Source organism: Lynx rufus, unplaced genomic scaffold (genome assembly GCF_022079265.1).
Source record: "Lynx rufus isolate CCGP_SWC_20201006 ecotype Redwood Valley unplaced genomic scaffold, mLynRuf1.p SCAF_2, whole genome shotgun sequence".
In the NCBI taxonomy this organism is placed as follows: Eukaryota; Metazoa; Chordata; class Mammalia; order Carnivora; family Felidae; genus Lynx; species Lynx rufus.
This window is the reverse complement of record NW_025814834.1, coordinates 1,079,282-1,216,527: the sequence shown is the minus strand read 5'-3', so window position 1 is coordinate 1,216,527 and position 137,246 is coordinate 1,079,282. Positions and strand designations below refer to the sequence as shown.

The 137,246-nt window shown below is 64.4% G+C and overlaps 4 protein-coding genes across 4 annotated transcripts; 3 read left to right on the top strand and 1 right to left on the bottom strand.

Moving 5' to 3' along the window:
- Positions 1–44,632: 44,632 nt before the first annotated feature.
- GPC1 (glypican 1) lies at positions 44,633–74,625 on the top strand. Its single transcript, XM_047084647.1, has 9 exons — positions 44,633–44,798; positions 67,505–67,663; positions 69,283–69,674; positions 70,464–70,629; positions 71,324–71,454; positions 71,541–71,660; positions 71,759–71,892; positions 72,207–72,382; positions 72,735–74,625. Exons 1-9 carry the CDS (start codon positions 44,633–44,635, stop codon positions 72,962–72,964), a joined length of 1,674 nt encoding a protein of 557 aa, XP_046940603.1. The 3' UTR covers positions 72,965–74,625.
- A 681-nt stretch (positions 74,626–75,306) lies between these two features.
- Positions 75,307–117,199, bottom strand: ANKMY1 (ankyrin repeat and MYND domain containing 1). Its single transcript, XM_047085231.1, has 17 exons — positions 117,051–117,199; positions 114,077–114,263; positions 111,322–111,465; positions 105,341–105,813; positions 103,604–103,820; positions 103,234–103,497; positions 100,342–100,619; positions 98,860–99,031; positions 97,588–97,728; positions 97,059–97,199; positions 95,399–95,506; positions 93,852–93,983; positions 90,497–90,610; positions 89,921–90,086; positions 86,097–86,175; positions 85,219–85,379; positions 75,307–75,727 (listed from the first exon to the last, which is right to left on the bottom strand). The coding sequence occupies exons 1-17, from the start codon at positions 117,185–117,187 to the stop codon at positions 75,585–75,587; spliced, it is 3,057 nt and encodes a 1,018-aa protein (XP_046941187.1). The 5' UTR covers positions 117,188–117,199; the 3' UTR covers positions 75,307–75,584.
- A 3,227-nt stretch (positions 117,200–120,426) lies between these two features.
- DUSP28 (dual specificity phosphatase 28) lies at positions 120,427–122,732 on the top strand. The gene is made up of 2 exons (XM_047085229.1): positions 120,427–120,885; positions 121,790–122,732. The coding sequence occupies exons 1-2, from the start codon at positions 120,484–120,486 to the stop codon at positions 121,943–121,945; spliced, it is 558 nt and encodes a 185-aa protein (XP_046941185.1). The 5' UTR covers positions 120,427–120,483; the 3' UTR covers positions 121,946–122,732.
- A 3,715-nt stretch (positions 122,733–126,447) lies between these two features.
- On the top strand, positions 126,448–136,752 carry RNPEPL1 (arginyl aminopeptidase like 1). Its single transcript, XM_047083465.1, has 11 exons — positions 126,448–127,033; positions 130,871–131,011; positions 131,343–131,494; positions 131,988–132,104; positions 132,283–132,518; positions 132,790–132,903; positions 133,418–133,530; positions 133,808–133,916; positions 134,905–135,135; positions 135,210–135,352; positions 135,813–136,752. The coding sequence occupies exons 1-11, from the start codon at positions 126,503–126,505 to the stop codon at positions 136,098–136,100; spliced, it is 2,175 nt and encodes a 724-aa protein (XP_046939421.1). The 5' UTR covers positions 126,448–126,502; the 3' UTR covers positions 136,101–136,752.
- The last annotated feature ends 494 nt before the right edge of the window (positions 136,753–137,246 follow it).

The window sequence follows — 137,246 nt, the reverse complement described above, 5'->3', positions numbered from 1 at the left end:
TTTGCGCAAGCTCGTGGTGCCGCCATTCAGCTCCATCAGGCGACTCAAAAGCCAGCACGGTCCCTGCCTTCGGGCGAGGTGACAGCCTGCCTCACAGGGCGGGAGAGGCTCCTGGGTGTGTGTCGCTGTGGCCGGTTCCACGCCAACGGTGACTAGAAGTAAGACTCACCCCAGGATTCAAGGGAAGACCACACCCACCCGTGAAACTGGCTGACGGAGGCGTGGGATGGAACTGGGGCTCCCGCCCCCCACGTCCCACCCACGTCCCGCGCTCACCCCTGCGTGTTGACCAAGCGCGTGCACTTCCCTGTGTGCCCGGGCCCCTCCCACTTCACCCCCCCCGGCCCGAGAAGGCCCCCCCGTCCCAGCAGGGCTCACCCCCTGGCACCTGCTAACCGGAGGCTGTGGCCGCTGCACGAGGTCAGGCAGGCAGGACCCCCGTTCCCTTTGCTCCAAATCATGACGGAAGTGCTTCCCCGCAGGACACAGCAGAGACAGCTACTTGCAAAACCTGGGAGAGCAGGGGAGGCGAGGACGAGCGGGGTCCCAGCCGGCGGCCTGCGGCCCCTGTTCCCTGGGGATTTACTTGCTGACTGGGGACCCAGCGGGGCCCCCAGGAGGGATTACGCCGGCAGACGGGGGGCGGGGGGGACAGCAAGGCCGCCCGCACTCACACGAGGCTGGTCCGACGGAGGAAACTTGAAGAAACCCCAGCACCACGGTTCCCCAACGAACGTGCCGATTCCTGAGGCCGACGGAAAGGTGTCTCTCCCAAGTCCAGCCGTGCTTTGAGCTCAGACCGTGTCAGGAGTCACACAGCCGTCATGGCCAGCAACCGCGGTCCCGCCACGCCGGGCACACCTCCACCTGACCGCTGGCTGTTTGAGGGGCAGCGGAGGCCTCGGTCCCCTCTCCCCCTGCCTGCCCCCCCAGTCTGGGCGTCTCCCACATACCAAACGAAGCACTGTGGCCGGGGGCGGGGGGTGGGACAAGGGGGCAGTGGCGACCCGGCAGGCATGGACGCCGTGGCATGTGGGGGAGGGGTGCCCTGTCCAAGGTCACAGGGAAGGGGGGGGCGGCACCTGGGAGCCGTGCTTCCAGCCCCCGAGACACTGCTCTCCGGGCTTATCTTTCCGTGTAACCTTGGGGCTTAGAAGTAATTGGAAATTGATTTTCTTTTAGTTCGTGGTACTTAGATTTCAAAACGTTTGTTCTCAGGGTACAGCTGGGTCCTCCCAGCCAACCCCCCTCCAACCCCCATCCCCAATCCCTGGCCAAAAGCGGATGCACAGTATGTCCTTGCTGGCAGCCACTGAATTCAATTTCCAGACCCCGTGTCCCTGGTGAATGCTCATCGTGAAAAACCCTGGCCGGCTCCCTCTGCTTTCAGAAAAAGCACCACCATCACTAATATCTGAGACGCAGCCCCGTGTCGTCCACACCGTTCACTAATTCGGGTACGTGCCCGGGGATGGGGGGGTCAGATAGTGAGCTCTCGGTGCTTGGAGCTGTCGGCACCGTTGATGGTCCTTTTGTTGGACCCCCTCCTTCTGTCCGCGGCCGAACCCTCACTCTTCCCCTAGGGCAGCCCGGCTCCTGCCACCCGGGTGCCCTGTCTTTATCATCCCCTGGCCTGGCCGGGAGAGGCCACCACGGGGGGACGCATCACGCCGAGCGCGGCGGCGGCTCACGGGCCCTCGCACGGGCCCCGCGGCGGGGACTCACCCGGACAGGCTGGCACGGCTGGCAGGTGGGGGGAGCGGCACCCCCCCCGGGCCGCCTGCTCCCGGAGGCCTTGCCAGTAACCTTGGCTGGACCTGAGTCTCCGGCCACGGCCATCCCCGCCCACGCCAGCCCAGCCTCAGGACCCCAAGCCCCCTTGCCACCCCAGGACCACGTGTGTCCTCTCTGCGCTCCGTGCCCACGAGGTCCTGGCAGGGGACGCTGTTGGTAGATCCAGAGAACGGGGCTGACGTCACCCTCCCGAGGCTCCACGGGGCCCCTCCCGCCAACTTGCAGAGCGGGGCCAGGATCTCTAGCGAGCTGGCCCAGGGTTGGAACAGAAAGGCTTGGGCGGCCCTCCCGAGGCTCTGAGGTCCCCCAGCCTGCAACTGGCAGGACGTGGCTCCCGGGGAGGCCGTGAGGCGCCACTGTGGCCCCAATGCCCACCGGAATGTGCCCACTCTTCCGAGGATCAAGGGAACGGCAGTCCAGTTCAGAAAGTCACCAAGGCCACCGGCCCTCGCCCGGCCCTTGCCTCCGTTCTCCTGGGGAACTGGACAGAGCCTACTTGGAAAATCGGAGGAAGGGGACCCGGGCCCCCCAAGATGGCCACTCCCCAGGCTCCTGCCTGCGCGCAGGGACGAAGGGCAGGGACGCGGAGACCGTGGGTCCACACGGCCGGTCCGGGGCCCAGCCGGAAAGGACCTCGGGGCCCTGCTGCCCCTCCCCCCCGTGGCCGTGGGCACACACTGCACCACGGGCGGCCTCCGTGACAACCGTCGGCCGTCTGGGCAGGGCAGGGGCCGGGGGAGGCCCCGAGCCTGGCGTCTCTGGGCAGCAATCCACAGCTTCACCGTATTATTTCGGGTCTGCGGGTTCGGGTTGGGCCGGAGCACAAAGGAGACTTTCTTGGCTGCGCTCTGGCTTCTGCTGGCTTCTCCTCCCCACCCTGTGGCTTGGACGGGCCCAGGACGGCACGGCTTCAGCGTAGCCCTGCCGAGGCTCCCCCTCGTCCTGCCAGGCCTGGGAGCGAGTCGGGCCGGGGAGGCCTCGGGCGTCACCCGCGCCGCAGAGAGGGGCCTCCCCTCCCGGGCCTCACCCTCCTTTGCTCAGCTTCCGGAGGCCACGCTGCGCTGCGAGGCTGCTTTCGGCCTCTTAAAGGCTCATTCAAACCCTAAACGAGAACTCAGGACCTGCTTGCGCCCGACACGACCCTCCAGACACAGAACCTGGCAGCGCTGACCCCAGGCCCAAGGACAGGCCTGTTGGCTCTGACCACGGCCGTCCTGAGGGCCAAGGCCTGGGAACCACCCTGCCAAGGAGAGCAGATCGGCCCCCCCCCCCGACCTGAGCTCATTAGCCCCTCTCACTGCCCACTGCCACCCGGAACCCTGCTCCCCGCGAGCTGGCCACCCAGCCGGACTCTGGAGCCTTTACCACACGCCCCCGCCGAGGTCCAGACGGGGACCGAGGACAGCCAGGACGCCCCCAGCGTGCCCAGCCAGGCAAACACAGCCACCTCGGCTGCCGAGGTCCTGGGAGGACGGTCAGGGTCCTTCGGCCCGAGCTCGGGGTCTCCTAAAGCAGAACACAAGAAGCTCCTGAAATCCTGCGCCCCACAGAGGCGAGACCCCTCAGCGCCGCACATCGCCTCCCAGCCCCCACCCCTGGGCTCGCGCACAGGAACCAGACCCAGACGCTACCCCTCCTCCCTCGTCCTCAGGATGGGAGGAAAGTCTGGCGGCCCTGGCCTCGGGGAGAGATTGTCTTCACGTCTCTGTGGTGGAGGGGCTGCTTCCTCGCCCACACCTCCCCAAGGCCGCGGGGCTCCTAGAGGGTCTCCGAGCCTCCTTCGTGCACACCGGAGCCCCTGCGAGAAGCGTCCGGCCACCCGGCCACCCCAGCTCGGAGGCAGGACGTCCTGGGAGTCAGGCCTCACTTGTGCGGGCCTGGGGGGCCGTGACGAAGGCCGCCCTGGCGCTCAGGCCCCGCAGGCTCACACAGCCCCCTGGGGGCTGCAGGCGGGGCCAGGAAGGGCCTTGGCCCACAGGAAGGAGGGGCAGGACGGGCTGTGTGGAGACGGCCACTTGGTGAGTGCACACCGCACCTCAGAAGGAAGGGCTGGAGACACGGACCCCTGTGGGGTCGTCCCTGAGAGGAGACCGGGGAGGGAATGGAGAACCATCGCTGCTCACGTCCCAGGAACAGCGCAGTCCAGAGGGGCGGAGTCTGTAGGGGGGCAGGGGAGGGGCGTCTCAGGGCCGGAAACCACCCCCACACGCCCACGCACGGGCACGCACACCTACGAGCACGCGGCGTGCCCCTACCTGCTCCCAGGCACGCGTGCGCGTGCACACACAGACGCATTCGCACGCGTGCATGCGTGCAGTGCAAACAGCTCATTAAACTCTCTGGATGTTAAGTCACCAAGAAGACCCCGCAGCTGTGGCCCCTTCCCGGGCCGTCTTCTAGGCGGGGGAGGGAGCTTCGGGAGCACAGGGCGAAGGACGGTCAGCAGACGTTTCATTTCAGCCCCGAGTCTGGCTCCTCAGTGCACCTCGTGCCCTCCGGCCTTGGGGGACCCCACGCCGCGACAACGGGAGCCGTGGGCCCTGACGAAGGGGCACCTCCTGGGTTTGCCCCAGCTCCCAGCACCTCAACTCTGCTTGGAGCGCCATTGAGCCCTAACGGGAGTCTCGGGGAGCCCCTCAGCCACACCCTCCCTGGGCCCAGGACCGCCCCCCTGAGGGCACTGGGGGGTGCATCCCAGCAGGAGACGCCCAGAGGACTTGTGCTGTTTTCCACCCTCCGGCGCCCAGGTAGCCTGTCTCTGCCCTCTCCGGAGGGTCCTGCCTGCCTGGGACCTGGGTGGTTGGCTGCCACGGCGCGAACCCAGAGGAGGCAGGGTGGGCCGAGGGATGCCCACGAGTATGGGGCCAGTGTGCCCAGGAGGGCTGGGCTTTGAGGCCTGGCCCCACGTCCTCCGTAAGGCCGCACGCCCAGGGGTCCCAAGCCAGCTGGCTCCCCCTAGTCCCCTGCCTGAGGCGTCCCGTGGTCACCCTGGGCCACAGTGGGCCCAGGCCCCTCGCTTTGGTGTTACCTTGCGGGTCTGTCCAGACAAGGTCTGAACACAGGAGTCTGATCTCTGTGTAACGAAGGGATGAATTAACGAGCAGTTCTCAGTTCTTTGTAGTGACCCCGGGTGTGTAAGGCAGGACGAGGGAGACAGGACTGGCTTTCCAGGGTCATCGACCCTGACCTCCTCCCCACAGGGACAGACAGGGAGTGGGAGAAGCTTCCACAACCCTCCCTGCCAGAAGGGCGTGGGCCCCGCTCCGGAGCATCCTGGGGGATGGGCTACGGGCCCCAAGCAGCCGGATGTGGCGCTCTGGGGGACCCAGCACGGGGCCAGTCGCCTCCACGCCGGGCACCTGGGCCCTCTGGGCACCTGGGCACCGGGCCCGCCTGGGCCGGGGCCAGCCTCTCCTGAGACGGGACAGATGTGGGACCGGGGGGCTACCGTCCACACTCCCGAGCAGACTTCCAGGAGCTCCGGGGAAGGAGCGCCAAGGCCAGGCTCCACGCTCCCAAAATAGCCCCGGGCGCGGCCAGCGGCCGGGGATGGGCCGCTGACCTCAGCGCACAAGCATCCGTGCGAGCCCAGCTGTCTGCACGGCCACACCTGCTGGGCCTCGGTGGACGGCTAGAACAGCCGCTGGGCCACCCACCCACCGCAGAGGCAGCCGGCCACTCCGAGCCCAGCTCTCCCCGGGTCCCAGCAAGGGCCCCCCCCCGCCTGCCCTACACTGCCCTTGGGCTGGACCTGGGCTCCTCATCTGTAAGCCAGTTTGGCCCCAGATCGTCTGTCCCCCCATGAGGAGGGGTCTCCCCCCGAGAAGGGCTGTCCCCTCCTCCCTAGGAGGGCTGTCACTTCCGAGGAGGGTTATCCCTCTGGGGAAGGGCTGTGCCCTTTCCACGGTCACGGAGGGAGTGGCCCTGCCCCCAGAGACAGAGAACCACCTCACGTCCTTCCAGCTGGGGTCTCTGTGGGCTCAGGGGGATTTACCAAGCCTAAGTTTACAAAGCCAGTAAAGAATCTTCACGTCATTTCTATCCGCGATCGTGTTTTCCCCACAGTCTCGCCTTGTACACCGTGTGCGAAAGCAGGGGGCTCCGGGGACGGCTGGGAGTCCTGGCCCACTGCACCCCCCACACGGAGCCCTCAGCTCTTGGGACACAGCCGCGCGGCCCGCCCTGCTTCCTTTGGGGTGACACCTGGGGGGTGTCAATAGCCCACAGAACAAGGGTGTCTGTCACCTGTGGGCTTCAAGTCCAGCCGAGGTCAGCCCTGGCACCGTCGGGCCGAGCAGGGGTGAGGCTCGGCTGTGGACAAGCGTCTTCTGGGACGCACGCCACGAACCGGGCAGACACCAGTCCCGCTCTCAGGGGCCTACACGGGCCGGGTGAACAGACTACAGAGCCCTGGAGCTCTGCTACATGCAGGTGGGGTGTGACTGAGGGAACAACGTTAGAGCAGAGACAAGAAGCAGGCAGAGGGGGTGTGTGTGTGTGCCAGGGAAGAAGCTCCTGACAGACGAGCAGCTGTGCAAAGGCCCTGGGGCAGCATCATGCTTGGAGCGTTCAAAGTCAGCAAAGACGTCAGCGTGGCCACAGATGAGAAAACCAGGCCACTGAAGGTGGGTGATGGCTGGGAGACATGGGGGGTGGGTGTGGACTGTGCTTCTCATTCTGATGGTAAAGCCGCTGGGGGTACCTACTGAGAAGCAGTCAAGCCGAGGACACATGCCAAAGACAAATGGCAGATGTGCTGAAGCCAATGTGGGGGGGGGGGGGAGGGGCAAGGTCGGCCCCAGGTTGGGCTGAGCATTTCCTGGGTTGGTGAACCGTCCTAATGACACCTGTCCAGAGAGCTGGCCTCGGTCCTCCCACTGGCCTGGGCCTCTGATCCTGGACTGTCCTCTGCCTGTAAGCTGTTTCTGGGCTAAGGCTGTCCCCACTTCTCTGGCTCTTTAGCAGGTAGTCTCTGTAGAAACTTCTGGAACCTACAGAAGCTGCCATCGCAGGAATTAGGAGGGTCTCCCTTCTCTGCCTGTCACCCCCGTGAATCCTGGCCCAGAGGCAGCCGGAGGGTGTCCTGGGCAGGTCAGACTCACAGGCTCCGAGTGAGGCCGGGGACTGGCCCAGGCGGTGGTGCTGGGGGTCCCCTGGGCTGGCGACCCCAAGGGTTTCCTGTTGACTGCAGTGTGGAGGGGGGCAGGAAGGGCCTGGGGCAGGGAAACAAGGAACCTCTGTGCTCAGGACCAGGGAGAGTGGTTTGGGAGCCTCCTTGGGCCTTTGAAGTCCTGGGCGCACTCCCCCCAGAGGTGGGGGGCGGGCCCTGGGCAGGGGCAGCGGGGCAGGAGATGGGGGGAGTGGCGGAGCAGGAGGGCTGGAGGGGCCCCACAGAGCTGCCCCCAGCTCTGGACTCCCCGCAGGGACGCTGAGGCCTCCTCTTGGACGGATCCCCCCTCCTCTCGAACTGGGTCTCCTGCTCACTGGGCCTCGGGGGTCTGCACACACTTCTCCTCTGAGCCCACACACATGCTCGCTCGCTCACTCTCTCCCTGTCTCTCTCTCTCTCTCTCTCTCTCTCTCTCTCTCTCTCGGCTCCTCAGCCAAAACTGCCCAGCCCAGCCCAGTGGGCATGTGCCCAGGGGCCGTGGGGACCCAGCCCAGACATCAGAGCTGCAGGGGGGCCTCTGACCCACATTCCGTCACTCCCATCACTAGCTTCCCTTTTCTTATGTCGCCCCTCACCCCACACCCCTGCATATCCACACCGTGTCCTGGGCCAGCGTATCTCGTGTCTCACGGTGCAGCGAGGCACGAAGGACAGAGGCCTTGGGAACAGGCGGGCCTGAGGGCGCCCCCCCCCCAGCCCAGGAAAGGAACGTCCACATCCACCTGGGAAGTCGTGAGGTGATGTGTGTCCGGCACCTGGGGACACAGGCACCTTTCACTCGCGTTGGAAACGCCCGACCTTGTCCCCTCGTGAACGAAGTATTCTAGTCCGTATATTCGCACGTTAGCGTTAGATGTATCATACGTCGAAAAGAACTCGTGGAACACATATGTACATTTTAACAAAACAATAAACACCTGCCATGTGGCTTGAGAAATAGGACGGCTTAGCCGAAGGAGGCAGGAAGACATTTGCGGGGAGGTCCTTACACTTGGAGGGAAAGTTGCATGTTTATTTTTGCCAACCCCCCCCCCGCCGGGCCCCTACACTCACCCCCACACACCCAGCTGCGCACACACTCACGCACACACTCGCACACACTCTGCCTGGGTGGTCAGAGCGGCCGGTGGCGTCCCGGGTGTAGACCCCACCGTCCTGTGGGAGCCTCGCTTGGCTCCCACCTCCAAGGCCTTGCGGCAAAGGCACCCTGCGCCCCAGCTCCTGCCTCCAGGCCGCAACCACGGCCGCGCCTGGGGCAGCCCCCGCCCCCCATCCCCGGCCCCTGCAGGCTCCACGCCCTGGCCAGCCTGTCCGTGCCATCCCGGGCTGCCCTGGCCCTCCTCCCTGGAGTGACTCTGGGCCCGAGGCTCCCGGCTGACGGCAAACCCAAGGCCATCGATGGCCCCACACCGTCCAGCGGTCTTCTGGAGACGGCCCGGCCCCGAGTGATGCCACACAGAAGCCGCTCCCCACAGTCCAGTAACCCCGTGCTCAGGCGTCTTTGGGAGAGCAGAGCCCCGGCCCGTCCCTGGAGCCGGAGAAGGAGGAGGGAGAGGAGGCCCGGCCCGGAGGGTCCCCTGGTGCCGGCCCAGCAGCGAGGCCAGCAGGGCCAGCACAGGCCGAGTCGCATTCCTGAGCAGTGAGGCAGCGGCCTGGTTGTCGAAGGCTGTCATTGGGGGAGCCCACACTGGCGGCCGGCCAGCCCAGATGCGGGCATTCCTCCGGCTGAGCTGCCCTCGGGCACTCACACAGCCCGCACCGGGCCCCCAAGGACTCAAGGACTGGGGGGGGGGGGGGGGGGGCGGGGCCCAGGGGTCCAGGACAAGAAACACCGGGCCCCCGGACACTGGGCACCGAGGAAGGTCTGGTGGTGGCCGTGAGCACGCAGCCTCATGCCTGACTGACTCGGTGGCCCGAGGAGGTCACAGCCAGGTCCCTCCTCCTCCTCGGCCCCCAGGACCCTGACATCCCCAGCTTTCTAGGTATGTGCTTCCCCTCCCCCATGACCCCAGCCCTGCCCCGGAGACAAACCCCCGAACGGCTCTCCGAGGCCCCTTTCAAGGCAAAATACAATCCCTCCTGCTCTAGAGTGGACTTAAATCGCTTTATTCTATCGAAACATATTTAAATTCCCCGTGAGACGTTTGCCAGCTCGGTGCCAGCACGCCGCAGTGTGGCTGACGACATTGTCTGGGAAGTTCCCGTCCCGGGATCTGGGAATCCGACGTGCCCGTGCTGTCCCCTGCCCAGGAATGACGGCTCGGTGTCCCCCGCTCTCCTTGTGTCCCCGTTCCCTGGGGGCCGTGAGGGTCGTTTCCGCTTCCAGCTGTGAGGAACGAGGTGGCCACGAGGACCGTTTTGCCACACACGCACCCCGATCTCTGCAGGGTCAAGCTGGGAGCAAAGACGCCCGGTCAAGGGCCCCCGCCCTCCGGGGGACACAGCGTCACACCATCCCCCAAACCGTCACCCGTTTGCACCCGGTTGTGCAGGTCCCCGTGGCTTCCCTGTGTGGTCCCCACGGTCTCTTTGCCCGCCTGGGGGCTGTCCCCTCCCTGGTCTCGACGGGGCTGGGCTCGTCTTCACGAGGTCTGTGCCCTTCGGGCTTCCTCTGCGTGAGGCGCCTGTCCAGCCCCCCCTGGTTTCCTCCCTGCTATTTTGTAACTGCCTCGGGGGAGCTCCGTTTCCGTGTCGCAAGTCTCTCTTCCCAGCCTCTGGCGTTTCCTCTTCGGGCCCCGGGGTTTTCCTTCCCTGACTCACTTACCAACTCCTCAGCGAGCCTTGGGGCCAGGTGGTAGCTGGGACAGAACAGGGCATCCCCGCCCTCTGGGATCCACAGGCGCGATGGGGCCAACCAGGTGCAGCCGCGAGGGGCCGTCCACCCACCTCCTGGGGCTCCACCTGCACTTGGGGGGCAGGGGCGTCAGGCAGAGGAGGGGGCTGGTCAGCGATGTGCGCTCACCACCAGCACCGCTTCCGGGAAGGAGGAGAAACGCTTCCTTCCTTCCACTTGGGCCGCTCCTTCCTATCCGGTCCTCGGGGCGCGGAAGGAAGGAAGGCCTGCGAGGTGAGGGCTCTTGGAGGGCGCTATGGGCCACACAGCTGGCCGCTGAGTCCTCGGCTGCCCGTGAAGCCCCTCAGGCCGGCAGCCGTCGGTGAGCAGCGCCCAGGCGGGTGGGGACGGCGGCATGGGCCCCGGAGGGGAAGGGAGCCCTCTCCCCAGACCACGCCGGGGCCCCGGCAGGCACGGTGCAGGCCCCTCTGCCCGACGGGAGGGCAGTGAGACGCGACTGATGACGTGGCCTGCTCATTTCTACGCCTGGACAGAGAGCCCCAGGTCCCGACGCCGCCATCCGGCGGCCTCTCCCGGCCACGTACTCGGCTGCCCTCGAGGACGAGAACGCCAAGTCCCCTTCTCTGGAAGACAAAGACAGGCAGACAACAGGGACGGAGTCTGGGAGGGGGGATACCCCGGGGAGCGGATGGGGCAGAAGGAACCCCTGCCCAGCCCTGCGCACCCTGCTCCAGAAGCCCCTGCACGGCCCCGCTGGCACACCCGGCCCGTGAGCGGACACTGAGGGGCCGGAGGGCCGTGTGGACGGCACAGCCTGGGAGGAGCCACCAGGGAGCACGGCCCCTCTGGGGGAGCTTAGCCTTTGTCAAAAGCCCCGGCCAGGGAGCCGAGCATCTCGACCCCGATTCAGCCCCGCGGTCCCTCGACGTCCCTGGCGTGACAGCAGGTTCCTGCCGGCTGGACACAGGGGTCCTGGCAGAGGTGCGCCCCGGGCGGGGGTCATGGCGACGCCCCAGGGAGCTGAGCTGGCCCACAGCCGTGGGGGGAGATCCCGGGCCTCTCCTGGAGCACATGCAGATTCCCAGGCCCAGCGCCCCCGGACTCACGTGTGGACACAGGGACCGCCACCCGCGCTGCAGACACAGCAGAGGCTCTGGGTGGGGAGGGGCCCTCAGGAGGCAGGGTTCTGCCCGGCAAGTACAGGTGATTGAAACAAAACAAGAGACTCCCTTGCGCTTGAATTTTGTCCAGAAAAACCCTTTGGGCACACAAAAATGTTAAAGATTTCACTAACGGTATTTAATGTAACTGAAAACACGCGTGCAAGCACATGAAACTTTACAATGTTACGAATGTTTTCACCTGTACGATGTCTTTCTGCTCCGGTGGGTACACGGTCCTCTCCAGCACCCACATGCTTTGTAAATACAATCACACGGGGCGCCTGGGTGGCTCTGTCAGGTAAGCGTCCGACTTCAGCTCAGGTCACGGTCTCACGATCCGTGGGTTCGAGGCCCGCGTCGGGCTCTGGGCTGACAGCTCGGGGCCTGGAGCCTGCTTCGGGTTCTGTGTCTCCCTCTCTCTCTGCCCTTTCCCTGCTCGTGCTCTGTCTCTCTCTGTCTCTCTCTCTCTCTCTCAAAAATAAACATTAAAAAAATTTAAACACAATTGCGTATCAGACCACAACGAACATCTCGATAAGTTCTATAAAGTAATTGTCTATAAATGAAATCATATGAATGCGTTATTTTGTTTCTCGCTTCTTCTCTAAATGTCGTATTTTTGATTAACAGGCTTTATTTTGTGAGCAGCCTTAGGTTCACAGCAAAATTGAACAGATGTGCAGAGATTTCCCAGATGGCCCCCTGCCCCCACACACACAACGCTGGTCCCTTACCGACCGACCTCGCACCACAGTGGGACACTGGTCACGATCCATGAACCTGCACTGACACGTCACAATCGCCCAAAGCCCGTCACTGAACGAGGGCTCGCTCCGGCTGTTGGGCACTCTGTGGGTTCGGGCACAGGTGTAATGATGTGCATCCGTCAGTGTGGCATCACTCAGGGTGGCCTCGCTGCCCTGGGAACCCTCCGGGCTCCGCCCGTTCATCCCTCCTCCTTCCTCCGCCCCTCGTAAGCACTGATCACTCCACCATCTCTGTAATTCTGCCTTTTCCAGAAGGTCCCCGTTGGGATCACACAGCGTGTAGCCTTTTTGGGTTTACTTCCGTCACCGAGTAATCTGCATTCAAGTTCCCCGCCCCCGCCCCCGTGTTTTCACGGTCTCTTTCTAGGGCCACGTAACCGCCACCCAGCTGCGCCCCCGTCCATTTACCTGTCCACCTGCTTCAGGACATCTTCGTTGCTCCACAGCCTGGGCAACGGTGGAGGAAGCCTCTGTCCTCGGTGCGCAGGGACGACTCGGTTTCCTAATGGGCGAACGACGTGCAAAGGACCCCACCACGTGGTAAATGAACACGTGAAGAACGCATCATCAGTCACCGTGGAAACGCACGCTTAAAACCACGATGGTGGCCAGGACGGTGAGATTAAAAGGGCTGACAGAATCAAGGGTTCCGATCGATGCAGAGAGAGGGAGATTCCGTGATTGTTGGTGTGAGCACAACTTTAGAAATCTGTCTGGCACTATCTTCCCAAGTTGGGAATCCACGCAGCTCCTCTCCTAGAAATGCCTGGGCGTGTTCACCAGGAGACAAGCGCACGCGTGCAGGGGGCAGCGGCATCCATCTGGGCCGTGAGCTAGAAACACAAGCGTCCGAGCACAGTCGTACAGAGAAATAGTCCCAATGAGTCATGCCGCGGAACACGGCAACGAAAACAGAACGCACTTCTGCCGGCAGTAACCGGGGTGAACTTCACAAAGACACTGTGCGCTGAGGAAGCCAGACACAAAGGGGTCGACCCTGCGTGTTTCCACTGATGTAAAGTCCACACCCAGACAAAACTCCCTGATGGTAGTGGAAGGCAGAGGAGGGGCTCCCCTTGAGAGAGAGGGTCACTGACGGAGGGGAGGAGAGGCCGGCCGATGTTCTGCGTCTTCGTCTGGTGGTTTCGTGGGTGTGGCCCCTCCTCTAAATGCACCAAGCTGTACATTTATGATTGGCGAACTCTTCGGTGCCCACGTTCCTCTGCAGTGAAAAGGTTACTAAGAAGAAAACACCATGCCCATGAAAAGGTGAGCGCAGGCTTTGAAGTTGAGGGATAACCTGGTCCCTGCAGGCCCCGCTGCGTCCCACGAAGAGGTGCTTTGCTGCCGGGAGAGACGGGCTCTCAAGACACCCGCAGGACCCCACCCGCGGGGTCGCTGTGCACCTCCGCGTCCAGTGCTCGCCGGCGTCCCTGGCCCTTTCCTCGGAGACACGACAGAGACGTGCGAGATTTCTCACGTGCTTCTCTGGGCTCTTAGAATCCAGAGTTCATATCCCCCGTCCAGTTAGACAGTGAAAGCCGACTTTGCCCTCTGAGGGGAGCCCGTCTCCGGCCCCAGGCGCTGGCGGACCCCGAGGTGAAGCCGCATGTGGTGGCCGCCAGCCCTTAGCCCGAGGCCGCCCCCCACCCCGGCACTGCCCCGGCTGCCGCAGAGGAGAAGGCCTCGGGCTGGGGCAAGGGCTGAGGAGCGGCCCCAAGGAGGTGGCCCAGGGCAGCCAGACTTCCTTCTAGGCCCGAGTGTCCCCAGGCCCACCAAGCAGCAGGGGACAGTGCAGCCGGCCAGCGAGCCAGGGTCGGGAGAGGCTTGGTGGCCAGGAACGGGACTCCCTCAGAAAGTGTAAGTCGGGGAGCCTTGAAGGCAAGATGGCGGGAATGCCCACGGTCCCAGGAGAAGGCCCTGGAAATTCAGACAAGGCCCCTCCCCTGCCCCAGCAGGTTGCGCTAAACACACTGTCTTTTTGTTCATTCTTTTTTCTTTCTTGCGTATCTCTCTCCTGTTAACTAGGAGTTCCTGTGGACAGAGATTGTCCAGTCACCATGGGCCCCACCAGCCGTGCTCCCTGGGGAGAGTCAGGGCACAAATGAGCCAATGAACCTGCACGCTTAGCTTTAGCCCATGCCTACATCACACCAGAGGCAGGGACGTGTCCCGAGAGCCCCCGGACGTGCCAGCTGGGTGGGCAGCCCCGTCCCGCCCCACACTGTCCGCCCCCCCCACCCCCACACACACCACAGGACTGCAGCGCCAGAGGGGTGAGGCAGAACCGAATCTACCGTAACGTCTAGTAAATCAGCGAACTCGGTGGTGTTCTGGTAAACGCTCAACAGCGGATACTCCGAAGGGCCAGGGCTGAACCGTAGCATTCGCTAACTTCCGTGATGCAAACGCAGCTGATTTCAAACCACTACCTGCGTTAGGTCACAAGGTAGGGGTGGGGGCGGCGGGGGAGGCCTCTGCAGCCCAAGCTGGCTCGACACCCTGGAGGTCTCGTGCCGGTTTGGGTGGTCTGCGACCCGCGAAGATATCATCTGTGGCACGTCCCTCCACTGGTCTTGACCCCCACCCCCCCTGGCTCCACCATGGGGAGGGGCTGGTTGAATCGACTCAACACCCGAGTCCCGCCTTCCACAGACTCACACCTTCCACAGCTGCGTGGCCCTGAAGGTCCTCTGCCCTCTGCCCTCCTGTCCAACATCGCTTCCCCAAATCCACAGGCTCCAACCCACAAGCACACCCTGCTTTAGGAGGCATCCAGGACCTGGGCTGGGCTGGGCCAGGCTGGACTGGGCTGGATTGGGCAGAGCTGGGCTGGGCTGGGCAAGGGCGGGCTAGACTGGGCTAAGCTGGGCCTGGCCGGGCATGGCTAGCTAGAGCCGGGCAGGACGGGGCAGGACTGGGTTGTGCTGGGCTGGGCTGGGCCGGGCTGGGCATGGCTAGCTAGAGCCGGGCAGGACGGGGCAGGACTGGGTTGTGCTGGGCTAAGCTGGGCCTGGCCGGGCATGGCTAGCTAGAGCCGGGCAGGACGGGGCAGGACTGGGTTGTGCTGGGCTGGGCTGGGCCGGGCTGGGCCGGACTGGGCCGGGCTGGGCCGGGCCGGGCCGGGCCGGGCCGGGCCGGGCCGGGCCGGACTGGGCTGGACTGGGCTGGACTGGGCCAGGCTGGGCTGGACTGGGCCGGACTGGGCCGGGCTGGGCCGGGCTGGGTCCTGCCTCTGTACTCTGCTTGAGCTTCTGGGCTGGTAAGTTTGAAGGACGAGGCCAGCCTAGAGGACACCGCTGGCCGTGCCCCTCCTTCCCTTCCTCTTGCTCTGAGGGCTGCCAGGGTCTGTTCCCTGGGGCCCAGGGTGGTGATGGGGCGGGGGGGGGGGGGCGCCACACTGCTCCCACCAGGCGCTGTGGGTGACGGGGCCAGCCCCGAGCCAAGAGGAGCAGGAGGTAGCCCCCAGGCCTGGTGGGAGAAGCAACAGAGGAGCTCTAGGAGGAGCAGGGGTGGGGGCATTCCTGGAAACGAGTACTGTGTGGTCCACACGCTCCCTGAGAGAAGCCAGAGGCGTGGTCCACACGTTGAATGATCGCATTTCTGTGAAATGTCCAGGAGAGACGTACAGAGACAGACAGCGGACTGGTGCCTCCGAGGGGGGGAGGGGGGTGGGGGGCGGGGGCAGGGCGGGACTGCCATCAGTTAGGGGGGTTTGTCTTTGGGGTGGCAAAGATGTTCTGGAATCACACGGCGGTGAAGGTTGCACAGCTCTGAATACATTGAAAAGTCACTGAGTGGTACGCTTCACGTGAGCGAATTCCACCTCGGTAACGCTATCTTCTAGAATCCAAAACAACCAAATGTATGAGACGCTGCCCCAAAGCCGGACTCGCCACCTCGCGGGGTGCCGTCCAGCCGCCCCCGGGCTCGCTTCTGTCAGCGTCGCCCCACTGGGGGAGCTGGGAGATGCACGTGTTTGAAAAGAAAAATCAGGGAGTTTATCCTGATGTTTACAGCTCAGGGTCAACAGCACAGGACTGTTAATCAACTTCTCTCCTGCCTGCGTCTTGTCTTTTGCACAAAACATCTTGGTTCCTAATCACCCAATTACCTCCTCCTCCGAGTGCTGCAGCAGAAACACAAGCATTTGCACACCCATGATAGCTTCGGCGACAACATGGTACTTGTAACAGTTAAACTGCCCGCGGATTTCTGCACGGCTCCGTTTTCCTTAGAATCACCAAAAAGCTTAAAATCACAGAGGACCGTCATCCTGGCATTTCAATCAGAACAGTCCAGTTTCAATCGTATAACGACCGTGATGGAACGACACCTGAATGTCACCTGCCTGTACGTTTTGAGACCGATGAATCACACACAGGACTTTAAAACAGTCGAGCCATGCTATCTCAGATGGCTGAATCGCAACTCTGGCCATCTCTGAGTCACCTTCAAGTGCCGGATCACGGCGTCCCCAGTCCCAGAGCCCCAGAAGTCTTCTCCACCGGAGAAAGCTCGTCCAGAGGACTCTGACGTGAGGCCACCCCACGCTGCTGCTGGCCGTGGCCCATCCACCCAGAAGGAGAGCCCCGAGGGACACCTCTTGACAAACGGTCACCCGGGTTCCTCTGCAGCTGCCGGGCCCCGGGCGCTGTGCCCACTCTGAACACAGGAGTCTTCATGGGGCCCAGGGGAGGGTGGGGGAGGGCGTGTGCCCGGGAAGGCCAATGGCCTACGGGCCTCGGGCCCCTTCCAGCAGGGCTCTGGCTGCCTCTGGCCGACCTCACCTCAACACCCTCACGCGGCCCGCTAACACGTCCTCCCCGGGAGGGAAGCAGCGTCCAAAGGCAGTCAGACCTGCAGACCTTCCACAGACCAAGCCCCGGAGCGGCCAGCACCCCGTGCCCTGGACAACACCCAAGGACACGAGGGCCCGGCCCCATCGACACGCGCACGGGAGCAAGGAGGCTGGCAGAGGGAATGCCGCTGAGGATTTCAGAGCCAGGACTCGGAAGCCAGCGTCCCGCGGGCCAGCTCAGCCCTGAGCAAGGCACCCAGAAGGATAGCCCCAGTGACCAAGCCTCCAACGAGGAATGTGGGTGTTCACCAATCCTTGGGCAGGGGAAAGGCAGGACCCCCGGGGTCCTGGGTGTCGGGGGGGATCAGGAGGCCGGGCCACGCTGGACTCTATCCTCAGGGAGGCCCAGGTGCAGGGCTGACCACACTGGCATCTGGGGGGACCCGACTGGCTGCCGCACGGAGGGAGCCCCGGGGCAGGGACCAGCCTGGGGGCCGGGCAGTAAGTGGACAGAGATGCCCAGGCCTTAAGGTAGGAGCTAGGTCTGGATGGGAGGAGGGCTTCCCTGGGTCCAGGACCGGGAACAGCGTCTGGGGAGAGAGATCCCGGAAGCCACCAGACAGATGTGTGGGCAGGAGTGACTTGGGGGTCCTCGGCATCAGGCTGTGCTAGAGGCCACGGGGGAGGGGTGGGCCCGCCCAGGAGAGGGGACCCCAAGGGACCAAGTGTGTCCTAGGGGTACCAGGGAGAGGTCCTCAGAGAATCCCCCACCTGCCAAGCGTGTGGGCCTCCGGGGTCCGCACTGCACACGTGACCGGCTTTGGGACTCCAGAGTTTCTGGTTTGCTCTAGAATCCACAGTGAGAAACCAAAGGCAGCTGAGGCGGGGCTGCGCTTCGGCCACAGACACTGGCTTCCACAGCCCCGGCGACTGGGAGCTTCACGCTGAGGGACCCCAACCCGGGCGTGGGGTCTTCTGACCCTCAGCACCACTTTGGGGACCCGTCACAGTGACCGGGACAGTTCGCCGATGGGATCGTGCCATCCATCCCACAAGTTTCGCACATGGTGGTCAAGGGGACCCAGCGCCCGAGCCCCCCGGGGACTTGGGCAGCGGGCACGTGGCTAAGGCGTCTGGTCAAGTGTCCCAGAGCAGCTGACCCCACCGCAGCCCTTGAAGGCAGGCTAAGTGAGGGTCCCGGTGGGGACACTGTGGGCTCGGTCCAGTCTCCCCTCCAGGACCAGGGGGCAGGACGGGGTCTCAGCAGGCAGTTCCTCCCAGCAGGGTGGTCTCCTTGTAAGAAGCCCTTCCCCAGCAGAGGCCACAATTGTCCCCTGCAGCCCTGTCCTCACCCGCCCATCTCTGCCCTGGAGACCATGGAACCACAGAGGGACCAGGCTGCTCCCCCCACACACCTGTCCCTTCCCCTCCCCTCCCCTGCTCCCCTCCCAATGCGCCCTCCTCCCCTCACCCCAGCTCCCTCCAGTCGAGGCCCTGGATTCCAACACCTTGACCTCATCTGCTCCGGGGGGGGGGGGGGGGGACTCACCCCCATCAAAGCAGGATTCCAGGTGAGGGTGTGGACTCCCAGCTACCCTGGTCCCAGGGGCCGGGGACACAGAAAGTACCTGCATCTCGGGCTCCCCCTCAAGTACACGGGGGTGAGGGTGATGGGCTGTCCTCACAGAAAGGAACGTTCAAACGCTGTGACACAGGGGCGCCCAGACCCCGGAGCCCGGGAGGGGTGGCTGCAAAGTCCTTCAGGGGCAGGAGCCGAATGCAAGGTGACCCAGGCCCCCGGTTTCTGGCACGGCGGCTGTGGAGAGGGGCGGTGCCAGCACCCCCCTCTGTCCTGCCCGCAGAGTCCGGGGCTCTGGGCCTCTCTGCTCAGGCCCCTCCCCTCCCCCCCCAACCAGCCCCGCCTGCTCCCTGCAGGGCCACTCAGCACCGGTCCTGGGCCCTTTCACCCCGGCCCCCCACCCCTCTGCCTCTCTGACAGCCTCTCCCTGCTCCTGGCTTCACATCGAGGCTCCCACAACCCAGGCGCTGAGCTGGGGATTCCAGCCGGAGGACCAGTGTGCCCCATCGGAAGCCCTCACCCAGTGAGGAGGATTCCAGGGGAAGGCGTGGACTCTGAGCTTCCCTCCCGTGGCCCTGGTGCTGCCCCCAAATGCCCTGAGGGCACACAGCTACCAGGGCTTGGGGAGCAGGGCCCGCGGGTCACCCAGGCGGGCAGTGACAGTAAATTCTCAATCTGTGAGCTGGATTTCTGTCATTCCAGCAAGATCCTTTGTCCTGACCACTACAGAGGCTAACCGGGCACCGGCGAATATGCGAACACAGGGTTGTGCGGGACGGGGCCCCCCACCCCCGCTCCGGCCCGCGCTCCCAGGCCAGCTGGGGGGTTCCACGGCCTTAGCCAGACCCAAGGTCAAATGTGCCGTGGCTCCCGACAGCGGGTTTGGGGTGAGTTTATAAAAGTGAGGAATTGGAGGGGGAGAAGTCTGAATTTCATCCGGCAGCGGCAGAGGGCATGGAGGGGTCTTCAGTGGGCTCAGACAACCGAGCCTGGGGCGCTGACACGTGGTCAGAGACAGCTCGGAGACACTTCCTGCCCTGGGCGACAGACGGCTCCAAAGCAGCCAGCCTGGGATCTGGGGTCCTCGGACTTGCTGCCTCTGTCCCCAGGACTGAGGACCCCTGACCTTCCCCACCCCGGAGGAATGAGCTGAGCAAACCCCACCCAGCTGAACGGTGGGGGCCTCTCCCGGGGCTCAAGGGGGAGCCAAGGGGGGGAGCCAAGGGTGCCCCCACCCCCTAGGATCGAAAGCGGGGTGGGGCCTCTGGCCTGTGGACACCACCTGCTCAGCCTTGTGGCCCAGGGCCTCACAAGACCTCAGGGGAGAGAGGGCTTGGGTCCCAGCCCCCCAGGCCTCGTGGGCCGAGCCCCAGGCAGGAGGCTCTGCCCCCCCCCCAATGTCCGTGGCTCCAGAGGCAGGGGCCGCCCAGGGCCCAGCGAGGGAGGGCGGGGGGGGCCAGGGCAACAGCGATGCAACCTGGGCAGCTTCCTCCTAGGCTGGACCCTCCCTGCCCCCGCCCGGGCTGTCCCCCCGCTTCCAGAACAGGCGCCCTCACTCCTCAGGCGCCCCTGCCCCGGCGCAGCGCGGCCCCTCCAGGAAACACAGGACCCGCCGGCCTCGACCAGGCCCCCAAGCACGGACTGGCGGGCAGATTTCACGAAGAAATTGGTTTGTCCTCTGATTCCTCTTTCTGCCCTACCTTCTGCCCGCAGTGAGCAAGCAGGCGGCGAGGGAGCTGAGACCTTTTACCCAGTCCTCACTGGCTGAAAGACCTGCTTTTTCCCACGCTCAAGCGGTCAGGTAGGAGGAGAAGGACGGGGCGGGGCCAGGACATGGGCGGGGCCAGATCGGGGTGGGGTCAGGGGTGGGCGGGGCCAGGGAGAAGCCTGGGGGGCCTGGGGCCAGGTGTCACAGACCCAGCCAGTGAGAAAGGGCCCCGCCCCCTGCCCTGCCCCTTGCCCGAGTCCAGACCCGCCCGACCCCCCCCCCCCCCCCCCGGCCCCCCCCCCCCCCCCGTGACAATCCTTCCTACAGCGCCTCCCTGCCCAGTGGATTCACAGGCCTGGGTCCTGCCCCCGGGGGTACCCCGCCCTTGAGAGGTGCATCAGCTCAGGGTGCCCTGGTCGGCAGAGCCCAGCACAAGGGCAGGTTGCTCAGCTGAGGCAGGACTGGGGGCACCCGCTGGGAGGCCTGGGGGAGGGCACGCACCTGCAGGGCAGCCCCCTCCCCACCTGGGCATCCGGAAAGGTGACTCATCAGATCCCCGGGGAGGACTCAGCCAGTACCAGAGGGCCAGCAGAACCTCCCCCACCTACACCAGGGAAGGGACAGACGCCTGGGGAGACACAGAGGCCGGGGAAGCCACCCCCGCCTGAGGCCCAGGGGCCGCCCAAGCGGGGGCTCCCAGCACACAGGGGCCCTGCAGGGCAGCTGCGCCTCGGCGGGCTCCCGAGGCCCGTCCCTGGTGAGAGCCCCTCGCTCGCCCTGCCCGTCCGGTCGGCAGTGACCAGAGAGGCTCAGCCCCTCTGCCCTCGGCCGTTTTCACTTCTTCCGAGTGAGCCCAGGAAATGCCTCCCAGCGTCCCTCCCTAACCCTTCTCTGCACATTTTGACGCACTTGGAGGACTCCAGCCTGCTGGCCTACATTCACTCCCTGAAGCCCCAGCTCCTGAGCAGCGTCTAAAAATAGGGTGTGACCAGCTGGATGCGGATGGGGCCTTGGCTCTGTCCGGCCAGCGCGCAGGCAGGAGGCCTCAGGGCTGCGGCTCGGCGTCTGCCACCCGCAGAAGCAGAACAGAAGCGCCTCGTCAGGGTGAGGACTAGCAGGAGACACCCCCAAATACCCACACCGCCCGTGTTCCCCGGCCTTGTTTCCAGATGTCTCACAGCGAGTCTGAATCACTGTCGTGATAGGCTGAACGTTGGGGACACGAAGACTGCCCGCCGTGCAAGGGCGCCTGCAGTGGCCCAGGGCGGAGTGGGGCCGAGCGGGGGGCGCCTGGCAGGGCCCGGTGCCCGGGGGGTTGTGGGGGGGGGGCGCCACTCAGGGCGGGAGCCAGCCCTGCCGAGGCAGACAGACGTCGCAGAGCCCCCTGGGGCAGCTCCACAGGCACCCTGTGACACCTGGGGCAGGCAGGCCAGGTGGGCACCACCCCTCCCGTGTCCAAGTCCTCCTGCCAGGCCCTCCGGCCCAGGCCAGCACGTCTTCCTCAGTCCCCAGGGGACTCAGGCACCACTGATCGGGCCTCCGGAGGCCGTGAGCCGGGGAGGGTGCTGATCCGGGGGCGGGGAAGGGGGTCCGCGTAGGCCGTGGGAGAGAGCCGTGCTGATGCCCGGGCCCAGAGTAGCCGCCTCCTTCCGATGCCCACCCTGTACAAGGCAGGGCAGCGGGAGGCCGAGCCCTGGCTGGAGCGGGGGTGGGAGGCAGTCTTGCCCAGCGACCCCTCGGGGCCCCCAGAGCCGCGGGAACGCTCTGGGCTGGGGACTTGGCCGAGAGGCCTCCTCCAGAGCCGCAGTCAGCTGTGGGCAGAGGGGGCAGGCAGGGGCCGTAACGAGAGCTGGGTTTGGTGTCGGGCCAGCTGGGGCGATGCCAGCCCATCACTTACCAGCTGAGTCACTCGGGGCGAGCACTCAACCTCTCTGAACCTCGTCTGTGGGATGCGGCTGACATGCCTGCCCGCTTCCAGGATCTCACAGGGGCTGAAGGAGCCGCTTTGTGCAAAGCCCCACCCCCACAGCCACCAGGACTCCCCGGTGCCCTTCCCAGGCTGCGGCCACCCATCCCTGGGGTTCCGACTGCCCCCCCACACACACCCAGCGCGGTGCGGGCACTTCCCGGGTGGTAACAGCAGCAATGGCATGCACTGTCACCGTGCCTCCGCCTGCAGCACAGAACTCTGTCCGGAACAGCAAAGACTTTGCCCAGCCTCCCTGAGCTCGAGCGCCCCACGGGATGAAAGCAGAAGGTGCCCCGTACGTAGGGCTTCCAAGAGAGCTCCTGGGGGAAGGCCAAGTCTGCTCAGAGAGTCCCCGCTGCCCTGGGCCTGTCCCTTTCCTCCCACCTGGAATACAGACGTGAAGGAGGGAGCCGCAGCGACCATTTTCACCCATGAGGCAGCCGTGGGTGTGGACGCTCCATGCTGAGCTTGGTGGAGGAGCAAGGAGAGAGCCTGGGCCCCTGATCTTGCAGGCGCCGTGTGGGCCCCCAACTTTGCTGAAGAAAACCAGCCCCGAAATGTCTTCAAGCCACGGCAGTCAGAGCTCTGTTACTGGCGACCACGGGCAGTGTCCAATGGAGGCGTCTGCTGAGAAGCCCTAACCCAAGGCACTGAACCCACCTCACTTGTGCACGTCAACCGCCACCCTAGAAGGTGGCTGTTACCAGCCTCTTGGTCCAAGGAGGAGAGCGAAGCCAAAGACGGCCAGCCACCTCCCAAGGGCCACAGCCGGGGGGGAGGGGGGGACCCAGGTCTGTGGACCCCAGAGTTCCCCCTTGGCCGAGTGGCCCCGGGCACGGGAGAGGCGGCCAGAGCCTCAGACGCCCCGTCGCTCTACACGACGAGGCTGGGGGCCAGGCCGAGGAATGTGTGCCGCGTAGACAAGGGGACGACGGCGGGGTTCGCCTCTGGAGAGCCGGGCGCGACTCTAGGCCTGTGCCCATGGGACCCCGACCGGAAAGTGTCCCCCCAGGAGACACCCTGGCTCTCGAAGCCCCATCAGCACGTGGGACCACACCTCGCACACAGGCAGGGTGGCCCACGTGCTCCCCGGCCCCGTGGGGCACGGCTTCAGGCTGACGCGGGCGAGACAGGCGGGCGTGCCTGGCCAGGTGCGCGTCCTACCTCCTTCCTCTGATTGTAAAGAAGGTACAGGACGTTTAGAAATCACAAAAAAGTCTCATCCCAGAGATCGCCATCAGTTCAGACGGAATATCCACGACGTTTCTAATTCAAAGCGACGCCGTGGTACGTTCCAGGCCGAAGGCCGGGCATCCCTGCCCGCGTGGTCTCCGCCCGTGGCAGCTCCCGTTGGTGACGTGAGGGTAGATCACCTGGGGAGAGTACGACCTTCCCGCAGGCGGCCGTGGGCGCTCCCCACGTCCCAGCGTCCCGCCGACGCGCTTGCTGGAACGCGGGCCTGTGTCACGTGGGGGTCCTCAAACCCAGCATCTGGGTGTCCACCCCTCACTTTCACTCAGTGCTTTCGAAGTCCTTCTGGAAGTTCACAGGTGTTAGCTCACAAGTGATCACAAACACACGTGTGGAGACCTGGGGGCCGGGAAAGGAAAGGAGACGGACTCACCTCCCAGCCCTGAGACTCGGGGCGCGACAGGGGGTGACATGGGGCATGATGGGGGGTGACATGGGGCACAGTGGGGGGGGCGACACGGGGCACAATGGGGGCTGACACGGGGCGTAGTGGGGGGCGACACAGGAACCAACAGAGGGGGTGACACGGGGCACGACGGGAGGTGACATGGGGCATGGTGGGGGGGGTGACACGGGACACAGCGGGGGGGTGACACAGGGCACGACGGGGGGACACGCGGCACAGTGGGGGGTGACACAGGGCACGACGGGGGTGACACGGGACACAGTGAGGGTGACACGGGGCACGATGGGGGGGTGACATGGGGCACGATGGGAGGTGACATGGGGCACATTGGGGGCGACACGGGGCACAGTGGGGGGTGACATGGGATACAGTGGGGGGTGACACGGGGCACGATGGGAGGTGACATGGGGCATGGTGGGGGGGTTGATACAGGACACAGCGGGGGGTGACACAGGGCACGATGGGGGGACACGGGGCATGATGGGGGGTAACACGGGACACAGTGAGGGTGACACGGGGCATGATGGGGGGTGACATGGGGCATGATGGGAGGTGACATGGGGCGTGGTGGGGGTGACACAGGGCACAGTGGGGGATGACATGGGGTACAGTGGGGGGTGAAGGGGCACAATGGGAGGTGACACAGGGCACGATGGGGGGACACGGGGCACAGTGGGGGGCGACACGGGGCACAATGGGGGGGTGACACGGGGCACGACGGGAGGTGACATGGGACATGGTGAGGGGGTGACACGGGACACAGCGGGGGGTGACACAGGGCACGATGGGGGGACACGGGGCACAGTGGGGGGCGACACGGGGCACGATGGGGGGGGTGACACGGGGCACGACGGGAGGTGACATGGGACATGGTGAGGGGGTGACACGGGACACAGCGGGGGGTGACACAGGGCATGACAGGGGGGACACGGGGCCCAGCAGGGGTGACACGGGGCACGACGGGAGGTGACATGGGGCGTGGTGGGGGGGTGACACAGGACACAGTGGGGGGCGACACAGGGCACGATGGGGGGGACATGGGGCACAGCGGGGGTGACACGGGGCACGATGGGAGGTGACATGGGGCACAGCGGGGGTGACACAGGACACAGCGGGGGTGACACGGGGCACAACGGGAGGTGACATGGGGCACATTGGGGGTGACATGGGGCGTGGTGGGGGTGACACAGGACACAGTGGGTGGTGTCACAGGACACCCGTGTCACAGGACACAGCAGAGGTGACACGGGGCATGACAGGAGGTGACATGGGGCACATTGGGGGTGACATGGGGCATGGTGGGGGTGACACAGGACACAGGGCATGACGGGGGTGACATGGGGCATGGTGGGGGTGACATGGGGCATGGTGGGGGGGTGACACGGGACACAGTGGGGGGTGACACAGGGCACGACGGGGGGACACAGGGCATGATGGGAGGTGACATGGGGCGTGGTGGGGGTGACATGGGCACAGTGGGGGGTGACATGGGCACAGTGGGGGGGTGACACGGGACCCAGTGGGGGGTGACACAGGGCATGACGGGGGGTCACAGGGCACAACGGGAGGTGACATGGGGCGTGGTGGGGGTGACACGGGACACAGTGGGGGTTGACACGGGGCATGATGGGGGGACACAGGGCACGACAGGAGGTGACACGGGGCACAGTGGGGGGTGACACGGGGCACAGTGGGGGTGACACAGGGCACGACGGGAGGTGACATGGGGCGTGGTAGGGGTGACACGGGGCACAGTGGGGGGTGACATGGGGTACAGTGGGGGTGACACGGGGCACGATGGGAGGTGACATGGGGCGTGGTAGGGGTGACACGGGACACAGTGGGGGTGACATCGGCTGTGGCAGGGCGTGACACAGGCACTGGGGGGGGTGACACCGGCTATGAGTGGGACAGCAAGGCTCACGCTGCAGGAGGGCTTGCCTCCAGGGAGACAGGGCCCATGGGAGAGCACAGCGGCCCCTCGCTCACACCCTGTGAACACCCCACCCCAGCCAAGTGGATGCGGGTCAAGCCGGCTTCCTGCCTCACCAGGGGTCCTGGCCGCCGCACAGCCGAGGGGCGCAAGCCAACCACGTGGCCGCAGGGTCTTTCTCGGGGAAGGGGCTCCAAGAGCAGTCTCGGTCCCCAGAAGCCGGTCCGGAAGGCGAGGGGTGACCAGGCCGGCTCGGACAGCGACACCGGTGCCCACCAGCCGCTCGAGGGACAGTCCCTCCCAGCATCTGCTCGGAGGTGGAGTCCTTGACCCGGAGCCCGCGCCCGGGGTCTTCTCTGGGTCCCCGGGACACGTCAGGCTGTGTGGCCACCGAGACGGCTGGCCTCGTGGGCTCGGAAGGAAGGGAAGGTCTAAGGGTAGCACCGGGGGCTCTGTCCCTTCAGGCAAGGCCAGGAGGGCACCCCAGCGGGAGCCGGAGACCCCCGACCCCAGGCCCCCCTCCCTGCCCGCAGTCCACACGAGGCTTCCCTCCTCTGGCCCAGTTTCTCTCTCTGAGGACCGAGGGTGGTGGGTGGAGGGGTCGAGATCAAAGAAGAAAAGCGTGTGATCTGGAAGAGGGTCCCTCGCAGCGGCCGCACCCACGCCCCTGCCCTCAGGGCCCCACGGCCCGGGGGTGGGGCTGTCGTGCCTGCCCAGACAGGGCCCGGCCCAGCCAGGACCCAGGACGCAGACATCAAAGGAGCCAGGCTGTGGGCAAAGGGAGTCAGGCTGGAGCTTGAGGCCCTGCTTCTTCGCAAAGTTTGCCTGCTGCCAGCGACAGCGGCCGCCTCCGAGGAGGCGGGTGACCCTGCCCCGGGGAGCCAGCCCCCCAAGCACCACGCCCTCGTCCGAGCCCCTGTCCGGGCCCAGACGAGGCACACAGACCCTCTCCCGGGGTGGGGGCAGTATGTCACGCTCTCTCAGGAGCACGCGAGGGCTCAAAACCACGTGCTTTGGGGAGCGGCCAGGGAGACGGGGTGCCCGCCCGGGGGTGCCCCGGGGGTGCAGATGGGGGCGGTGCGTGCAGTCACACACCCACGGCCTGTGCTCCAAGGGCCTTTGACAGCCCCGCCCACGGCCCCTCCCTGTGTAGACAGGACGTGAGACTGGGCCAGGGTCTCTGGGTGGGTGAGTCCCTTGGCCTTTGGCTGACTGCCCAGGACAGGGTCGCCCCTGCAATCGGGACGTGCTGTCTCATGCCTGGAGGGCAGGCCAGAGGCTCACACAGGTCCCTAGAGGCGCTGGGAGACTGGGGACCCCAGAGGGGCAGGGCACGGGGCAGCACCTCTGAGCCCCCGAGAGGCCCGGGTCGGGAGGCTGAACGTACGCCGACCTGCGGTCCGGCAATGTCACCCCCAGAGTGTCCCCTGCAGTGATGCCGGTGGCGGTCTCTGAGGGTGACAGAATCACACCCCTGAGACAACCACACCCGAAGCCCCAGAACCTGCAGCAAAGTCCCCTTAATGCAGAAAGGGCCTCCTGGGAGCCCAGCGTCATCACATGGGCCAGCGAAGGAGACGGGTCAACGGAAGCAGAGGTGGCGCAATGGGGCGGCACGCCACAGGGCGCGGGCGCCTCCAGAAGCTGGGAGGGATTGTCCTCCAGAGTCTCCAGCCCTGCCGACACCTTCGTTTTCGACCTCTGCCCTCCAGAGCTGTAAGAATAAAACTTCGTTGTTTCGAGCCATCGACTCAGGGCTGACCTACCAGTGCAGCCACGGGAAACTCCAGGGGCCCGGACCCCAGACCCTTCTTACTCCACACCCCCCTGGCCCCCACCAACCGAGACCCTCCCCCCTTCTGGAACCTTCACGCCCACCCGAGCCCACCCGAGCCCTCTCCTTTGTGACCTGTCCTCCTGCCCACCCTGGAGCGTCCTCACAGCCCCCCTGCGGGCCTCTCTGTTCACACAGCTGCCCCCAGGGCGGTCCACTGCCCCGTGTTGGCTCAGGATCCAGTCTCCTCCATGCCCGCCGCCAGCTCCCAGGAGAGGAGGAGGAGGGGGAGCCCCCCCCCCAGCCCCTGGTCCCCTCCGGACACCTGCTCTTACCCGGGGCACATGTCCCAGGGGGAGGGGAGGAGCCCAGGGGCAAATCCTCCCAGGGCAGAGCTTGGAGGGGCCCGGGGGCGGGGGGCCAGGGACACAGCCCCGGGAAGGTGCAATGACAGGCTGGGAGTGGCCTCTGAGCGTCTGGAGCAGAAGCACAGAGCAGATGAGCCCTCCGTGATTTCCTCTGCTTCGTCATGAAATCCTCCCTCCAACGTGGAGCCTTGTGCGGCGCATCCTGGGCGCAGGAGCCGGGCTCTGACCTGAGATGATCTCTCCAGCCCCGTCTCAGAGCTTTTCCCAACACACGCAGTCACAGAAAGCCCGAGTAACGGAATCGTGCGAGATGCCAAAACGGTCCAACAGAGCCGAGACTCCGGCCTTCGGGAAAAGGTTCCCGAAAGGTCGCCTTACTCTCCGACGCGATCGTTGGCCGTGAAACTGCTCTTTTCTGTCAGATCCTGTGGTTTGCGTCTCGAGCAAGGTAACCTAGATCCCCACTGGCCACGCGTGCTAACGTTGGCTGTCCTGGCCGCAGAACGGCCTGACGACCTGAGCCCTCCTGAGACGCGTGGGCGACATGACCAGCGTGCACCGTTAACGTTCCGCCAGCCGCGCGAGACATTCCCCTCCTCCACATGGGACACGCTCCTTGCAAACAGGACCGCGCAGGAGTGTGGCGCACCCGGGAGCCGGGCCGCGGTCCCAGCCAGGGGACAGTGCCCCCCGACAGCTTGCTGGGACTCGTTAATGGCCGCCTTATTCGACCCGATGCGAATAAATGTGGAAAACTGGATAAAACGTGAAGTCTTTGGTCTTGTATGAAGCCAACATGATACAAAATTCAACAAATGTCATACATAAAGATCGATTTCTTCTACGAAGATCCGTGCAAAAATCCCAAACGAAATACTAGCTAACCATCATTTTGCATCATGACCAAATACAAAATAATATATAGAAATCTATAGCTTTTATAAGTCGTAACAAATGGTACAAGGACAAGCCATCATTCCACACAAGGAAGTGCCATCATTTAACACAGGAACAAAACTGAGAAAATCCCACGGGGCACCTGGGGGGCTCAGTCGGTTAAGCGTCCGGCTTCCGCTCAGGTCACGATCTCACGGTTGGTGAGTTCCAGCCCCGCGTCGGGCTCTGTGCTGACGGCTCAGAGCCTGGAGCCTGCCTCGGATTCTGTGTCTCCCTCTCTCTGCCCCTCCCCTGCTCATACACTCTCTCTCTCTCTCACAAATAAATAAACATTATATATATAAAAAAAAAAAGATTAGTTTGGACAAACGCACTGTGGTTATGTAACATGTTAGCACTGGAGGAAGGCAGGTGAAGGGTCTACAGAAACTTACCTCTCAGTCTCCAATTATTTCCAAATAAAGAGTTTTAAAAACCCAACAGAGGTGAGGGGTGGCTTATCTGGCTGCGTCCTTTCCGCATACTCCAGCACTGGGGTGGCGGGGGGTTGGTGCGGGGTGAGGCGGGGGGACTACGACACTAACCCCTGCTGCCCCACCCACGGGAGATGACCCCCTGTGGCAGCGGTCGGCCTCCCCACATCTCCCGGTGTATGTATACGTGTCCTCTCGACGCCACCCCTCCGAGCCCCAGGGGACACAGGGGGCTGGAAGGGCGGAGCCTGGGGACCCCTTCCTTCTCCAGCCCAAGGACCCTCAGGCCTGTCCGTTTTGTAGATCAAGGTGGAGGTCTGTGTAAGTCACTCTTTTAATTGAGCATTTCCTGCTAAAAATAAAGCTTGCACACCACTGACGGAGCCAGGCCTCGTCGACGCCCAGAAGGAGGCCCCGCGGCCAAGGCAGGAAGAGTCCCAGCTGGTGGAGGACGAAGCCAGGGGAAGCCCAGGCGCTGCACAAGGCCCCCCTCCCACGCGGCTGCGGCTCCCGTCCTGCCCACCACGTGGGGACGGAGATGGCCTGTGCCGCAGGAGGGCTGGGACAGGGACTTGGCAGGGAGCCAAGCGTCTCTGTCATCAATCACCCAGGGTGGATGGAGCCTCACTGCTGAAAGATTCCAGAATGATCTGCCTCCACTGTTCCCTCAAGAAGGGAGGTGCGGGGCTCAGGGAGCCGGGGGCCTCCTCTTTCTCTGACCTGCAGCGATTCGGGTGGGTCTTTTCCCTGAGGCTGAGCTCCACACTCGCCCCCAGCCGTGCACCTGGGACCTCAGGAGGAGGGTTGGCTGGGGTGCCCGCAGGGGCGTGGGGGATGCCGTCTGCCTGCCGGCCGCAGTGGTGCAGAACTGGGCACTCGGCGGGCGGAGCCGGAAGACAGGCCGAGCCCACGCCAGGCAGGGGTGCGGGCGTGGAGCCCCCAGCACGCGTGCCCCCAGGGGTCTGCCCTCTCTTCCAGGGACCCCCGTGGAGGGTGGCCCTCACAACTGGCCTCGGTGACGGCGGGCGAGCCTGTGCAGCGAGGAATTTGGCCTGGCCCTAACCAAGGTCTGCCCTCGGCGTCTGGGAGGTCCTCCCTCAAGCCCTGGGACATTCGGGCTGGTAGGGGCCCCAGGCACACCAAATCGTGACAGCGCGGGGGTCTTTGGGTCATGTGGTGTCAGTTAACTTCAGAAGAGGGCTGGAGACTGAGGTCAGCGGCTTGGACAATCAGAACTGAAGGATCAATTGTGCCTCCGCGATGGAGCCCCAGGACAGACTCGGGAGGGGGGGCCCGGCGGCCGTGCTCCGTGTACATGGGCCCACGTGGATGCCAGGAGGGCACCGCTGTGCTGACCCACGAGAGGGACGGGGAAGCGTCCTGTTCAGAGTTTGTGCTGGGCTCTGCCCTGCAGCCGTCCCCGCGGCTGCCCCGAAACCGTGAGAGTGACAGCTTGGGTGAGTTGTGTGCGTCTTCCTAGGGAGTCACGGGACTCGCGGGTGGTCTCGGGGGCCACAGATGTGTCACGGGTGTCAGAGGGAGGGCGTCTTGTGTGGACTGTCCCTTCCAGCTTGTATCAGGTGAACCCTGGGCAAGCCCCCGTCTTCACCGTCGCCTCCCAGAGCGGCTAGGGGAGCCCCAGACGTCCGGGGGGCCGGGACCCTCGACTTGCTACCCCGGACGCAGAGGACCGTGTTCCCGGGCGGGGGAAGAAGAGGGCACTTGGGAGGACCTAAATGAGCGCTGGCCACAGCCCTCAGGGACTGGATTTTCTTGGCCGGAGCCGGGCGCAGGGCGGGCGGGCGGGCGCTGGGGTGGAGTCCGACCTGGGCCACCTCCCAGGGCCACGCTGCGGTCACCGTGGGGCCCCGGCCCACAGCTCCACCCCACCCAGCGGCCATCTGCACAGACCTTGAATTTCCAGCAGAATCAAAGGCTTTTTAGAGTTTGGGCAAAAATCTTGTGATTTTTTTTTTTTTTTTCAAATAGTTTGGGCTTGGCAAGTCCCAAGCTGTACTGTGCCAAGCGCTCCTTCCTCCTATAATTTAAAGAAGAAAAAACAACAAAAAACAAAACCACTGTGCATTTCAAGGGGAACGTGGTCTGCGTGCCTCTGGTTCTACCACAGTGATCAAACTCACGGTTTGGAGAGTCTATTCCGTGTCGAAATAGCCTCGCGGAGCCTCTTCCCCGGCTTTCCAATTTCCTATTTTATTTTACTGTCATCTGTCAACGAGGAGCTGCCCCCGCCAGCCCAGGCCGCAGGTGGCTGGGGGGCCTGCCGAGGACCCCTCCCCCGGGGCCGGACCCCAGCCTGCCAGGGGCTTCCGTGCTCAGAGGCCTGTCCACCGCCCCGCCATCCACCCCAGAGGTCAGGAATCCGGCGGCCGCTTGCCCGAGCCCCTCGGTGCCGCGACGGACACGGACCATCGACACCACCCACGTACGTGAAGGCCTAAGGGGTCTCAGCTCAGTGTCTCGGGGGCACTTAGGGGAAGGGCTGCTCTGCCGTGGTGGGGGCTGAGGAGGCGGCACGAAGAAAGCCTTGGGGTCACGGCCAGTGCCCAACCTGAGTCCTGCCTCACGATAAGTCCCCCGGAAAATGGGGCGAAGGACGAAGGATAGACGACGGTCTCCTGCCTGAGCAGGTGCCGGGCAGGGGGGTCTGGAGGGGCCAAGAGCCCCGGCTGGGCTGTCGGGACAGGCGGGCTGGGGCCCCAAGATGCAGACCCCAGGTCGTGAGCTTCCAGGGCCCCTCCCTGAGCTCCCCCATCCTGCATTAGGGCATTTTCTGGGCCCACAGTGGAGGATGTGGCTGGCTCTTCCAGGGCCGGTCTGCTGAGGGGCCCCACGCCCATGTCACGACAAGCCCCCAAGGCCTATTTCCGGGACCGGGAGCCAAGTATCCACAACTCTGAACAACAGTTTCTTCCCGGACTGAGGGTGAGCGTCCTTATTTATATCCTCCGTGTGCCCCCCCACCGTGGGTCTCCCCCCGCAGCAGAAGCCCGCCGGGCACACCGAGCCCCCAGAAGCTGTGCCTAAAGCAGCGCCCAGGTCTCAGGAGGGGTGGCCCTCTCTGTCCTCCAGCCGTGGGTGGCACTTAGATCCCCCCAGTACAATCTCCCAATGGCCAACTATACGGAGACGCGGGAGGACAGACTACAGGCCCCGTGCATGACCTCCTCCCGAGAAGGTGGAGACCACCCCGCCCATTCCCCCACCAGGCCCCCCGAGGCAGGGTGGTGCTGTCCTGAGCTTGGGCGGTGCTTACTGAGCAGGTCACAGAAAGCCCAGAGGGAGGTCGGGAGGCAGCCGGCTCTACAGAGAACTTGCTAGAATGTGGGACACACAGCACTGGAAGCTGGCTACGGTAGGCCAGGCCGCCAGGCGCCGTCGGTCACCCCCCCCCCCGGTTGGAACAGCACTGATGCCCACGGGGTCCCTCCCGCCCACGGACACCGTGACGGACACTTGCCCTGAGCCCGGGGCAGACCATCCTCACAGCAGTCGGCCAGACCATCAGGACCGAAGGGCTCGGAGGCTGGCCCTAGCAAACGACAGCCAGGATGGTGTCAAAGATGCTCGCATTCCAAGTCAGGTAAACCCTGGAACGTGAGGGTAGCTGGGCGGCAGAGGACCTATGACTATAACTGACGGCAGTGAGAAGCCAGAGGGACCAATGGCCCGCTCATCACAACAGGTGTGGGAAGATCCCACCTCTTTCCCTGCTAAAACGTTAAAAGGAAACCTCTTAGCAAGGAAAGGAGACTTCCCCACCTTGATGAGGATTTCTTCTAGAAACCTTCAGCCAACACCACGGTTAACGCTGAAGCTTCAAAAGGAAGGAAAAACAAGTATCTTCATGATGGTCAATGTTTTAAAATATTTCATCATCTACCAACATTCTACTGGAGGTGCCAGTCAAGATAATAATGTATTTAAAAAGAAATAGAAGACGTAAATATTTGGAAATTAAAAGATTAAGTTGTGGCTAATAGATAGTCAACTGAAATCCTGTTAGAATTCGTGAGATAAGTGGGGTGCCACGCTGGCTCGGTCCATAGAGCATGCAAGTCTTGATCTCAGGGTCGTGAGTTGGAGCCCCACAGTGGGCACAGAGCCTACCTGGGGGAAAAAAAAAGGAAAAAAGAATCTAATCAGATTGTGAGGGAAAAAATCAATCTTCAATAGTCACTAACTGTCCTGCACACAGCGACAACCAATGGAAATATATTGTCAAAAATACTGTTCCTAGAAGCCCAAAACTTCTAAAAATAAACCCAATAATTTAAAAGCCTAGACAATGAAAAATGGGGCGCCTGGGGGCTGAGTCAGTTAAGCATCCGACTTCGGCTCAGGTCATGATCTCACGGTTCGTGGGTCTGAGCCCCACGTTGGGCTCTGGGCTGACAGCTCAGACCTGGAACCTGCTTCGGATTCTGTGTCTCCCTCTCTCTTCACCCCCCCTTGCTTGCGCTCTCTCTCTGCCTCTCAAAAATAAATAAACATTAAAAAATAAATAAATAAGAGCCTAGATGATGAAAATTATAAAACTTTACTGAAAAGCAATAAAAAATGAATAAAGGGAGAAATGTGAAATACAAAGAATTCTCAATTTTGAGGGGAAAGAAAGCAGTTCTAGAACTTTTCTACAGAATCAGGGCAATTCTCTTCTGCTGTTTATGGGATCTGACAGGCTGAACCCAACGTTCTTAGGACGGAGAACATTTGAATGAAGAGAGCCAAGAAACGTTCAGAACTAAGCAATACACGTCCTGTAAAACTAGCGTTCACATCAGTGTGGTCTCAGCCCAGACAGAAATATACAAAGAAATCCAAGGATAAGGGCCCAGAAATAGACGCGCGTGTGTTGGATTGTGTATTTACTGGCATTTCATCAGTGGGGGAGGGGGAGGGAGAGCTTCAACCCAGATTTCCAGGCAAGAGCCTGATCTGTAATCCATAAAGAGCTCCTCAAAAATCAATACGAAAACAGCGAAGGTGAAAAATGGTGACGTGCCTGAATGCACCGGCCACCGGGAAACACAACAGAGGCCGTGAGTCTGTGAGAACACGCCTCGGGAAGCACACGCACCCTCCCGAGGCAGCACCTCTCGTCTCCAGGTAGCAAAGAACCACCACATCTGTGAACAGGTGCTGCCCTGACCCGGTGCCCTCGGAGGACGGCGTGGCCGCATCCGTGGAAACTATTAAAGCCCTCGTCCCGCGTCTCAGCAGACGTGTCTCTGAGCGTCTCTCCTATAGAACCTGTCACGTGTGCTCACACAAAGCCATGGTGCGGTTTTAATGTCATTTTGTTTGAAATAACCACGCTCTTGAGCAGAGGCGTGGTTCCACAGACGGAAAATGCAGCCGCTTTGCGGAAGACAGGCACTAGATTGAAAGTAACAAGGGGATCTTGTTACAGACGTGGAAAGACCGCTGGGACTTACAGTTCGGTTTACAAAAAAAAAAAAAAAAAAAAAAAAGCTGCACAACAATGTGCTCAATCAACCCGAACAGATGTGCCCACGTAAGAGCCCAGAGACAGTTCTAGACGGGCACGCCTGCAGTGTTAGCCTCCATCACTCTGGATGGAGGGTGTGATTTGAGAGTGTATACAGGGACTTGATGATGATGATGATGATTTTTCATATACTTCTGAACGTGGAGTTTCGTTTTAACGTCACGTATACGTGAGTTGCTAGGGTTTGGGGTTTGGGTACCTTTAAGTTTCTGGGAAACTTTCTGGTTTGTTGGTCGCACAAACCAGATCTTGCCTGAGGGCAGCCGTCTTCGGCCACTTCGGCCCCCTCCTTCCCCAGCACCTCCGCCGGCTCTGACAGGGGCTGTGGCGCGTGGTCCCCCACCCCAAGGCGCGGCGAGCTGAGCCTCCTGACTGGACGGCCCCCTCGTGGGCTCAGATCAAGCGTGTTGACATGTAAGCCCCAGGGCTGCAAGCCCTCCCACTAGCCCGTCCGCGTCCTGTCACCCCAGGGCCCGGGTCCACTCGGCACAGCACCTGCGCCTCACTCTGGATGTTTCGAACCCCAGGAGCGGGACGTGGCCGGCATGGGAAGTCTCTGCGTGTTTTCCACACCGCAATTAAATTGCGATGCCCGATTCCTGACGGCTTGAAGGCGCAGCTGTAGGGTTGGCCATTCGTCCAGAATAGCTCCTTCCGGAAACTGTGCAGGCAGGGTGGGAAGGAGCCTGAGGCCAGACGAAGTGGCCCCCCGGGGCTGGGGGGGTCTTCCTGAGGCACCGAGAGGGGTCAGAAAGCACACCGGCTGGTGACCCACTCTTCTGTTAGAGGCGGGACACGTTGTCTGCGTCCCACCAGAGCCTGGTTCTGAACCCGGCCCCAAGGGGCGCGTCCTGCCCGCACAGGAGAGGCTCCGGGACACCAGCCAACTGCGGTCTTCGTGGTAGGAACAAATCCTGGGGCAGGTCCGTCGGCCCGGACCGGGGCACATGGCAAAATGTCCAGCTATGGTCACTCGGGTGCTAAGGTGGGGCTGAGTCAAGCCTGGGCGAAGGTGACTGTCCCCCCTGCCCCCTCCCCCACTGCGAGTTCCCGAGCCCAGGAGCCAGAGGTGGGGTCAGGGATAGGGGCTGGATGGACCGCAGCCACACACACACGTGGCCCTGCCCGGGCTGGGCTGCCGGCTTGCAGGCGAGACGAACAAATTAACCGACACCGGGGCCGGCTCCCCTCGAGCACTCCCGGCCTGCTCTGTGCGGCCCATGCCCTCCCCGTGCTGGTGGGCGACGCACTGAGTCGGTACGTGGAAGCTTCCACAGCAATTTGACGTCGTGAGGGCGTGGCTCTTGCACACCACAAAAGTGGCAACCCAGGGGTCGTGGATGGGACACTAAACACACAGCCCCTGGCCCTCGTCTCTGAGTTGGAGAAGCTCCGCTTCCCCGGGGGAACTTCCTCCCCCGACTCCCACCCCTCCCAGGGGACCCTCCAGAGAGGCTCCTGCTCTCACTGCAGCCCCAGGCTTCCCAGGGACAAACTCCAGCGTCACCGTGACAAGTGTGGTCTGACCCGGGCCTGAAGTTAAAGTGAGGACACCCTAAGGCTGCTCCTTCCCCTGACTCTGGCGCCCCAGGCTGTGGGCATTCTGGACGGCACTCGTCATGACCACAGCGAGAACGTCAGGGCCCCGCAGGGCGTCAACATTTTAATCCAGTCGAGGGGCCCCTGGGTGGCTCTGTCGGTTAAGCGTCTGACTCTCGATTGCAGCTCAGGTCATGATGTCACGATTCGGGGGTTCAAGCCCCGAGTCGGGCTCCATGCTTGGGATTCTCTCTCTCTCTTTCTCTCTCTCTCTGCCCCTCCCCTGCTCTCTCTCTCTCTCTCTCTGTCTCTCAAAATAAATAAATAAACTGGAAAGAAGAAAGAATTAATCCAATTGACACTTCCAGACAACCTGGTTTTCTTTTGCTCCGTTTTGTTATTGAGGTAAAATCCACAGAACATAAAACGAACCATTTGAAAACATACCATTCGGCGCATTTAGCGCGTTCACAGTGTTGTGCCATCGACACCTCTGTCCGGTTGTGAACCATTTTCATCCCCCAAAAAGAAAGAAAGCCCTCGTCCATTAGCGGTTGCTCCTGGCTTCTCCCTCCCCCTCGCTCCTGGCCTCACTGATCTGCCTTCTGTCTCCGTCGATTGCCTGTTCCGGACTTTTCCTGTAAGTGGAATCACACAATGCGGCTTTTGTGTCTGGTTTCTTTCACCGAGCATAACAATCTCAAGGTTCACCCCGCCGCGGAGAGCGTCAGAACATCATTCCTTTTAGTGGCTGAATAATACTCCATTGTGGGGACGGACCCCACTTCACTTACCTTTGCTTTAGGCGACGGGCACTTGGGTCCTTTCCTCTTTGCGACCGCTGTGAATAAAGCTGCTGTGAACATTTGTGTACAAGTGTTTGTCTGGAGCCCTGGTTTCGGTTCTCTGGGTGTGTACGTAGGGGTGGAGAAGCTTCATCAAATGAGCATTCGACGTTTTACTCTCCGGGATCCACCAACCCGTTTTCCAGAGTGGCCGTCCCGTCCCGTGCTCCCGCCAGCAGTGCCCAGGCGTTCCACATTGTCCACGTCCTGGCCAGCACTCGCTAGTTTCCGCCCCATTCTAGGCATCCTCGCGGGCATCTCAGCGTGGTTTTGAGTTGCGTTTCCCTCTTTTCACGTGCTTGTTGGCCATTTGCACGTTTTCTTGGGAAAAGTTCCTGTTCGGGTCCTCCGTCCATTCTTGACCTTTTGTTGCTGAGCTGTGAGAGTTCATTATATATCCTGACACGAGGTCTCTATCAGGGATATAATCCGCAGACGGCCTCTCCCGAGCGTGGGCCGTCTATACACTCTGTCGATGCCCAGAAGTTTTTAATGTCGACAGAGTCCAATTTATCCAGTTTCTTCTTGACTGCCTGTGCCTTGGTGTCGTAGCCAAGAACCTCTCACCAAGTCCAAGGCGGCGAGGAGCCCCCCCAGCGTTTTCTTCTGAGACTTTCATAGTTTTGACTCCTTCCATGTGGGTCTTTGATCCACTCTGAGTTCATTTTTGTGTGCGGTGTGAGGTAGGGGCCCAGCACCATCTGTTGAAGGACTTTTTGTCATTGAACGGTCTGGGCTCCCTTACTGGGAATCAGTTGGCCACCGACGTTTTCGGGTTTATTTCCATCTTCCTGTGGGTCTGTAAACCTACAGACCAAGGTAAACCTTAGGCCAGCATCGTGCCGTTTTGACTTGTTTTGTAGCTACGCAGTAAGTTCTTAAATTGGGGAGCGTGAGTCCCTCAGTTCTCTTTGTTTGTATAAGATTATTTGGCTAATCAGGGAACAACCTTGTCTTCTGCCCATTTTCCCTGTGAGAAAATGGAGGCAGAGGCAGCAGGAGGCGGAGTGGCCTGCCAGGGTGGCCCATCCGATCACCAGCAGTCAGGCAGCAGCAAGGCGGGAGGGCAGGCAGGGCGTGGGCCCCAAGGCGGGGAGGGGCACCGTATTTGTAGGGTCAGGAGCACCTGCACGCTCGGCCTCAGCCTGGTTCCACCCTCACTGGCCGACCCCGCCCCCGCTCCACGTGCCTCCTTGGAAGGCCCTCCGCCTGCCACTGAGCCACCTGATCTGCCTACAAGGCCAGCCCCCTGAGAGGTTCCCGGGCCGAGGCTTCGGGCACAGCGGGCCGGCACCCCCAGCTCCCTCCTCCGGCTCTGTCTCTCCCTGGCCAGACCGGGCCGAGCCTTCGCCTCAGGGGGCCCTCGAGAGGGGTGAGCTGCCCGTCTCTCCCCTTCCAGGGAACACCATTTCCAGACCCTCACGGAAGGGTGGGTGCTCAGAGGGCGCTCAGACCCTCACGGAAGGGCGGGTGCCTCTGGGGAGGGGCCGCTCCACTTCCAGGGCCTGTCCCTCTCCAGCAAGGACCGGCCATGGCCCTATCCTGCTCCCCTAGAGCTGACCCAATGGACTGTGGTCACCAGCCTCTCCTCTGTCACTCAGTTCCTCAGCTCTGTGCCTCCTTCGTCCTTGGCGATGTTCCTGCTGTGCTGTGGGGACGCACAGCTGCCCACGAGCAGTGCCAGGGACCTGAACCTTCCCTCGCCTTCGGCTGCACCCACCCGGCCAGCCCGTCCCCACACTCTCCCCTGCCTCTGAGACCAGCAGCCAGCGCCCCCGTCTCGAGAAGACCAGCCCCTCCTCCTGCAGGCCTCCGGGGTCCCACTCCCCAGCTCAGCCCTGTTTCCCTGGGGTGGGGTTGCTGTTGTGGGCCATCAGATGTCCCCTCCCACGCAGCAGGATTTTACTGCCGCACAGAGAAACACACAGGGGGACCTGGTGCTTCCCCTCAGCTGCCAGAGGGCTGGGATCTTCTCTCGGCCCCACCTGTCGGTGCCTGCCCCCCCACGGTCCACGTTGGGATTTGTCCCCATCTGCCGAGGTGGCGAGACCCTGCCCCTTGGACTCTGGCGGGTCCCCCCTGAGCAGAAGTGTCTTCCTTCTGCAGCCCCTGATTTCCTCCCCACACCCCAGCCCCGCTCTGCCCCAGCCAGCCTCACACAGTCCGGGCGGGTCTGAGTACCACGTGTCCGCACCGGACCCCGGACCCTGACCCAAGACGGGCCTGGAGCCTCCTTGGCCGGGTGCACAGACCCCCGCCCCTGCTCAGGAGCGGCCAACCAAGGCAGGATTTGTTTCTTCTTTAAAATGACAAGTGGAAACCAGGTTTCCAGCCTCGTGGTGGACCCCTGGTCACCACGGTGCCGGGGGGACAGGGCCCAGTGTGTGGGCAGCACCTGTCGTCAACCAGCTCATCCAGAAGTAAGTCCTGCACCGGGCACCTTGAGCTCATCTGCGCCCCGGAAACCGCTCTGTGTCTCGGGCACTGAGCACGCCCTGGGGACAGGCTGGTCCACACCTTGGGAAGGGTGACAGAGGGACAGTGGAAGGCCTCACCCAGCAGAGTGACTTCCCCGGGAGGTCTCAGGAGTCACATCTGCGTGCACACAAGGCCCTCAGCTCCGAGCCTCTTGAACTGGAAGCAACCTCTCAGGCTTGCCCTAAGATTAGAGGAAGGTTCTGGGGGTGGGCCGGCGACGTCCTGGGAGGGGGAAGAGTTCGGGTTAGTTTATTGGACCGGTCAGTTCAGCGGGGGGGGCAGGGAGTGGGCCGGGCCCGGACGCACAGCGGCTAAGGGCCCTCCTGCTCCGTCTGCTCCGCGGGCCAAGTCGCTGCGGCTTTTGACTGAAGTTGGCGTCGGAGCAGCCGGCCTGGCCACACAGACTGGAGAGGGAAAAGACTGAGAAGCCCAGGAGGGCAGGGGGGCAGGGAGGGGGGCAGGCCGAAGCCACGAGAGGGAGGGCAGGCAGCCGAGCAGGAACGCACCGAGCTCGCGGGGCTCCGGCGCCCCAGGGGGCCGCGCACGCGTTTCCGCGCACCGGGCCCCGGGAGCGCTCGGTCCCGACATGTCAGACTGCGCCTGGTGCTCTGTGTCTGGGCTTCCCCTTCCTCCAGGAGCCGGGCCAAGGAGCCCGAGAGAGCAAGGCGGCCCAGGGAAAACCACTCCCGGCCCCAGGCCAGAGCTGAGTGTGTGGGCCCCGTCCTCCAGCTGGGTGTGTGCTCAGACCTGGGAAAGCGCCCCCGGCAGCATCTCCCGGAGGTGCGGCCGCAGCCCCGAGTGGGTGACGAGCCTCGCACGGCTGCCCCGCCCCTGGCCTCGGATAAGAGAGGCACGCCCAGACCTCTGGCTGATTAAAGGGCTTGCTGAGCGGAGCGCTCTGCCAAGGAGCTTCTCCTTGAAGCCCACTGCCCCCAGCAGGGGTTTGGGGAGAGGCGGGGCTGGGCACGGCTAGGACCACCTTTGCAGAATGATGGCACCCATGTGTTCTGTGTCCTGCGAACTCCACCCGGCTCCGGCCCCGAGGGGCAGCCTGCCAGGCGTGGGGAGCAAGGGCGCCCTGTAGCTGAGACTCAGGGCCCAGCTGCCCTGGATTGGGAACCAGGCCTAGGCTGGCGGGGGGGAAGCTTCCAGAATCCCAACGAGCGTGCCGCAGAGCCAGACCGAGGCTGCGTTTCAGACGCTCCATACTAGAGCAATCCCCGGGGGTGGTCTTGGGCCCAGGTTCTTTGTAGGACAAGAGAACAAACAGCTTATTGAGCTGACGTGAGAGACTCAAAGCGACTTCCCCAAGTGTCGCCATCAAGAGGCGGGGAGCCATCGTAAGTGGGTGCACCCTCAAGGCAGCAAAGGTCAGAGGGCAGCTCCCTTCCTGTCTCCATGGTTCTGCACGGCCACTCAGAGTCCACCAGCCGAGCTGCTGTCCATTGGAGACCCCGACTGCCGCTGCAGAGAGCCCAGTCTCGCTAAGCCCCTGCCTGGCCCGTGTCACACCCTCTCCGTCAGCCACGCCCTGTGGTGCCCACTTCCTCCACCAGGCTGCTGCCCAGGGGTCCCTAGCACCCTCTGCTCTGCCCAGGGGTCCCTAGCGCCCTCTGCTCTCCCCGGGGCATCGTGACACCTCCCAGGGTCCCAGTAGGTCAGGGTGCCACAGCCCAGCCATCCCCGCCCAGTGGTCTCTGACTGCCAGCAGGACTCAGCCCTTATCGGGGGACACAGCTGGTGGTGACATTCTGAGCAGGCACACGTGAATGGAAGTGACTAATTGTTCAGTCTACTTGGAAACTCGCTTTTGGGGGTTGCCAAAAGTCATCACGAGACCCAACAGAAAAAGACCCCCGTTGCTCCCCGGTAGCCGGGGAGCTTCCATCTCTCCGGAGGAAGTGCAGGCCAGCGGTCCGCGGCCCTGAGTCCGAGGTCTGTCCTCTTCTGGGCCATCAGAGCCCCACATGCCGGGACTCCTCCTGGCCAGGGGCGAGAGGCGGGGGGCAGTGGGACCCCGAGAAGCAGTGCCCTCCAGGACTCAGGTCTCTCCTCAAGAAGAGGAAATGTGGGGGGGCCCACACGCCCCCCCCCAGCTGACTCTAAATGGTCCCTTTCTTCCCAGCTCCTCACTTGGTTCCACCAAAAGGGCAAGCCCAGTGACTGTCACACACCACTGGCTCAGGACCATTTCCCTTCCCACGAGCGCATAAACACCTGCTTCACTCCTGCCTTCCTTCCTGCCGTCATGTTTGTGGCCGGGCCAGCTCCCCAAGTCAGGAAGGGCCAGTCCCATCCCAGGGGCTGGGACAAGGGGCACAAACGGAGGACTCTGTCAGCCCCACACCCTCACCCCCGGAGCTCCCTGCGATGACCCCACCCAGTCCCCCTGCTGCTCCCACGCGACCGGTGGCTGTCCCACGCATGGGTGACAGCACGTAGGGGCGCGCAGGGGGAGGCTGGCCTGGCAGGCTCACGTGGTCCTCCCCAGCGTAACCCGGCCCTGCTCCTGCCCCTCCAGGCTGCTGGTGCCACACCGTGCCCTGTCCTGGCCAACCGGCGTCCCTCATCCTGGGCTGTCCAGGCCCACGGCGGGAAGCAGGGCGGGCTCAACAGAGGCAGCCTGTGTCTCAGGAGCAGGAGGTCTCGGCCGGCACCTGGAGCAGCTGGCCTGGGGCCTATGGCCCGGGTCGGAGCGCTCGTCCGCGCCCAGTCCCCGTGTACACAGCCTGTAAAACGTAAGCACGCCCCGTGGGTGGGGGAGCAAGGAAGGCCCCGGGAACCAGACGACGCGAGAGAGAAGACGGAAAGGGAGGTGCAGCTGGCCCCCACATCCGGCAGCCTTCAGCAGAGCCACCTCCAGCGGCGACCATCTAGCCGTCCCAGGTCTGGGGCTGCCTCGCCAGCTGCCCTCTGCACGTGCCCTCCCGGCCCCTCGTCATCAAGGCTCTCCGGCAGGTACAGCCCCATCCAGAGCCACGAGGACCATCCCACTCGCTGACCCCCCGCCCTTGGCCATGTGCCGACCGACCCCAAGGAGGGGCCCTCATCACAGCTCTTCCTGCCCCTGCGGGATGCTGGCGTGATTCGTTGACCTTGCAGGTGGTGGGACTGACCTTGCAGGTGGTGGGCCTGACCTTGCAGGTGGTGGGAAGGACTGGTCTACGGGATGGAGGAGCCCGGGCAGGGCGGCCCTGGAGACCTGAGCTGCGCGCGCGGTGCGCGGACATTCCGGCCACACTGTTGTCTGAAGGCCCGGAAATGCACTGGACACTGACCCCACCCTGAGGAATTTCCCAGCGGTCGGATTAAGAGGTGGCAACAGCGATCACCATAACAACAAGACAGAGAGAGCGCCTCGGGCGAGTTTAGGCCCGGGTCCAGGCTCTTGCCTGACCTGGAGGCCAGAGGTGAGCTCCTACAGTGCCCAGTGCCCGGGCCGGTGTTCCTAACCCTATCGGGGGCTGCCTGCCAAGCCGGGCGGGCATGTGGTGTGGAGGGGGAGGTGTCCGAGCAGCTGTGCCAGGGGGAGACAAGAAGGAACAGGCCCGTGTGTCTGTGTGTGCCGTGCGGGGGTCCGTGAGTCACCAACATGATGAGGCAGCAGGTGGGTGGGGAGGGCAGGAGGTCTGCACGCTCGGGTTGGGTCCCCAAAGCCTCCCTCTGGTACAATGACTCAGTGTCTCCGGGTGAAGGGAGCAGCCTTCTCTGGGAGGCAGGGCAGGAGACCCCAGGCCCCTTCTGGGGCTGCAGAGCCAACTGCTCCCTTGAGTCCCAAGGGAGGGAGGGCCCCCCACCCCGCTCACAGCCCACACAGCTGACACCCTGCACACACGGGCTACCGTTCCCTGCAGGGAGGGGAGACCGCAGCCCTGAGGCTCTTATTGCCACATGGTAGTTATCTCGGGGTCCTCCGCCAAGGGTACTGACTCGTTTGCCGTCCTCCCATTTCTGCCAGTTAGGTATGTGGGTTCACGGCCTGGGGGCCTGGTGGCCTTGGTGGTCTTTGAGGCCTTTGCCCCAGGGCAGTGGGGAGAGTGGAGGCCAGGGGAGGGGCGCGGCAGCTGGGTTGGAAAGGAACCGGAAGGCCTCCAGATACCAGCGCCCTCAGCTTCCTACCTCCCCTAACACTGACCCTCATCCCCACTCCCCCCTGCAGCTAGGGCACTGCCGGCCCACCCACTCTGACCACCTCGCGTGCTGCCCCACCGGCCTCTCCCATCAAGCTCTCTGGCCTGCACGCCCTGCTCACCCCCCAGCTACCTGACCTGTTGTTGGCCCCGAACTCATCCCTGCTCGGAGGTTACCCGCCACCGCCCAGTGACCCCAGCCTATAGAGACGTTCTGCTTGGGTCACATTGGATTCTCCAGGACCCACGCGGAGGAGACCAAAACCTGGCTGAGCATGTCCAATAACTAAGTCGTTGGCTGCCTCTCGACAGGGCTGAGAAAGGGTGGGGTCGGGCGTCCCAGCTAGTTTCCGGCGTACAGCCCCCCGCCCCGCCCCTCCCCACCAAAATCTCAGGTGTGAGCCGGAGCCGTGGGACAGGCCACTGAGGTGGACGTGGGGGGGCGAGGGGCCGCGACGGCGGTGCAGGCCAGGAGGGGGACGGCGCGCAGAGGGGAAGGCGGCGCTGCGGGAGCGGACACGCGGGCGCGCCGCCAGGGTGCAGGGAGGCAGGGCGGGAGCGAGGGAGGGGAAGGTGGGAGGGATGCCGATTTCGGCTGGGGGGCGGGGAAGCCCCTGATAGGCGCGCGGGAGGCGTGACGTCACGTCCGGCGGGGGAAGCCCTGCCTCAGCACCCCCGCCCCCGCCCCCACAGGTGGTGCCGCCGCCGCCGCCGCCGCCGCCCCGGGCGCTGGGCGTGGGGGACCCGCCCTCGGGGACCCCGACGCGGCCCCGGCGCTCCCCGGTAGCCCCGCCCTCCCCCCCACCGCGAGCGCCCCGCAGCGCGGCGCGAGCCGCCGGCCCCAGGCCTCGGGGAGCGGGAGGAGCGCCCGGTGCGCCCCGCGCCGCGCCGCTCCCCGCCCCTGCTCGCCCCGCCCGCCCCGCGCGCCCCGCCCCTGCTCGCCCCGCCCCGCCCCGCCCCCGCCCCGGCAGCCGAGGGGCCGGGCCGCCGGCAGGGGAGGCGCCGAGCCGGGACTGCGCGCTCGCCCGCCGCGCTCTGTGCCGCCCGACCGAGCGGCCGGACCTCGCGCCCCGCGCGCCCCGCGCCGCCGGCTTTTGTTGTCGCCGCCTTCTCGGCCGCCGCTGCCTGCGGACCGCGAGCCGCACGCGCCGGGACCTTGGCTCTGCCCTTCGCGGGTGGGGGCTGCGCGGCCCAGGCCGGGATCCGAGAGAGGCGCGGGCGGGCGGGCGGGCGGGCGGGCGGCCGGGGCGCCCCGGCCCCGCCATGGAGCTGCGGGCCCAAGGCTGGTGGCTGCTTTGCGCGGCCGCCGCGCTGGCCGCCTGCGCCCGCGGGGACCCTGCCAGCAAGAGCCGGAGCTGCAGCGAAGTCCGCCAGATCTACGGGGCCAAGGGCTTCAGCCTCAGCGACGTGCCTCAGGCGGAGATCTCGGGTAAGTGAGGGCGCGGCACCCGGGGCCCCGGACCCCGGCGCGCCCGGGTCCCTACTGCGCGCTCCTGCTCTCCCCTGCGTGCCCTGAGCCCGGAGCCGGCCGCCTGCGCCCCCGCCCGTCTGCACCCCCTCGGGCCCTCGCCCCCGAGTGCCGCCCGGGTCTCGTGCGCTCCTCTCGGCCGCCCCCCAGCCGCGAGCACGCACGCCGGCCCCTTCCCCGCGGAGCTGTGCTCGTGGGGCTGTGGCCCGGGCCGTCCCCGGCGGGGAGTCCTGCAGGGCCAGAGCTAGGGCTGGGCGTCTTCGGCCATCGGCTCGGCCCAGCGCGGTGGCGGGGCGGGGGGTCCGAGCCCGGGGGCGCGCAGGGCTGACTGCGGGGCCGGCTGTCGGGGCGCAGCTGACGGCGGCCGCGGGCAAGGGACTCCCATTTGTCTGGTCGGGCCTCTCCGGGAGGCGCCGCGGGTCGGGCCTGGGGATTCCTTTGGGGTCCCCAGCAGCGGCAGCCTGGGTGGGTTCAATTACAAGTCCCCCATTCTTGGCGGGAGTGGGCCCCTGCGAGGTAGGGAGGCAGCCGTGCGCCTGGGGGTGGGGGCGAGGCGCTGACCTCTGCCACCTGGAGCCCGAGGCAAGGGCTCCTGCCTGGCGAACTTGGACTCGTGGCTCGCCGGCCTGGCACTCGGGGCCGCCTCTGGCGGGGAGTCGAGCTGCAGGTGGTCGGCGCTTTGGATCCCGCCCAGGGGCCGTTTCTTTTCTTTGTAAGAGCATCGACCCTCCCAGGCATCCTCAGCCCTGCAGCTGCCTGCAGTCCTGCCCACCCCCTCCCTGCCGGCCTCTGAGGAGCTTTGGAGGGTGGGGGGTGGAGTACAGTGTCCTAAGGACCACCCAGACCCCCAAGCTCTTCACACTGCAACTGTGTGGGGAACCACACTAGGTCTGTGCAGGGCGCCTGGGACGCGGTGGGCAAGCTCGGAGCGGACTAGTTTCTTTTAGGGAAGGGATTTCTCCCAAACTAGGGGGAGAGCTGTGAGTAAGGGTTCTGCTCAGACGGTGACACGGGGGACAGGGAATGACCACAAATACAGGAATTCTGAGTGACAGAGGAGTGTATCCGTGTGCCGTCCACGGCCCTGCCTTGCTGGGGACTGGGAGGGAGGCAGCCGGGTTCTGGCCCCCTGGGCCCCGGGGACGGTCAGACACACACAGGGCTGCCTTGAGAGACCCTTGGACATACCCGCCCACCCGGCCACCAAGGCTCTGGAGAGGCCCCCTCTCAATACCCCAGAGCGGGCCTTCCGGCGTCTCCCTCTGCTGAGAGTTCCTGTCTGTGTCAGGCCTGCCTCTCCGGCGGGCCGGGTTTGCCGGGCTCCCTGGCTGCACAGGGCCCTCTGCAGTTGGGCTCACCCTCTGCTCCACCACTGCCCCTCCTCCCACACAAACAGGAGAACTTTGGCCTGGGTGTCCCCAGCCTTCCCTCTGGATCCCACCCCAGACGCCCCCACTCAGCCCCCGATCTCGGCTGGAAGCCTGTGCCTGTGCCACTTCTCCGTGTACCCACTCCCGCTCGGCCACTGTGTCCTCAGGGGCCATCCTAAACTTGCTCAAACCCACAGGCCTCTGTCTCGGTGAGGCCAGGAGGCCGAGTTTGGGCAGCTGCCAAGGGGTGGGAGAGAATGGGGCAAACTGGGGAAGCTGGGGAAGGGCGGAGGCTGGGCTGGGGCCCAGCTCCTGTTCCCCTTGGGTTGGGGGAGGCAGTCGATCAGGGGCCCCGGACGATCGAAGTGCATTGCAGTCTGTGTGTGATGGGTGGAGACGGGGTGCTGGCTGTCCGGCGGGGGGACAGTGGCTACCCAGCAGCTGTCCCCGCGTCGTGCTGGCCAGGGCTTGGGTGCCGCCCTCCTCCGGGCCTGGAATGCCAGGGGCCGCGCTCTCTGCGGGCGCCCCTCAGCTCCTCCGTCCTAGCGCGAGGGCTTCTTCAGAGGGGCCACCTCCCTTCAGCCTGTGGCTGAAGCCCCCATGAACGCTGGGACGTCGGAGGGCCCTGCAGGGCCCAGGCGCCCAGACGGTGCCAGCGCCACGTGGAGCAGAGGATACAGGGTGACCTCCCAGGGCAGCGGCGGGCCGGTCCCCTCCTGTTGCCGCGGGGCCTGGCCTCCGTGGACCAGGCGCCCCCTGGCGGCCTCACACAGCACGCGCCTCTGGGGAAACCCTGCCTGCTTCTCCTCTCCTGCAGGCCTGGCGGCCAGACTTCTCTAGCGTGGGGACCTGGGGTCCCCGCCTGTGGAGAGCCCCCCCCCCGACTCAGCCGGCCCTGACCGGGTGGAGTGGTTGGAAAGCAGGGAGGTTTTTACGGCCTCTGCCCAAGGGACCTCAGAAATGACGGTGAGCTCGTGAGAGTGGGGAGTGTCAGGCCACATAAGATTCCGGTTCGTGACTTCGTGTGATTCTTTTGGATGGCCGTGCCCAGCAGTTGGTGATGACAGCTGTTGTCATTTTACAGGTGAGGAAGCGGGCCTGGGGAGGCAGCAGCCGGGTAAGGCCGTGGGGGCCACAAAGCCCAGGGAACCCTCCCGAAGGCCAGAAGGCAACAGAGAAAGTGAGGGATCCCTCTGCCCGGAGCCAGTGCCGGGGACGTGCAGTGCCCCGTGCTGAATCACACATGCCCGCTGGAGCCCGCAGGCTTTCTGCCTCTGCCTGCGAGGTCGCTCCTGGCCCCCAGCTGTCTTCCCAGCACCTGCCTGGCTTCCTGGCACTCCAGTGACATGCCTTGTACTGCTCTGACCCTTCGCTGGGGTGCTGGGGACAGGGGCCACTCCTGTCACATCCGTGTTGTAGCCACAGAAGCTGGCCCCGTTCCCGGCACCAAGTAGGTCCTCGGTCCACATTGCTGGCGACGCACCTGTGTCCTGCTCCGTGCCAGGCCATGGAGGGTGGGCGGGGAGAGACGAAGGGCCTGGGCAGAGGAGGAGGGGTCTAGAGGTCCAGCGCTGGGGGTTGGAGGTCAGAGGGGGCCGTCAGTGCAGTGAGAACCGGTTGATGTCCCCTCTGGCCTGGGGTTGAGCCTACCTGCCGGCAAGGGGGGGGGGGGACGGCGTACCCTGGAGCTCACACCGAGGACCACCCCCCGGGCCCATCGGCAGAAACCGTTGCTTCCGTGTGCCGGCTCTGACCCCCGACGCCTGTTGGGTGGTGAGAGACTCTGGGGGAGGGTCCTCAGAAGCCCGCATCCCAGAAAGGGCTGTCCCGGCTGGACCCAGTATCTGTCCGTCACCTGTGGCCTGTAGGGCTCTCACAGGCCACATGGCACACGGCCTGGCCCCAGACCACGGGGTTCTGTGTGCCCTGCCCTGTTCAGAAGGCCAAAACACCCCGTGTGCCTGGCCCGGGTCCCCAAGTGGTCCTCAGCCCCTGGTTGTGCTGCGGCTCCGTCCCTCTGCCATTTGAGGACCTATGGTTTCATCATCCCCAGCCCGAGACGACGGGGGGAGGCGTGTGACGGGGAGGCCCGAGGGAGCCAGGACTCAACCGGGCCACCTGCGTGATGCAACGGCCTGAGCCCCCTGCTGGACGCGCTGCGGTGTTCCTGCGAGAGGAGCAACTTCAAATGTCAGTCCTGCTGCGCAAGCCTCCCGCGCCACGCGGCCCCTGGTTTTCACGCACGACACTGGGAATGGTCACGAACGCCCCTGAAGGTGCCCAGGAAGGGATGTGCTGGCACCGTGCACCGTGTACTGTGTGGCCGGCCCCGGCCCACGTTCTCCCCCTGCCCCTGCCCTGGGGTCTTTGCAGGCCCACGCAGACCCCTCGGGCAGTAGCGCCTTGAGAGCCCTTAACGTGACCCCGACTCGGTCCACATCTTTTCGCGTTACTGTTTGATGCCTCGGGTGAGGAAGGGCTTTTGTAGACCTGCTTCACAGATGAGTAAACTGAGGCCCAGGGGAGCCACGTAACTTTGCCCAGCACGCGTAGCCCACGTGCAGCTCAAGCTGTGGACCCCAAAGCCTTGGCATTCGCTGCTGCCCAGTCCTGGGCTCCGAGTTTTCTGGAAGGCTTGGAGCCATCGCGGCCTGGAGGCCTGAGATAGGAGCCCGAGGCCCAGGCCCTGGTGGTCCCCCCCACCGCCTTCTCCTGTGGGCTCTCCTGGGCCTGGCTTCCTTTCTAGGCCGGCTTAGAACATCTCTTAACTGGAACTCTTCCCGAGCCTTTGACCTGGCCTCCCTCCCTCCGTCGGGACAGGGCCGTGTATACACTGGCCTTCCTCATAGCTGGGCCTTGCCCTCTGCCCGCCCCCCCTCCCCCCCCCCCGGATACCTGTCTGGTGGCGGCCAGCTCTTCCGCAGGCCTTGAGCGCTGTTGCTCCTGCCCGAGGAGGGCTGTTCCCAGGCACCAGGGGCGTGAATCAGATGAGCCCCGGGTACACGCAGGATGGCCTGGCTGTGTGTTCCTGGCCATTGCAAGAAACCCCCGGCGTGTCCCCAGCACCGTGCTGGGCCAAGTCCCCCAGGACTCACGGACAAATGCTTCTCCAGGGGTGAGAGCCTAGGGGACGAGGCAGGTCGGCCTGGCTCCGTGCAGGCACTAATTAAGGAACAGTGTAAGTCTGAGGTTGACAGACGGTGGCCCAGCCTCTTGGGAGAGGGACTGGGGACACATCGGCCAGGCAGCAGGCTGGGTTCAGAACCGGGAGGAGAGCCCGGTTGTGTGGGGGTGCCCATGCTCGTGCCAGGCCATCCACACCCACAGGCACGGGTGTCAGCCCGGCTGGCCCTGGACAGGAGAGGGCCTGCCCCGAGGCCGTTGGGGGTCGGGTCGGGCGTGGGACCGGCCTCTGCCGTGCCCAGGCCTGGACGTGCCCAGGCAGCAGGAGCACCTCCCTTGTAAGGCAGACTCTTCTTTCCAAGACCTGCTTAGTTCAGGGTGATTTCAGACCAAGGCTCAGGGCCCCCGTCGGGCGCCTGGAGGACACTGGGCCCTGCTGTCCAGTGCAGCCCCTGCCTATCCAGCGTCTCTGCTGGGGGCCATCCCCGATCACATCTGACCACTAGCAGAGCCCTGTGGGCCCAGGTCACTGCCCGCACTGGGGAGAAGACGAGAAGACTCCAGAGCGTGCGGGCTCCAGCCGGAGGCCACCCACCCCGGAGCCCGGCTCCTCGCTGCTAGGGCGGCCGGCAGTCTTTCTTGCTGGTGTTTGTCTAGGAACAGGCCCGGGCAGGTGCCCCTTGCTGCTGGAAGTCTCCTGGGGGCGGGGGTGGCACGGATGGGGATGCTTCCTCCCGCCCCAGGCCTCTCCCCACCTTCCCGGGTGGGGGCACATGGCGGCCAGGTGTGAGGCGAGGGCAGGCGTGGCCTCCCTGCGGGGGGGCAGGACCCGGGCCAAGCCTCCTCGACTGACTTCAGACACTGACTTCAGACGGGCTCTGGATGCCGGCGAGGCTCTGGGTGGGGGGAGTGCAGGGGGAGTGCACACCTGCTCTCCCAGCAGGAGCCCTAGAATCCTGGGTGGGTTTAGGAGCCGCTGGGGGTGGGGGGGGCGGGCAGGCCGGCCTCGTCCCGTGCCCTCCTCTGCCTGTGGCCTCAGCGTCCTCTCCCGCCAGCTCCTAGCTGGGTCGTCTTCTGGTACACACACCCCCTCCTGCCAGGTGGGTCCTCCCCGTGCCCGCCCCTGGCACACGGCTGGCACCGGCCTGGCCGGGCGTCCCCCAAGCACCCACGCTCTGGGGCTTGCCCTGCTTCCCAGGGTTCTCCCCGAGTCTGGGCGGGCCTCGGCAGTGAATACTCCAAGCACCTCCCGTGTGCCAGGCCTGGGCCGGGTGCCGGGGGCGTGTCAGACGCACACGCTGGGCAGCTTATGCAACAGAAGGTTACCGTCTGGCAGTTCTAAGGCCGAAAGTTCGGGATCAAGGTGTGCGGGGCTGGCTCCCTTGGGATCTGGGGGGGCAGGACCCGTTCCAGGCCCTGCCGGCTTCCGGCAGCCGCTGGGGGTCCTTGGCCTTTTGGGCCTGAATGTCTCTGGCTTCATGTGGGTTGTCCACATGGGCTCGTCTGCCTCCAGGTTTCACCTTAAAAAAGTAAGGACACCTATCAGATTAGGGGCCACCCAACTCCCGTGTGACCTCACCTTCACAGACCCTCTACTCAAATAAGGGCACCTCTGACCTCCTGGGGTCAGGACTGCAGCGTATGAATCAGGTGGCCCAGCCCATCTGAGATACTTTCCGTCTGGCCGCGGTGGTCCCGAGCCCCGGCTGTTTCGCGACCGTGACTCCTCGGGACAGGGTCATGCCTCCGCATGTCCGCCACAGGTTCAGGAGCCCGGCACAGATGCGTACCGAGGCCCTGGTGACAGTGTGGAGGGGTCAGGCCCCTTCCCACCCACAAGCTTCTCCGGGCACGGCCCTGGTGTGGGTGGGCTCAGAGGTCTAGGCCCTGACCCCTGCCAGGTCCTCGAGTAGTCTCCAGCCCCCTGTGAGCCTCAACTTCCCCATCCCTGTCAGGGTGGGAGGGTCAGGGGCCACTCCTTCCAGCGTTCGGGGCCTGCTGACTGCTGACTGCTGACCCGCCAACACATCCGGCTTGTGTCACGTCCCAGAGGCGGGGCGGGCGGTGAGGCGGCCTTAAGACCTTCGTGGGGTTGGGGGGCACCTGGCTGGGATGGTACTCAGTGACACCAGTGTTCTTTCGACAGGCTCAAGGTCCCCACCTGAGGGGAGGGGGCCCAGCATTCGGGGCAGGTGCTGGAATATGCCTGGGGGAGGGAGGGGGGCCCAGAGGCCAGGAGGGGGCACATGGTTTGGAGACGGGGAGGCAGAAGGTGGCAGACGGGCCACCGTGTGGCAGCTGTCCCCTGGTACGGTGGCCCAGCTGAGGAAGCTTGCTGCTCACTTGTGCTAAGTGCTCCCTGGGTCCTGGAGGCTTGGCTGGGTGACAGGGCAGCCCCGAGGGGCTCCATCAATCCCGCTCCCTTGCCATCTGTCCTGACCTCAGCCCCCGGGGGCCCAGGGCCCCGCCCACCGCCCCTGCTGCGTCTCACAGGGGAGACTGGCCGGTCCGAGCTGGGGACTGGCCCTGTCGGGTGGTGCTGGGTGAGGGCCAGCAGAGCACAGCACGGGGGCCTGGGCCGTGAGCCCCAGGGCCCCGCAGTGGACGCGAGGACCAGAAGAGAGGAGGAGAGCTGGCCGGCAGGGGGGCCTGCGGGAACCCCGCTCTGGGCCTCTCCCCGCCCCCCACTAGCACCTGCTGGGGACCGAGGCCCTGCTTCCTTTAGCCCCTCGCCCTGGCTGCCTCCAGTCTCTGGCTTGGAGGTGCGTCCATGGGTGTCTGCAGGGTGGGTCCGGCCACGTAGCGTGTGGATGAGGAAGCCGGGTCCCAGAAAGGGGTCCCCCGTGCTCAGAGGCCCGTCCCTTGAGGGGTTTCTCCAAATTGCCTCCTTGCCTCGGTGTCCGGTGTGGGTACTGGGTAACAGTGCCCACCCTGGGAGGGGGCACTAGGGGGACGTTGTGTGTCCCCGTCCCATAGGCGCTGGGCATGTGGTCCAGAGTGCAAGGGGGAGGTCGGCGGTAGGACGGAGAGCTGGGGCTCGAGGCCCCGGAGCACCCACAGGCACGAGGAGAGAGGGGCCCGGGAAGGGGCCAGGAAACTCTCAGGCCCATGTGAGGCCCAGTTGAGGCCCTCGTGACACTCGACTGCAGGAGCGCCTGGCCAGCCGCCCCCGGGAGGGCCTCCTGAGGTCAGAGCCGGTGCTCCCGACGGCAACAGATGTCCGAGCCCCACTGCCCTGCCCCTTGTGATGAGGAAGGGCTGGCCAGGCCGGGGCGAGGGTCTCCACCTTTCATCCACTGTGTGCTCACCCTCTGCCAGTTTCTGGAACACAGAGGTGAAAAGCCACGGTCTCTGTCTCCCAGAAGATCAAGGTCTAGTGAGAAACTCCCCTGGGGCCTTCGGACCATCCTGGAATCAGCGGGCCAGAGCCTGCCTGCACTGACTGTCCAAGCCTCGTCTGCACCCCAGCTGGTCGGTCCTAGGACGGTGGCAGTGCCACCGACACCTGGAGGGTGGACAGCCGGGCCCTGGACAGGTGCACCTGTCCTCTCTGGGGCTCCCTCCCCATCGGCACTGGAATCTGGGGGTTGGTGGCCCGTGCATACCTTCAGACAGTGTCCCCAACACTGAGGACCCGCTTTCTGAGCCTGCGAGTCCCATCCAGGCCCATCCCTGTGTCTAACGGCGTCCCGCGTGCCTGGTGCCACATCGAACCATGTGGGCCCCCGTGGTGAGCCACGGGTGACAACTGAGTGTGTCCTTAGGCTCCGGGGCCCCCGACTGCCTGTCCCTGGCTCTGGGGGCCAAGGGAGTATATCCCACCCACCTGTGACCATCTCCAGGCCCTGGGGACAGAGATGATGCCACCCGCTGCCTGGGTTGGCTCATGATCACTCACATCTCGTTGTCATGGAGTGTGGGACACAGTGGACCGACAGAGTCATTTTAAAAGGATGAGGCTCTTAATTCCGCTCCGCCGTCCTGACCTCCTCCCCCGGCGTGGCACGGGCTGCCCACACCACAGAGAGTCCGGGCCTCTTGGCATCCTGCCCTCAAGTGACCCAGGGACTGGCACGTCCCCATCACTGCACATTTGGGGGGTTGGGGGACACGTCAGACACACACAGCTAAAGCCCCATCCCCAGGGTCCGGTGTGGTTCCGAAGTAGGAGCTGTGCGCTGGGGGCATTTTCGGTCAGGGCCAGGGACCCTGTGAAGTGCTGGGCACTCTTGAACAGCCAGGAGGTGGTTTCCAGAAATGCCGGTAGCGCCTCATGCGAAGCACCTTGAACCAAAGCTCTGGGCGGGGTGGGACCAGCGGCCGGGAGCACGGGGGAGGGGCGCCCTTCTGCGTCGGGGCCGGGATGGCCTCGCAGGGGTGGGTGGCGGAGTCGTCTCTGGAGGAGGGCGAACTGTGGCGGACCGACAGGTGTGAAGGCAGGGCGCGGGAGGCCGGGGTCCTCAGCTGGGGTGCATGCGAGGCCCGGGGAAGGAATTCGGGCAATTGGCGAGCACGGCCGAGGAAGAACTCGCGTTTCTGTTTTTGCTAACCTCTAAGCGGACTTGAGCGTCTCCTGTTACTACGAACGAGGCAGCGGTGGGGTATCCGGGGCGTGGTTGCCGTGGAAGCCGCCGGTGCACTCTGTCCCCTTTCGTTTGCAGCGGGTGGCCGGCAATCCCTCTCACACTCTCCACGACCTTGACGTCTCGGCTGGTTCCAGACCTGCCGTCAGCTCACGCAGAGCGCGCTCCTAGGAGAGCGGGTGAGGGCACCACGTCACGCGTTCGCTGTGTGGTTTTCTGAGGACCGTTGCGCCTCGCCTGGCGTCCTTCGTGGTCCTCCGCGTAATTCTTCGACTCGTCAGCGCCCCGGGAAGGGGTCAGCGGGCCTCAGCAGACGGTCCAGTGGGGCCAGTGCTCCGGCCAGTGTATGCACCCAGGAGGGCCTGCAGGGACTGGGGGTGGGGCCGGGCCGCGGAGCAGGGGTGTCTACGGGCACCGGAGGTGACGGGGACATTCAGAGGTGACAGTCTCTCTGCATCACTCAGTGGGTGTTACCTGAGCTCCTCCCGCGTGCTGGGGCTGTTCTCCCGCTGAAACGCAGCCACCAGCAGAGCCACTGGCACGAGGACAGGACGAGCGTCGGTCGTGTCCTGTGAGCTGCGGCTCTGCTGGCCACGGTGACCACGTGTTATGTTGGAAGTCGGAAGTAAAGAGAGCTAACACGTGAATCCAGACACGCGCGTGTTGAGGTGAGGTTTGCAGTCACACCGCCGCCCCCCCCCCCCCGCCAGGGCTGTAGAGCAAAGACCCCTCCCAACTGGGGTTCAAGTGCCAGTTCCACATTCACTCGCTGTGTGACCCCGGGCCAATTACTGAACCTCTCTGAGCCTCAGAGGGCTGTTCCATTAAATGGGGATGGTAGCAGTGCCTGCTGCATGGAGTGTCCGTGGTCATCAGTGCGCCCGTGTGCACAGCCAGAGTCCATGCCGCGGGGCCTGCTGGGGACACGGGCCCTCCGTCTCCAGGTCCTGCCTTCTGGAGGCGCCGCGGGGGAGGGCCCCTGGTGGGAGGCTGAGCAGCCACACGGCCGGGGGTCAGAGATCTAGGCTGGAGGGGAGGATCCTCCCCTTGGTCAGTCACCCACTTCTGCTTACCGGCCAGTGCTGGGTGTGGCCTCCGTGCTCCCGCCCGCTGGCCCTGGTCTCTGGTAGTTGAGCGCTGCGGGAAGAGCCGGTCCTGGAGGACAGCCCTCGGTGAGGGAGCACTCCCCCAGCGCTGCGGGAAGAGCCGGTCCTGGAGGACAGCCCTCGGTGAGGGAGCACTCCCCCAGCGCTGCGGGAAGAGCCGGTCCTGGAGGACAGCCCTCGGTGAGGGAGCACTCCCCCAGCGCTGCGGGAAGAGCCGGTCCTGGAGGACAGCCCTCGGTGAGGGAGCACTCCCCCAGCGCTGCGGGAAGAGCTGTTCTGGGAGGACAGCCCATGAGGAGGGAGCACTCCCCTAGCTCTGCGGGAAGAGCTGGCTTAGACCTGTCCTGGAGGACAGCCCTCGGTGAGGGAGCACTCCCCAGCCCTGCGGGAAGAGCCGGTCCTGGAGGACAGCCCTCGGTGAGGGAGCACTCCCCCAGCGCTGCGGGAAGAGCCGGTCCTGGAGGACAGCCCTCGGTGAGGGAGCACTCCCCCAGCGCTGCGGGAAGAGCCGGTCCTGGAGGACAGCCCTCGGTGAGGGAGCACTCCCCCAGCGCTGCGGGAAGAGCCGGTCCTGGAGGACAGCCCTCGGTGAGGGAGCACTCCCCCAGCGCTGCGGGAAGAGCTGGTCCTGGAGGACAGCCCTCGGTGAGGGAGCACTCCCCCAGCCCTGCGGGAAGAGCCGGTCCTGGAGGACAGCCCTCGGTGAGGGAGCACTCCCCCAGCGCTGCGGGAAGAGCCGGTCCTGGAGGACAGCCCTCGGTGAGGGAGCACTCCCCCAGCGCTGCGGGAAGAGCCGGTCCTGGAGGACAGCCCTCGGTGAGGGAGCACTCCCCCAGCGCTGCGGGAAGAGCTGGTCCTGGAGGACAGCCCATGATGAGGGAGCACTCCCCCAGCCCTGCGGGAAGAGCCGGTCCTGGAGGACAGCCCTCGGTGAGGGAGCACTCCCCCAGCGCTGCGGGAAGAGCTGGTCCTGGAGGACAGCCCATGATGAGGGAGCACTCCCCCAGCCCTGCGGGAAGAGCCGGTCCTGGAGGACAGCCCTCGGTGAGGGAGCACTCCCCCAGCGCTGCGGGAAGAGCCGGTCCTGGAGGACAGCCCTCGGTGAGGGAGCACTCCCCAGCCCTGCGGGAAGAGCCGGTCCTGGAGGACAGCCCTCGGTGAGGGAGCACTCCCCCAGCGCTGCGGGAAGAGCCGGTCCTGGAGGACAGCCCTCGGTGAGGGAGCACTCCCCAGCCCTGCGGGAAGAGCCGGTCCTGGAGGACAGCCCTCGGTGAGGGAGCACTCCCCAGCCCTGCGGGAAGAGCCGGTCCTGGAGGACAGCCCTCGGTGAGGGAGCACTCCCCAGCCCTGCGGGAAGAGCCGGTCCTGGAGGACAGCCCTCGGTGAGGGAGCACTCCCCCAGCGCTGCGGGAAGAGCCGGTCCTGGAGGACAGCCCTCGGTGAGGGAGCACTCCCCCAGCGCTGCGGGAAGAGCCGGTCCTGGAGGACAGCCCTCGGTGAGGGAGCACTCCCCAGCCCTGCGGGAAGAGCCGGTCCTGGAGGACAGCCCTCGGTGAGGGAGCACTCCCCCAGCGCTGCGGGAAGAGCCGGTCCTGGAGGACAGCCCTCGGTGAGGGAGCACTCCCCAGCCCTGTGGGAAGAGCCGGTCCTGGAGGACAGCCCTCGGTGAGGGAGCACTCCCCCAGCGCTGCGGGAAGAGCCGGTCCTGGAGGACAGCCCTCGGTGAGGGAGCACTCCCCCAGCGCTGCGGGAAGAGCCGGTCCTGGAGGACAGCCCTCGGTGAGGGAGCACTCCCCCAGCGCTGCGGGAAGAGCCGGTCCTGGAGGACAGCCCTCGGTGAGGGAGCACTCCCCAGCCCTGCGGGAAGAGCCGGTCCTGGAGGACAGCCCTCGGTGAGGGAGCACTCCCCCAGCGCTGCGGGAAGAGCCGGTCCTGGAGGACAGCCCTCGGTGAGGGAGCACTCCCCAGCCCTGCGGGAAGAGCCGGTCCTGGAGGACAGCCCTCGGTGAGGGAGCACTCCCCCAGCGCTGCGGGAAGAGCCGGTCCTGGAGGACAGCCCTCGGTGAGGGAGCACTCCCCCAGCGCTGCGGGAAGAGCCGGTCCTGGAGGACAGCCCTCGGTGAGGGAGCACTCCCCCAGCGCTGCGGGAAGAGCCGGTCCTGGAGGACAGCCCATGATGAGGGAGCACTCCCCCAGCCCTGCGGGAAGAGCCGGTCCTGGAGGACAGCCCTCGGTGAGGGAGCACTCCCCCAGCGCTGCGGGAAGAGCTGGTCCTGGAGGACAGCCCTCGGTGCGGGAGCACTGCCCCAGCATAGGGCCATGCCCACACCTAGGAAGGACTCCGTGTGGCCTTGGAGGGTGGCAGCTGGTGTTTACAAGAGAGCCACAGATGGAGGCACCAGAAGTAGCCACAGATCCTGTGTAGAGGTTGGAGGGGGACAGGAGATGGTGCCGGAAGGACCCACACACACCCTCAATCCGTAGCCGGGCCTGGAGTCTGGCAGCCTGCGTCGGGGGGCCTCTCCTCGCCCGGGTCACCTGGGGCCTTATCAACGTCCCCGTGGCCCCTCTCTGGGGACGGGGCTGGTTCCGTCCCCTTGACCATCTGCTCCAGGATTTCCCAGAGCGGGACCATGCCACCCCCATCCAGAGCTGTGTGCCTGTGTGCCCTTCTGCCTGCTGGGCATGGCTGGACGAGGCCGGGGTTGAGACACTGGGTGCCTAGGGGAGCAGAATTGCCCACCTCCTGAGGGGCCTGGCCTTTCTCTGACCTGCTTCCAGCTTCACCGGACCCTGAGAAACTGATCTGGAGAGGCCAGGGAATAGGATGGTCCCCAACATTCCCACCTGCTCCGCGAACCCAAACAAGATCAGGGCTCCACCTCTGGGGAGCCGGGCAGGCGGGCAAACGCTGAGCTCACGTGACCCTCTGTGTGCCCAGCGGGGTCTGGTGGGCGCTGCCTCCGGTGGAGGGTTGGCTACTGGCAGGAGCGTCTAGGCAGGTGTCCCACCCCCCAGGTGGAGGTGGCCTGCTGGCCCTGGAGCTCCTGGCCGCGGAGAGGATGGCACAGGCCAATGGAAGTGGCCAGGCCTGGCTCAGCTTCCGGGAGAGGGGTCTCCTCTCCATACGCGGGACTTCCAAGCTGCTGGTGGGCCCCAGGTGCCACCGTGCTCTTATTTCCTCCCCTTCAGCGAAGACAGGGAGGCACACAAGCCAGTGGCGTGGGGCAGCAGACCTGAGACATTGAGCGAGTCACGGAACGTCTCCCAGCCTCAGTCTGCCCATCTGTAAGATGGGTACGATTCTATGTCCCTGTTACTCAGCCTGCTCTGAGGGGGTTGGGGCTGTGGGTCTGAGGACCTCAGCTGGGGTTGTGCCTGAGTGTTGCAGGGAGGGACCCCGTGTGACTTCAGTCAGGCTTCTGTCCACACCCCACGAAGGGCTGGAAATAAAACTGCAGCATATCTTCTTAAATTGGTAATCCAGATGGTGAAAAAGTTTGTAGTTTAGGTATGTCCTGAATATTTTAATTTAAAGTAAACCGGTGTAAGTTTTTGGTGAAAGTGCGTGCTAGATGTTTAGCGTACGTACGTTGCAGGTAGTGGGGGGCGGGGGGGTCTTGCTTTTTTGGTGATAAAATACGCATAAAAAAAGATTTAGCATTTTAACCATTTTTGTGTACAGGTCAGGGTCATTAAGCACATACGCACCGTCCACACCATCCGTCTCCAGAATTTTCTCATCTTCCCCCACTGGACCTCTCTCCCCAGTGGACACGGACTCCCCAGCCCCGCCCTGGCCCCGGCGCCCACCTTCCGCTCTGTCACTGTGACTCTGACGACCGTGGGGGCCTCCGCGTACAGGGAGTCACACGGTATTTGTTGCTTCAAGTCTGGTTTCTTTCACTCCGCACGGCGTTGGCAAGGTCGGGTGCCTCCACGTCGTAGCAGGTGTCGCGCTTCGTTACTTGTTGAGGCTGAATCATATTCCGTCCTGTGGCTCTGCCACGTTTTGTGACCCACTTCTCGGTGGACGGACACGGGTTGTTTTCACCTTCGGCTGTTGTGAGGCAGCCGCTGTGCACAGGGGCGTGCGAGATTCTGTTCCAGTCCTTGCTTTCATTTCAGTTCCTTTGGGCCAGATACTCTTATGCTAAGAAATAATGCCGTTTTTCTGTCACTCACAGTGAACTGTGTCCCGTCCAGATCTGCAGCCCCCTCCCCAGCTGTGCCTGCCAGCTGGGCCGGCGAGCCGGGTGGGGGTGCCTGGGCGGTAGGCGGCCCCTGACTCAGCCGGTGGGGGGCGGGGGGGGCGGGACCGTCCTCCCCAGGCAGCGGGCCGGCCGTCTGCAGCTTGCTGGGCGGCGGGGCGTGCCTGCCCCTGCCCCTGCTTCCGCGTCCCCGTCCTGCTCAGGACGCCCCCCCCACCCCGGGGCTGGCGTGGGGGGAGGTCTCGCAGTGGGGGGGGGGGGAGCGGGAGGCCAGCACTGCTCAGCCACTTCCCGCCGAGTGACCGCGGGCATTCATGTCAGCGCCTACACCGCCCGCCGCGGCGAGGGAAAGAGGGGCTGCTGTGCGGATCGCGTCTAACACCTTGCACAGCGAGCAGCGAGTACTCCCATCTCCCGCGGAGGCCGCCGGGCCTCTGTGAGAACAAGGGCGCCCTTGTGGGGAGCAGACTCGCCCCGAAAACCCCCTCGTGGACGCTGCCCGCTGTCCTGCTGCCTGTGGGAGGGGTCGGGTCAGGAAGGTCTGAGGCCGCCACTCTGGGGCCGTGATGGCACGAAGCTGCGTTTCCTTGAATGCCGACACCAGACAAAGAGTCTCTCTGTGCGGTGTCTTCGGGCATATTTGTTTACTGACCCGGGTCCGGCTCGGGTGCTGGGCAGGGAGACAAGAGAAGGGAAGTGGAGGCCCCACCAGCAGGCAGAGTGGCCTTCCTGCCGCCAGGGAGGGTGGGCTGCCTGTGCTGAGTGGGTGTTGTGCCCCCCGGGGGGGGGGGCCTGGGAACGCTTCCTGGAGGGAGGCCTGAGTTGGCCTTGAAAGAGGGTGGGGCCAGGGGGAAGGGCGCTGGGACCCAGAGTTACTGCGAGTGGCGGGCCGCAAGCTGGAGGGGGACTGAGGAGCTGGGATGCCAGGCCCATGGCGCCCGTGACTTTGGACATGGCTACCAGGCTTGGCGGGAAGTGGCTGGGTCAGGGGGCGTCAGCCGAGCCCTCTGCCCCTTCCCATTCTGTCTTTTCAGCCCCAGGATTTATGGGGCCTGAGCTGAGACTGGGCCCGGGTCACCGTGAGCCCCCGTGGGCTCGCTCAGTTGGAGGGTCCTGCCCGATGTTCCAGCCCAGCTAGGAGTTGGTGCCCCCTTTGCCTGTGGGGGGGGGGGGGTCCCAGGGGGGAGGATGGGCAGACCTGAGGCGTGTCTTTGCGGGGAACACAGCAGAGAGGGTCCCTGAGCTGTACCCCCTCAGCTGCCCCAGGCCCCAGGGGAGGGCGGATGGGAGGGCTGTGCAGAGCCTCAGGCATTCACGCCCCACCGATGCCCAGCCGGCTGGCATGCGGATGAGCCCAAGGGGGTGCTCTCCTCAGCTCAGCCCGGGCCAAGCTCGGCCTGATGGGAGAGATTCCGGGGAGCACTTACCCCTGGGCCCCAAGAGAGTGCTGCTCCCTGCCCCGCAGCCAAGACCTGAGGTCTCAGGTGCAGCAGGCACAAACCCAGGGTCCCCTTTGTCCCTGACTTGTTCTGAGCTCATGGAGTGAGCTGTGAACCCTGAAGCAACCCAGGGGAGGCCCGTTGGAGAGGGCTCGGTCTCTTGGCCAGAGCTGTGGCCGGACTGATGAGGCCAGGCCCACTGCCTCACCGAGGCGCCCCCAAACCTGTGCTCACCGGCAGGGTGGCCCGCCCGGGAGGTCCCGAGCAGGAAGCGGGCGGCACAGAGAGCAGCCTTGTGGTTACCTGGTGAAACCCCCTTCTTCGGGAGTCTTAGGTGTTGTGGCCTTGGTGAGGGGTCTTTGATCAAGCGCTGCCTGCCAGGTAGGTCTCTCCAAGTGCAGGCTGGCCGCGAGGAGGGTGGCCTGAGTGGGTGGTTTTCTCCTGTGGGGTGGCAGCCAGGTGAGGCCAGGGCCAGGGCTCCGGGGAGTACAAGGTATTGGTGAGGGCTGTCCCGGTGTCCTGGGAGGGAAGGGAGAGACACCAGTGTGGGGGGGTTCCCCGGGAGCCTGTGGCCGGGTGGGGTTGGCCGATTCCCAGGGGAAGGAGATCAGCAGTTGGCACGCAGAGGCCCAGGTCGCCTAGCTGAGAGGCTGGAGGCCTGGAGGGGACAGGTACCGGCTGTGGTGGCTTTGAGGGCCCCAGACAGCAGTGGGGGGGTCTGGTCGTCGTCAGCAGGAGAGGGGGCTCCCAGGTGGGGAGCTGCCGTTCTCCGTCCCCCAGGAGAAACCCGACACCCCCATGCCCTCCCTGCCACCCCCGCCCCCCCAGCCTCAGGTCAGCATCCGGGATGGGCCCCCGCCCCCGGCTCCCGGCTCCCGGCTCCCGGCTCCCGAGCGCGCTCCGGGCCTGCCCCTCGGGGCTGTGCTGCGGGGGGAGAGCGGAGGAGGGCCTGGGTCCCCGCCGGGAGAGGGGCCGGGCCGGAGGGGGCGCGGGGAGGCCGCCCGCGGGTTCCTGGGAGACGGGGCGGTGCCAGCGCGGCGGGGCGGGGGCTGCGGGAGGAGGCGCGTCCCCGCTGCCGGGAGCCGCGCCCTCGCCGTGCGCGCCAGTGCGGCCGCGGGGCTGCCGGGGCGGCGGTGGCCGCTGCTCCTCCCCGGCTCCTGGCCGCCTGCGCCGCCTCCGAGCCCTCCGGCCGGGTCCTACTCCTCCGCCGGCCCCCGGCCGGGTCCCCAGGCGCCCCTCCCCCCACGCGCCCGCAGCCGGAGTCGCGCGCCACCCGGAGCGTCACCGCCACCGCAGCCTGGGACGCCGCCGCTGGAGCCGCCGCCGCCGCCGCCGCCGCCGCCGCGCAGGGTTCTCGGGGCCACGGCGCGGGTGGCGTCTGCGGGGCCGGGATCCAAGCTGGGCGACCCCGCCTGGGATCCAGCCAGCCGTCCACCCCAAGCCATCTCCATCTCCCCGGTCCCCCAGCGCCCCCGTCCCCAGGCTTGCCACCCCTCCCTTCACTCCCTCCGCCTCGCCGCCTCATCCCCACCCCTGTCCCCCGTCACCTCCGCCTCGGCCCCGCGTTCTGTCCGCCCTGCCCTGCGCTGCCCTCACCCCCCACAGGCGCATCTTCGCTCCGCTTCTCCACCGCTTCGCAGCAGGTGCCCCAGCGTCCACCCCGCGGATCGTGGGTCCCCGTTCTCGCCGCACCCCATCGCCACCCCACCCCGTCCCCTCCTGCCGTTCCCCACCTCTCCCCTTCCCCGGGCCCCTCTCCGCCGGCAATCCCGCAGCGTCCCGCCACCCCTCCCCACCCCCCACCCCCCACCCCCCACCCCCCACCCCCCCCAGTGCCTCCCACCGCCTGCCGCAGCCCCCTTCCTGCAGCGAGCCCCCCTTCCTCTTCCGTCAGACCCGTCCCCTCCCCTTCGCCTGCCGCAGCCCCCGCGAGTCCCCGCTGCTGCCACCCCCTCCCCATGCCTGCCGCGCCCACTGCGGCAAGCCCCTTCCCCGCCAATCGCGTGGCCCTCCTCCCCCACGCCCGCCCCGCCTGCCGCAGCCCCCCGCGCGGCCCCCCTGCTCGCCGCCTCCCCGCCCGCCTGCCGCAGCCCCCGCAGCCCCTGGGCGCCCGCCGCGCCCACTGCACCAGCGCCCGGTCCCCTCCGCGCCAGGAGCACCGCCGCCGCACCTCCAGACCGCGCGCTGGAGCCCCGGCTCCCGCCCCGCGGCGCGCGTCCTGGCCCGCAGCGACTGGCGAGGGCACCGGGGCGCCCAGCCTTTGTTCCGCGGCCCCGGCGACGCAGCCCCTCACAGGCCTGGGGGGCCCACCCCTCCCGCCCACCGAGCGAGGAGTTGTCCGCACCGATGCCCCTCGGTTTCGGGTCCCAGTGCCTGGCGGAGGCTCTGCGGCAGCACTGGCAGAGGGCCGCTTGGTGACGCTGTCATTTGCCTGAAACGGTGGGGGTGGGGTGGGAGGGGGGCTTTGGGTGGTCGGTGAGGGGTAGGGAAGCAGGTTGGGTCGGAGGCAGGAGGGGTTATGGGTGTTGTTGGTGTGTAAGGGGGAGTAGGAGATCGTGGCTGAAACGTCCTTTGCGAGGTGCATCCGAGGCCACCCTTCTGGACGGACTCTAGGTGATCAAGTGTGACCCTCCAACAGGGACCAGTCAGGGGCAGATGCTTCTGGGGGATGGGGGGCTGTTGAGAAAGGAAGGTCTGGAGCTCCGCTGTGGCCAGTGGCCAGGGAAGCTCCCTCTGTTTGCTCCGTGTCTCCCACCCCCAGTCGGCTGGTAGACATGCCAGGGGGAGCCTGTGGCCACTGGAGCTACGTAGGGTCCAGGAGCAGGAGTGGGCGGGGGCACTTGTCCAGGGGAAAGCCTTGGACACCCGCTCACCCCCAGTCTGCCGGCAAAGCCCCGGGTAGGGTCCAGAATTGAGTAAAGGAGAGGGGTGGGGAAGCCGCCCCCTTCCTGCCCTTCCAGACCCGGGCCTCTCCCTCGCTGGGTTTTGGTGCCTGGAGCTGGGCACACGGCCCCGCTTCAGCCCATCCGGGGAGGCTGGCACAGGCTGATTGTCGACAGTGACTTAGAGTGATCTGGGGGTCGCTGGGCCAGGTGGTGCAGAGCGTCGGACAGGTCAGGCAGATAGTCTGCATACTCCCGTGTGAGCCCTAGAAGCTTCTGGAGACGTGGGCTTGGCATGGCGCCATCTTCCCTCTGCAGTCTCCTTGGGAGGGCTCTAGCGCCACCAGACACAGGTGGCTGCTGGGCTGGGCCTGGACACATGAGGTCCGTGTCCGGCATTGGAGCCGGTGACCACTGTTGGGAAGGGGGTCTTGGGCTAAAGCATCAGGGTGATAGTGCTGGTGGGGGTGGCTGCTGGGTGGGGAACGCCATCCGGAGGCTGCTAAGACGGGACAGCTGGGACCAGCGCTCAGCAGGTGGCAGAAGGGTGTGAGCCTTAAAGATGTTTAAGTCGTAGACTGGTGCGGGCTCAGTGAAGAGAAACCGGGGGTCTGGGGTGACCCCGAGAGATCTGAATCTGGAGGGAAAAGGTGGACCTGTGGTCTGCCACCCAGAAAGAGAAGCAGCTGCTGATGGGGTGAGGGGAGTGGGTGCAGTACTTTAACCTGAGGAGCAGGAAGGGAGGGAATCTGGGAATTCGGGGGCGGGGCCTAAGGGAAGGAGCCGCAGGGATCGCAGGACGGGCCGGGCCATACATCCCACCGTGAATCGGTGAATCGGACCTCCCTCCCGTTTCCCCAGAACCCCCGGGGATCGCCACAGGGAGGAAGTGTCCCACAGGCCAAGGGAAGTCCTGGATGTGGCCGGCCCGCTGTTGCAAAAGCCGCAAAGGGACCGAGGGAGGAAGGAGGGACGGTCACCAGCCGGCCGGTGGAAGCGTCCTTGGGAAGAGGGGCCGGCGCCTGCCGGCGCGGGGGAGTCTTCGTTTCTCGGCAGGTGTTGAGAGGTGGGGGGGTTCGGGGCCGGAGAGGTTCGAAGCGACAGGGTGCGATTCCGTCAGTCTGACGTGCACACTGCCCGGGGTGGGGGGTCCCCTTCTCTCCCGCAGACCCCCGCTCTGCGCTTTGGCTCCGACCGGGAGGGGCAGGCCCGCTCTCCCGGATGCGCGGGGGTGCGCTGCTGAGCCCGCCTCCGGCCGGCCGGCGTCCGGGGCCGGCGGACCATGCGCGGACCGGGCCGGGCCGGGCCAGGGTGGGCGGAGGGCGAGCGCCAGGCGCCGCAGCCCCTGCGTCCGCCCCGCGGCCGGCTCGCGGCCGCCTCGGCCCAGCCTGCCCGGGGCCTCAGGCCGGCGCCCGGGCTCTGGCTCCGTGTCTTCACTCCCGTGTGTCCGCGGAGGGAGGGAGGGCCGGGGGCTGTGCCGGGGCAGCCGGAACAGCGCAGGCCACCGGGCGGCTGGACGAGGTGGCCGGGCAGGGCTGGGGAGGCCGTGGGGGCAGTGCCAGGGAGCCCACGCAGCAGCTGCCCACGGCGGAGCTCCCTGCATCTCTCGGCGTCCCCCTCCTCTGCCCAGCCTCTCTGCTGTCTGCGTGAATGGCAGGCTCGGGGAGGGGGTCTGGGCCACCGGGAGACCGGGAGGGTTCAGGAGGGAGGGCAGCCGGCCAGGGATGCCGTCCGCCCCCACAGCCTGCAGATACTCAGGACTGGGCGGCCCGGGGCCCACCTGACGCCCGCCTGGCACCTGCCCCCTGCCCCAGGCCACACCCCCGGTTCGCCCTCCCCACCCCCACCCCCACCCCCAGCACCACTGGGACCCCGGTGTGCAGAGGGCGCTTTCCGGGCCCCCACTGAGGAGGGGAGCTCAAGTTTCTCCTGGTTGGGGCCCGGGGACCCCATGGAGAGGACCCTCATCTTGCTCAGCGTCCTGCCTCCTGCTGGCAAAGGCACCCGAGAGGGAAGCATGGTAGCTGTTGTCTGGCCCAGCCCTCCCTGCCTGGAGGCACCTGGGCATGCCACCCCTCAGGAGAAGGGGCACAGGGATGTTGGCGGGTGCCCCCCCCCCCGCCACCACCAGGCCCGGGCTCCGACCCTCAGCCCCAGCTGGTCCCCACAAGGCCCGGAAAGGTCTGGCTCACCCAGAGGGTCAGGCCTCAGGTCCCCAACGGCCACACCCCCCCGGCAGACCTGGGGCTCCCCTGGGGGTGGTCACAAGTGGTCTCCAGCTCCAGTCTGTTACCCCGAGGTCAGCCCTGCCCCAAGATGGGGGCCCCAGCCCCCCTCAGACGGACATGCTAGCATCACCTCCAGGCCCTGGGAGAAGGGGCGGCGGTCCTCTAGGCATGCAGCCCCTGGGGGGAGCAGGTGTCTGAGACCAGACACCATGTCTGAGTGCCCCCCCCAGGCACCTGCGGCCCCTCCCACCGCACCTGCAGGCCTCGGCGGTGCCTGTCCCGCCGATGGGCACGGAGGCCAGACACGGCAGCAGATAAACACAGTCCAACGTGGTGTGACCCGGTGGTCCCGAGAGGCAATTCGGGGCAATTCAGTCTCCCCTCCACCCGAGGCCTCTCCTAGAGGCTGCCTGCACCCAGGGCTGCTGATTCTCCCCCGCGGGTCACCTTGGAGCCAGCCCCCAGCCCTCGGGACCCAGAGAACTCTGCCCAGGCCGCCGCACCCCCACCCCACAACTGTGCACAGGATGACCCCGCCCCCACACAGCCCCACACAGCCCCTGCCCCCCCTCCCCCGTCAGACCCTTGCTGCCCAGGGGGCCCCAGGAGGGACCGCTCCCACAGCTTAGAGGCTCGAGGTATGGCCTGCAGGGTGGGGTAGGGACGGGTGGGGAGGGCGGGGAGGTGGCCCGGTGGCCCGGTGGGCGTGGAGGCCTGAAAGCAGGTAGCCTTGGCTTCTCACTGTGCAGCATGGACTGGACGGGAAACTAGTCTCTTTGAGCTCGGGGTCTCTGGTCTGTAAAGTGGGGTCACGGCACCCACCTCCGAACTGCTGTGATCGTAATACTGGGACCTGCGGCCGGCGCAGTATGCACAGCGGTATAACCACAGGGCTGTGTGACTTAGCACCTGTCCTTGACCCCAAGGTGGGAACACGGATAGTGGTGCTGCCCTGGAGCCAAGGGCCGAGGCCGCGGCGTGAGGAGTGACGGGGGCTTTGGGGACGCAGCGGAAGGGACATCCGGAGACACCCGTGTGTCCTCTTGCCCCGCCCGCCCCCGGCAGATCTGTGTCCAGGCCGTGTCCTGGCTGGGTTAGGCTGCCCCCACGTGCTCTGGCATGGTGCGGGGGTGGGGGGGGGCGGGGGGGGGGTAAGGAGGCTCTGGTTGTCTGGCCCTGCCCGTCAACGACCCCTTCCTCCCTGCCCATTCTCAGCCAGAGCCCAGGCAGGGGGCACCATGCAGGCCTGGAGGCTTACCCTGGGGAGCCTTGAGTCTGGGAGCCCACCCCTCCGCGCACACACAGGGCCCTGAGGCAGTTCCGTGCTGGGTCACATTTGTGACCTGAGCTGCTCCAGAGCCCCTGGGATGGCCCTCCTCACCCGCATGGTGGCAGCAGGGGGACTGAGGGGCCGGGGGGACCTCCGACATCCCTGCACCCTCACTTTATGACCAGCCCGGCTGCGTTTGTCCCAGACGGCCTGGAGGGTGGCCTGCGGAGGAAGCCCTGCTCCTGTGTCCCACGCTGGGGACTGCACCGCCTACCCCGGGACCCCCACTGGAGCTGTGCCCCTCCCAGGGTCCGCTGTTCACGGCCATCCTGCCCAGGAGACCCCGCCAAGGCCCAGGGCCAGTTCTCCTGGTCCCCAAAGCTGTGCCTGCCCCCGGACCCATGCCCCAGCAGCCTCCCCGCCCCTCCTCCCCTCACGCCGGCCCCTCCCCACAGGTGAGCACCTGCGGATCTGCCCCCAGGGCTACACCTGCTGCACCAGCCACATGGAGGAGAACCTGGCCAACCGCAGCCGGGCTGAACTGGAGACAGCCCTCCTGGACAGCGGCCGCGCCCTGCAGGCCACACTCACCACCCAGCTGCAGAACTTCGATGGTGAGCAGGCCACTGGGGTTTGGGGACCACCAGACGCTGACACGGTGGGGAGCTGGGCACGAGGGCACCTCTGCTAGCGAGGCAGGGTCACAGGATGGGTGGGGTTATTAGCGCTCTGGGGCTGGGAGCCGAGATTTGGGGTGTCCCGGTAGCGGAAAGCCGCGCACATGCGGGGGCCCAAGCAGGGGACCCGTGAGCGTGGGGTGGTCTGCAGGCGACTTTGTCCAGCCCGTGGTGTGCACGGCAATACACGTGCACGTTTGGGGAGATCAGGCCCATCCCTCTGTCGGCCCTTCAGAGGGTCCCTCTTGCTCTCAAGGTGGCTCCTTATCACTAGAGGCAGGAACAGGCCTCGCACTGGCCACCAGGTGGCCCGGAGCCGGGAACCGCAGCGTGAGGGCCCAGCTCCGGACGGGGCACTGAGGATGGGGCTTCGGAGGGCCGGGTCTGCGCTGGTGCGGGGGCAGGAGGAGTTTGGGGCCCCGGGCGTGGCCCTCACATCTCCGGGGCAGCTGCTGTGTGTGGCATTCATGGGTCTCACACCGGGAGTCTCACGCCGTGTCTGGGCAGAGAGCGAACGCCCTGGACGGTGAAGAGTGGGCTGGCGTAACGACGTCCACGGTGGCCACCCCAGGGGGACGGTGTGGGCGCTGGGGTGGGGGGCCCCCAGGAAGTGACCTCCGAGCTGAGACAGGAGGGAGAGTGTGAGCCTGCAGCTAGCAGACAGCCCTGAGTGGCTTTGAGGCCCAGCCTGGAAACACCTGCAGCGGTGGCTGTCCTTGGGGGCCTGTGACCTCAGCCCCCCGCCTCCTTCGCACCATCCGACAGCCTGGCCAGGAGCTGCCCGGCTCCCACCTGGGGTGCTGCACGGGGTGTCCTGAGCCCTACAGCCCAGGGCCTTGGGTGGGGTAGATGTGGAGGAGCCTGAAAACCCCTGGGGGCCCAGGGTCCAGGGGCCTGTGCGGGGAGGGTGGCCACGGCTCTGGGGGCCGAGTCCGAGTGCAGGGGCCGTGTGGTTACAGACTGCACTCTTGCTGCTAAAGGGGGTGGGTGCTGTCCGGGACCCCGCTCTGGGCATACGGGGTGCAGGGGATCTCCCCCGAACCACGCCCACGCCCTGCCTCCCGGAAGGCTGCAGCACATCTGTCTGGGGCTCTGGGCAGGTCCCAAGGGCTACAGGAGATCCAACCCGGACCCTCAGGCAGGCCAGCTTCTGGGGGGCATGAGAGGGAGGGCCGGACACGGGGCTGGGGGGTTGGGGGGGGCAACGCAGGGAGGAAAGAGCAGGAAGGAGGCGGCCCCACCTCCTGACTCAGAGGACCCTCCTGCCCCCCTTGCAGGTGATCCCAGTGAGTCCCTGAGGGCACTCTGAGCCTGCCCCCAGCTCAGAAGTGTCCATTGGAGGCCCTGAGACCCGAGAGGGGACCCGCACCCAGGCTTTTGCACCCCAGGCCACGGTGGGGGGGTGAGGTCTTAGAAGTCCTAGGGGCATCGGGGGTCTGGGCCAGAGCCCCCTGAATCCCTGCCTGGCCGCCACAGCGTAGGGGGTGTGCGGGGGGGGGGGGGGGAACAGGAGGCCCCGGGAGGCCTCACCGCACCCCCCCCCCCCACTGGCCCAGATCACTTCCAGCACCTGCTGAACGAGTCGGAGCGGGCGCTGCAGGACACCTTCCCCGGCGCCTTCGGGGAGCTGTACACGCAGAGCGCCAGGGCCTTCCGGGACCTCTACTCCGAGCTGCGCCTCTACTACCGCGGCGCAAACCTGCACCTGGAGGAGACGCTGGCCGAGTTCTGGGCCCGCCTGCTGGAGCGCCTCTTCCGGCAGCTGCACCCGCAGCTGCTGCTGCCCGACGACTACCTGGACTGTCTGGGCAAGCAGGCCGAGGCGCTGCGGCCCTTCGGGGAGGCCCCGCGCGAGCTGCGCCTGCGCGCCACCCGCGCCTTCGTGGCAGCTCGCGCCTTCGTGCAGGGCCTGGGCGTGGCCAGTGACGTGGTCCGGAAGGTGGCCCAGGTGCGCTTGGCGGCCCCCCCCCCCACCCTTCGGCCCCGCCCCCCGCCCCCGCTGCTTTGCATCTCGGCCCCGCCCCGTGCCCCGGGGTCTCCTGGCCTCGCTCCCTGCCCCGCCTACAGCACTTCCCAATGTCCCGCGACTGAGCTCCTGAGCTCCGGCGGGGGGGCAGCCGGGCGGTCCCATCCTCAGCCAGCCTGGGTCCCATGCAGGACCAGAAGGGAGAAGGTGTGGGGCTAGATGCCGAGTCGACTGCGGGGTCAGGGGCCGGGAGTCGAAAGGGCAACCGGCTCGGAGGCCAGAGCAGGCCGGGGCCTGAGGCCTCGAGGGCCAGCAGGCCCGTCCCCAAAGAGGCAGCTGGAGTCAGACCCCCTGGTGACAAACCGGGGAGGGGGAGGGCATCGGCCCTGGGTGTGAGCCGCCTCTCTGCCTCCAGCTGGTGTCCTTTAGCGGGTCCTCCTCCCAGCCCTGAGCCTCAGTCCCCTCGTGCGCGTGGCACGCAGACCTATTCACGCTCCCCCGTGAGGCTTGGTGACGGCAGTTTTCCAGGGAGTCGCTCACTAGGACGGTAGCGGTCATTAGGATGAGTGGTCCCACGACCCGTGGGCCTGCCTGATCATCTGAGAAGAGAGGGGCTCCCCAAGAAGGGCCGGGGCCAGGCGGAGGTCCCACTGTGGGTGGGGCAGAACTGAGGCCTCCTGACTTCTGTCCAGAGCCTTCCAGCCCGGGGCTCCTTGGGGGGCTGGGCACGCCCAGCTGCGGGGCTGGGCTCAGGCTGCCTTGGCTCCGCAGGTGCCCCTGGGCCCGGAGTGCTCGAGGGCCGTCATGAAGCTGGTCTACTGCGCGCACTGCCTGGGGGTCCCCGGCGCCCGGCCCTGCCCTGATTACTGCCGCAACGTGCTCAAAGGCTGCCTGGCTAACCAGGCCGACCTCGACGCCGAGTGGAGGAACCTTCTGGGTGAGCCCTCGCTGCCACCGCGCGCCAGAGCAGAGCAGGGACAAAGCCAGTCCTGTCCTCGGGAGTGCCTGGCCAGAGGCCCTGGGAGGAGGGTGACCCGGGGTCGAGAGACAGGGAGGCCATTCTGAGTGCAGGCTGCTGCCTGGGGTGGAGCCCTGCGGGGTCCTAGTTCCTCGCCCTTCCCCGCTGAGCAAGGGCCCCCTCACGCATACGTGCCCACATGAACGTGACCTAAGGCGGGCCACCGCATGCGGTGGGCCAGCCGGCCTGTGCACGTGCCGACACGTGGGGGGCCCACACGCATCCACATCAATACGTGTGAGCTGACGCTGCTGACGTCAGGTGGGCCAGCGTGCCCGCGCTCCGGCACCGGTAAGTCCTAACTGTGCTGACCCCGCAGGCTGACCCATGTACACGCTCACATGTGCTGATGCGTGAGACTCACCCACACGTGTGAACTAGCACCCGCCCACGGTGGGCCGGTTCAGTATGTGCCAGCACACGTGAGCTTCCACACGCGTGTGCCCAACACGCGTGCATGCCGCCACACAGGAACTAACACGTTCACCCACGGACCCCTGGCCGGCCGGCACGCGTGCGTATCAGCACACGCGTGAGCTCACGTGTGGACACGGCCTGGCTGGCGTGCATACTTACCAAATGCCCTCTGTGCGTGTGCCCACGCCTGTCCCAGACTCCATGGTGCTCATCACCGACAAGTTCTGGGGCCCGTCGGGTGCGGAAAGCGTCATCGGCAGTGTGCATTCGTGGCTCGCAGAAGCCATCAACGCCCTCCAGGACAACAGGGATACGCTCACAGCCAAGGTGCGGGCAGGAGGGTGCGGTGGGCGTGGAGTGGCATCCCGGATGTGGCCTCGTGCCCCCGCAGGACCCCTACGGTCTTCCCCCAGGTCATCCAGGGCTGTGGGAACCCCAAGGTGAACCCCCAGAGCTCCGGGCCTGAGCAGAAGCAGCGCCGGGGCAAGCTGGTGCTACAGGAGAGGCCCCCCACGGGCTCACTGGAGAAGCTGGTGAGCGGTCCTCAGCCCGCCGGGCCCTGGGTGGACAGGGGAGGGGAGGGGAGGGCAGGCCGAGCAGGGCGCCCCGTGGTCTGACCCCCGCCCTGCAGGTCTCCGAGGCCAAGGCACAGCTCCGAGATGCCCAGGACTTCTGGATCAGCCTCCCGGGGATGCTGTGCAGCGAGAAGATGGCCATGAGCACCGCCAGTGACGACCGCTGCTGGAACGGCATGGCCAAGGGCCGGTAGGTGCTGCCGCGGTCTCACCTGGGCCTGTGTGGCCTGTGGCACCAAGTGCTGTGTGCGCAGGGCCGTGCCCGACCCCAGACACGCAGTAGGACACAGGAAACCTTCACCCGGGCCAGCTCCCGGCAGCGTGTACCGTGCTCCGTGTGCCCGCGCCCCGCGACTGTGGGCTCCCATCGGCCCCTGAAAGGCCACTGGGGGTCTCGAGCTTGCCAGCACCTGGACAGGAGAAGAGGGGTGTGGGAGGGCGTGCCAGGGTATTGCCCCTTGGCAGGGACCAGGCCGTGACCCAGGGCCTGCCCTTGGCCCGCAGGTACCTCCCGGAAGTGATGGGTGATGGCCTGGCCAATCAGATCAACAACCCTGAGGTGGAGGTGGACATCACCAAGCCCGACATGACGGTCCGCCAACAGATCATGCAGCTGAAGGTCATGACCAACCGGCTTCGCAGCGCCTACAACGGCAACGACGTGGACTTCCAGGACGCCAGTGCGGGCGGGGCCCTGGGGGCGGGGCTGGGGGCGGGGCCATGGGGCGGGGCCATGGGGCGGGGCCGGGCAAGGGTGCCCTGGAGAGACCCAGCCCCCAGGCCCCCACGGTGGCAGGGAGATGCTGCTGCTGTGTGGACACAGACACCAAGCAGGCCCCACCCGTGTGTCCCCAAGCACAGCTGGGCCTGGCCAGGATGTCCATACGGACCCGGCAGGCCCGGGCAGGTCGGGGAGCTCAGGGCGGAGCTGGCACTGGCACAGCCGACCGCGGGAGGCCTGTGTGGACGGTTGCTGTGCCCGGGGTCCCCTCACGGTGGGGCGGGCCTGCTGGAGCCTCCTCTCCTCCCCAGGTGACGACAGCAGTGGCTCGGGCAGCGGGGATAGCTGCCCCGACGACCTCTGTGGCCGGAGAGTCAGCAAGAAAAGCTCCAGCCCACGGACGACCCTGACCCACGCCCTCCCGGGCCTGTCAGAGCGGGAGGGCCAGAAGACCTCCGCCTCCGGCTGCCCCCGGCCCTGCGTGTCCCTAATGCTGCTCCTCTCCCTGGTCCTCTCGGCCGCCAGGCCCACGTGGCGGTAACTGCCGCAGGCCCCAGGGACCGAGGCCAAGAACTGACTTTGCCAAAACGCAAAACAGACGATATTTAATTCTGCTGGGCCTAGAGGCCCAGGGGCAGGACAGGGAGGGACAGTGAGGGGCCCCGGCTCTGGGACTGTGCTCGGGTGGGGCAGGGGGCCCTGGTCCTGCCGGCCACCCTGGCTTTTAATTTTGTATGAGGGCCTCAGGTCAGTCGGGAACAATGTCCCCAAAAGCCATGTATTTCAGGGACCTGGGGGATGCCGGTGGCCACCTCCCGCCTGCCTGCCCGCACCTCTCCCCCAGCTCCCCGAGCAGCGTCCCGCTGGAGAGTGCGAGCCTGTGCCTTCCTCTCCTGCCTCCTCCTGCCGAGAACTTCTGGGCTCCGTGTGTCAGAAAGCAAAGCCCACCCCTGGATGCCTAAGAATCCCTGGGAGGGCATCAGGGTTTCTGCCATCCAGGGTCTAGCAGGGGCTTTGAGATTATGCATGAACCCTTCTGACTCAGCCAGGCCCCCGTGATGCCGTGCCCCCCCCAACCCCGCCCCCCGAGGCCCTCAGCATCAGGGCGACTTCTGACTGGGAAGGCACCCTTGCCGATGAGTCTGTCTGGACTTTATTCTCGCCGAGGACTGGCTACGAGGGTCTGGGGCACACAGGTGGGCTGCTATGGGCACGGCCTCGCCACTTCCGGGCCCCGCCCTTGGTTGACCTTCACGTGAGGCTGGGGGTGCCGGTCCTGGCCATCCCGGGAGAGCAGGCTGGGTGCCCCCTTCAAACACGGGCCCCACGTCTGCACGGGGACTTGCGGCCGCATGCAGGCGCTGCCTGCCCGTGCCCTGCCTCTCACCGCCCCCAGGCCTGCGGCCCCCAGCTCGAGGTGGGGCAGGCAGGGCTGGAGGGGACACATGGCCACAGGACGCAGGGAGGCCAGTGAAACTTGAGCCCGGCCAGGAGGCCTGGCCCTTCCTGACCCCACCAGCTGCAGGGGGCCCGGGAGGGGGCTTTGACAGTTAAGGGCTTTTCCAAACTTACATACATTCACAGACGCTTTCCACCTGTTCACCCAGGGCTGCTTTTCAGCTACTCCCAGAGCTTGGAGGCACCTGGGCTTCCCGGACCTGGGCGCACCCCTGCTCGCTCAGGCTGTCCGGGCCCGGGACCCTGCCATCCTCCCTCCCTCCTGGGCCCTAGCTGCTGTGGGTCCTGGGGAGGGGGCTGGACCCTGCCAGAGAGGGGCTCAGGCAAGGGGACCCTCACGGGTCTGTCGGGTGCTGAGCCCCGTGGCCGGGCACAGCAGTCCTAGCCAGCACCGGGACCCGACAAGGCCATTTCGAGCTGCTTTGCCTTGCGTCCTGCGCTGGTCAGGGCCCCCAGCCTGTGCCCCGCTGGGCAGCGCTCCCCCACGGGCACCCCCACCTCGTGATAACTCTGCTCCTGCCACCCCAGAGGGCTGGGCTTGGGGCCTCCTTCCCAGCAGGCAAAGGCCAGCCGGACTCTCGGGGGCTCTGGGGCAGCGGCCGCCCACGTGCCCAGATGGCAGCCTTGGCCGCGCGTGGGCGTCCCCACCCTGTGTGCCTCTCCGGAGGGGGCGGCCCCAGCACAGTTGCTGGCCGGGCCGTAGCCAGGCCTGCTGTGTCCCCCTGCACGGTGTCACCTGGCGTCACATGCTCTTGAGTCCTTGTACGAATAAAAGGTTGGAGAGCTCGTGTGGCTGTGGTGGCCCCATCCTGCCCAGCTCGGGGGTGAGCATGTGTCCGTAGGCTGTGCGCAGCAGACGTGACTCGGGGCGGCGTCTTGGGGGGTGGGGGAGGGCTTGGACACAGACCGCGCCGGGCGGCATAGCCCCCAGGCTGCAGGGCCCGCGTCTCAGCGGCCTGCCCTGTGCCCGCTCGGTGCCAGTGAGACGGAAGAGGCCTGGCCTGGACCCACCTGCTGTCTGCTCCTTCCCTGCGCATCCTGATGCCTGTCCCAGGAAGGTTCCAGCTCCCGCCAAGTGGGGACCAGCTTTGTGAGGCCGGGCCTGGCTGGACATCCTGACGGTCCAGTCTGTTGCCACCTCACCAGACCCCACCCAGCGGAGTCCTGCGTCATCGCTGGGGCACAGCTGCCGGGCCCCATCACCACCCCCACGGGGTGCCCTGCGACCCGGTACCACAGGCAGCGCGGGACCTCGTGACCGGCCCCTCGGCCGGAGCCTGGAGGCCAACGCGGAAGCTGGAGCTGCCTTAAAGGGCCACTTTATTTGGGAACTGCGGCCACACTGGTGGGCCTGGCAGGCATTCAGCACAGCCTCTCCGTCCCCACGGGCCTGGAGTGCTGAGGAGTCAGCGACCCGGCCCCGGCCCCCCCCCCCCCGGCCCGGGACTCTGCTTAGCCGGGCAGTGCGTCCTGGGAGGGAAGACGCGGCCCCGGCGCGGGGGGGGGGGGGGGGCTCTCCAGGGCCTGCGGCTCCTCGATGGCCCCTGGGCCATACGTCGGCCTCCCCTACAGAGCAGAGGCCGTGGGCTCAGCCGCCCGCCTCCCGGGGGTCCCGGGGTGGCCCCTGGTCTAGCTCCTCCCAGGAGGTGAGGGTGGGGCGAAGGCCTCCCTCCCTGAGGGGGCAGGCGGGTCTCTCTGGACAGTCATTCGTGGCTGTACGTGGAATAGAAGCCTTTCAACCGGTGTGGTGGCTTCGGAGCCTCCGGCTTCCGGCTCGCCTCCTTGCCCAGATGCTTCGAGGTCTTCTGGAAGTTGGGTGTGCGCCCAGCCGGATGCGTTTTCCTTGCTGGGGAAAGAGGACCCAAGTGAGGTGGACGTCAGCACAGGACAGTTGACGGCGGGGGGGCAGGTGGGGAGGGTCCACCCCGCCCACAGCCGGCCAGGTGATGGTCGAGGAGAGGCCCCTCCCTGGCTCTTGGTCCCAATTCACTCCTCTGGGGAATCCAGGAAGCCACCGGCCTCCGGACCAACCCCCACCCCCACTGCTGGCAGAGAGCGGCCAGCTGCTGCGTAGCCCCTCGTGGCGGCCCGGGCAGGCCAGAGTGGGGCTCTGCAGGGGACACACGGGGCACATGCTCTGCTCCCGTCCAGGTGACACCAGCCTTCCTTCACCTGGAGACAGAAGTCACATTTATAGTCAAAGTGCTAGCTCTCTCGTTCAGAATAGAGAACAGATTCTCTCACCCCCATACCCTAGTGAACGTGGAAAGACTGGAACCAGGGGCTAGGTTCCTTCTGGAAACAAGCCAGGTGGCAAGTCACAAGTCGGGGCCGTCGAGAGTGCGGGCCGAGGCCAGGGCAGGTGCCGCGGCCTGTGAAGGGCGGCAGTGGTGGCTCTAAGCACATCCCTCCACCCCTCACGCGGCCCTGAGGCTGGGAGACGTTTCTAGCTTACGCGCACTGCGGGGCCCCACCTGGGAAAGCAGAGAAACCAGCTAGCCAGGACCCTCTAGGGAACCTCAAAATACACAGCCACGTCGGCCACTGTCCCAAGCGGGAGAAAATACTGGGAAACGTCTGGTGTTGAAATGTCACAGCCGCACTGTGGCTCGATTGCAATCACCCCCACCCCCCACTCCGCAGACACCTCAGGATGCTGGACGAGTCAAGGACATTTACAGAGCCAGGAGCCGTCTGAGGTCACCTGAGTGAGGGTCCCTGTAGGCCACACGGAGTGTGGGGGTGGGGCAGACACAGAAATGCCCCTGGGGGATGGGGGGGTGCTGGAGCCGACCCCGGGCAGCCTGGACACAGGAACAGCAGCTCTCTGCTGGCCAGACGGGCCGAGAGAGCTGTGTTGCCAGGGCTCCGCCCAGAAACGGGGCTCCCCAGAGCACGGGGCTCCCTCTGATCACGGGAGAGGGAGTGACAAATGCCCCGTGATGGGAACTCAAATGAAAAACTACAACATGCCAAGAACACCCAGTGCCCAGAGCCATAGCCTGAGAACACGGGTAAGAGGACAAGCGGTCTACAAATTCGGTGTTGTGTGGTATCCCAGAGAAAGAGATGGAAATCGTGAGGTTAGAACGCGTCCATTGTTTAAAAGAAACAAAAGACTGGGGAAAGCACCAACAGAAGCTGAGGTGGGGACCCCCCACAGCAGGCAGGACCCCACAGGAGGCTAGGGACCCCCCACAGGACCCCTGCGAAAGCAGGGAACCACCCACAAGAGGTAGGGACGCCCACAGGAGGTGAGGACCCCCCCCCACAGAAGGCAAGACTCTACAGGAGGCTAGGAACCCCCTATAGGAGGTAGAGACCTCCCCACAGGAGGCGGGCACCCCCCAGGAGGTGGGTTGGCAGTAATTCCAGGCCTCCAGGTGGGTGGGGGGGGGCTGAGCCCCCCCCCCCATAGAGATAAAGCCCCACTGCACCGGTCCCCTGGCTGTCAGCCTGAATGCGGCCCCCAGGCTACGGAAGACCTTGCGGTTTGAGTACCTCAGGACGAAATTCTGGAAAAGGCGAGTCTGTATGGGAGGGAACACACGAGCAGCTGCCAGGGGCTGGGGGAGAAGAGGGCACAAAATAAATGGTGCTGGGCCACGGACCAGCCACAAGGGGAAAGAGAAAACAGGGCCCCTACGTCACACTGGCAACAACAAATCTATCGGGAAGGAATACGGACAAAAATGTGGAAAGCGACGCTTCGGAACACGGGCAAGACAACAGGACAGCGTGAGCTGAGGGTGAAGCGACCTTTCCCAGACATGCAAAGACGAGGTGGCCGGCCGCGGCCGCGTCAGCCTTCGGTCCTGCGCCAGAAAGACCAGACGCGGAAATGCAGGCTGTGGAATATGTAAGAAGCTTCTACCATCAAGGGAAAAGGCAATCGCGTAGAAAACGGTGGGCAAAGATATACACACACACACACACACACACACACAGAGCTAAATCACAGACAGGGGACTCCAAATGGCCAATAAATAATACATAGGATAAATAAAAATTGAATACATGTGAAAAGTCTCACAGTGGAAAGCAATCCCATGAGTCTGTTAGGGACGCAGGAATGAAAAGAGAACCTCACGAGGGAGAAGACGGAAGGCCTCACTGCACCTCGGTTCCCTTCTGGAAAAACCAGCCATCAGATGAGCAGAGCTCCGTGTGGACGTCTGGGTGGGGGGGGGGGGGGCATCAGGGGCTCCTCTCGTTATTTTGTTGATTTTTTAAGATGTGCAGTGTTGAACCAGGTCAGAGCCAGGTTTTGCAGAGCCTTGACACTTTGGGAAGGAGGGGCGGCTCTTTAAAATAAAAGGGCCCAAACCACAAACAAAACGAAGCTGGCCACCCTGGCCTGTGGTCAGTCTGCGGACACGGCCAGAGGAAGGGGACAGGGGCAGGTGCTGGCTCGCCAGGCTCCGAGGGACGGGGGGAGCGGTGCCTCCGCTCTGTGGCTGGGAAGGAACCCAGGCTCCCGGCCCTGGGTTTTCGGTGTCCTTCCCAGGATACACCTGGCCACCCCAACGCCATCTCTGCAGCAGTCACAGAACGCTGGGTTCCGGGCGGAACCCTGACAAACACGGGTTCCAGGCCTTCTGTGTCCATCGCCAACATTCCGGACCGACCGTCCCTCTCCGTCCCGAGCTCATCTCTGGCCGCTCCCCTCTCAGGCTCCCCGAACCACCCCCGTTCCCGGCTTCCTGGGGGTCTCCTCCCGAGGCTCCCTTGACCTTACCCGGCCGCCCCTCGGGGCTCTGCCCGCTCTCCCAAGAGCCCAGGTATGGAAGGCCTGGGGAGGGGGCGGTGGCGACCGGGCTGGTCCCTCCACCTCCCCAGCACTGGCCCTCCCACTGCACCTCTGCCCCTCCCCGCACCCTGGAGACCATCATCTCTGCCCGGTTCCATCGGCTCCCTTGATAGGTGAGGCCCAGCGCCCCCCTGCACCCGTCCCCTGGTGCAGGGTCCCCTCCTGGACCTACCTCCCCCAGAGCGCACCTGCTGCAGCCACCGTTCGCCCCCCGTCCTGCTGGCCAGCTCCCCCACCTGAGCCTCCCTCCCTCACCCACTGTCCTCCTGACCGTCTCTTAAACCTGATCTGGGCTCTGCCACAGCCCAACTCCGTCTAGAGCCACAGGCGCCTCCAAGCTCGCCCTGAGGCCGCCGTCTGGTCACCCTGTGACAACCCGCACCTCTGCTGTCCTGCCCCCACCTGCTCCACCAGTGCGGCCCCCCGGGGCTGGGGCAGGCCACCTGTTTCCCAGCCTGAGAGAGGACCCCGAGGGTCCAGAGGGGTGGCTGAGTAGAGCCTGGAGGGGCGGGAAGACGGGAGCAAGGGGCGGGGACGGGTGAGCACACACAAGCTGGAGGACCGGAGGGCGGGGCAGGTGGGCTAGCCCCCGACCGCTCTCAGCAGACTGGCCCCTCGAGAGCTGCCTGAGTCAGCTGCCTGTCAAGTCCAGCGCTCTGCCTACTCAGCAAGCAGCCGTCTACACACATCCACGCACAGAGGCACGCACCCTCCACAGTCCAGCAGGGCAGGAGAAAGTCCCACACTCCGGGCTCCCCCTCCCCAGTCCTGGGGGCAAGCCCTCTTCCCACGGCAGAGCCCTGAGACCACTCCCCACCCCCAGCACAAGCTCATGTCCCGGTGATCGTCCATCACGGGCCACGTCCACCCCAAGGGCTCTGCCACATCTCCCGTGAGCCACCGTGGACACTCTCTGTGGCCCGGTTCCCACGGGTGCCCCCCACGTGCCGGGCATTTCTGTGCCGAGCTCTGCCCCTGTCCCACCAGGCCCTTCCCCTGAGCACCTGTCCCTCCCACGCCCACCGCCCGGCTGGCCTCCACTCCTGCCCTCACGGCCCTGACGCTCGGCGGAGCCCCCAGACGGACTCCAGCCGGGCCTTCCAAGGCCGCCTCCTCCACGGTGTCTAGGTCCTCACGAGTCACCAGGCCCCGCACGCTGTCCCCACTGACCGCACACCCCCACCACGTTCCTCCCACGCCCAGCAGCGCCCTGAAGCACAGAAGACCTGAGTGTTCCTCCCCTGTGTGACTTGGGCACGCGCACCTCTTCTCCGCCTTGAGCATGTGACTGACAGTCCCAGGGGCACCAGACCCCCAATGACAAGAGGAGCCCACAAAGCAGGGGCCTCAAAGGTCCTCGGGCGCAGGCCAGCAGGGAGACGGGTGGTGGCTCGGCGCAGGGCCTGGCCTGGGTACAGGCCTCCTCGTCCTCCTGGGACGTGCACGCTGCAGCAGGGCCTGGGTGACCAGAACTCCCACGTTCGCAGAGAGCCAAAGGGCGTGCACACTGCGGCCAGAGGAGAGGGGAGGCGGGTCCACCCACGGCAGCCGGGCGTCCGGGGCACCTCGTGCTCAGAGGGAAGCAGGTAGAGCGGCTCAGCGACATCACAGAACTTTCCGAGGAGGGAGCTGAACTCTGCAGGACCCCCCAGGACAGGCGACCAGGGGGGCCCCCTCCTCACTCCACACTCTGGCAGTGTCCAGCTTCTACTTGATGCGGACCAGAAACAGCTCGGCCGATAGCGGGGAAAGCCGACCGCAGGGACAGCGAAGGTCCGAGCTGTCCCTGAGAGTCAGAAGACCAGCCCGGCGGCCCACGGCACTCAGGACGTGACGGGCGGCTGCTGGCTGGGACGCACCTGCTCTGGGAGGGGTCACAGGACGCACTGCATGTCCGCCGGGGCCAGCGTCTCCACAGCCCCCGCACGGAACTGGTACAGAGCCGGGGCCGAGCAGGCACGCCCCCGCCCCGCCCCGCCCATGCCTCGGTGCCCAGCAAAGAAGGGCGAGGTGAGAGGCGGCTGCTTCAGCATTTTCTGAAGACGGAAGGCACCGGATTCCTGATGAGCAGGATGTCTGGGTGACAGAGGCAGGCCCGAGCGCCGCCGGCGGTGGGGAGACTGGGCGAGGCGGGGGCGCCTCACACATACGTGAAAACACACGCAGGCAGCACGGGGACTGGACAGACAGGTGAATGGGTTAAGTGACGTCCGGAGGCAAAGACTCAAGCTGGAGTGACTAACTTCGGTGGACCTTTCCGTAAGACGCATCTCCATCCTTTTAAGAAACTGGTGGTGGCAAAGCTTTGCCCTGTCGACACAAGGCCGCCACGCTGCCAGCCCATGTGAGCCCGGAGGGGATAAAGAGCGAGCCGCGGACGCGAAAAAGGACGGGATCCCCCTCTGGATCCTCCATTGGCACCCCCAGACCCTGCCACCAGCCCAGAGGCTGTTCCCGACAGGATGGGGAGCGGAGAGCCCCAGTGCCAAGGGAGGTGGGCCTGTGCACCGGCCGCTGGGCCCGCCATCGGTGCGGCCGGGGTCCCCACCAGCTGGTGGCCTCACAGCGGCTGAGGTTCTCCCGGGAACACCGTTCCCGTCCCGGGGTCTGGCAGACACGGCGTATCATCTCCCACACGAGAGCTCTCCCTTCTAGAACAGACTCCCGGGGGCCAGGGATCCGGTTATCTTGTCCCCTACGATATTGAGGTGCCCAGAGCATGGCCACCAGAGAGGAAGTGCTCAAGGCACAAGTCGACCCAGAAGCAGAGAGGACTCCACTGGGCAGCTGTCTGAGAACGGGAGAGGAGGAGCCACAGGGATGCTTGAAAGAGGGCAGGGCACTGGCAGGGGCGGGGAGGGGGCCGGAGCAGCCGTAAGGGGGACTGTGAGCGACGGGCGCAGGGAGCAAGCCAAGCAAAGGACTCTGACAGACGCCAAGTGGATGCGGGAGCAACGCGGGGGCCCTGTGGCTGCGCGGAGCCTCGGTGGCTGCAGGGACAGAGAGGAGGGAAGGGTCAGTGGCGGCAGGAGGTTCCGGAAGTGGCCTGATTGGAGCCAACTTTGAAGGCAGAGCTGAGCAGACTTGCCACAGGAGTGGGCGGGGGAGAGAAAGGTCCGAGAGCAGCCGGGGTGACTCCTCTGCACAGGAAACTATGAAGCTGGGCCCGGAGGGCACATCCCCGCCTGGAGGCCCCCCCAGCGCAGACGCCGCGCCCTCCCAGTCACACTGCACCGTCAGAACAGTTACACGAGGACAACAAGGCGCCTTCTGACCCGGCAGACCCTGTCCGCGTGCAGCTACGGCCGGCACCCGTCACAGGTAAACAGAAATGCCGCAGGGGCCTCAGCCTGGACAGTCCGCGACTCAGGCACCCTGGGCACACATGGCTGGCAAGCGAAGGGTTCCCGGGGTCCCGTCATCACTCGGCCTCCGGGACAGTTCTTGCCGGGCGGCTCGCAGATCTTCCACGACAATTCACTCTAGGCTGACTGGAAAATTACAGGTCAAACAATAACGCGTGAAGATCGCTTGTCAAATCTGGGCCCTGTAACCTCTCCATGTGGGGACGGCTTCCTAGACCTGCCACCAAACCCGACCCGGAAGGACCGGATTTGATGACAGAGTGAGAAGCCCCGGTAGCTAAACTCGAACTGGGAGAAGGTCGTCCGCGCAAGAGGCCGGGGGGAGCGCTCCCGAGGCAGGAAGGGCGAGCATCTCCAGTAACACGAGGAAAAGCCCAAACACAGGATCACGTGTGCAGAGGACTTCCCCGTGTACACGCGCTCCCTGGGAGGTGGGACATCGAACTTACTGCCGACGCTTGCTAGGCACCGGGCGACCGGGCGTAGACTCGCTCGCCAGCCTCACAAGCAGGCTGAGGGGAGGAGGCGGAAGACGAGAGCGCTCCGAAAACCCGAAAACACCACCTCTGTGAACCGAGGCGGAGGGTGTGTGCGCGCAGCATTGCGCCACCGCTGAGCCCTGAAGCCCCCGGGCGCCACACCTGCCTCCGCTCCCTCGCGGAGATGGTGCGACGCGCATGGCGCATCAGAAAGGCAGGTCGAGGTCACAAAATGGGTCGTTTAATTAAAAACAAATGGAAGGACACGTGAAAAAACCCGTGTGCGCACACGCACGATGACAGATTAGAACCTGGTATGTTCAGGGTATCCTCGAGTAGTAAGACCAGGACGATTTCCAACGGTTTATTTTACTGTGGTTTCACATTTGTTTTGTATTTGCTCCCTAAGGGGCAGAGAGAGAGGGAGACCGAATCCGAAGCAGGCTCCGGGCTCAAGCCGTCAGCACAGAGCCCCACGCGGGGCTCGAACTCAGGAGCCGTGAGATCAAGACCTGAGCGGAAGTCGGACGCTTAACCGACTGAGCCCCCCAAGCGCCCCTGTTGTGTTCTTTTTTAAACAATAGGTGTATAAACACGTGTATCATCACAATAAAGGTCATCTTCATTTGGGGAAAATTATGTTGCAGAAAAACTTTTAATAGCATAGAAAGATGTCTGTGGCTACATTTAGAACCTATCGACCGAGCCCCCACTTTCAGATACGTGGGGGGGGGGGGTCGTGTGCCTCTCCGGCCCTTTCTCCTCCTGCCCAGGCACCTTCCTCACCCCCTTACGGGAGCATCGCCTGGGAGCCCCCCGGCCAGCTTGCCACCAAGGAGCCCCAGCTCTGACAAGAGACCAAGGAAATCAGGCAAAACAACGGCCCCAGGCAGGGCTGCCTTGACCAGCCAAAAGCCGGCCTTGCTGGGGTCCCCACACGGGCTCAGTGCCCCCCTTTCCCAACCATCCCTCCCACCTGCCCGCCCCCTGCACACGCCCACCACCTAGTGCTCTGAGCAGTCACACCCCAGTCCTCAGACCTCACTGCCCCTTTCCTCCCACCCCTCCAGGAAAGCAGACCCACCACCCACGGCCCAGCATCGCTGCAACCACGCCGACGACCCACAGGCACCCCCACGGTCACCTCCGTCTCGGTCACAGGTGAATTCCACATGCACCGTGCCCTCTAGAGCGTGCCTGACCCACACAGACACTCAGCAAATGCACACGGAAGAAATGAACGCCCTGGACACCAGTAGGGAGCGGGGAGCCTGGAGTCTCTGAGCAGGAACCGAACCGATGGAGACCCAGGGCTGGGAGCCCCTGGAAAGGGGCCGCAAACATCCCCCCGGGCGCAGGAGTGACCTCCCCACAGTCATCTCTGGACTGCGCTCCGGCCGTGACCCTCATCCACCCAGCGTGCCCGTCTCCTGACAGACGCCGGGCAGGAACGGCCAGGGAGACCCTGGCGTAGGGGCGGAGCAAGGCAGAAGGGGTTAAAAACATCCCCAGTGGGGCCACTTTATTGCGAGGCCAGGAGGGATACATTGCCGCGCACAGCCCCATGGGTGCAGACCGCCTGCCCCCCGCCAGCCGCCGCGCAGGGCCCTCCCGGGCCTCGGGCATCACGCCATTACTGAGATTCTTCCAGCAGGTGCGGTTCCTCCAGGTGGGCCTCTGGACCGGGAACTGGCAGGGAGCACGGAGGTGAGGGCCCGGGCTGCCCCCGGGAGGCAGGAGCGCAGAAGGGCCACCCCCAGTGGGCCCTGCCAGCTTGCTATACCACCTGGGACACGGCGCTCCCCGCCGCACACGGGGTGACGAGAGCCCCCCCCCCACCCCGCCGTGCCACGCCTGGCTTCACGCTCGCACACGTGTGGCACGCGTGGCAAGGACTGAGCGTGAGCCGTGATAGCTCTTCAGAGGGGGGCTTCCCAGCCCGGGGTCTGCACGCCTTGCCCAATCCAGGCGCACCCCACGGGAGCCCGCCAGTAAAACCCCCACTCTACCGCGGGTGAACGTGGAGGACGGAGAGTCAGAGCTCAGAGAGCCACGGACCCAAGGGAGGGATCAGCCCGGCCTCTCTGTGCGACCACACCAAAGACAGGCTCCGAGAAAGGGCAGCCAACACCTGGCCCTCCCTCCGCCTGGTCAAGTGCCAGGGGACAACTCTGCACACAGCCGTGCTCAGCACTGGCACCCTCGGGGCCGTGGAGCCCTGGTGTGGCGTCGCCACCCACGAGCCCGTAGCTCCTCCTCAGGTCATCCCAAAGGAGGGGAGGCGGGGAGGGTGGGCTAGCAGGAAGCTTCCAGAGGCAGCGCCAAGGCCAAGTGTCCTATGATCCAGGGAACCCAGTGCCCACCAGGGCCCCCACGTGCCCAGCAGAGCCCCACGTGTCCAGCAACGCCCCTCACATGTCCCATGGAGCCCCCGGATCACGTGCCAGTTCTGTGGAGCCCAGGCCACGCCCACCTCCGGGGAGCCACGGTCACATGACGCCCGGAGAAGGACCAGGTAGGCTCAATGTCTACACAACAGGCCCGTCTGGGAATTGTGGGAAGTGGCTTGAATCTGAGAGATTCCAGGGAATGACCGACCCCCTCGCTCAGCCACCCCACGGGCCGGCGCCCGTGTCCTCACACACAGCTGGCCCCACGCAGCCTGCCCGGCGGCTGGACTCACCGATGGCCGACAGGCTGCCACAGTCCCTCTTGTGGGAGTCGCCCCAGGCCCTGGTCCTACAGGCCTTGCTGCAGGTCAGGATCCCGTAGCAGCGGGTGCAGGGCACGAGGCGCACCCCAACGGAGCGGCCGCACTGGTAGCAGAACTTGAAGAAGGGGATCCTGCAAGGGAGCCACGCGGGCAGCGGGGCAGGGCCCGCCGTCCGTGCCCGCCCGACCCCGAGCTCCGGGACCTTCCCAGCCGTCCCCGCCGGAGCTGCCGTCCCCCTCGCGGGATGGCCGCTCACATGCGGACAGAAGACCCCAAGTCCCCGTCCAGGGACGGGGCCCGTCAGGGCGGGAAACACACCCTGCCGCCGGAAAGCCCGCCACCAGGGCCCGGGGGAGACGATGCCGTGGCGTCAGAGACCCTGACGCGCCACAGCACGAGGGGAGCAGACTCCCGCGGGCACCCCGTGCGACTGTGAGTGAGCCCGGCACCCCCACGCCGTCTGCCTCGGGAGCAAGGCGAGCCCCGGGGTGGACGCACCCCCGGCCTGTCCCCGCTCCTCGCCCGCACCTCACCCAGCAGGCTTCACTGGGCAGGCACCTCCCCGGACGCCCACAGGGGTATGTCTATAAAGAGATTGTTCTGGAAAGGCCGGGTGGTTGCGGAGCCATGACCTCGAGGAGGAGCGGGTGGGGGAGGGGCCGGGAGGGACGCAGGGGCGCAGGGCGGCACCAGCAGAGGTGTCTCTGAGAAGCGGGGCCGCTCCAGGAGGGCACCCGTGACCCCAGCCACGGCCCGTGTTGCTCGGGGCTCAGGCGGAGCAACGCCGTCCTGGGCAGGGGGCCAGGCCGGTCACGCCGTCCGGCCCGCGGCCGCCCTCGGCCACTTACGGCTCCTGCTCCTCCAAGTGGAGCTCCTTGGACAGGCCGGTGCTCTTCTGCTTCAGCCTGCGGTAGGGGGTCAGCTCCGCTGCGGACAGAGGACCGTGTCAGGCCCGCGGGCCCGCCGAGTGGCGCCGTGGCGCCCGCGGGCGTAAGGAGCTCTGAGCCGCCCACCTCAACCACCCTCCTGCCGGGAGACCACGCCCAGCACGGCAGGGACCCGGGTGGGGGACCCCAGGCCTCTCACGGCCCAAGGCAAGTCCGAGGAGACAGGGCGGAGCCCGGGGCCGTTGAGGAGTCCACGACCTCCGGGGAGGGGGGCTTCACCCCTCGGCCCCCCTCTGCCCCTGCCTCCTTGGCCTCGCACCTGCAGCCTCCTGGCCACCCTGCCCCTCTGCCACCAGGCTTCTTTGCCCTTGGCCGGCTCACGACACTCTCCGGAGCGGACACTCCTGGCCCTGCCGTCTGGCAGCTGGCAACGGGACGCACCTGAGCCGGGGGGCCAGAGGCCGGTGAGCCCCCCTAGTTACTACCGGGGTCCGCTGCACCCCTCCGCCTTCCTCTCCCTACACGGCACATCAGTCCTCCCCAGGAAGGCCGCCTGACCTCTAATTAGGCAGGAACCCCACAGACACCTGCCGGCCACGAGAACAGAGAAGGTGGGGGCCCCCCTTCCTCCCCTGTCCCTCCCGCGCCCACCGGCAGCCAGCCGCTACAGGGGCTAGAGCGTGGGCCCGGGGAGCCAGCTCCGTGACCGTGCACACAGAGCCAAAGCCACTGTGGTGAACACCACGTGGCACCAGGAGAGGTGACGGCAAAGCCGAGCTGGACGCGGGATCTCGTGGTGCCACAGCATCGCGGCCACTCGTTTCAAAGGACACGGGCAGAGAAAAGAGAGCATCTCTTTGGTAGAGTGCTGGGGCTCTTTAACGGCTTCGGTGACATGCCCTCCACATTCCATTCAATTCGCGCGTTCAAGTGCACGGTTTAACGGCCCTTAGCACATCCACAGGTGCGCAGCCATCGCCGTGACCAACTGTCCAACGTGCTCATCACTCCAAACTGGAACCCTGCCCGATAACCACCACGCCGTGATTCTCCGGCCGTCCAGTCCCAGGCAGCCGCCGATCCACTCCGTCTCTGAGCATCTGCCCAGTTTGGACGTTTCACGTGAATGAGCTCATACAGTGTGTGTGTGTGTGTGTGTGTGTGTGTGTGTGTGTGTGTGTGTGTGGTCTCTGGGGACCAGATTCTTCCGCTTAAAATAACGTTTTTGAGGCGCATACACGTTGCAGCACGTAGCAGCACTTCACTCCTTTTTCCGGGTGAGTCACATTCCATCATGTGGACGTGCCACAATTTGCTCATCCATCCAGCAGTTGACGGATATTGGGGTTCTTTCCATCCTCTGACTCGTGTAAATGCTGCTGCTGTAGACAGTGGAGCACAAGTTTTGGGTGCACTTATATTCTCCTTTCTCTCGCCTTTCTTCCTGGGAGTGGAATCGCTGGCTCATACGGTGACTCCACGACTAACATTCGAGGGAAGCTGGACTGCTCTCCCAAGAGGCCACACCGTGGTACGTTCCCACCAGCCCCGAACGAGGGCTTCCTCCACATCCTCGCCAACACGCGTTGCTTTTCGATCACAGTCCTCCCGGTGGGTGCAAAAGGATTCTCTCAGTGCAGTTTGATTTGTCTGTCACCAATGACTAATGATGTTGAGCATCTTTCCATGTGCTTCATGCCCATTTGTGTATCTTTCTTTGGAGAAATTTCTATTCATACTCTTTGTCCATTTTTAAAATTTTTTTTTAATATTTACTTTTGAGAGAGAGACAGAGGACAAGTGGGGGAGGACAGAGAGTGGGGAGACACAGGATCCGAAGCAGGCTCCAGGCTCTGAGCTGTCAGCACAAAGCCCGACCCAGGGCTCGAACCCATGAACCACGAGATCATGACCTGAGCCAAAGTCAGATGCTTAACCGACTGAGCCACCCAGGTGCCCCATCCACTTTTTAATTCAGTTGTCTTTATTACGGAGATCTAAAATCTTTAAATTTACCCTACATGCAAGTATATCTCCCACATTGTTGGTTGTCTTTTCATTTTCTTGATAGTGTCCTTTGAAACACAAAAGTTTTTAATTTTGATGAAATCCAATTTATCCATTTTTTTCTTTCATCACTTATGCTTTTGGTGTCATACCTAGGAATTCATTGCCAAGTCTGAGGATAGGTAGATTTGTCCCTGTGCTTTCTCTTTTTTTTTTAAGTGTTTATTTATTTTTGAGACACAGAGAGACAGAGCATGAGCAGGGGAGGGGCAGAGAGTGAGGAGACACAGAATCCGAAGCAGGCTCCAGGCTCTGAGCTGTCAGCACAGAGCCCGACGCGGGGTTCAAACTCATGAACCATGAGATCGTGACCTGAGCCGAAGTCGGACGCTTCACCGCCTGAGCCACCCAGGTGCCCCTGTCCCTATGTTTTCTTTGATGAGACTCGCAGTCTAAGCTGTCACATGTAGGTCTTCGATGGAAATTGAATTAAATTTGGTATATGGTGTGAGGTAGGGTCAAACTTCATTCTCTTGTGTCTGGATAACCAGCTGTCCCAGTACCACTTATTAAAAAGTCTGTTCTTACCCTCACTAAAAAGCCTTGGCACCCTTGCTGAAAATTAACGGACATACACGTGGGCTTCCTTCCGGGATCTGTATCCCATCCATTGTTCCGTGTGTGCCTTTGTGCCGCCACACTGTTTGTACTGTTTTGCAGTAAGTTTGTCATTTTGAATTTAGGAAGCGTGAGTCCTTCAACTTTGTTCTTTTCTTTCGAGATTGCTATAGCTATTCTGGGACCTTTGTAATTCCATGTGAGTTTTTAAATTAGCTTCTCGGTTTGTACAAAGTAGACAATGGGATTCTGATATGGAGATGTCTTTCCATTTATCAAGGCCTCCTTTAATTTCAGTAATGTAGTGTTCAGAGTATAAGTTTTGCACTGCTTTTGTTAAGTGTATTAATAAGTATTTTATTCTTACTGATGTCGTAAATGAAACTGTTTTTTAAATCTCAGGCTGCAGGGGTCAGGCAGCCTGGGCACAGAGGTTGGGTGACTGGGACACAGAAGTCAATCTGTGTTGGGCCCCAGAGGACAGGCCACGCTGGGGCACAGAGGTCAGGCCGTGCTGGGGCACAGAGGTCAAGCCTTTCTGGGGCACAGAGGACAGGCCGTGCTGGGCACAGAGGTCAGGCCTTTCTGGGGCACAGAGGTCAGGTCGTGCTGGGGCACAGAGGACAGGCTGTGCTGGGCACAGAGGTCAGGCCTTTCTGGGGCACAGAGGACAGGCCTTTCTGGGGCACAGAGGCCAGGCCTTTCTGAGGCACAGAGGACAGGCCTTTCTGGGGCACAGAGGACAGGCCTTTCTGAGGCACAGAGGACAGGCCTTTCTGGGGCACAGAGGTCAGGCCTTTCTGGGGCACAGAGGACAGGCCGTGCTGGGGCACAGGGGCCTGGTGGCCAGGGCAGCATGTGGCCAGCAGCAGCTGCCATCCAGAGGGGAATATCTCCTACCCAACTGCAGCTAGAGCAGCGACCTGTGCTGCTCCTGGCGGGTCACGACCCCAGCCCCTCGGTGACACGGGTACAAAGGCCACCATCCCGGGTATGTGACTCTATCCTTTCTGGGGACGCTCCGTCGCGCAGAGGAGACGTGGCTGGCCGGCCGGTGAGCTGAGGGGCCGGCCCCGCACTGCTCCCCACGCTCCGGGGAAGCAGGCTCGGCTCCCAGCTGATGGTTCTGCGCCCGCGCGGCCGTGCCCGCCGACACCCACCTCTTTTGCTCAGGTACAGCACCTTCGGGTCCCACTGGCTCTCCTTGGCGAAGACGGCGCGGCGCAGCTGGAAGCCCATGTGCTCCAGGATCTGCTTCCGGGCCAGGAGGACCTCCCGGTCCACCGGCGTCAGCGCGTAGAAAGGAGAGTGGGCGATCTTCCGGTCCTGCGGCCCAGCGCCAGGTTACCGCCAGGGACCGCGGGGCCCCAGCCCCCGCCCTGGCCGGCCACCACAGGAGGGGACACCCCGCAGGGCCCCAGCCCCCGCCCTGGCCGGCCACCACAGGAGGGGACACCCCGCAGGGCCCCAGCCCCCGCCCTGGCCGGCCACCCCGGGGAGAGCACACGTCCTAACGGTGGGGGCAAAGCGGAACAGCGCTCGGAACGCTGGCGCACAGGCAGCCACGCCAGCAGCCACGCCAGCAGGACGCACTGGGGGAGCCCACGTCTTCCCTTCCGGGAGGCCCGGGGTGGGCTTCCGTCAGGTGTGAGGGGCCTGGGGCCCAGCCTTGCCCGAGAGCCTTCGACGGCCCCAGGTCCCCTGCCCCTGTCGCCAACAGGCGCGTAAAGCCGTACCTGGTAGAATCTGAAGTACCCGTAATCGACAGCCGTGCCCACAGCCACCTTGTCCCCCTGCGTGAGCGTCACAGGGGTCAGGATGTCAGCCCCGTGATCAACGAGCCGGTCGATCTGTGGAGGACACAGCCTGTGTCACACGGGCACGGACGCCCCAGCCAGCAGAAAGCAGGATTCGGAACCGGGGTGCCCGGGGCCGTGACCCAGGTCACCGGAGGCTCCCGAGGCTCACTCACTGGACGGCGGGAGGGTGGCCCCGAGGACAGGGCCCCAAGCAGGAGAGCAGGTGCCACCAGCGAGGAGGACTGTCGCTCACATGATCCAGGGGCCACCCTCCCGGGCGTGTGGAGAGTCAGCAGACGGACCGGACAGACCTGCCGACCTCACGGCTGGGAAGTCAGCGCGGAGCACAGGCTGGGCCACCCCTCGGGGAGCCCCCCGGACACCCCACGTGGAGCCGCCGCAGGTCTGTAACTTGAGTCTGTCGCCGTCCCGGTCCCCAGACTGGAAGCGACGGGAGAGCGAACGCCAGGCCGGTCCCGCTCACCACCCCATCCCGACGCGGCCCGGGCGCGCAGTGACTGTGGGCGCGTGGGCGCACCCGTGCGAACGCAGTGCGTCGGTTCGTAGGCGTGCGTGAGGGACCTCTGGCGCCCACCACAGCAAGGTCTCAGGCTGGAGGACAGGCCTCCACGTTCCATTCATGGCGAATGGCACCCAACAGAGGTGCCCCCCTTCACGCCGAGGAGGGAGGGGGCGAGTTCCGTGAAGGGGTCTCGTGGTGTTACAGTTTCGGCGCGGCATCTTAACAAAACCGCAAAACCACCGGGCCCAGTGCAGGCCAGTATGACCCGATGCGAACCGGGCCGTCATCGGCCGACACCGCCCGTACCGCGTATGGTCCACTTCCTAGCCGAGCGGGGCCGCCGGTCGGAGATGCGCAGCGGTCCCCAAACAGCCAGCAGAGCACAGTGCCAGCGGGTGGGAGGCCCCACGCCCGTCCTCAAATGTGCTGACCGCGTTCGCAGCCAGAACCAGAGGCACCAAAGGACTCTCTTGTTCCAGAGCCCTGACAGCCCCACGTTCCCCCACTGACGCATGCATTTAGCTGCGGACGCTGGGACCGGGGGGGGGGTGCCTTTCACTGGGGAAACACAGAGAGGAAGCCAGCCCTCTGCGTCGTCCCTGCTGCACCTGGGCTTTTCACACCTCACAGACACACCTTGCGGTCGCAAGGGCAAGAAGCTGGCTTAAAGGACTTGCTCAGGGGTCGAGGAGGAGGAAATGCAGTGGTTTCTAAAGCCGGCTGCAGGCTCGGGTCAGGGCAGGAGAAGGTGAAGGATGCAGTCGCAACGTGGGCTGACCCAGAGGGGAAGGAAGGCTTGCCGATGGCAGTATTAAGTGAATCAATTTTAAGTAATTAAGTCATTGAAAAACCGACCGAGTTGGCTCATTTGGGGCCAGGGGCAAGAACCCACAGGGGCGTTGGGTCCCCTTGAGGCACCAGAGAGCAAGGCAGACATCAGAGGCTGAGGGGACCAGGGGAAGCCTCCGAGGTCAAAGAGGAGACAATTCAAGGCTGAAGAAAGAGTCCTTCCACCCGCCAAACAATCACGGAAGCAGACAGCACAGTTGGGGCCAAGCGGAAATACCCAGCCCCGAATCCGGGACGCAGCACGGAGAGGCCCAGAAGCACATGTGCAGGCATTTCCAGGTGCTCAGAGGACAGTCTCGGGGACCAAATAGGGTCCTCAAAATGGGATCTGGAAATAGGATCTCAAGAAAAGGAGTCTTACTTTTCCAAAGAAGACAGAAGGCCGACACAAGATGCCCCCATCACTCATCGTCGGGGAAATACAAATCCAAACACCGGTCAGAGTGGCTAAAAGTAACAACCCAAGAAACAACGGGTGTTGGTAAGGATGCGGAGAGAGGGGAACCTCTTGTACTGTTGGTGGGAATGCAAACTGGTGCAGCCGCTCTGGAGAACGGTGAGGAGGGTCCTCAAGAAACCATCCAGCAATTGCACTACTAGTATTTACCCAAAGGATACAAAAATACTGATTCAAGGGGGTACATGCACCCCAGTGTATACAGCGGCCCTATCAACGAGAGCCAAGCCAGGGAAAGAGCGCAAGTGTCCTTCGGCTAAATGAACGGATAAAGAGGGTATGGTGTCGTATGCAACGGAATATTACTCGGCCATCAAGAAGGAGGAAATCTTGCCTTTTGCAACAACGTAGACGGAACTGGAGGGTGTTACGCTAAACGAAATAAGTCAGAGAAAAATAAACATATGATTTCACTGATCTGTGGAATTTAAACAGAACGGCGGAGCATATGGGAAGGGGGGAGAGAGGGAGAGAAACCACCAGAGACTCTCAACGATAGAGAACGTGGGGTGGGGGCGGGGCCAGATGGGCGAGGGGCGATGAGGAGGGCGCCTGTTGGAATGAGCCCCGGGTGTCGTATGCAAGGGATGAATCACCGAATTCCCCTCCCGAAGCCAATCTCACGCTGTACGTTAACTAGAATTTAAACGAAAATGTTCGAAAAGAAAGGCAAGGAGTCTTGGTTCTTTTTACATAAAGTTATGCCTCTGTCAAGTGCGACGGCCTCCAGAAAGTCAGGGTCTCATTCCGCCTCCGGCTTCCCCCTCTGGTGCTCACAGCTCGCAGGGAACCACGCTGCGACCCTCGGTGGAGCCAGGGCAGGGAGGAGCCCACCGAGAGCCGTGCCACGCAGCTGTGGGGAGGGACTTCTCTGGGAAGGGCCGTGGCAGGCCCAGGGAGGGGAGCGGGGAGGCAGCAGGGGACGTGCCTCGGTGCCCGGCAGAACCAGCTGGCAAGGCAGGAAGGGACTCGGAGGGAACAGCGGGGCTTCCGGGACCTACAAAGCACAGAGTGCCTCCTGGTCACACTGAGCCCACCTAGAAGAACAGGGCCGACACCAACGAGCCGCGTCCACGGCCCAGACACAGCACCCCGGGTCCCCGCCCAGGACACGGCCCCCCAGATGCCTTTCCGGCAGGTCCCTGACCAGGACCCCCGGCCGGTGCCCGCTCTGCATAGAAGGTCTACGATCCCGCAGCCCAGCCAGAGTGATGGCCTGCGACTTTCTTGAGTTAAGCCAGAGGACTTCTGTCTGCCCTGCTGAGCGGGTTTGTACTTCACATTTTTTAGGCCGAGAGAACACAAAAGGCAAGAACTCTGTACTGTTTCTCAAGGATCTGAACATCACAGAGGAATGAAGGCTAGACCGAGGGTTCTGACACAGCCCCCCGACCCTACACCCTAGGGCCTGCCGCCCTCCACGGCCACCCCTACACCATCACGCCTCGCCCCTCACTCCTCACCAGGGCCAGCTTGCTGTCCATGCTCCTCTGGTGCTCATAGGTGAGGTCACAGGCGACACACAAGGCATTGCCCAAGCCTCTGGTCAGCAGCAGGTTGGGGTCAGCTCCATGGGACAGAAGCTCCTTCACGATCTGGACACAGACAGGCTCGTGAGCCCCCGCCAGGTCCCCTCCCTCACATGTGGAGATCGTCCCCGGAGTAAGGCTCCCACAGTTCTGAGCACAGAGACGGCCACACCTGGGCCTCACGGGGGCCCCACCTGGGCACTTGCTGGGCCTCCCACTGCTGCCCGGCTCAGAGCGCAATGCTGGGGCATGGAGAGGGCACGCGGGGGCCCCCAGGGAGGGCTGCAACACACGCCGGGGCAGCCCAGGCCTGGCACTTTCTCTGCACGCCGTCCGCTTGCTCCAAAGTGCTCCTGGCTCGTGTCCTGCTCTCCGGCCCAGGGGCCAGTGTGGCGCCTGGTGCATGCACCTCCCGGAAGCCCTCGTCCCTGAAACCCGTGTGCCTTTGCCCTCCGGGCACCTGAGCCACTGCGCTCACCTGACCAGACGCAGAGTGGGGCACATCTCACTCGCTCCCTGCCGGGTCCCCAGCCACTGGCCCGAGTGCCACCAGGAAGCCAGGAGTGAGAGCGGCTTGGCTGGACGTGACACACACCGTGGGGCTCTCTCAAGAGCTTCCTTGCCCCAGAGGGCAGCTCTCGACGCTTCCGTGCCCCACCTACCCACCCAGGCACAGAGCAGGTGCACCAGCCCTCATCAACAACGCCTTCGTCTCCTCCAGGCCTCTGCTGACAGGTCACCTCCCCAGGGAAACCCTTCATCATTCTCTATCCCTTATCCAGCTGTTACTGTCTTCGTAGCGTTCATCACTGCCTGAAATGCTGTGACACACCGGATTATGGTCTCCTGCAACTAGAATACAGGATCCTTGAGAGCAAAGACCTTGTCGTATTTGACACCTCATGCCTAGAATGGTGCCCGCCCGGCACACAGTGGATGCTCAAAAATAACAGTGAAGTGAAAGGATGAATGGATGGATTATAGATCAAAGGAAGGAAGGGAAGGAAGGAAAGGAAGGGAGGGAGGGAGGCAAGATGGATGATGGATGGTTGGCGGATGGATGAGTGGGTGAGGGTGAGTAGATGGAGAGATGTGTAGACAGATGGGTGGGGGTAGGTGAATGGATGGACCGACAGGTGGATGGATTAATGGCGAACAGACACATTCTCGGCAGCAGCAGGAGATGGGCGTTGGCCAAGGTGCCCTTCCCGGTGCACTGAGGAGTCAATGCCTGGGACACTGGGTCCACCCACCCTGAGGGAGCGGCCACCAGGTGAACCCCCATCCTCACTGCTCACCTTCCTTCCTATACCCTTCTCTGAGGAGCTCCATCCACGGAGAGGGGATCCCCCACGCCCCTTACCCCGTGCCGTCTCCAAACCACCACGACAACAGCAAATCCCAAACACTGACCAGGGCGGGGGCCACTGAGCGGCACAAACGTCGCAGGTGAACCGCCAGCGGGTTTGGAACATGCTCACCAGGTCGTTGCCACTGGCGATGGACAAGGAGAGCGGGGAGTGGCCGCTCCACAGCACGTTGGGGTTCGCTCTGTGGGAGAGGAGGAGCCGGACTATGTCCCTGGCACACTGGGTGAGGAGAAAGGCAGGACGGCAGGTCAGAGGTGCCCGGACTCCCAGGAGCACCGGACATTGAGCATGAACTCAAACGCCACAAAATCAGGTCTGCCGCTTGGTTGCTATCTCCTCCACACCAGCACCTCGCCTCTTCCAAATCTGGGACGGATGAACGGACGGGGGGTGGATCCTCGAACTGGGAAGGGGCTTTCCAAACACACATCGTTTCTGATGCAAAACGGGAAGGGCACGCGGCGCGCAAATTGCCCCGAAGCTTGTTTTCAGAGGAAGGGGAGAGTCGGGACCGCACGACCCAGCAGGGCTGGCCCGGCTCCAGGGCTCAGGGACCGCACAGGGCAGCGCTTGAGAGGAGTGGCCCTTGCAGCTTCAACTCCCGAGTGAGCGCTCTTTGAGGGCCCGACTCCCCCTGCAGGTGTGTGGACCCCGTGCACCGGCAGGGCCTCCCTCCGAGCGCACGCCCCTTCCCCCTCCCGCCCTGGCCAGGCCAAGTAGGTGCCAGCCCAAACCTGCTGAGGGGCTCTCCCTCCCCTCCTCCCCCCAGAACACTGCGCGGCTGGACGGCGGCAGCCCCCATCTCTCAACAGGGGCGCGAAGCTGCCATCTGCCCTTGGCCTACCGATGACCCAATGACCCTGGACCTAATGGTGACGGTGCCTCTACTGTCTCCCGGCTTTGTTTCCCCGTAACGCTTCCAAATCTGTAATCAGTGCAAAGATACAGGCGTGTGGGGTGGGAAGCTCTGTACTCACAGCCCGGGCCTGGCACGCGCGGCCCGGGCCCGGGTCAGCCTGCCCTCCCGGGGCCGAGCCGTCTCTGCTCCTAGCGTGGGGTGCGGGCAGCCCTGAAGGCTCTGCTCAGCCCAGTGGCCGGAGCCCGAGGAGCACGGACCAGGGACGCCACGAAGCAGGGGGGGTCTGGGTGCCTCCCACCTCCGCTCCCTCGCCCCCCGCCACCCTCACGCAGGCCCTCACTCCCTTGCAACAGGCAGCATGACTCATCACCACGCTGTGCGGGGGCAAACCACCCGTGCCACAGACCCGAGAAGCCGGCTGCGATTTTCACCTTGTGGCTGCGTAAACGGAGGCTCAGTTTACTACGTGCTCCGAGGCCTAGCGGCCCGGGCTGCACTGGCCACTACAGCACAGAGTGAAGTTTGGTTCCCGGCTCCCCCCCCCCAGGCCCACCTCTCGCCCTCCTCTGAGAGGCTCCCGCGCCGGAGGGTCAAAGCCCAGGGCTCCGCAGGACAGGCCCAGCCTTGGGGTCCCGAGTCAGAGACGGTGACTGACGGGGGCCGTGGGCTCGCTGCCCTGCCCCGCCCCCACCACAGACAGACACACGGGCCCGCGTCCCCGAAGCGCCACAGGCAGAGCCTGCTCACGCGTGCACACGGAGACACAAGCAGACCTGCCTACGAGGACGAGCTCGCACACGGAACGCACGCGCACACGCCCACGTCCATGCACTCGCGCGTGCGCACGTTCAGATGCACGTGCGCGCACACACCACACACGCACGCCGCCCGGCCCGGAAAGGCCCGGCTCACCTTGTAGCTGTCCTCACGCTCACAGGCCACGTGCAGGGCCGTCCTGCCCCCCTCATCCGGCACACACGTAGGCCTGCTGTGGTAGATGCCGGCCGGGCCCGCTTCATTGTTGAGCTTCAGGCTTGAGGGCAACAGGTCTAGCTGTGCAGACAGGGGGGACCAGCGCTGGCCCCGAGCCTCGCCCCCCAGGGCCCAGACACTCAGCTCCCGCCCGGCCAGGCTGGGCCGGAGACCCGGCGGGAGCGGACTCACACGTAGACGGGTTCCCACAGGCCAGCAAGAGCATCCCTCCCCAGACCGCGGGGCCCAGCACCGTCCCGCGAAACCCTCTCGAGCGCGACAGTGCATCCCCCACGCGCCCCGGAGAGGGTCGGCGGGGCGCACGCGCTGGGGCGGGCCCCGCTGGCTTTGGGGCACACGGAGCAGTAGCCGACCCCGTTCAGAGCAAGGGCAATAAAGGTACCACCGTGTGCAGGGGCACCTCCTGGGGCCCGCGGCACCCCCGCCCCCCGGCGGCAGGACAGGGCACCTTGCTCGGCTTGTACACGTCATCCTCGTCGGCCACCCTGGCGTCCACGTCGGTGACAGTGTGCAGGAGCAGCTCCGTTATCCTGACGCCCTCCTCCCCGGGAAGGGCGGCTGCGATGTGCAGGGGGGTCAGGGCCCCCAGCTGCAGAGGCCACACGGGCAGGGGTGAGGCCGGGCTCCCAGGTGAGCAAAACCCCCAGGCTGAGAGCCCCGTCCAGGGCGGGAGCGCGGCCGCTCGTGCCACACCTCTCGGAGACCCCACGGCACCATCCGGGCCTCATCGTGACGTTCAGGACATCGAGGCCCGCCCGCACGGACCACGGACACGCACCCTCCAATTCCATCTGCCAGCCCTGCAGACGCAGAGGGGCCCCGGTGGGCCAGCCTCACTACAGCCCGGCTGTCCCGCCCTTCCCGCGAGAAAGCCCCGCCCTTCCTGCCGGGCCTCCACGGGACGGATGCCACCGGTGGATGGTCACGCGGCTCCTGACTCCGGTCCCCGCCCAGGCCTGTCCTTCTCCGCCCACAGCAACCCTCCAGCCACCCCTGGGAGAGCCACGGGCTGCTGGGCCGTGCTTGGTCGGGGTGGCCACACAGAGGCGCACACCCCGGGCCAGCCTGGAGGGAGCACAGCCGACTGGGGGAGAGAGCCCGGCCAGGAGCACGCAGCGCGAGGGGGCGGAGGCACAGGGCCGTCCGCGTCCCGCAACGGGAACCCGCAAAGCAGGGTCTCGGGGAAACGGGAGGCGCCCTGGGAGAAGAGTCGGGAGGACATCAGTCCACGGCGCACAGGCGCTCTCCTGGCACAGGCACCCTCCTCCTCCTCCCCCTACCATCTACCCCAACAGTTTACTAAAGCCCAATGCCCCCGAAGGAGGACTGTGTAAGTAACAGGCGCTTGACTGGGAATGAACGAAGGCAAGAATAAGTGAACCGATTCGGAGCCATGTTGAGAGGTTACGACCTTAGTTCCCAAGGCAGAGTCCAATCGGTAAACCTGAAAGATTATCACGCGGTTCCCCGGGTCTCCCACGGACATGCCACTGTCCCGCACTCACGTTCCCAGATGCTCAGAAAAGAAGGGGTGCGCGGTCCGGCCGAGGGGCTGGCCACACGAGACCCACCTGCCCCCGAACAGGGACACCGGGCGGCGGCTGAAGCCAAAAGAACCCGCCAGCCTTGGCCGCGCCGCACCCTCTGACCGCTCGCCTCACGGGCCCCCCGCCAGCCCGGCCCTGCCCCCTGGTCCCCGCCCCCAGCCCGCGGGTCCTACCTCAGCCGGGAGCTGGATGTCGGTCCTGGCCCCGTTCTCCAGCAGCAGCCTCACCCCGGCCACGTCCCCGGCCTTCACGGCAAAAAAAAGGGCCTGCATGGGCACGCGGCACAGGTTGGGGTCCGCGCCTCGGTGCAGCAGCAGCTCGATGGTCAGCCACCTGGTTCTGCGTCTGAAAGGACCAGGGTGACACAGTCACAGGCTGGGGACAGGCACGGGACAGCACCCCGTCCCAGTCGGGACCGACGCTCCCCGGTAAAGGGGGCTCGGGAGGGCGCTGAACGTGTGGCACCTGAGCCCCAGCATTCACGGCCTCTCCCGGAACCACCCAGGGCCCTGCCTCCCCGAGGCCACTGGCCCCCACCCTGGACCAGGGCTGCTCCCGCCGCAGCCACACCTGAGCCGGCCCCCGCCGGGCTGGAGTCCAGACGCAGCCCCGTCCCACCCCAGTGTCCGGTGCTCACTCGGCCTTGCTCAGGTCATCCGCGACACGGGGCGTGAGGTGGGGACCAGCCCTCCCTCCTGGAGTGGCTGTGAGCGGATGACACAGAGCACCCAGCACACGTAGGGCACAACACTGTACCCAGACACGCAGGCACGCACGCCCACACACAACACGCACACTGCACGGGGACACAGGTACCACACACACAGCACACACACGTACACACACGCACGTCACACACGACGCGCACGACCACACGCGTGCACACCACACACACGTGTGTGTACATACACACGGGCACGTGCCACACACACAGAGCACACACATATGCACATGTACGCACACAGCACACTCACACACACACCCATACATGGCTACCACACGCATCCACGTGCACACACGTATACACACACGCTGGGCACATATGTGTGCGGGTATATATGAGCGCACGTGGCTGTGCAGGTGCGGGTTGGGAGAGTGCGTGTCCGTGGGCGTGTGCAGGTGCACGTGAGTGTGTGCGGGTGTTCAGGTGTGTGTGGGGGGGCACATGTATATGAGCACCTGCACCTTGGAAGCCACAGGGCACATCTCCTGGCCTCTCACTGCCACCGTTCCCCTAAGGTCACAACCAGGCCCCAACCCTGAGCCATGCACAGAATGCCCACGCTAAGACCCTGGAGGCAGCGCGCAGGACGGGCCCCCCGGCACCCCTGTAAGCTCAGGGGGTGTGGGACACACACCTCTGGAAACACCTCCTCCTGGTGGCCAGGGAGGTGATGCTGGCCCACCGAGCAGGAGATCCACGCGTAGAAGTGACCCTCGGCCCCGCCGCCCACACCCCGGCGACCTACTCCGCCGCGGCCAGTGCCATCTTCCTCATGGAGCCCTTGTCGAAGCCGGTGGCACTGAAGCAGGGGGCCTCCAGCATGCTGTGGGCCTGGGCGCTCCTCTCCAGGAGGTCCCGGGACAGCCCGAGGGAGAAGTCGCGCACACAGACGGCGGACTCGAAGTCCGTCTCCTGGCTGCCCGGCGCGCACCTGTCCAGACTCCCCGCCGTGCCATGCGGCCCCTTCTCCAGGTCACTGGAACTGTCCCACGGTGACAAGTCCTGCTTCCGAGGGCTGCTCCCCAGGTCGGGGGACTCCTGAGCCAGCCGGGCACCCGGGGAGAGACGGTCCTCCTCGCTGCCCCACACGATGGACTTCTGCTCCTGGCTGCCTGGCGTGGGCGCCAGGTCCTTGAAACAGATGGACTCCATGGCCATTTCAGGGAATGAGAAGGCAAGGCTGGGATTTACTGGCATATTTGGAACTTCCTTTGGAAAGTAGCAAAAGAGAGAGGGACAGAGAGAGAGAGAGAGAGAAAATTAGAAGAAAGAAGAAATCAGAGTGACAACCCTATCTAACCAATGAACCAGCCCTAAAGGCTGGGAGTGACCTTCAAGGCCTCTAGCTGACCATGCTAAAGCACTCGGCAAAAACCGAGAGAGGGAAGCACGCATCTCAGGGGCCTCACACAGAAACCTGAGCCACATGGCAGCCACCAGCCACACGTGGCAACCGAGCTTTCGGCGTGAGGCCCATCCCAAACCGGTGTGTGCGTGGCCAGAGAAAGAGTGCAGGCTGCCCTCCCGTCTTTACACTAATGACCCAATGAAATGGTAAATTGTGGAGACACCAGTGACATAAAATGCGTCAAAATGAATTCCACCTGTTCCACCTCTTTTTACTGTGGTTCCTAGAGGCATCTGCGCGACACTCAGGACCAGCAGCGCGGCTCACGCTACGGTCCTGCCCGCGGAGGCCGCCCCGCAAGCCCGATGCACGGCCTCTGCGTCCCCGGTGTGGTCCCGGGCCCGGCAGCATCCTCGTGGCCAGGGATGCAGATCCTGGGCCCCGTCCCAGAGCCGGGAGGCAGGATCCCTGGCGGCGGGGCCCTACCCCCTGCGACCCACATCCGTGAAGGGCCAGATGGCAGACAGAGGCGGCTCCGTGGGCCGGGGCCCTCTGCCGGGACGGTGCGCACAGGGTGCAGGTGGCAGAGGGGCGCGCTGCCCACCCGGAGGCGGCCGGTGAGGCCCGGCACGGGAGAGCCACCCGGTTCCTTGGACTCGGGAAAGGGCGGGGAGCCTGCCCTGGGCTGGAAGAGAGTAATTCTTCTCAACCACGTGCGGTGTGTGAACTTGTTTGGGTCTGGATTCGCTTATCCCCAGTCTAAAAGGAAGGTTACGTGGGAACCCGGGAAAATTGCCTGGGTGGGATCCCACAGGACTTAACAAAGTTTTCAGGTGAGATGCTAGCGTCTGCGGTGTGTTGAGAGGGAGAGAGAAGAATGTGTCTTCAGCCGACGTCTCTGGCTGAAGCGAGCCGATGGGGAATCCACGCTAAGATGAGCGCAGCTGGCGGGGGAGGCGGGGGTGTGGACGGGGTGCGTGAGCCGCGTGCTGGCAGCTGCTTAGTCTCGGTGACGGGTCCACGCAAGCTCCCACACATGCCGCTGTCTTCGCTTATTCTGTGTGCGTGCCATGTTTTCCAGAATAAGAAGTTTCAAAGAAGAGGAGAGGGGCGATTTTCACCAGTGTTTTAAGTGTACAAATAAAACCCTTTCTGGGGCTCTCGCTGCCTTCACCAATAATGACTGAGGCTTCCCCTGCGGCCAGGGTCCCCCCGGAAGACGCTCTGGGCTTGGAGAGGCTGTGGCGACAAAGTCGGCCCCCGTCCCCAGAAGCTCCCGGCCGAGGGGCAACACAAGGACCGACACGGTCTCCCCCCGTCCCCGTTCCTATGATCACATTGAAACTGAAAGTTGGTCGTGACTCTGAGTTAACAACCTCCGACCAGGAAGGAGAGGGCACTCACAAGGCACACGTTAACGCAGCTACGAAAACAAACCCTCCACCGCAGTCTTCCTGCAGGGATGTCGCCTCCCTCCTCCCAGCGACCACCCCCCGCCCGCCCCGCCTCCCGCACACAGGACCATCCAGGGCAGCAGGGCCTCCGGCGGGCTCCCCGCGTGCACCTGCTCACCCCACGCTGGGGCCCCGGCCGGTGTGCCCCCACCCGCCCTGGACTCTGATGACCTGGTGCGGCCACACGTCAAGAACCACAGGCCGGGGAGAGCCGGGGCCCTGGAGAGGCAGAGGTTCAGGGAGTGTCTGGCAGCTGAGGGAGGCTGTGCACCACGGGCACGGGCCGGGGTGCAGTAAGAGGCTTTCCCCGAGGAAGAGACTCAGGAGCCCGCGATGAGGTGAGGGAAGGACCCCACCAAGCGGACACTGTCCAGTGCCGTCCCCTCACCCACCCGGGAGGGGCCCCGGCCACGCTCAGAGAAAGCCCCAGCCCCTCCGAAGGCTTTCTCGGCAGCTGTCAAGGCCGGGCGGCCTCGCGGGGCCGACAGTTAGGGTCCAGGGTTTCCTGAGGGGCGGAAGCGTGCCCCCTGCAGGCACTGCCCCTCAGGCCGGTGCTCAGCAGACAGACACCAGGGTGCCCTGTGCTGTAGGGAGCCAGCCCCCGGGGCATCGCCCGCCCCGGGCTGGGAGGCCCCCAGTCCGCCCTGGAACCAAGCGCCAAGAGATGCCACCGTGGCGACAGAGTGGTTCCTCAGTGAGTGAGACACGGGGCCTCCGTGTGGTCAGCAACCCTATTGCTGGGCCGACACCCAAAACCACCGGGAGCAGCTCACACCAATGCCTGCCCGGGGAAGCTCCAGGCGACATTATTCACGATGGGCAAAGGCGGGCCTCGCTCCTTCCCTCGCTCCCCGACCCTGTGATTCCTTCCCTGAAGCCCGCAGGAGGGGTCTCAGAGCCCCAACCACTGCGCGTGGGGCTCACGTGGGACACACTTCCCTAGATGTCATGCCGGCCCCGGCCCCCGCTCCGACTCCCCGCCCGCAGGCCTCGGTGTCTGCTCACCCCATCTGAACCTGACCTGTGCGAGGCGGGGGGAGGCGCACTGCCGGGTGGAGAGACGGACAGGCGGATAGTAGACGGGGCACGGTGCCGGGAGCCGCAGGGCCACGGGGCTGACGTGGGACTTGGGCGCCGTCCTCTCAGCGATGTTGGGCTTAAAGGACGCGGACGGGTAGTAGAGGAGGAAGCACATGCTGAGCGGCGTGAGGCCCTCGTCCGTGCACTTGTTCACGTCGGCCCCGCTGTCCAGCAGAAGGCTGACAATGTCGTTGTGACAGTGAACCTGGAGGGAGAAGGCCAGCCTCACGGGGACGGCAGGCATCCCGGCAAGGCCCCTGCTGGAGGACGGTGGCCCCACTGAGGGGAGGCCACCCGGCACTGGGACTCACGGTGGCCGCAGCGAGCACAGTGTAGCCCTTGGCATCGGCCACGTCGGCGCTGGCGAGGTCATCCCTGAGGATCCTGTAGACCCAGTCGTAGTCCCCTTCCTCGGCCCGCAGTATCATCTCCTCGGAAAGCTGCTCCTTGGGCCCATGGTGCGCAAAGCCGCTCCGGTCCCCCTCCAAGATGGCACCCATGTTCCAGCTGGTATGGGCCTTCTTGTTCCTGGAGACACAGTGGGGACCCTGGGCATCCCTGGTTCATCAGTCTCTCTGTTTGTGCTGGGGAAGGGGTTCTCAAGGGAGGGACCCTGGGCGGGAAGGAGGCCAGGGATACACATGGGTCCGGCACTCAGCACCAAGCACTCACATCCACTTCTCACTCACTCTGCTATTTGAGTAGAGAGTATGCAAGTCCCATGGCCCATTCACCACCACGTACTTCAGCCTCCTGTGCACACATCACCTCCTTCATGGTCAAGAACCTATAGATTTATGGCAGCTTCTGTACCCAACACTTATCAACAATTACTGGCTCAGTTGATGTCTGAATGATGGATGGGTGGATGGGTGGATAGATGGAGGGATGGAGGGGTGGAGGGATGGAGGGATGGAGAGATGGATGGATGGATGGATGGATGGATGGGTGGACAGAGGTGTAGATGGCTGGATGGGTGGATGGGCAGGTGAGTGGATGGATGGGTGGATACAGGGATGGGTGGATGGGTGGAGGAGTGAAGGGGTGGAGGGGTGAAGGGGTGGAGGGATGGAGGGGTGAAGGGGTGGAGGGATGGAGGGGTGGAGGTATGGATGGATGGGTGGGGGTAGATGGATAGATGGGTGGGTAGGTGGATGGACGGATGGAGGGGTGGGTGGGTGGGTGGGCGGGTGGGCGGGTGGATGGAGGGGTGGTACATGGATGGGTGGGTATATGAATGCAAAAGTAACCACTTGTGCTTACAAAACCTGGATTCTAAAATACTTTAGTTATATCTGAGGACAAAGTTTAGTAAATGAAAATATTCTTAAAATTTTTAACTTAAAAAAATCAGTTTTCATCAGGTGGCTGCCTACTTTTCCGGGGCTGGACCGGGTTGGGGGTTTGGAGGCCGGGTTGGTCTCTGGGGACCAACGGAGCAGCTCCATGCCTTCCCAGACGTCGAGAAGCCAGAGGCTCGGCCAGCCTCCAGCCCGCCCCTACCCGGCTCTCCCGCCCTCGGCTCTCTGCTCGGCCCTGCTCCCATACATCTCTTCGTGTGCACCTCGTGTGCAGACGTGACCCACAGAGGCTGGAGCACGGGCTCCGGCCTGCACAAACACACGCGAGGTCTCAGAGCCAGGATTTGAACTCGGCTCCATCCACCCGGCTGGCCCTGTCCCACAGCTCCTCCCGAGGCTCTACACTCTTCTAGGGACCGCCCTCACCCCGTGCTCCCCAGCAACCTCCTGACCGCTCCCTCTCCCGAGAGCAGGTGAGCAGGATCTCAGGCCCCTGTGCAGACATCGATGCCACAGCACCCACCTGCACCTGCAGGCTCGCAACCCGGGGCGCGCGTCCCAGCTCACCGGCCCCGCACGGCTCTCCCTCCCCCTTCGTCGTTGCGCTGCCTCCAACAGGAGAAGCACCTCTACGTGAACCCAAGAAATAACCCTGCGAGTTACTCGGCCAGGTGCCAGGGGCCCCCCAGGAGCCCAGCCCCGGGCACAGGCCCGTCACGGGAGGGGAAGAAAGATGGGGCAAGTCACCTGTATTTGTAGGTTTGCGTCTGGATTTTGACCATCAGAGGGGTCTCGTTTTTTATAAGCCAGGGCTCTTCATCCCCAGCAAATGGAGGAATGTCATTAAGGAAGATTTGGGCGTCTAATTCTTTGCGGAAAGAGCAGGTCACGGGCAGGTGGCTGTTGTCGGTCGAGTAAACGTGCATTTCTGGAGGCAGAGTCAGGTCATCGTTCAGAAGAAACCGCTTATAGTCGTAGAAAAAGGGGTCCTGTCCCTCCGGCTGGTCCCAGTCCACCTTCTCCTCATCCGAGAGGCTGAGTCTAGCAGGAGAGTGAGTGAGGAAGCCCGAGTACTCGGGGTAGTTGTGGATGGAGAAGCTGCGGGGAACCTCCGTGCACAGCTTGATGAGGTGCTCCCGGACCCACAGCCCGACGTCCTGCCTGCCGTCCGGGTAGGTCTCCACGCCCGGCCCAAACCGTTGGTCCGCTCTGTACAGCCCCTGCGAAACCAAAGTCACCAGGGCAAGAGACGTCGTTCAGCAGGGCCCTAAGCTTTGCAACCGTTTTCTCAAAATCAAAGAAAAACAAAATTCCAGGAGAAACGTCTTCATTCAGTCAACAAATACTTACGGAGGCCGAGTATGCCCCCGGCATGGTGTCCCAGAGCAAATGTGTAAATATGGAATGCACTGGGGGAGAAAGGTGCTTCGGACCCGGGGTGGTCAGCAGTGGGGACATCACCGGGGGTCTCAAGGCGGAAGCGTGTCAGGGATACCACGTGTGGGCTCATTTCAGGGAACCCCTTGTAGCGGTGACATTGTGGGCCCAGCCCAGCCACCCCGGGGCAGCGGAGATGCGGGGCCCTGGGTCAGAGAGACTCTGGCAGGTGTGACCTGAGGAGACAGGCGGAGGGAGGGGGGAAAGGGAGCTAACCCCCCCGCTTCCCATGAACCCAGCAGACTGCAGTGATTTCTGGGCCTCTCGAGGCCCTTCTGCTGGGTGGGGCGGTCTGTGCTGGGTGGGGGATGTGTGGCGAGGGCAGGGCCAAGAGGGCCTTGGATGAAAGGTAATGCTGGGCCCACAAAAAGGGATGGGAAGCTCGGAGAGGGGCCCGGCTTCCCAGGAGAGCTGGCTCTGAAGGGCTTCTGGAGGTCACTGGGAGCCACAGCGGGGCCCTCCGTGTCACTCCCTGGTGCCACGCCCTCGCCTGGGACCCTGGGACAGGGCCCCTATCTCAGAGCCCCGGGCTTGCAGACTTACTTGGGGTGTAAGTCTCTGAGCTACACAGTCCCCCACAAGAAGTTCACAGTCTAGAGCAGAGGAAAGAACATGAAAGGAACAGTAAGACACGCCAAGGAGGACTTCATCGTGCAAAGCAGCTGGGTGGGGACGGCAGAGGCACTTCCGGGAGAATCTGCCGAGTGGCAGCAGGGCACCGAGTGCCACCGCAGTCTGTGAAAGGGTCGGGGGCCGGGGGGAGGCGGTGCGCATTCATCCTGGCAGCGCCGGAGCGTCACCGAGGCGGCGGAAGCCACAGGATGGATGGGCCGAGAAGGAAGACTGCGGACGGGGCAAGAAAAGGGGGTGCAGGGAAGCAGGCGGTCGGAAAGGCAGCTGCTGGGGGTGTGTGCGGAGACCAAAGGCGTTCATGCCCCAAGAGCTGACCCAAGAGCTCCATTTCTAGGATTCTATCATAAGGACATAATCTCCTTAACATCGTAAGGAAACAATCCTAACGTGATCAAAGCTATAGTCACACATACGTTCACAACAGTACGTCTAGCAGCAAGCTCTTAATAACGCTAACGGTTACGTTACTAGTAAAATATAATGGCAGTAATGTCGACGGTTAAAGAAAGGAGAATGTGTCTCCAGGACGCTACACACCACAGGCTTAAAAAATTGCCTTTGATAATCATTTACTTTGTGACCAAACAATCCCCCTCTAGGAACGTATCCCAAAGATCACCGACAAAAGCCTGGAACCATTAACCGGCGAGACCGTCACCACGGCGCCCCTCGGCACCACAAAGGCCGGAGGAAAGTGCGCGTGTGGTTGACCCTTCCCGAGCAGCGAGGAGGGGGTCTGGGCTGGGCTGTCGGGAGGAAGGGCAACCACAGGCGGCCCAGGGAAGGGTGCAGGGTGCACGTCCCACTGCCTACGGGGGGAGGAACGTGTGCGCACGTGTGCTCCTGATGTGTAAATGCAAAGAGGAAGCTGTACAAACAATCCCCGGTGACGAGAGAGGACTCCGGATAGAAACTGTGGAAGCTGGACTCCTGTGGGGGGACCCTGTTTGCTGGATTTGCCTTCAGAAAAATATCCGTTTTTTACTGAATTACCAAAGTAAATTAAAGCAAGATGGTAAAAATCAAATCCTAAACAATGAAAGCAACACAAGTGAACCTAGCTCTACCTCCAGGCAGCACGGACGGACAGTAGCTCACGTGATTGGATTCCACCTTCCCGGTGGAATGGGTCCCAGGGACAAAAGGCAGGAAAGGAGCCCTGAGTTGTTTCAGGAGCCACGGCGCTGGAGCTAATGCTACGCCGTCCTTCTGAAACCGTCATACATATTTCACGGGGGGAAATAAATCGGAAATTTGCTAACGTTAGAAACAAAGATTTTGAAGACTAATTGGAAAGACGTGCAAATACGACACCATGGCTGTTGAGTAAAAAGCCCCGTACTCCCAAACTGGAGCTGGAAACTTCCGTATGAACTGACGGTGTCTTTTCTCATTTAGAGAGAAAAAAAAAAAATCTAGATCTGCTACTGAAAAAGCCTACCAATGAAAACCAGCCAACACGATAGTAATAAGCACCCAAACGGTGGTTTCTCCACACCGCGCCCCATCTAGGAACCAGGCCAGATCAACAGTCAATCCTGGGACCAGGGCAGGAAGTGTATGGATGAGCTGGGGTCTCCTTGCCCCAACAAAAGGCAAGAAAACCACCGACACCTGGTGGAGCTATGTCTACGGCAAGAACCAAACTAAAGCAAAAACCAAACTCCCCCGACCAGAGAGTGACAATTTGGGCATCCAAAAGCGTAACAACCACAATGTACTGAGATACACCAAATAGACTAAAATCCGTGAGTTTCTACAGATCCGAGAAACAAACAAACAAAAAAAACCCGAGTAAGCTCCACCGATCGCCATTGAAGAGTGTTAGGTAATCATCCACTTATTACCCTGACGAGGGGCAAAAAAGGAAAAGATCAAGTGTCATTTTGCCTTCCCCATAAAACTACCTCAAAGTAACCAAACGGTTGATGAAGGCTGTTGTAGACAAAAGAACTCTAGTTAATAAATGAAGGAGGGATCGTAGGTTTAGAGCGTCACCAACTTGCGCCCTCTAATGAAATGACGGTCCAGCGATATTGTCCAAAATCGGTCCAGCGATATTGTCCAAAATCACAACAAGTAAGGTGAGGAGGCCGTCGGAACCGACGGAAAAGGACTGCAGACACCGGCACCCACGGATCAGTCCCGACATCACGTGAAGAAAGGCGGCCAGACACGGGTCTCCGAGTGTGGTTTTTAACAAAGGTACGAAAGCAGCAGTAGAGAAATGACAGTCTTCTCGACCGATGGCACCGGATCAGCCGGCCGCCTACAGGTGGAGGCGGGGGAGGGGAGGAGGCCCAGCCAGCCGTTGCTTCACGTGCAGTGCAAACATTAACTCAGAACGGATCCCAGACCTAAATGTCAGAGCCAAAACCATGACATGCAGAAGAGAACACAGACGAAAATCTGAGGAAACTTGGATTAAGCTAAAATTGCGTAACTAGGACATAAAAAAGCAAGAACCAGGGAAAGAAAAATCTATAAGCCTACGAGTGGCTAAAATTAATTTTTTTAGTGTTTATTTATTCTTGAGAGACAGAGATATAGCATGAGCAGAGGGGCAGAAAGAGAGGGAGACAGAATCCAAACCAGGCTTCAGACTGAGCTGTCAGCACAGCCCCGATGTGGGGCTCGAACCCACAAACCAAGAGATCGTGACCTGAGCTGAAGTCAGATGCTTACCTGACTGAGCTGCCCAGGCGCCCCACGAGTGGCTGAAATGAAAATAATAGACAACGCCAAGTGCTGACAAAGGTGTGGAGCAACTACTACCTTTGTATTTGGTGGCTGAAATGGAAAACGGCACAACCACTTTGGAAAACCCTTTGGAGGTTTCTTACGAAACTTGCCATACATGTCACCTACGGCCAGCGATCCCACTCGCAGTATTTACCCAAATGAAAAGACAGACGTGTGTGCACATGAAGACTTGTAATCAAACGTTTTTAGCAGTTTTACTCAAAATAACCAAAAACTTGAAAGAACTCAAACATGTAGCTATTGGTGAATCAGTAAAACACGTGTCTCGAATCCACACAACGGAATACTAGCTCACCGCAAAAGAAACAAATTGCTGCCATATGCAAATACGTACGAATCTCAAAAGAATCACGCCCTAAGCCAGAGAAATCGAACACGCAGTAACACCCATTCCACTGATCTGAAACAACGGAAAAGGGGACGTTGTGATGAAAAGCAGAGCAGCGTCACCGAGAGCTGAGGGGGCGGGGCTGGAGATGGAGTCCAGTATATATTAGGGGCTCGGACGGGGTACAATGCTTGCACACGAACACGCACACAAAACACCATATATAAATGTTTACAGCAGCTTGATTCATAATCAACAAAAGCTGGAAAGGAGCGTCTGTCAGCTGGGAATGGAGAACGGCGCCGTGCACTTGGAACAGTGCTCAGCGCTAAGGAAGGAGCTGCGGACTCACCACAAGGCAGATGAATCTTCAATACGATCGCTAAGTGAAAGGCACCAGCCTCAAAAGTCTACCTACTGTATTTCACTAGCCTGGTATTCTTGCAAAGGCAAATCATCTGCAAAGCAACTGGCCAGGGCTGGGGTGGGAGGAGAGACCGGTCCCAAAGGGGCACCGGCAGGAGCGGAGAAGGAGCCGTCCTGTACATTGATGGCAGTAGTAGTCACACAACTCCACGCTCGTGAAAACCTTCACAACTGCACACTCAAGGGGGTGGACTGTACCCTAAGTTACGCCGTCCGGAAATAAAAGGAGGAAAGGCAACTGTTTCTGCAAAACCAGGAATGTCCTCCACAAATAAAGGCAAGCTTCAAGGGGCGCCCGGGTGGCTCAGTCAGTTGAGCGGCCGACTTCGGCTCAGGTCCTGATCTCACAGCTCGTGAGTTCAAGCCCCACGTCCGGCTCTTTGCTGATAGCTCAGAGCCTGGAGCCTGCTTCAGATTCTGTGTCTCCCTCTCTCTCTGACCCTCCCTCGTTCATGCCCTGTCTCTCTCTGTCTCAAAAATAAATAAACATTAAAAAAAAAATTTTTTTTAAAAGACAAGCTTCAAGACAATCTATGTGGAATGATCCAGCTCATGTATAAAAAAGTAAATATTACGGTGCATTTGCAGCTTAATCTAAAGGATACACAACTCCCTGCTCTGGAAAATGGGATCATGAAGCATCCTGTCTTCTCATTCGTGTTCCTTTTCTTTTCATGAACCTTATTATCGGTACTGTTAACGATCTTTAAAAATAAGGAAGTCACCACTTGTTACACAAATTAACTTCCCCAGGACCTAAATATCTTTCTGTCCAGTGGCCTGAACACACAGAGCCCCGCCCTTCATCTGCATCAGGGGTGGCCCCGCCCCCTCACCCGCACCCAGGGTGACCCTCCCCCCTCCCCCCCAACTCCAGGGCGGCCTCACCTGTCACCCACATCTGGGGCAGCCTTGCCCCCTCACACCCCCACACCTCCCCCCACCAGGGGCGCCCCACCCCCTCACCCTCCTTCACACTCACACACCCCTTGGGGGGGGGCCGCCCCACCTCCTCACCCCCTGGCGGCCCCTCCCCCTCCCCTGGTGGCCCCGCCCCTCACACCCCCGTGGCCCTGCCCCCTCACCTGCACCTGGGGTAGTCCCGCCCCCTCACCCCCACAGGGCGGCCCCGCCCCCTCACCTGGAAGAGCCTGGTCTTCAGGTACATGGTGCCGTAGCCCTCTCGGTAGCTGAGGTAAAACGTGCCAGTGAAGCTGGAGCCGTCGGGCCACTGGTAGGTGCCCAGCCCGTGGCGGTGGTCCCGGTAAAACTGCCCGCGGTACGACTGTGAAGAGCGCTCAGTGACAGGCTGTGTCCGAGAAGCTGCTCCTGGCCACCCCCCACCCCGGCCTTCCAGGAAGCCCCCCAGGTGGAGGCAGCCGGCCAGGCTGGCAGTGAGGCGGACCGCAGGGGCACCTGGCCACGGGGCCCCTTCAAGTTCGGGGGCCGAACGAGTCTATGAGAGACGTCACCGATGTCACACAGAGCAGGTGCCAGGCGGTCAGGCCCCGGTTGCCCCCGTGTCGCCTGCCCCAGCTCCGGTAGGGGAATCTGGAGAGGTGCCAGAATGGCCACCACTGCGGAGCGACGCCTGGGTTTGGGCCGGAGCCCCGACCCGGGCTCAGCTCCACGCCTGCCTGGGTTTATAGGCAGCAGGCTGGCGGGGGCGGGGGGGGGGGCACCAGCCTCAGGCTCACCCCCGCGGCCCCACGTGTGACCCCAGGGGCAAGCTATGGGCCTGCGCGGGACCACTGGTGCGGCTACACTGAGCCACGGACGCCGGCCTCCACTCGTGGCCCAAGCCCCACAAATGCCGGTGGCGGGTCTGTGCCGGCCGGCCTCCCTGCTGGGGCCTCAGGAGGGTCAAACAATGTGACGCCCATTGCGAGCTCTTCCCATGCGAGCCAGCCGCAGGCCGGTCCTGCGATGCTCGGAGACGGCTCTGTAGGAACGGGACCCCAGGTGTGGCTGCTTTCGTGCCCTCCTCTGTCCTCTGGTAGCGGAGAGGACTCCCCGTGGGGCTGGTGGCTGACGGACCAGGCACCAGTGACCAGGTCTGTCCGACCAGACGACTCCCGACCCCCGGCCCCGGCCTCAATTTGGGTGTGGCCACAGGACCCATGCCCGGGGCCAGACCAGTGTCCCCAGGGCCCCTCCCCTCCCCCAGAAGTGTCAGGCGTAGCTCCCACAGGCTCGCCGGATGGCGGAAGGTTAGTCTGGGCGCCAACACAGAGACGGGGAGAGAGGGGGCCCGACAAGGTCATCAGAGTCCCCGGACCAGCCAGGCCTCGGGCTGCAGAGCCCCGCTGATGGGCTTTCCCATCGTAAGAGCCAACGAAGGCCCTTTCCAGCGCTGCCTGGGTTGAACGTGGGCTCCGCCAGCGCTTCTGAAGAGCCCACGCGGAGCAGAGGGGCACGAGGCCAGGGGCGGCCCGCTCCTGCCAACACCCGCACCACTTTGTGGGGGAAAGCAGAGTCCACCCGACTCGAAAACAACTGTCTGTGTACGAGCGTCGGTCCGTACGCGGGAGAGAGGCTCTCTGCCCCCCCCACCCCAGGAGAAAGCAGCACTGGGGGGAGGCCCTTCCACAGCCACCCCATCCGTCCCCACCCCGGCACTCACACCACGAGCTGCGTCTGACCGGCCAGGGCTGATGTGCTCCGGCCATTAACGCGTGTAGGGTCACCGCTGGTGGGTGGCACACCCTCTCGTCCCCCTGGCCTCTCCGGCCTGTGAGCTGTCTCGGCTGCACAAGCAGCTGCTCCGCCGACCCGGAGGTCCCGCCAGGCAGTAATGAGGCCGAGGCCCCGCCACCACACCCGTCCCCCGTGGTCTCCCTCACGGTGGAACCCGGGCTCCGCGGGACGGGCCGGCACGCCCAACCTCCCACAGCCACGAACGAGGGCACGGGACACCACGGCGTTGGGTAAAAGAAAGAAACTAGCCGAGGACTGGTTTCAGTGCCAGTCCCGGAGCCACGGGACTCAGCGCTTGAACCACCAGCGTCACGGTGGCTTGCACTCAACACAGGCTTCGGCCCCGGCCTCCCGGTCACCTGAGGTCCGGAGGCTCGTCTGAGCTTGAGGTGCGTCCTGGGAGAGGGATCGGCGGGGGTGGGGGGAAGGTTCGCCCCTGCCTGCAGCTGCGCCTGCCCCCCCTGCCCCTGCCGCTCCCAGGCTCCGGCCCGAGACCCCGGTTGTCAGGCCGCCCTGCTCTCCTCTGGCAAGCACGCCATCCTCCACGCAGTGACACACCCAGCCCCGGCTGCTCTTCTGAGCCTGGACCCCACTGGGCCTGGATCTGAACGAAAGTACCCTACGGGGCCGTCTCCCCAGCTTGCAGTAGAACCCACGCTCTGGAAATCTCCCCACCGGACAAGCAGGCAGCCGCGGCTACAGGCGTCGGCCGCGGTCGTGCCACAGGCCAGGCCGCTGTGCCCTCCCCCAGGCACCTGCGGAGCTCCCACAGGTCTCCGGGAGTCTCCACTGGGGTCCTGGACGCGGCCTACTGCGTGGGTCTGGAGCCTGCTCCCATCTCGTTGCTAAAAAGATCCTTCCCTTCTCTTTAACCCTAAATACGATGCAATTTCACCGACGTACATACAGCTCCATGCAGTAATTTGAAGTTTTTGAACAGTTGCCCAGAATGAGAATTTATCGTAAGTAACCCTTCCCAAGCCGCAGCCCGGGAACGCCCAGGCCAACTGCATGTGTGACCCTGGACATCTGTGAGAATGTTTCTCTCTGGAAGTATCTGGAAGGTTTCTCTCTGGAAGGTAGAAAAGACACGAGCCCAGCACCCTTCCTGCCGGAGACGGGCAAGTCTGCCTCACACCCCTCTTAGAAGAAAAGAGACAGCCAGGCCCTGGCGGGGGACAGCCGCGGAAGCCACCTACCTCGCCCGTGGGCCAAGAGAATTCACCGTATCCCAGCTTCATGTCCAGCCCGAAGTCCCCTTGGTACACACAGCCGTCCTGCCACTCCTGCACGCCTCGGACCAGCTGGATGTAGGCCTCCTTCAAGTCCTGCTCCCTGGGGGGACCCTCGGACTCCTCTTCCTCCTCCGGGGCCTCTAGGATGTCCCTAGGAAGGTGAAGTGGGGGGGGGGGGCGGCGAGGAAGATCAATGCTGGAACCGGCCTGAGGGGGGGGACCACGTGCAGAGAACACACACCATCTCGTCTCTTCCTCCAACAATCCCGAGGCAGACGCTCTTGCCACTCCCATTTTGCAGAGCGGGAAACTGAGGCACGGGCATGCAGTGACTGCCCAAGGTCACACAGGAAGTGTGCAACCCCGAGTCTCTAACACGGGTAAAGGGCTGCCGGTGCCCTGGAAGCTGATGGGTTCCAGCTCCAGCTGTTGGCGGGGCCGGCCTTGTGTCCACCAGCAGCCCAGAGCGCCGCGGCAGGGTCTTCCCCCCGGGGGCCGGCAGCCTGGCCCCCAGCTGGGCAGGAGGCAGACACCTGGCAGGCACGCATGGACCAGTGGGCGGTCTGAACAAGGAGAGGGAGCTTTGGTCCAAGAGCAGCAGCAGCTGCCTACTAAGAGAGACCGCAGGGATGGGCGGGTGCACAGCAAGGGGCAGAAAATGTTCACGAGGGCAAGCTGGCTTCTTTTCTGCTCTTGCTAAGAGTACAAATCCTGACCTAAAGGGGGACCTACCCCCAGCCCCCGTCACACACACGGCCCCCCTCTCTGCCTCCCTCTCAACTTAAGGGCTCTCTGGGGATGCTGTATCTCGATGTCTCTGGTCTACAGACCTGTGCCACTGTCGGGCTGATGGTCTAGCTGGGCTGCTGAGAGCATGGAAACCCCCGGACCTTGAGCCCCCTCCACCAGCCAGCCCTCAAATGCCAGCCCTGAGTCACAGAGGCTTCACAAAGCTTTGCCCAAAGAAGGGATACGGCTGCTGTGAACACAAAAATCTCCATTTGCCACTTTGTTATGCATTTGAAGAAAGAAGCCAGGAAAAACAGATACACACATGCAACAATGAAAAAATCTGAGGGCTGCGCTTTGGTTTGTTTCTTCTTTGGCTTACCTGTGCTTATGGGTTGAATTGTGTTTCCCCCCAGCCCCCAACACACACACGCGCGCGCGCACACACACACACACACACACACACTCCTACGTTAGAGCCTACATCCCAGGACTTTACCTGGGACTGCATTTACAGAGGTAACCAAGTTAAAGTGAGGTCATCAGTGGGGGCCTAGTCCAATGTGACTGTTGTACTATGACAAGGGAAAGAAGTTTGGACACAGAGGAACACACAGAGAGAAGATGATGTGTGGACACGGGGAGAAGACAGCCGTCTACAAGGCAAGGAGGGAGATCTGGAACAGATTCTCCCTCGCACCCTCAGAAGAAACCACCCTGCCCACACCTTGACCTTGGGCTCCAGCCTCCAGCCTGAAAGACAATACATCTCTATTGTTTAAGGCACCCTGTGGGTGGCACTTTGTTGCAGCCCCAGCAGACTAACATGCCACTTTTCTTGCTTTGCCACAGGGCGCACACACACTACATGCTTAATTTAAAAATTAAAAAAAAAAAAAACAACCTTTTTTTGAATTATTAAGAGGAAAAGGTAATGGACTATAAAAACATGAACAAATGGAAAATTTCCTCAAAAAGCCAAAGGAAATGATTTTAAAACAAAGCAAGAAAATTACCAACACAAGCAATCAGCCGTGAGGCCCACTGTTGAGTCATTGGAAATGCCCAGCTGGCTGGCCGGGTAAGCAGGGTGGCCAAGAGGTTCTGCCACCAGGCAGGCTCCCTGTCCCCCTTGGGGCTCAGAGACCTTTCTCCTCTGTAAAACGGGGACTCTATCAGTCCGCTCAGGCTATTGCAAAGTCCCACAGGCAGGGAGCTCGAGCCACAAACATCCATTCTCACGGTTCTGGAGGGGGACACTAGACATCTAAGGGTGCCTGCAGACTCGGTTCCCAGACAAGGCCAGGCTCCTAGTTCATAGATGGCACCCGTGTCCTCATGTGGCAGAGAAAGAAAGTGTCGGCTTCTTCCTCTTCTTAGAAGGGCACTAATGTCATCATGGGGCCCCACAACTCTAAGCCTAATCACTCCCCAAAAGCCCCACCTCCAGGGCTGGGTGTGTCAGTGCGTGGAGGATGGTGTGCTTGCCAGAAAAGAGCGGGGCGGCCTGACAACCGGGGTCTCGGGCTGGAGCCTGGGGAGCAGCGGGGGCAGGTGCAGCTGCAGGCAGGGCAGAGCTTCCGAGCCCCCCACCCCGGAACCTCCAGACCTCACGTGACGGTGACCGGGGCAGGGGCCAGGACGGCTAGGGCCCGAGCCTGCGCTGAGCCTGTGCAGGAGCACCAGTCAGCAGGACGCTGGGGGTTAGGGCTTCAACACGAATTTCGGGAGTGCGAGTGGGGGAAGGGAGGCACAGGGCAGTCCACAACAGGGACAAGTACAACGGGACTACAGGGTGGCTTTCACAAGATGCCACGGTTAGGCCGGGAGGGCAGCCAGCCCCTGGCCCAGAGTAGGCCTGGGAGGTGTGGGCTCTCACTGTTAACACCATAGTGTGAAGCCGCCCAGCTTGGGAACCCTCGTGGCGAGGCGGCGAGGCGAGGCCAAGGCAGAGTGGCCTAGCTAGAAGGGAGTGTGGACATCTGGCCGGGGTGGGATGAGGGGGTGTTCCAGCTACCCCATGTTGTAATTTTCCTCAGTGGTTGCTGATACGACGCTCAGGTCTTCCTCTCTCTCCAGAGACTACTTTTTGAGGGTTAAAATAACTTTTAGGGGTTTTTAGCACCTGCCCCAACGCTGGATCCCAGCTAAGTCTGGTCCCCAGGGTGGGGCTGGGAACGCCCCCCCCCCCGTAGGAGGGCCCCCACACCTTTTGGTAGAGAGCATCTCCAGGGTCCCCAGGAAGTCAGTGGCAGCAGGCTGGCCGTCCCTCCCTGCCAGCTGATTTTCAGAGATGTCATCATCTGGGACTTTATAATACAAGGCTGAGGGACACCCACTTTCCATGCCTCTGGCCTTCGAACCTGAAAGCAAAGCCAGGGACCCACATCCGCCCTCAGAGCTCCTGGCGGCCCCGGGGACGTGCCCACAGCCCCACCCGCCTCAGAGAAACAAAGCCCCCCTCCCCTAACCCGGTCGATGCCCCCATCCTGTTGGAAACTCCGCCAGCGTCCCTCCTGTGGGGGCAGGAACCACACATTAAGAGCCATCTGGGCCACCCTCCCACGACCTCCTAAGGGCCCTACGTTGGAGTCAATATTCCTCCCCGAACAGCAGGCGTCCCCTCCCCCCGGGTCTCTGAAGCCAGCCCGCGAGGGCGGCCGGACCAAGGGCAGGGAGACGGCCCTCACCCGACCTCACACAAGCACGTCGGCTCCCAAGTTTCCTGCCTGTCCCAGACGCGGGAGGACAGAGGGCCGGGCCCAGGGGGCGTCGGGACCACGCGCAGAGCCCCGGGACACGCCCCTTCCCGTCTCACCGCGCTCCCGCCGGGATCCCGACTGCGCCCCTGCCGCGGGCCGCACCGAGGGTCGGAGAGCTCACACCTACTGCACCCGGTCCGCCCAGGGCGGCGGCCAGCGCAGCGCAGCCCCACTCGCAAGTCTCGTCCCGCTCCGCGCAGCGCCCGGAGCCCCAGAGCGTCGGGTTTCCCTGGAGACCTGCCCACCGCCCCAGCGCCGGACGCACTCTGCCTCCACCAATCCCCGCGCCCGGCCCCTCCCCAGACCACGCCCCGCCCCCGGGCGTCCTTGGCGGAACAGGGGGCGCCCCTCTGTGACCTCACAGGGCCCCCGCCTGCCCGCGGCCGCCGAGCCCCCCACGCCCCCCACGCCCCGGCGCTAGCGGGCCTTGTGCCTGAGCCCCGCGAGACGCGGGAACCCGGCCGCCTGTGTCCGCTACGGGCACCGACCTCCACGTCCAGCAGAGGCCGGTGAGCCGGCTCTGGGCCAAGGTCTCAGGGAGAGCGTGGGGAGAGCACTAAGCCCCCTACGCTCCCCCCCCGCCCCCCGCACCCCGGGAAGAGAGCATGGTGGGGTGTGCCCGGGAGACACCTGCGGAAACCGAGGGACAATGGGGTTAATCGTCCACCGCCGCGCGCCAGGACGCAGTACAGCCAAGATCTCCTCAAGCTCTGCCGGACTCCAAAGCCGGTTTTTGGCGGTTCCGTGCAAGTTTGTGGAAGGCACGGAGCGGGAGCTCCTGGTCTGGTTGGGGACGAGTCGACAAAGGGGACTGAAGTCATGGAGAGAAAAAGGATTAGCTGTGGGGACCGAGGAGTCTCTAGGGAAGACTATGGAGAGAGGAGACCTGAATAGGGTTTCAGGGGATGCGCAGGAGTTCTCCAAAGAGCAAAGCAAGCGCAGTCCAGGGAACTGGGCTAAATGTGCAGAGAGGCACAGTGGTGGGAAACAGCACAAGGACTTTCTGCAAAGGAAGCAACTGGGGCCTCTTGGAGAGAGGGCGGGGCTCTCTGCAGGCGCAGGGCCTGGGGTTCTCAACCCAGACTGCCCCTTAGAAAGAGGGGAAAGAGACATGCAAAGAAGCCTAGCCGCCTCCCACACCCGCCCCCAGTGGCTAGATTCAGGCTAAGGCTCTGGGGTGCTTCCCCCACCCCTCTATCTCCCAATTCCCCTTCTCCCTTCATATCCACCTTGGTTCCTGGATCCCCCCTCTCTTTACTTCTTACCCTTCACCTTCAGGTCCCCTCTCTCTGCCCTGCTCCCTCCAACTGCAGCCTGGGCATTAGAGCACAAACCAAACTGTCTTTAAAATTCCTGTTATGAAAAGAGAAAGAAGTGATCAACTTCAAAATATCCTACAAACTTATCAAACCGTACCATCTGTTGTAAGTTGAATGACATCCCCCCAAAAGATTAAGTTTAAATCCCAACTCCGGGTACCGGTGAATGACCTTATATGGAAATAGGGTCTTTGCAAATAATCAAGAGGTCATACTGGATTAGGGTATTCGCTAAACCAGATGACTAGTGTCCTTATAAGGAGACAGAGGCTTGGAAACCGCAAACCCAGGGAAAAATAAACTTGTTTTAGGCCATCTAGTTTGTGATACTCTGTTATAGATGAACCAAAATTGTGCCATGATTAATAAAACAAACCACAATATCAATGTATGCAGGGCTGCAGGACAGCTCTTCACTGCGGGACAGCTTTTCACCGAAACGGATCCCTGAAACACATCCCTGAATGACGCTGGACATCAGAAAAACCTACTGGGGACGCCTGGGTGGCTCAGTCAGTTAAGTGTCTGACTTTGGCTCAGGTCATGATCTCGAGGCTGGTGGGATAGAGCCCCACGTCCGGCTCTGTGCTGACAGCTCAGCACCTGGAGCTGCTTCGGATTCTGCGTCTCCCTCTCTCTCTGCCCCTACATCGCTCGCACTCTGTCTCTCAGAAATAAACGTTTGAAACAATTGTTTAAAAGGGGGGAAAAACCTACGGAAGAAGTCTTCTTACATAGTAAATGTTGGGCAATAAATGATCTTAGTTTTTAAAAGTTACAGCGATGAACCAGAAGTTACTAAAAATAAAAAATAGAAGAAATGATGAAAAGGGCAGACAGCTTTATTTCATACGAACCATGTTTTACAATTAAAGTGAAACTAAGATACAGAAATTACAAAGAGCAATTAGGAAGCAGGTAAAAAAGGAACATAAGCTTTCTAAAAGGCACATCAGGCGGCAATGCAATCATGCGTAGTTACTAAGCGTACTCGAGGCCAAGCAGCCTACCAACAAAACCACCGGGAGGCTACCGGACCGGACCCCAGTCCTGCGCACTACAGCACAGCTTGAGGAGAAGCCCACCTCCCGGAGCCCTGCTGCGGCCCTCCGGCCCTGCGGCCCCGGCCCGACCGGACCCGTTCTGGGGAGGTGCCCGCGTCTGTGAACCATACCCCCACCCCTCGCAGGGACAGGCGCCGCAGCGGTCGCAGCGTCGTGCGGTGTCGCAGGCCAGCTGACCGAAAACACCGCCCTCGCGCGAAGGATCGCAGCTCCTGAACCTCCGCGCCCCCCAGGGACCGCCCATTCATCCCAGAGTCCCGGCCCCGCCCACCCCACTGCGGCCAATCCCACTCGTCCTCCCAACCACGAGGCCAGCCAATGGCCGCCATCCCCACCCGCAGCCAATCGGGGAAGGAGCCCCCGTTCCGGCCGGCCAATAGGGAGGCAGCCAAGGCCCTGCGGGCGGGTCCCCGGGAGCCCTTTAGGACCCGGGGGTGCCCGGCGGTCCGCCCGGCCGCCCAAACTAGATCCGCGGGCCGGGTGCCCGAGCGCCGGTTATGGACCCGGGAGGACCCGTCCGCTGCGGGGCCCCCGGGGCCGCCTCGCCCGCGCCGCCACCGTTGGCGCGCATCGCCCCGTCACTTTTCCTCGGGAGTGCGCGCACCGCGGCCGCGCCAGAGCTGCTGGAGCGCGCGGGCGTCAGCCTGTGCGTCAACGTCTCGCGTCAGCAGCCCGGCCCGAGCGCGCCCGGCGTGGCCGAGCTGCGCGTGCCCGTGTTCGACGACCCGGCCGAGGACCTGCTGACGCACCTGGAGCCCACCTGCGCCGCCATGGAGGCCGCGGTGCGCGCCGGCGGCGCCTGCCTAGTCTACTGCAAGAACGGCCGCAGCCGCTCGGCCGCCGTGTGCACCGCCTACCTCATGCGGCACCGCGGCCTCAGCCTGGCGCAGGCCTTCCAGGTGGGGCGGGGCTCCCAGGAGGGGCCCCGGGTGGGACGGACCTGCCGGGTGGGGCGGGCCTCCCAGGTGGGGCGGGCCAGCCGGTGGGGCGGGCCTTCCAGGTGGGGCCTCAGGGAGGACGGACTTGCCGGGTGGGGCGGGCCTTCCAGGTGGGGCGGGGCTCCCAGGAGGGGCCCCAGGTGGGACGGACCTGCCGGGTGGGGCGGGCCTCCCAGGTGGGGCGGGCCAGCCGGTGGGGCGGGCCTTCCAGGTGGGGCCTCAGGGAGGACGGACTTGCCGGGTGGGGCGGGCCTTCCAGGTGGGGCGGGGCTCCCAGGAGGGGCCCCGGGTGGGACGGACCTGCCCGGTGGGGCGGGCCTCCCAGGTGGGGCGGGCCAGCCGGTGGGGCGGGCCTTCCAGGTGGGGCCTCAGGGAGGACGGACTTGCCGGGTGGGGCGGGCCTTCCAGGTGGGGCGGGGCTCCCAGGAGGGGCCCCGGGTGGGACGGACCTGCCGGGTGGGGCGGGCCTCCCAGGTGGGGCGGGCCAGCCGGTGGGGCGGGCCTTCCAGGTGGGGCCTCAGGGAGGACGGACTTGCCGGGTGGGGCGGGCCTTCCAGGTGGGGCGGGGCTCCCAGGAGGGGCCCCGGGTGGGACGGACCTGCCGGGTGGGGCGGGCCTCCCAGGTGGGGCGGGCCAGCCGGTGGGGCGGGCCTTCCAGGTGGGGCCTCAGGGAGGACGGACTTGCCGGGTGGGGCGGGCCTTCCAGGTGGGGCGGGGCTCCCAGGAGGGGCCCCGGGTGGGACGGACCTGCCCGGTGGGGCGGGCCTTCCAGGTGGGCCGGGCCTTCCAGGTGCGGCGGGCCTCTGGGCGTTAGAGGTGCGGAGCACCTTTGGCGCCGCGTTCAACCTAACCTTCTTGTTCTCAGGCGGTGAAGAGCGCCCGCCCGGTGGCCGAGCCCAACCCGGGTTTCTGGGCTCAGCTTCAGAAGTACGAGGAGGTCCTGCAGTCCCTGTCCTGCCCGCCCGGGGAGCCCTCGGGACCGTGCTCCCGAACGAGAGAAGAGCTCCAGAATGAGCCCTAGTCCTACAACCCTTGGAGATGACCCAGCGCCCAAAGCAGGGCGCATGGAGTTGAAGGTAGTTCAAGCGCTGCCTGGAGGATGATCTTCCTCCTCCCTTCCCTTCTTCCTCGTTGTCGTACAGAGTTTACATTTCACCTTAAATGCAGCTCTTGTGCCCTTTGATGGTACTGCAGGAGCGTATCCACTTAGGAAGGGACTGAGAGCATCCCTTCCTTAGGTTTATCAACAGGGCTTGGTCAGGAAAGTCAATACCACTTGAGCAGTTTTAGGCAGGAAGGTATTTAATACAGAGAGCAAGGCCAGGGAGCCAAGGTCAGGAGATGGCAAGTACAGGAGTCCTGGAGACCCAGCCCCCCACCCCCGCCCTGACTGCCTGCCACCTGTTAAGGCCACAGGGGCTTTTCCCAAACCTCATGCTGGTCCCATCTTGGAATCCGGCACGGGACCCAGACTTGCAGTTTCTACCATACACAGGCCAGGATGTGAGGCTGCGTGACAGCCTAGCACGGGCACCCTTGGGGCTCTGGGCGCCTGTGCCCACCTCCTATCTTACAGCCTAACATCCTGCGGCCACCATCATCTCAAAGACGCACTGGCCACCTGTGCATCTGAGTGTGTCGATTCCTCTTTTGGTTCAGACACCCCTCACCTGGTTCCTGTGGCCTAAAGACTGTAGAAAATGAATCACCATAGGGCGCCTGCATGACTTAGTTACGCGTCTGACTCGTGGTTTCAGCTGAGGTCATGATCTCACAGCTTGTGAACTTGAGCCCCGTGTCAGGCTCTCTGCTGACAGTGTGGAGTCTGCTTGGGATTCTCTCTCTCCCTCTCTTTCTGCCCCTCCCCTGCTCACTCGCTCTTTCTCCTCGCTCAGGATAAATAAACTTAAAAAAAAATTAATCACCATCAACACTCCTTAAATAGGAAAGGGAAAGAATAAAAAGGGGAGACTGGGTTATAATGCGAGTTACAAAGAATACAGTCCCTGGTAAATATACGCTACTGTATACATAATAAGGTAATTAATAAAATATCACAGTCAGTTTTTAACATTTCCTCTTGCCGCTAGTTACTTCATGTTCCCTTTCTCCTCAGCCAGCACCTCGCTGGTCCTAGTCTTTCCCGGTGAGATGACTCACGCCTTCATTCTGAAGGGCCCTGAGTGGCCCTGCTTGTGTTACTGCTGCGGCCGCCATCACCTACCACACGAGCGGGATTACCGGACGCATCAGGAGAACGTCCTGAGCTCAGTGTCCTCCTCCCGGCAAGACAGGATCAGTCCCTCCGCCCAGCAGAGCAACCCCTGATTTGCCCGCTGTGTCAGTGGCCCGGGGAGCCTGCAACAGCCAGCCGGTGTCCCAGCGCGCCATCCAGGGGAACGTGCGTGTCCCTGGTGGAAACATGCTACCTGGGAACGTAACCCCTGACTCAGCAGAGCCCAAAGCTGTCCGATGGGAAGCTCACGCCGGGAGGCATGGAGATGGTTGTGAAAGGGGCTCCCTCCCCACCCCGCTTACACCTGCACCTGAGCTCTGACCCCCTGCGTTGGCCCCGGCTCAGCGCATACACCACACCTGGCAGCTGGCGCCCAGCCCCTCTCCACGTGGCTCTGCAGCTCCCTGCAGCCAAGCCGCTTTCCACCACCTTTATAAAGGGCTTGCCTGCTGCCGTGACTCCCTCCAAGCGCCTCGCACCTCGTGTCGCCTTCCCGTCAACCCCTTGCCGTGAGGAAGCTGTCGCCACGTCTCCGCTTGGCAGGTGAGCTGAGCAGTTCGCCAGGACCTGCGCCCAGCTTCTTAGCCACCGTGTCCATGGCACTTGTGATGGGACCCCCCCACGTCCATGTACCTCTCATGGGACACCCCCTGGCGGGCTGCCCTGGCTCCAGGTACCAAAGGTGCAAGAGCTGGGCCAGATGGAAAGACCTCTGTGGGTCCCGTCAGTGTTTTATCCCACCAGCTCTGTTTGAGAACCATCTCACTGCGGCTCTTGGCAGAGGTCAGCGCTCCCGAGGACCTCCGCCTGCCTGCACATCCGCCTGGCAGGAGAGGCCGGGGACCTGCTCCCCTCCCTAGCATGCCACGCTTGAACGGTGGTGCCCATCCGTGAGCATTAGGCTTGGAAGGCTGGGGCACAGGCAGGGCGTCAACTGCTTCAGCCCACCCGGGCCAGCCAGGACTTGATCACCAGAAAACTAAAGTATGAAAGTTCCTGTGGGAGAAGCCCCAGCCTCTGATGGCCCCAACTTCTACCTTCCTCTCCCTGGAGGCAGGGCCAGGAGAGAGAGCGGGGAGCTGCCTCCTGCTGCAGGGGAAGGGAGGGAGGACAGCCAGATGGGCTACAGGGAAGGGCCGTGGGGCCGTGCTGAAGGCTCTGTCCCCCGAAGGGCAGAGACAGGGTGGAGGGTGGGGACAGCGACAGCATCCCCATCCGTGGGCCTCACGGTCAGGAGGGGAATACTACTGCGTAACACATGTGTCTGCTCTAAAACTGGCTTGTGTTGGTTCCTGACATGAATAGGGGGTAGCAGGTGCCCCCACTCTGGGAGGAGAGGTGGTAACCTCTCCTCCCTCCACCCTGTGTGCAGAACTCACCTTGGGGAGATGCCCAGGGCCCTCCAGCAGGGAAGGGATGAGATGTAACCGCTGCTCCCCCAAGTCCAGGGGACCAGGAGGGCAAGAAGCCCCTGATGGCTTCTGAGGGCACAGATGGTTGGTCGACCCGCCTGAGGGGGGGCTGGGGCAGGCTAGTGTGGGCACCCATGTGCAGTCCTGATGATGTCCTTCCAGCCCCGACCGACTGGCCTGGGGGAAGGGGCTCTGAGAAGCTCATAAAACTGGGAGTGCCATCTAAAACCCTCTGCCCTTGGCACTTTGGGGCCACTGCCACCTGGGCGGGAACTGGGCCACCTGAACTTGGTGAGGACCAATCAGACCCCCGCTCTCCTCTCTCGAGTCTCAGACATAGGACTGACCTCCTCCTTCAGGTGGCTGTGTGAGCCCCGGGGCTCCTGGTGAGTTTGAGCCAGGTGCCCCAACAGGGAGGTTGTGTTACCCCTGCTAAGAGGACACATGGGGACCCGAGGACCCATGGGAAAATTAAAGCAACGTCTCAGTGCACATGCTCCACATCAGCGAACACGGGCCTCCTTCCCGGCCGACCATCCTTCCCCATCCCTCCCCCCCCCCCCCCCAGGGAGGACGGTGGGCACCGTCACATGGGTTACAGATGGGGACAGAGTCCAGAAGGGTTAAATATCACTCGGGGATGATGCCTTGGTCAGGAGCAACTTCCGTCCCACACCACAACTGAGCAGAGAAAAGAGGTGTGTGAAGTTCCTGGATGCCCTCCCGGGCCCAAAAGCCCCTTCTCCCCAAAGATCTGACTTCTTACACTCAGAGGGTGGCCCCTCGCATTCCAAGGCTTCAAGATCCACCTGATGTTTGCTCACTGGGCATCCGCACCTCCTCACTGGGCCGCAGCCCTCCCCTCTGAATCCAGGCCGCGGGACAGGGCCCTGCAAGGTGGCATGGGGGCAGACCAGACCCCTGTTAGCGCCCCCACACCACCTCCTAAACAACAATCTCGTCTCCGGGGCCCTGCCGGCCCTCTAGGCAGCACTGTCCAACAGAACGAACATCTACTCCATCCAGTACGGTTGCCATTAGCCACACGCTACCCTACACACACTGGTTGGAGACCTCGAGCTATGGCTAGTGCCACGGAGGAATAAGCTTAACATTTTGGCTGAATCTGAACAGCCACATGCGGCTACTGCTTCCTTATATGACGGCACAGTCCTAAGGCCCCCAGGCTCCGCAACACGGACTACTGGCCTCACGATGGAGGGGGCGCGGGGGGAGGGGTGCGTACACTTCCAGGCTTCGCACAAGCAGAGACCGCGCTAAGCAGCCACTACCCCTAGGAACCTGGCTCACAGCAGCCCTGAGAAGCCGGGAGAGAAGCGCACAGGGCTCGGGATGCCGCTTGGGATGCCAAGGGTACACCCAGGCCCCTGTGCGCCCCGGTCCCCCAGTGCACAACACCCCCCTCCCCGGCTTGCTGGCCCGCCCCGCACCTAGTACCCATCCCCGCGCACGGTGTCCCCGGGCTCCCCGCATACAGCTCTCCCGGCTCCCCAGCCCCGCCTCGCGCACGGCGTCCCAACCCCTCACGCGTTGCCCCCCGGACCTGCGCCCGGCGTCCCCGGCTCCCAGAGCCTCCGGCTCCCCGGCCCGGCCCCCGGAGGAGCGCCCCGGACCTCCGGTCCCCCTCGGCGCCCAGCTCCCTCGGCCGCCCCGCCCCGGTCCCGTGCGCACGGCGTCCCCGGCTCCCCGGGCCCGGCCCCGCGCACAGCGCCCCCGGCGGCGGCCGAGCGGAGCCCGAGCGGGGCGGTGCACGGCACGGGGCCGGGCCGGGCGGCTCCCGGCGCGACTTCCTGTTGTGCCCGCGCCCCGCCGCCACCACCGCCGCCGCCGCCGCCGCCCGGCGCCCCTCGCCCGCTCCCGGCGGCCCGCCGCGGCCGCCGCCCATGGATTTCACCTAGCGCGGGCGGCTATGGCGGCGCAGTGCTGCTGCTGCAAGGCGCCCGGCGCCGAGGCCGCGCCCGCCCGCCCGCCGCCGGAGCCGCCGCCCGCCCTGGACGTGGCCTCGGCCTCCAGCGCGCAGCTCTTCCGCCTCCGCCACCTGCAGCTGGGCCTGGAGCTGCGGCCCGAGGCGCGCGAGCTGGCCGGCTGCCTGGTGCTCGAGCTGTGCGCGCTGCGGCCCGCGCCCCGCGCGCTCGTGCTCGACGCGCACCCGGCCCTGCGCCTGCACTCGGCCGCCTTCCGCCGCGCCCCCGCCGCCGCCGCCGCCGAGCCGCCCTGCGCCTTCGCCTTCGCCGCAGCCGGGCCCGGGCCCGCGCCGCCGCCCCCGCTGCCCGCCTTCCCCGAGGCGCCCGGCGCCGAGCCCGACTGCTGCCCGCTGGCCTTCAGGGTGGACCCGTTCACCGACTACGGCTCCTCGCTCACCGTCACGCTGCCGCCCGAGCTGCAGGCGCACCAGCCCTTCCAGGTCATCCTGCGCTACACCTCGACCGACGCCCCCGCCGTGAGTCCGCCGGGGCTGTGGGCTGGTCTCAGGGCCGTCTCTGGGCGGCCTCTCCCCGCGCTGCCAGGTTAGAGGGCGTTAACCCGGGCTCTGCGCCTGGGGCACCTGCAGAGAGGGCACCTGCAGGGGTCCGTGGCCTCTGGCCTAGCACTGCTCCCCCTGGCCCTGGGGCCCCGTTCAGGTGCCCTCAGTGATTCCGAGTCTTAGGAGACTTGGGCTGAGCGAGAGTCCTGGTGCCGGCCCGGCGGGGGCAGGGGACTGCATGCCACCAAGGGAGGCCTCTCCCTTCAGTTGTGCAGAGATGGTCCCTGCTTGGGGACGAGGGCCGCCTCTGGTGGGTACAAGCCAAGCCATACATCTGCCGGAGCTTGGCACCGGGGCAGGCCAGTGGGTGGTGTCGGACGTGGAAGGGCCTCCGTGGGACCTGTGTCTTCAGAGGACTTGGAGGCACCTGATGTGTTCTCTGGAGGTGGCATGAGGGACAGGCCTGCCAGAGCGGAGACAGAGAGGGCCGGGTTGGCTCTGGTGCCCTGGGCCCCCCTGCGCGAGGATTGGTGGATGCCGCAGCCGGGTGGCCCCACAGGCACTTACTTACGGAGGCTCTGCCGGGCTCTGGGCCCGGGACGCCCACCGGCCCGAAGGCTCTGCCGAGAAGCCTGGGTGGCGCAGGTGGGGCGCTGTGTCTGCGGCACCCCTGCTCCGTGGTGAGGCTTCCAGGAAGGAGCAGGTCTTTCGTTCCCGCGGCACGCGGTTGGTTCCCTGGGTCCCCATGTGGACAACACACGCGTGACGCCCCGCTCCCCCGTGTACACCACACGCACGCGGCTCTGGGAGGCCCTGAGAGGTTCCGTCTGTCACTGCCCGCAGCTTGCAAAGGGACAGGTGGCGTAGGCATCAGGCCAGGAGCCACCAAGGTGATGTCAGGATGGGAAGAGCCCGGACCAGACGCACACCTGCGGGCTTCCTGCCCGATTCCTGGGGGCCCTGAGCACGCCCCGCCCCCACCTCCTCCCCGGAGCCCCCACCAGTGTGCTGCCCCCCCCCCCCACTGCCTGCTCAGCTAGGCTGGGGCTCTGACAGGTGGCAGACACGCTCCCAGCATGCAGGGAGAACGAAGGTGTGCTTCTCCCTGAACTTGTTCTGTGAGCTTGGAACCCTCGTGTCTGGTCCACTCAAGGCCATGAGTAGCAGAATGGTGGGGCCCGGACCCTCAGCAGGCTGCCAGCAAGAGTGGCCGTTGTCCCTGGGCTTTCTATGGGTGCTTGGAGCAGGGAGGGGCGCCATGGTCCCCACACAGACTGCGCAGCTGTGGGTGGGGTCACAGGGGCCTGGCACGTGAGCTGGATCGCTTGCAGAGCACACAGGGTTTGGCGTCTGACCTCAGGCACCCACTGTCCTGCGTGAAGGCCACAGGGCTCGGGGACCGTGCACAGAGTCCCCTTCTCTTCCTGGCTTGTTCTAGGACTCAGGCTTAAATCCCTAAACCCACCCCTGTGCCAGGTGAGGCTGTCGCTTCCTGGGAGGCCCTGCCCGTGGGTCCCCCCACCTCCAGAGTCAGTTTAGGGTGCTGCAGACTCTGGGATGTCTCTTGCGTCCCATTCCCGAATCCCACCCACCCTGTCAAGGACAGCTTTCTTCCTGCACTGTGATGTCTAGAGGCGTCACCAGCCCATCTGCAACTGTGCCTCTGCCCCTTGGACCTGGTGGCTCACCTCTGGGGCAGGGTCCCGCCTGCCTGGGGGTCTGCCCCAGCCCCCCCACTCCCAGGGAGGACTGTGGACCCCACTGGTCTCTGCTAGGCTAAGGGGAGACCAGTGCGGGGTGCGCCCTCTCTGGCTGGGCCCACGAGTGGACGTGAGGAGTGGGAAATGGGGGTGGGGGTGGGGGGCTGAGCTGGGCGGAGCCTCAGGAGGACCACAGGAGGGGGAGGAGTCAGTGGAAGGGGAGGCTGTGGTGGTGGAGTCGGTGTGAGAGGGGAAAACAGGTTGAAGGGGGTCTGGGGGACCTTGGGAGCCCGTCCCCAGCGCGGGCCAAGGACCACCGGTCACACCATCCACTGCAGAGTCTCCTTAAAAAATTTTTTTTTTCAACGTTTATTTATTTTTGGGACAGAGAGAGACAGAGCACGAACGGGGGAGGGGCAGAGAGAGAGGGAGACACAGAATCGGAAACGGGCTCCAGGCTCCGAGCCATCAGCCCAGAGCCCGACGCGGGGCTCGAACTCACGGACCGCGAGATCGTGACCTGGCTGAAGTCGGACGTTTAACCGACTGCGCCACCCAGGCGCCCCTTTTTTTTTTTTTTTTTAATTTTTTTTTTCAACGTTTATTTATTTTTGGGACAGAGAGAGACAGAGCATGAACGGGGGAGGGGCAGAGAGAGAGGGAGACACAGAATCGGAAACAGGCTCCAGGCTCTGAGCCATCAGCCCAGAGCCCGACGCGGGGCTCGAACTCACGGACCGCGAGGTCGTGACCTGGCTGAAGTCGGACGCTCCACCGACTGCGCCACCCAGGCGCCCCTGCAGAGTCTCCTTAATGCAGATTCCTGGGTCCTGGCCCCAGAAAGCTCTGGGGTGGGGCCTGGGAGTCTGCAGTGTTGAACAGGCTCCACAGACAGGCCCTGTGCACGTCGAGGGTCAGCAGAAAAAGGAGATGCCACCACGGGCTGCCCATAGTGAGGGGACAGAGACAGAGCAGCCAGAGGGAGGTTTTAAAGACACCTGTGAACACTGGCCAGCGTCTGGCCGGGGCCGGGTAGGCAGCCCTGCCGGGTCCAGGGATCCACTTGGGTCTGGGGTCTGTGGTCTGCGGGGAAGGGAGGCCCCCCCGGATCTGGTGTCCACCGCTTCTGTGATTTAAGCATGAGACCCCGTCAGTGGCCGGCCAGCGGCCGCGGTGGCCCGCAGCTGTGGACTCCACCAAGCCATCACTTGCAGAGGCTGTGAGGGGTTGGGGTCCTTTCATAACCGCCCTGGGGGGACCCTTGTGCGCTTGGGCGCTGCAGCGGACGAGGAACAACCCAGTTTGCTTCAGTGATCGTGTGCTGACAGAGGGGAGCGTGTGAAGAACAGATTCAGGGGCCGCGCACGTGCACCAGCGGCCCTCCTCGGGGCCACTCCTGTCCCGCCCGTCCTCTCCTGGCCCGGAGCCCATCCCCCCATGGGGTCCCTCCCGGCGAGGATAACCGCATTCCCAGGGGCGGCCCTGGGCTCAGGAGTTCCCTCCCAGTGTGTGGCTCATCGGGAAGCTCTGGTTTCCCCCCATTTGCACCTTCTTGGCTCCCTTTGCCCGCTGCCGGCCTGTGAGAATCTGGGCGTGCTTCAGACTGGGCGTCAGTTTCCCTCTGGAAGCTGGGAGGAGGAGCAGGGGCCAGGAGGCTCAATTCCCTGGGCTGGCTCCTGGATGCACGGCCTCCTGCTGGCTCTGGTGACGTAGTAGAGGCCGTGCTCTGGGTCAGCTGCCCTGCCTGCCGGAGGCGCAGGCAAGCGACAGTGACCAGCAGTGGCTGTTGGCTCTGGAGGAGCCCAATGGGACCATCTCCCCCCACCCCCCAGGCCCTCACTGTCTTCCTCTCTGGCCGCCGTCCCCAGAGGCCCAGGGCCGAGAAGCCTGAGTGGGACCACCGGTCAAGGGCCACTTCCCCGAGGCCCTGCTCTCCCCAGGAAACCTGCCCAGCTTCCCGGAAATAAGGCGTGGTTGGCAGAGGTGTCCCGGCCACCTGTCCACGTGATGCTTTCCGCGGGACAGGGACCCTTGCGCCTCCCCGGGGAGAGGGGCCGCGGCCCACTGTGACGGGGAGGGTGGCGCTGATGCCCTGCCCGCTGCCCGCCTGCAGATCTGGTGGCTGGACCCCGAGCTGACCTATGGCAACGCCAAGCCCTTCGTCTTCACCCAGGGCCACTCGGTATGCAACCGCTCCTTCTTCCCCTGCTTCGACACGCCCGCCGTCAAGTGCACCTACTCGGCCGTCGTCAAGGTCAGCGTCCACCAGCCCGGCCCACCTCCTCGCCACCCTCCGAGAGGGAGCCCCAGCGCAGGGCGGCGGTGGGGGGGCAGCCTGACCGGGGTGCCCAGCGTAGCGTGGGAGGAGCCGCCCCTGGGAGAGGTGCCCGTCAGGGGGGCGGGGCTCCCCACCCCGGACACGGGATTCCCTGACCCACCTTGTGGACCTGCCATTGAAGACATGGGTTACCCTGACAGGGGGCGTGGGATTTCCCATCACGGACGTGGGGCGCCCTGCGGGGGGATGCGGGGTTCCCCATCAAGGACGTGGGGTGCCCTGATGGGTGGGGCCTCCTCGCACGCAGGCCCCGTCGGGGGTGCAGGTGCTGATGAGTGCCACGCAGAGCACGTACGTGGAGGAGGAGGGCGTCTACCGCTTTCACATGGAGCACCCTGTGCCCGCCTACCTCGTGGCCCTGGTGGCCGGGGACCTCCAGCCGGCAGACATCGGGCCTAGGTAGGGCCACCGCTGCCTGCAGCAGCTGCTGCTGCCTGGGGCCCAGGCTGGGGGGAAATCCCGCCGTGGGCTGGACACGAGGCCCGCGTCCGTGGCTGCCCTGCCGAGCACCCCCACACCGTGGTTCCCACTGCTTCGCACTGCCAGGCTCCTCCTACCCCACCCTCCCCCGGCCCCCGCCAGAAGCCGGGGCTCTCCCCCTCCTTAGTGTCCTCCTGCTGGGGCCGCACCAGAGCCCGACACACCCTCGAGCCTGGGTGGGTTATCTGGCCCCAGCAACAAGGGGCACCGAGCCACCCCCTTGGCGTGTGGCTCGGCCGCTGCCGCGGGAAGGGCCTGCGTGGCGGCCCTCCCGTGAGGTGGGGTGGCGGGCAGCGGGCTGACTGCTCTCGGAGGCGTGGGTGGTATCTGAGCCCAGAAGGAGAGGGAAGGCCTGCGGGCGAGTGGGGTGGGGGCCGCCCGGCCTCTGCCCACCCTCTCCGCCCTGTATTAGGAGCCGCGTGTGGGCCGAGCCGTGCCTCCTGCCCACGGCTACCAGCAAGCTGTCGGGCGCCGTGGAGCAGTGGCTGAGCGCAGCCGAGCGGCTGTATGGGCCGTACATGTGGGGCAGGTATGTCGCGGGGCGCCCGGGAGCCCGGTGGGCTACGCGGCGGGCGGGTCAGAGGGCGAGTCCTGCCTTCCCGAGGGGTAAATGAGGGCCTACGGGGAGGGTCCCCCGTCTGATGTCCGGGGGAGGAAGGCCCCCCGGGCCTCTCACGGTCGCTCGCCCGCCCTCCCGCCCGGGGCAGGTACGACATTGTCTTCCTGCCGCCCTCCTTCCCCATCGTGGCCATGGAGAACCCCTGCCTCACCTTCATCATCTCCTCCATCCTGGAGAGTGACGAGTTCCTGGTCATCGACGTCATCCACGAGGTGGCCCACAGCTGGTTCGGCAACGCCGTCACCAACGCCACGTGGGAGGAGATGTGGTTGAGTGAGGGCCTGGCCACCTACGCCCAGCGCCGCATCACCACCGAGACCTATGGTACTGCCGCCGGCTGGCTGCGGGAAGGGTGGGGGGACGGTAGGAGCCCCACACGGCCAGGCCGGGGCCAGGGCCGTCCTGGGTGCTGTGCAAGGGGCTGAGAGCCCAGCCCGGCCCCTGGGGTGCGCGGTCCCCTGCCGCGTGCGTGTCCGGCGGGCTGGTCTTGGGTTAGCCCCACGAGGCTCAGGGCGGGGAGCGGCCTCGAACCTGCCCGGGTGCTCAGGCTGGCCCTGCCCCCTCCCACCTCCACTGCCCTCCTGTCCCCGTCCAGGGGCTGCCTTCACCTGTCTGGAGACGGCCTTCCGCCTGGATGCCCTGCACAGGCAGATGAAGCTCCTCGGAGAGGACAGCCCGGTCAGCAAGCTGCAGGTCAAGCTGGAGCCAGGTACCCACTGCTGCCAGGCCCTGCTCCCGCCAGGTACCCGCTCCCGCCAGGTACCCATCCCACCAGGCGCCCACTCCCGCTAGGTACCCGCTCCCGCCAGGCACCCGCTCTCACCAGGTGCTCCCGCCAGGCCCTGCCCCGGGCCCTGCAGACGTCGCCCCGAAGGGCCTCACCACCCCTTGCTTCCTCTGGCTGTGGCGTCTCTGGCTGGATCCCCGCAAAGGCCAGGCTGGGTGCCCCCGGCCCTAGGAAGGCCTCCCCTAGGCTCCCTCAGCCTGCCGCCGCCTCTCACGGGCTCTGAGCGCTGGCCGCCATGATGTGCGGGCCCTCGGTTTCCTCCAAGGCCCCGCGGGCAGGGCAGGCCCCATCGGCGTGCGCCCAGGGCTCTGGGGACGTGAGGGACAGGAGCTGTGAGCCCTTCCTGCTCCGCAGCGCCCGACCACCCCGGCCCCCTTTCCCACCAGACGTGGGAGGGCCCGGACACCGCCCAGAGCCAGGGCTGTTCCCCTTGCAGGAGTGAATCCCAGCCACCTGATGAACCTGTTTACGTACGAGAAGGGCTACTGCTTCGTGTACTACCTGTCCCAGCTGTGTGGAGACCCCCAGCGCTTCGACGACTTTCTCCGAGTGAGCAGCCCTCTCCCCGGGACAGGCCCTGCCCTCCACCCGCCCTGAGCCCCTCCCCAGCTCCCGGGGCTGCTTTCTGTCCTGGAGGGCGGCGTGGAGTCCAGGGGGGCCTGACGGCAGCGGTGCAGGGCACCGCCTCCTCCCTCTGGCTCCTCCCGGTCTCGGCCACTCGGCAAGGTCCACGTGGCCACACGGGTGCCTCTGCGCCCACCCCTGCGTTGGTGGAGGCTGGTGCGCCCCGCCCGCAGCCTTCCTGAGCCCTGCCCCACCTGCGCAGGCCTACGTGGAGAAGTACAAGTTCACCAGCGTGGTAGCCCAGGACCTGCTGGACTCCTTCCTGAGCTTCTTCCCAGAGCTGAAGGAGCAAAGTGTGGACTGCCGGGCAGGTGAGGCCACCGCCGGCCACATGTCCGCGTCCGGCTAGCCTTCAGCCCACCAGGGGCGCAGCGGGTGTGAGCGGGGGCGGGGGCGGGGAGGCTCTGCTGCAAAGGAGGCCGCTCCTGCCTGGAGAAAGGCCCCCCCCTTGGGTTCGTCCGCCCCCCGTCAGCCAACCCTGGCTGGATGGCACGGTCCTCAGGTTGGGACCCCGTGGGTGCAGAGAGGACAGTGTGTTTCCCAGCCTCGTGGGGCCCAGGCGGCTTCCCTGAGGAGGTAGCCCTTAGGTCAAGCAGGCTGAAAAGTAGGCACCGTGTGCAAAAGGCCTGGGGCATGATTGGCTGGGCGGAGGGAGGTTTGCCTCAGAGCTGCCTGAGGCCAGCTGGCCCACCTGTGCCTTACCCACAGAGGTGTCTCTGGGGCTCCGAGGGCTTGGGGCCAAAGGAGAGACTGGAGGTGTCGGAGGTCTAGGGAGAGCCAAGATTTGCTAGAGAGCAATGAAGCGTGGCTGGGAGGCGTGGGCAGCGTGGCTCGGTTTCGGAAGGATTAATAAAAGCACCGAGGGCCTTTGGGGGTGGGGAACAGCAGCACGTGTGGCCCCCCCACCCCAGCTGCCCCAGGCTTTAAAGCAGGTCGCCGCCCCACCCCCTGCTCCCCCGCCCCTCCCTGAGGCCTCGGTGCACCCGCCCCCCCCCCCACACACACACCCCGGGCACTGAGGTTGGGTTTAAAGTGCCTCGCTGCTTTGTACCCATGAGAAGCGTGGCGGGGTAGGGGCCCTCAGCCACCAGCTTCAGTCTTCAGGCCTCCCTGCGCTGCTTCACAGGAGCCCTTCCTGCAGCTCCAGGTGGCAGGCGCCAGAGCGGACCCTGGCCTCCCCTAACTGCCCCTGCCCTGGGGCTCCCTGGGACAGTCACACCCGGGCACGCTCTGAGAGTCCGGGGTCGCCGGGGCAAGCTGGCTTCGGGTGGGGACCCCAGGACGGCATCTCTCCGGCAGGGCTGGAGTTCGAGCGCTGGCTCAACGCCACGGGCCCCCCGCTGGCCGAGCCGGACCTGTCCCAGGGCTCCAGCCTGACCCGGCCCGTCGAGGCCCTCTTCCAGCTGTGGACCGCGGAGCCTCTGGACCAGGCGGCCGCCTCTGCCAGTGCCATCGACATCTCCAAGTGGAGGACCTTCCAGACAGCGCTCTTCCTGGACCGGCTCCTGGATGGGTCCCCGCTGCCCCAGGGTAGGTCCTGCGGCCGCCAGGGTGGCTGGGGCGGAGTGTGCCTGCCCGGCCCTGACCTGCGTGTGGCCCGGCAGAGGTGGTGATGCGCCTGTCCAAGTGCTACTCGTCCCTGCTGGACTCCATGAACGCCGAGATCCGTATCCGCTGGCTGCAGATTGTCGTCCGCAACGACTACTACCCCGACCTCCACCGGGTCCGGCGGTTCCTCGAGAGCCAGGTATGGCCCCCCGCACCAGGCCCCGCCCCCACGGCTTCACCCAGCAGCCCGGGCGTCCGGGAGGATGGACGGTGTCCGGGAGGAGGTGGGAGACGCGCGGCGTCTGGGTCGGCACTGGGGACACACACCAGATGGGAGGGAAGGCCGTGTCCTCCAGAGGTCAAAGCCGGGAGTAGAGTCTGGAGGTCGAGGCATACCGGGTCCTGCGCCTGTGGGCAGTCCAGCCCCCGGACCGTGGCCCCAGGGGTACCCGAGGGTCCCGGGCTCCAGCCTCCCCGCCCCGCACACCCATCCCCCTTCACTGCCCCTGGACCCGAGCTCCCTGGAGACGAGGCCTCTGCGGAAGGCCCGCAGCGGCGGGGGCCGAGAGGCCTCCGGCAGTGTGACCGCAGGCCGGGGTGGCTGGGCCGGCGGGCTGGGCCAGGGAAGGGCCGGGGCCACAGTGTGCCGACCTCCCCAGATGTCCCGCATGTACACCATCCCGCTGTACGAGGACCTCTGCACCGGCGCCCTCAAGTCCTTCGCCCTGGAGGTGTTCTACCAGACCCAGGGCCGGCTTCACCCCAACCTGCGCAGGACCATCCAGCAGATCCTGTCCCAGGGCCTGGGCCCTGGCGCCGAGCCCAGCGCGGAACAAGGCGGTGCCGGAGCGGACTCGGAGGCGGACCCAGAAGCACCGGCCCTGCTGCTCGGGGACGAGGCCCCCGGTGCCGCCATTTCGCTCAGGGACGTCAACGTGTCTGCCTAGCCACGACCTCCCAGACACACCACGATTGTGCCTTCTGTAGCCCCGGGCCCGCCGTGGCTGCGCCTCGCCTCTGGCCGTGAGCTCCCTCCTGCGGGCTCTGCCAGGGACCTCCTCACGGCCGGCGAGGCCCGTGGACCTGGCCGCCCAGCTCTCTTGCACTGCAGGCCCGGAGAGGCCAGCACACGCCATGCCTGTCTCAACACTGACCGCCGGGCACTGCCCCCGGGGTGACAGCCCCGCAGTCCCACGGCGACTGCCACACTGTGCCTTACGTCCGCCGGGAAGCCCGGGCTGCGCCGTCCTCACGGCGGGCCTCCTGCCCACGGAGTCCCGCACCCCGCTGCTGGGGTCGGCAGCCTCAGCCGGCCCCTGGCAGAGGACAAGGACACAGACATGCCCTTAGTGTAAGGCCAGGGGACAACTGAGGAGAGGGTGGACCTCCCTGGGAAGGGGTCCCCAGAAAGCCTTAGCCCCTCAGGGAACACGGGGTCCCGGGCCCCAGGACAGTCTGTCTCGCGGCTGTAACACCCCACAGGGAAGAGGGCAGGTGGTGCTGGTGCTGGTACTCTTTCCCACCGTGCGGGAGAGGCCTGGGGGCCCTGCAGCCGGGTCACCGTGATCGTCCCATTAAACCTCCACTCTGCAAACAGCCCCCCCCGGCCTGTTCGTCCCAGCTCGTCTTCCGCGTGCACCTGGCCACCCTGGCCTGTGCTCGGGCAGGGGGCTGCTGATGGGGCGGAAGGGGCTTCCTTTGCACTCCAGCCACTCCTGGCTCTGCCCTCAGAGGCCCCAGATCCTGCCCTGCAGCCTGGGGTTCTGAGGACCAGCAGCAGGCCAGCCCCGCCCTCCCCGCCCAGGCCCTCGAACACCAAAGCGGAGGAGGCCACTTGTCACCACCCTCCCTCTGGGCCTTTCTCAGGGGCGGCCCCCATCCCTAGCTGGAGTAAAGGCAGGGGTGCATGGTGGGGGCAAGTTTGATCTTGGATGGCCAAGGGCCAACAGCCCCCGGCACCACCGTAGCAGACGCTACAGGTGCGAGTGGGGCTCAGAGAAGAAGGAGGTCGGGGACTCCACTTGGGTGTCCGCCACGGAGGGCGACTGGCTGAGCGGTGGAAGGGGGGGGTGTGACGCACCCGCTGAGGCCAA

Bases quoted from the DNA above. Each gene is read 5' to 3' on its own strand.
- GPC1 (XM_047084647.1), top strand. From the start codon at position 44,633: ATGGAGCTGCGGGCCCAAGGCTGGTGGCTGCTTTGCGCGGCCGCCGCG. The intron at 44,799-67,504 runs GTAAGTGAGGGC...CCCTCCCCACAG, and splicing joins GCCTCAGGCGGAGATCTCGG to GTGAGCACCTGCGGATCTGC. The intron at 71,893-72,206 runs GTAGGTGCTGCC...CTTGGCCCGCAG, and splicing joins AACGGCATGGCCAAGGGCCG to GTACCTCCCGGAAGTGATGG.
- ANKMY1 (XM_047085231.1), bottom strand. From the start codon at position 117,187: ATGGAAAGTGGGTGTCCCTCAGCCTTGTATTATAAAGTCCCAGATGAT. The intron at 99,032-100,341 runs GTGCGCGCCGGG...TGGTCCTTTCAG, and splicing joins ACGGCGGGGAGTCTGGACAG to ACGCAGAACCAGGTGGCTGA. The intron at 95,507-97,058 runs GTGAGCCGGGCC...CTCCTCACCCAG, and splicing joins AGCGTGAGGACAGCTACAAG to TGTGCCAGGGACATAGTCCG.
- DUSP28 (XM_047085229.1), top strand. From the start codon at position 120,484: ATGGACCCGGGAGGACCCGTCCGCTGCGGGGCCCCCGGGGCCGCCTCG. The intron at 120,886-121,789 runs GTGGGGCGGGGC...TCTTGTTCTCAG, and splicing joins GCCTGGCGCAGGCCTTCCAG to GCGGTGAAGAGCGCCCGCCC.
- RNPEPL1 (XM_047083465.1), top strand. From the start codon at position 126,503: ATGGCGGCGCAGTGCTGCTGCTGCAAGGCGCCCGGCGCCGAGGCCGCG. The intron at 133,917-134,904 runs GTGAGGCCACCG...TCTCTCCGGCAG, and splicing joins AAGTGTGGACTGCCGGGCAG to GGCTGGAGTTCGAGCGCTGG. The intron at 135,136-135,209 runs GTAGGTCCTGCG...GTGGCCCGGCAG, and splicing joins TGGGTCCCCGCTGCCCCAGG to AGGTGGTGATGCGCCTGTCC.